This window comes from Strongylocentrotus purpuratus, unplaced genomic scaffold, assembly GCF_000002235.5.
Source record: "Strongylocentrotus purpuratus isolate Spur 01 unplaced genomic scaffold, Spur_5.0 spur5_scaffold_15, whole genome shotgun sequence".
Lineage (NCBI taxonomy): Eukaryota > Metazoa > Echinodermata > Echinoidea > Camarodonta > Strongylocentrotidae > Strongylocentrotus > Strongylocentrotus purpuratus.
Window position 1 is genome coordinate 24,061,798 of NW_022145600.1, and position 103,548 is coordinate 24,165,345.

The 103,548-nt window shown below is 38.3% G+C and overlaps 9 protein-coding genes across 9 annotated transcripts in view; 5 read left to right on the top strand and 4 right to left on the bottom strand.

Moving 5' to 3' along the window:
• Positions 1-6,028: 6,028 nt before the first annotated feature.
• LOC105438336 (monocarboxylate transporter 12-like) lies at positions 6,029-11,395 on the top strand. Its single transcript, XM_011666044.2, has 3 exons — positions 6,029-6,411; positions 8,846-9,829; positions 10,895-11,395. Exons 1-3 carry the CDS (start codon positions 6,321-6,323, stop codon positions 11,038-11,040), a joined length of 1,221 nt encoding a protein of 406 aa, XP_011664346.2. The 5' UTR covers positions 6,029-6,320; the 3' UTR covers positions 11,041-11,395.
• A 3,096-nt stretch (positions 11,396-14,491) lies between these two features.
• On the bottom strand, positions 14,492-19,369 carry LOC755588 (aqualysin-1). The gene is made up of 9 exons (XM_001190704.4): positions 19,232-19,369; positions 18,650-18,760; positions 18,030-18,170; positions 17,510-17,639; positions 17,049-17,158; positions 16,437-16,578; positions 15,766-15,950; positions 15,262-15,433; positions 14,492-14,767 (listed from the first exon to the last, which is right to left on the bottom strand). The coding sequence occupies exons 1-9, from the start codon at positions 19,361-19,363 to the stop codon at positions 14,628-14,630; spliced, it is 1,263 nt and encodes a 420-aa protein (XP_001190704.3). The 5' UTR covers positions 19,364-19,369; the 3' UTR covers positions 14,492-14,627.
• A 3,477-nt stretch (positions 19,370-22,846) lies between these two features.
• Positions 22,847-27,985, bottom strand: LOC115924103 (aqualysin-1-like). Its single transcript, XM_030985868.1, has 9 exons — positions 27,838-27,985; positions 27,254-27,364; positions 26,626-26,766; positions 25,902-26,031; positions 25,410-25,519; positions 24,802-24,943; positions 24,130-24,314; positions 23,626-23,797; positions 22,847-23,130 (listed from the first exon to the last, which is right to left on the bottom strand). Exons 1-9 carry the CDS (start codon positions 27,967-27,969, stop codon positions 22,991-22,993), a joined length of 1,263 nt encoding a protein of 420 aa, XP_030841728.1. The 5' UTR covers positions 27,970-27,985; the 3' UTR covers positions 22,847-22,990.
• A 1,828-nt stretch (positions 27,986-29,813) lies between these two features.
• Tlr1.1 (toll-like receptor Tlr1.1) lies at positions 29,814-33,677 on the top strand. The gene is given in 4 exon segments (NM_214505.1): positions 29,814-29,903; positions 30,576-32,764; positions 32,767-32,773; positions 32,775-33,677. Coding segments are annotated over 3 exon segments (2,673 nt in total). The 5' UTR covers positions 29,814-29,903; positions 30,576-30,590; the 3' UTR covers positions 33,267-33,677.
• Positions 33,678-39,999: 6,322 nt separating this feature from the next.
• LOC115924104 (aqualysin-1-like) lies at positions 40,000-44,713 on the bottom strand. Its single transcript, XM_030985869.1, has 9 exons — positions 44,660-44,713; positions 44,126-44,236; positions 43,577-43,717; positions 42,999-43,128; positions 42,494-42,603; positions 41,906-42,047; positions 41,236-41,420; positions 40,669-40,840; positions 40,000-40,189 (listed from the first exon to the last, which is right to left on the bottom strand). Exons 2-9 carry the CDS (start codon positions 44,231-44,233, stop codon positions 40,050-40,052), a joined length of 1,128 nt encoding a protein of 375 aa, XP_030841729.1. The 5' UTR covers positions 44,234-44,236; positions 44,660-44,713; the 3' UTR covers positions 40,000-40,049.
• Positions 44,714-50,883: 6,170 nt separating this feature from the next.
• LOC581986 (aqualysin-1) lies at positions 50,884-55,780 on the top strand. Its single transcript, XM_781963.4, has 9 exons — positions 50,884-50,989; positions 51,433-51,543; positions 51,954-52,094; positions 52,566-52,695; positions 53,090-53,199; positions 53,667-53,808; positions 54,308-54,492; positions 54,875-55,046; positions 55,524-55,780. Exons 2-9 carry the CDS (start codon positions 51,436-51,438, stop codon positions 55,661-55,663), a joined length of 1,128 nt encoding a protein of 375 aa, XP_787056.3. The 5' UTR covers positions 50,884-50,989; positions 51,433-51,435; the 3' UTR covers positions 55,664-55,780.
• A 6,256-nt stretch (positions 55,781-62,036) lies between these two features.
• On the top strand, positions 62,037-67,104 carry LOC755612 (aqualysin-1). Its single transcript, XM_001190869.4, has 9 exons — positions 62,037-62,144; positions 62,652-62,762; positions 63,307-63,447; positions 63,797-63,926; positions 64,338-64,447; positions 64,898-65,039; positions 65,522-65,706; positions 66,355-66,526; positions 66,962-67,104. Exons 2-9 carry the CDS (start codon positions 62,655-62,657, stop codon positions 67,099-67,101), a joined length of 1,128 nt encoding a protein of 375 aa, XP_001190869.1. The 5' UTR covers positions 62,037-62,144; positions 62,652-62,654; the 3' UTR covers positions 67,102-67,104.
• A 5,767-nt stretch (positions 67,105-72,871) lies between these two features.
• LOC755621 (rhodopsin, GQ-coupled-like) lies at positions 72,872-73,912 on the bottom strand. The gene has a single exon (XM_030986001.1). It carries the CDS (start codon positions 73,910-73,912, stop codon positions 72,872-72,874), a length of 1,041 nt encoding a protein of 346 aa, XP_030841861.1.
• A 23,039-nt stretch (positions 73,913-96,951) lies between these two features.
• LOC115924105 (histone-lysine N-methyltransferase PR-Set7-like) overlaps positions 96,952-103,548 on the top strand; it is a 17,155-nt gene continuing 10,558 nt past the window's right edge. Inside the window, exons 1-3 of the mRNA XM_030985870.1 lie at positions 96,952-97,078; positions 101,198-101,306; positions 101,847-101,988. Coding sequence (XP_030841730.1) covers positions 97,070-97,078; positions 101,198-101,306; positions 101,847-101,988 — 260 coding nt within the window. The 5' untranslated portion in view covers positions 96,952-97,069. The remainder of the gene's footprint in view (positions 97,079-101,197; positions 101,307-101,846; positions 101,989-103,548) is intronic.

Below are 103,548 nucleotides of genomic sequence, written 5' to 3' on the forward strand. Positions count from 1 at the left end.
TGTCTTATTTACTTCGTATATATGTATGTATTATGAAAATGAGATAGCAAAATGTGTATATTGATGGTCATCTTGCGAGTAATAACCATTAACTACTCCCATCGGGCTCTCATCCTTAATTTTTCTCTTCATTTTTTTTTGGTTTTTTGATGGTGAATTATTGGGGGGGGGGGATATATCCCCCCATCCCCCCCGGGATCGACACCCATGATGATTATACTTCTACGTATGATGATGATGATCATCATCATTATCTTCATAATTCAAATATTATTATTAATATTAATAACAAAAATAATAAAAATATTGATGATGATATTAAGGAAAATAAAATGATAACAACTATGACAATACTAACAGCGACTTCAGCAAGTTAAATATTAATCGTGATAATAACAATCATCCCGATCAGGGGCGTACGCAGGGGGGGGTTGGGGGTTCAAACCCCCCCTTTGGTATTTTTATGTGTGTAAACCCCCCTAAAAAAACCTAAACCCCCCCCCCCTTTGGATTTTTTTTTTTTTTTTTTTCAAATTTCGAGACCAAAAAAAAAAAAAAAAAATTCCCCCCCCCCCCCACTGAGCGACTTTTCGGCCGGCGCGATTTTAAATTTTTCGGGAGCAAAATATTTTGGGCCCGATTTTAAACCCCCCCCCCCCTTGAAAAAATCCTGCGTACGCCCCTGATCCCGATAATCATCATCGTCATCATTGGTGAAAAGTATTATTAGTTATTATTGCTCTTCTTGTTGAACATTAGTGGTAGGCCTGTAATAATGAATTAAAATGGTTATTGGAAGTAAGACAAAGCATGACGAATTGCATTTGTTCGAATTCCCTAACAGGGTACCCACTAACTTTACCTGGGTAGAACGTGGCAAATGTAAATTGATATCTTGCCAAAGGACATTACCGGGGGAAATGCAAGGGGTAGGATCTACGCCCACCCCACCCCATCCCCATTATTCTTGCTCTTCGTCCTAGTCGTCATCAGGGCTCAAATTAATTTTTTGTCCACGGGGGCTCTTCCCCCCCCCCCCGAAAAAGAGCCCTTATTTTAATACAAATTTCCATTTAATTGGTACCCATAAAACTCCTAAATTTCTTTGGTATTTATCATTATCATTTATTTAAGTCGGCATTTTCCCTCTTAGAAATTTACTTGTTACATAGCTGTATACGTTTATCGCCGTGATCAGTGGCGGGTCCAGGGGGAAAAAAAAAAGGAAAAAAAAGAAGGAAAAAAAAGGGGAAAGATTTTTTTTTTTTGGCTGTTGAAAAAAAAGTGTTCCAATCCCACTTGTATCACAGAGAAACAACAGTTTAAGCTAAGTCTAGCTTTAACGTTGTTATTAAAATGTAGAGTACAGCCCTTGGCCTTAGGCCTAATTTAGGTCGTAACTGTTACTGTTTGAAAATCTAAAGTACACTGTTGCTCATAACGGTGGAATATTTTTTTTTATCCCAATTTATGGAATTATTTTAAAAATAATTTAAAAATACTAGATCTAGATAAAAGTATACAGTCTCAGATTTTATTGAATAATAATTTGCCAATAATTTGCCAACATAAATTTAAAAAAAAACAGAAAATGCAATAAATTTTCAATAATTTATTGCATTCTACCCCGGTCCCCAACATAAACAAATCTTCTGTGTGCCCATGCCTTGAGCCATAATGCATGGCCGTCCAGAGAATTTTTTTATGTTGGGGACCGGGGTAGAATGCAATAAATTATTGAATATTTATTGCATTTTTTTTTTTTTTTTAATTTATGGAAACTGCCCCCTACCCTAGCCCCCGCTGCGTACAGTCATGGTTCAGTGACAAAGCAATGGCCTCGTAACTGTGAGGCCCCAGGATCAACACCGTGTCGATGTGCTATATTAGTGCCCTTTTGTGAGGCATTAATCCTCATTACTGTCATTTATGACTTAAGGGCATAGGTCCCCTAGTTGATTAACATAGTAGCATAATATACATGCTTTAGCAGTCACGCAAAACACATATTGGCAAATTATTATTCAATAAAATCTGAGACTGTATACTATTATCTAGATCTAGTATTTTAAAATTATTTTTAAAATAATTCCATAAATTGGGATAAAAAAAAATATTCCACCGTTATGAGCAACAGTGTAAAATTAGACGGTTTTCATGGTTATAGACCTAGTAATTGAGAAACAAAAAGTTTACCCGTCACTAAGACCAGGTCAATAAATCTTCTAGATCCATTATTAGGGTCTAACGTTAGTAGATATAATGTAGATGCAGGCGCGGATCCAGCGGGGGTGAGCGGGCCTTCCCCCCCCCCCCCTTCCGCAAAAGAGAGAGAGAGAGAGAGAGAGAAAGAGAGAGAGAGAAGGAAAAGAAGGGAAAGGGAAAGAGCAGAGAAAGGGAAAGAAAGAAGAGGAAGAAGAAAAGAAAAGGGGGAAGAAGGAGATCGGGGAGTGCGAAAGGGCCTTGCCTCCCAGGCTGTTGCCTCCCCCCCCCCCCCCCCCGCCCCCGCTAAAAAAGAGAGAGAAGGAAGGAAAAGGAAAAAAGGAGAGCTAAAAGGGACCAAAAAAGAGGAAGAAGAAAAAAAAGGGTGAAAAGAATTTCGATGCGGTGTTCGAGTAGAATTCTGTGAGATGATGATATACTTTCTCGTAGCTTGATGTGACGAGATGTCTCTATCCAGATATCTCTTCATAGTATTATAGAATATAGAAGCCTGAAATGACCTTCTGCTCGTAACCGACAAGTCACCGCATTAAAATTAAATTGCAAATAGTGTTCAACAACACGATGGTGGATGAAACTTTCTAATATTCGAAGATATATGACCTTCAGACCATATTGTTTCATTATTTTTTATTCAATCAATCAACGTCAAATAATTGATTTATCATCGCTCTTCAATTTATTATTTCACCTTTTAATGTACTTTCATTCTTATGAATCACGAAAGAACACTGAATTGGATTCTTCAATGTTTGTTTTGATTAATTTCCTCCCCTTTCCTTCTCCCTGTTTAATACTGATAAAATTTCAATTTTTCTTAATCAAGGCAAAATATTATTTTCATATTTTCTTTATGCAAGACAGGAAGAGAGAGAGAGAGAGAGAGAATATGTTAAGTGAGAATTATCGAGTACAACTATGAATTGCATCCTTTTCAATATTATTCAATTCGCTGAAAATATTCAGAATATGAATATAATAAATCCTCATAAAACACCAACGCTGTTCAACGCATCCAACGCTCCAACCATAGCCCATACGCCAATGCACCATATTTCTCAATATGAAAAGATTTTTTAATGAAATTTAACGAAAAATAAAATTTAAAATGCACTGACAGGCATCAGTTGAAATCATGAATTCTCTGTGACTGGCTTAACACTAGTTTCTGAGGGACCAGTCACTAAAGAGGAAATAAAGGGAAGGAAAATTGAGAAAGAAGTAAATAAAAGAAGGGGGATATCAGTTGCAATTTTCCCGCCAACAAGTTGCGGATCGGGATGGGGGTGGGGCAAAAGGCCTTTGCCTCCCCCGCCCCCGCTAAAAAAAAGAGAGAGGGAAGGAAGAGAAAGGAAAGGGAAAGAGGAGAGAAAGGGAAAGTAAAAAAAAAGAAAGAAAAAACGTAGGGGAGATCAGTTGCCAACAAAGTGAAAATCAGGGGGGGGGGGGGCACTGGCGTATTGATTGGGGAGGGGGCTCGGGGGAAATAAAATTCAAATGTGGTTTATTTCTAATTCCATAACGGTGGTTTACACATAATGCTGAAATGACATAATTTTCCGAGATTTTTTAGTAAATTATACTTTTTTATGCGTTTGTTGTAAAATGACACATTCCTAAATCTACAGCCAGGCAAGAAATATGCTTCATGAGTTGCCTAGGGGCCTACACGTCAGGGCCCGCGGAACGGCGGGGATCGGGAGCCTTGATGTCCCTCCCCCCTCCCTCTCCACTTGTTTTGAAATAGTATATAAAGAGAAATGGAAAGAAAGAGAGCAAGTAAGAAAAAATAGTTAACTGCCAGTGTCACAACAAAATAAGGTATTAACCGTAATTAAACGCCTAAAATCCCTGAGCTTCCGGGGCTCTGGCCCTGGACCCAACCGAGGGCCCTAAGTCGGGCCCCTTGATACTCAGCTGACCGTAATTTAGTGCCTAAAACCCTTGAGCCGAGTCGAGAACGGTACAGCGAGTCGTCTTCTTTCTTTAATAATTTTAATGAAACGTCAAAGCTTTCGCGCTTCGCGCGAGAGGGGGGGGGGGGTGGAAAAAATTAAGAATCGAGAATGGTACAACGAATCGTCTTCTTTCTCTAATACTTTACTGAAACGCCAAAGCTTCCGCGCTTCGTGCAAGAGGGGGTGGGGCTGGCTTCAGACAAGGATTAAGAGTCGAGAACGGTACAACGAATCGTCTTCTTTCTCTAATGATTTAATGAAACGTAAAAGCTTCCGCGCTTCGCGCGGCAGGGGGGGGGGGGAAACTGAATTCAGACGAAGTTTATGAGTCTAGAACGGGCAACGAATCGCCTTCTTTCTCTTATGATTTAATGAAACGTAAAAGCTTCCACGCTTCGCGCGGCAGGGGGGGGGGGGAAACTGAATTCAGACGAGTATTATTTTCGAGAACGGTACAACGAAACGTCTTATTTCTCTAATAATTCAACGAAACGTCAAAGCTTCCGCAAATCGCGCTCGAGGGGGAAACTGAATTCAGACGAAGTTTATGAATCTAGAACGGGCAACGAATCGCCTTCTTTCTCTAATGATTTAATGAAACGTAAAAGCTTCCGCGCTTCGTACGGCAGGGGGGGGGGGGAACTGAATTCAGACGAGGATTATTTTCGAGAACGGTACAACGAATCGTCTTCTTTCTCTAATACTGTAATGAAACGTCAAAGCTTCCGCGCTTCGTGCAAGGGGGGGGTAAACTGAATTCAGACGAGGATTATTTTCGAGAACGGGCAACGAATCGCCTTCTTTCACTAATGATTTAATGAAACGTCAAAGCTTCGGCGCTTTGCGGAGGAGGGAGTGGGAAAATCGCCCCTCCCTGCACCCCCCCCCCCCCATTTCGTCAATGCTGGTCACCATTACGTACCAATATTTGGCTCGCATAATTTCAAATTTGCCCCCCCCCCCCCCCCCACCTGAGTAATCCTGGATCCGCGCCTGCCCGTGATGACATTCTCTCCATTTCTTCCCGTTCTGCACATAATGTCCTCCTCATTATTCGGAGCAACCTTATTTACATTCTTTCTTTCCTTTTAGTTTTTACCATATCCTTCCAAAACACAGGGGCGGATCTAGCTTTTTGCTAAGGGTGGGGGGGGGGGTAACCAAATACGATGTGGAGCGTCGTCCACGAGCCGCGAAGCACCGTTAGTGATGTTTTCCTGGCATCTACTGAAATCTACTACTACTGTGTAGGTCTGGACACATGATAGCATTTTTCTATGCACATCACATTTCCACTTGGCAGCCCAAGGGGGATCGGGGGATTAAACCCCCTTAAATGCCTAGATCCACCTCTGCAACATCTTTGCTGATCTTCTTCTCAATATTGATTTATTGATCGAGTTACATTATTTGCTGGTCTTTTAGAACAACCAGATTTCAGAGGATTCACACTTTTCACAACGAAAAACTTCTCCATGTTTCAGTCCTTGCGCGATCGTCTCCAGCTCGGGCAGATATTGGGCGTCAGCGTGCAGCACCGGTACGTACTACCGGCGCAGTATGACGGCCGCATTAGCTGTGCACTGCGAGCTTCCGTTGTTTGTATCGGTAATACTCATAGAGATGGGAGGGAAAGCGTCATCTAAGTTCCATTTCATTGGTTTAAGGTTTGAAAATTGATACTCAATATTGTGTTAAAGTTATATAAGAAAAGATAATCTTTTTTTAATATAATTCCACGGGGGCGATTTTTTATTTTGCAATCGCCCCAGTGGGTAACCTGTCGGGGGCGATTATGGAGCTCACGGGGGCGAATCGCCCATCGCCCCCGTGTATTTTGAGCGCTGGTCGTCATCCTTCTCCTCCACCTGACTGGAATTCCTTATTTATTTTGGTAATCGTCACCGCATATTCGGGCAGCAATATGGTATAATCATTTTTTCATGGAAGTATTACTCTGACATTTGGATGATGGGGAATTCGTAAACGTTTCTAAAAACTGTGTTTACTGTTGCACGTAATTACCTCATGTGTTTTCATATTTGTAACTTTAATTAAGTATCTTTCTCCTTATTTGTCAACATATTAGCTCCTTTTGTAACACTCGTCCTGCAGAAGATCAACCATCGTCTTGTCGCTATGTTAGGCGGAGTGTTGTGTGGATCATGTATTATTGCCAGCGCTTTCTTCAAAAACTCAGTTACTGTAGGAGTCTGTCTCGCTTTATCAGGTAAGCTAAACATATGTTAGTTTAGCTAGTATGTAATCGAACATTTCATTATGTAGCTCATTTTGCACTCTACACGGTAGATAGAGAACCATACATACGCAAGCTTATGAAGGCGAAATTGGTATAACGCTTATACCATTTAGTGCTCTCTAGATTTGTATAACGCTTATAAAATTTAGTGCTCTGTAGTATACAAATATACACTGTCTTGAGAGGTTCTGGTTAAAACTATGTGCAAGAGGTGACTCCAATAGTTCTATTTGCTGAGGGGGCGCATCAACAATTTTTTTTTTTTTTTTTTTTTTTTTAATCCTATTTTGGGGGATTTTTTTTTTTTTAGAATTAAAAAAAAAATGTCAATTTTTATCAAAAACAGTTTAAAACATAAGAATTGATTTTTTTTTTTTAAATCACAAGTTTTTTCAACTCCCAATTAGTACTCCCAAATAATACTTTTTTAAAGCAACCTAAAAATAGATGAAATATTCCTGGTCATGTGACGAGCTCTCAACCAATCAAAAGCCAATCAATTTGTGATGCTTGATATAAATGGTATAACGCTTATACTTTTTAGTGCTGTGTAGATTGGTATAACGCTTACTGGTATACTTGTTAGTGCTCTGTAGATTGGTATAACGCTTATACCATTTAGTGCTCTGTAGATTGGTATAACGCTTATACTTTTTAGTGCTCTGTAGATTGGTATAACGCTTATACTTTTTAGTGCTCTGTAGATTGGTATAACGCTTATACCATTTAGTGCTCTGTAGATTGGTATAACGCTTATACTTTTTAGTGCTCTGTAGATTGGTATAACGCTTATACCATTTAGTGCTCTGTAGATTGGTATAACGATTATACTTTTTAGTGCTCTGTAGATTGGTATAACGCTTACTGGTATACTTTTTAGTGCACTATAGATTGGTATAACGCTTATACCATTTAGTGCTCTGTAGATTGGTATAACGCTTATACTTTTTAGTGCTCTGTAGATTGGTATAACGCTTATACTTTTTAGTGCTCTGTAGATTGGTATAACGCTTATACTTTTTAGTGCTCTGTAGATTGGTATAACGCTTATACTTTTTAGTGCTCTGTAGATTGGTATAACGCTTATACCATTTAGTGCTCTGTAGATTGGTATAACGCTTATACTTTTTAGTGCTCTGTAGATTGGTATAACGCTTATACCATTTAGTGCTCTGTAGATTGGTATAACGATTATACTTTTTAGTGCTCTGTAGATTGGTATAACGCTTACTGGTATACTTTTTAGTGCACTGTAGATTGGTATAACGCTTATACCATTTAGTGCTCTGTAGATTGGTATAACGCTTATACTTTTTAGTGCTCTGTAGATTGGTATAACGCTTATACTTTTTAGTGCTCTGTAGATTGGTATAACGCTTATACTTTTTAGTGCTCTGTAGATTGGTATAACGCTTATACCATTTAGTGCTCTGTAGATTGGTATAACGATTATACTTTTTAGTGCTCTGTAGATTGATATAACGCTTACTGGTATACTTTTTAGTGCACTGTAGATTGGTATAACGCTTATACCATTTAGTGCTCTGTAGATTGGTATAACGCTTATACCATTTGGTTCTCATGTGTATACTTTGTATGGTTTAGGTATTTTATCTACCTTTTTTTATTTCTTATTATTTTGATAACTATTGAATACTGTCCAAAGGATTAAATATAACATTTTTGATTATGTTAACTGTCAATTGGTGTTTTAAACAATAACATAAAAATCAAATGTACCACATGGTGCATAATAAATACAGTTTTCTGGTCTGTTAATCGCTTCATGTTTTAAGACGAGGTACATGGAAAGAGAGTGAATGCATGGTCATTAAGAGAAATATCATTTTGTTCTTACACAAGATAGGAAATAAAAAGAAACAAATACCATAGTTCCTAACAATTTATGACAGAGATTTCTGACTTTATGGTTTAGAAAGGGCTTAATAAAAAAAAAGCATTAAAAAGCATTTTCTGTATTTTGTTACAGTCCATAAACGAAGAAATACTCCAGAATGGAAAAAATTCTGTTAGTGGTAGGTGTAGCAGTTTAATTACTACAAGACAAGACTCTTGAATGTCAGCTGGGGGGGGGGGACCATATTATTAAAATATGTATAGAGACACAACGCCAGAGGATTGACAGAACGCCGCCTTCATTTCGGTGGTCATAGTGGAGAAGCAAGAGTGAAATGATTTTACAAATGCTCTTCTGGCAGCCTTTAAGAAACAAACGGGCCAGAGGTTAAACAGCAGTTAGAACAAAAAAAGAACTTGTCTTCCAAGGGCAGGCCACTCCTAGAGATCATGGAGACTAGAACTAAATGGGAATGGAGCATGGTGCGAGTCCGTTTATTTTTTTAGTAATAGTCATTATTTTCATCCTTTCTTTTTTTTTCCGCAGGTGTTGGCTTGTCAATGACCTACATGCCCATGGTGATTGCACTGAATGATTTCTTCAGAGAAAAATTCGTTTTGATGAACACAATCACGCTGTACGGCTACACCGCTGGATCCATGCTGCTCCCTATTGTAATGGAAAGGTCATTCGAAGCATATGGCTATGTAGGGGCTTTTATTATCCTTGGCGGTATTGCTTTTAACCTTGTCGTGTGCGGTGCAATGATACAAAAGGCACCAAGAAACGCAGCTACAAATGAAGGCAAAAGTTATAATAAAGTGAATGAGAAACAGAAGTGTCTCTCTGAAGGAGAATCCTCGAAGCAAGCAGAAAGCATCCGTTATCATGAGGAGGAGGAGGAAGAGGAAAAGGAGGAGCATGAGGAGGAGGAAGAGGATAGTGAAGAGTGTGTCTTGGAGGAAAGGCGTTTGATTCAAAACGAGAGACGTAACATCAATAAACAGGAAACATCTCCGAATGCGCGCTCATCTTTTACAAGCTCCGTCTTTCAAACCGGCAAACGGTCCTGTGGACTTTTAAACGAACCACTGTTTCTCTTCACCATTCCGATTCATTTCTTGTTCATGTTCTCCATTTATGCGTGGATGCTGTTTCTGGTACCTCACGCTGAACACCTGGGAATCCCTCCTTTCAAAGCAATCTTCCTCTCTACAATTGGTGGCATAGGTGGCATCATCGGTCGGACCATCTTCATCATCTTCGTCGGCAAAGGCATCAATGTTTATGTCGTCTACATCGCCATCGGCCTCATCTGCATGGCATCATTTCTGCTGGACTTTATCAGTTCTGCTTACGCGGTGCGTGCTACATTGGCTTTTGTCCAAGGTTTCACCTTCTTCATCGAGGATGCTATTGCGGCCAGTTTATTTAAAGATACAGTCTTTGACGATCGGAATTTTAACATGGCCGTGGCTGTCAGTTTATTCGCGGAAGGACTAGGGGCGACATGTGCAGGAACAATTACAGGTGAGTAATTCATAGCCAGCTTCTTCAAACATGATGAACCTTTGAGAAATCAACTTAAGTTCAATACCCCATGTATTGCCAGTATAAATTATTTTTCGGATTATGGATTGACAACATCAATGCTTGGACCAGGCTCCTTTTCGAGCAGCTAAATAGAAAAATTGAACACAGAAAGTTATGGAGAAACCAGTGTCTCAAGTTCAATTTCCTTGTCGCTCCACGGCTTTTAAGTTAAGAGACACATCTAATCAGGCCTATACTCACATATTTCAAAAGATGACGAACGAGTGTAGTTTAAATTGCTTTAACTTGATTTCCTCGAAGGTCTTGGTAATCATGTGATCGGATTGATAAGTCTTAAATCCATGTTTAGTAGTATTCTTTAGTCACTATCATTCAACAGGCAGGGCGCGTTCATGCTTGATTTTGACGGCCAGAATCAGGCATCTGTTACGCGTTTAGTTTAAAACACGATTGCGTTTATGCTCACTTTTGTAGAATCACCGAAAAACGGCGATCACGATCGCCGATCGTAAACTCACAAAAAGATGCGTTTACAATTTGTAAACGCGTTTAAATGGGGTCAACCCACTGACCTATAGTGGGTCTACGTAGCATGCGCACACAGGTTTGCGAATCCAGCTCAAGGCCACCCAAGGAGAATTGCCTGGAGAAGTGAGCATGAACAGTGCACCGTGGAACTGCGATTACGATGAGCGTTTACGATGAGCGTTACAAATCGCGCGTTCAAGCATGAACGCGCGTGAGTTTAGGTGACGAGAGATAGCTATCGACGGCGCTTCTGTATACGAGTCATAGCTAGTTGACAGAGAAAGATGCGTCTATGGAAGTTGCTCCTGCTTAGTCAGGCAAATCATGTAGCCTCAAACAGTTCGAACTCTTTAACAAATATCTTTTAAGAGTTTCATTATTTAAGCCATGATCGCGCCCCATATACGCATGTCTACATAGGTTATGGCCAAAACTGTGTCTTAATACGGTTTGCAATTTGAACATTACAAATCCTGGTCAAATACCTCTAATTCTGGTATGATCATTTCCTAGGTTATCTGTTTGATGTCACCCAGTCGTTCACGAAGGTGTTCATCATCGTTGGCTTCATCCACGCCGTCATGGTCGTTCATCTCTTCGTTGTATCGATCCTCATCAAGAGACGACGACAACATGTCAGCTGTAATTTTGACCACTGAGGATTAAGAGGTTGAAGCAGAAACGTCCCCATAATATCCTCCTACCTTTTGAAATCTTTCGTTGATACCGAACAACCTATTACTATCATGACATTGGTTAGTAATGGCTAACCCTTACAAAAAAGTACCATGGTAACGATGGTTTTTTTTGTCCAAATTACAAATTCAATTTCAAATTCGCCGAGATCCCATGTAATACACGCGTTTCCATCGGATAATAGTGATCTTGTACGACGGTTTTGTGAAACGTTGACCTGTATTTTTACTATTGTTATAGCATGGTTAAAAATACAATAAATGTAACGTTATCAGGCGCGTACGCAGGATTTTTTCAAGGGGGGGGGGGGGTAACATTTATAAATCGGACCAAAAATTTCGCAAAATTTCGTCTATACACCGTCCACAGTCAGTTTAAATCAAGTTCAGATCGGGTAAATTTGCCATTTCCAAGACATGGACGTATTGGGGACTGTTTATGAACGAGCTAGGGTCGTATTATAGACATTATTTACAAATTCTACTCCGACCACAACCCGTTTTACGATTTTCTGGGACGGTTCCAAAACGTAGTGAGAACTAGTTTGGTGTGATGGGGGCTTAACTAAAACATGGAAAACAAAATTCAACATAAGGGCAATACAGCAACGACAACAAAACGAGAATAAAAGAAGGCGAAATAGCAGCAGGCGTAATAAAAGATGGCGAAAATGAAGAGGTTTTATGGAGGTCACCAAACCTGCTATTTGACTGATGATATTTGAAGATGAATCATTGATATGATAACACGGGAATATGCATATCTAGAAAGTTTAATTTTGTAAACATATCAAAATCACAGTTTTTTGCACCTGAGAATTGAAGACTCATGATTATCTTAGAAATTCAGTGCTAAAGAATATACCTTAAGTAGGTCATCACTGTAATTCAGTCATTGGAAGGTAACTTATTTGAATATTAATTTATATGTTTTAATTTTTTTGTAAATATTTTTCATTCTTCTGTACATTATAATTTTCCACTAGGCATATTTTGTGTTTTTCTTTAGTATAGTATTGTTTGTATTGATTGTTATCCATGCAACTGTAGATACAACCCTGTTTAAATCATATGGACCATCTCCTTTAAAGTCCAAGGAAGATTCCGCCAAAATGCGTGGATACGCCACAGATTTTCCAAACGAAGAATCCAAAGTTTAACCGTAAAGTACATATACTGTACGTATATTCGAGTTTTAATTGTAATTCGATATGTTGACAAAGCCTTGTATTCGTAAAAGCGATAGGTGAGCACTCATTTTTTTTTTGACCTCGGAAAGTTGAGAATCGCGCCCGCCGATATTTCGCTCAACATCCCCCCCCCTTCAGCCCCCAAAAAGTAAATTTCTGGTCACAATTTTTTAGGGGGGCCTTTTTTGGGGGGGGGGCAGGGGGCAGGCCCGCTTGGCCCCCTGAATCCGCGTCTGGTTGACACAGCCTTGTATTCGTAAACGCGGTAGGTTTAACTTGAGTTATTCTTATCAGTAATCGACGTTGTATATAAAGTGTCTATCATTTTCCTAATCCTGTATAATCCACCACAATTCTGTATACAAATGAGTGAACTCCTAACAAGAAATAAACGAATATATAAGTAAATGAATATTTGGACGTGTTTTTGCAAACGGTGCATACTGTCACGGTCACGACAGATTGAACATACTCCTAGGATTATTTAGACTCCTGCGCTGGCATTCTAATCAGCAAGCAGAAATTTGTTTTTCTTCTTCCACTTTTATGATACCACATTTGTAATGATAGAGCTTGTGATCATCGAACTGTAACTAGATATATCAATGTTGATAATAATAACAATGCAAAAGTCGATCTGCTTATGAGATTGGGAATTATTTATCAATGCAATGAATGACCGTTCGTTGAACCTCTCTTTAAAGCGCTTAGACACATCGTTGTATCGACGTATTTGGCGTTATTTAAAAGCGGAATATTATTATTATTATTATTTACCATATTGTCCTGTCCATTGAAATGATCAAATTGTAAATATCATTGAGTCTATGGATTTTTGAAAGATGGATAAATGTAAAACATGAAACATCAGTTATTCCTTTTGATTAACTTAATATTTCATTTATTTTATTGCATAATACTTAGACCTAATGACATTATTCATTCTGTACGTGAACTACCATTGCCATTGCCAGGAAACTGTAAATAGATCTGTGCTTTCATGCATAGCCCTTTTTAGTATCATGTGAGAGAGGATCAATTCATCTTTGACAGAACAACAACAATTCATCAGAACATAATACTTCTTTGTTTGTAGTCATCGATTTGAAAGTCGGGTTTCGTTTCTTATAGAACACTTTAGTACCTGGGAGATTTCATGTCGGAGGTCAATTACTTTTCGCGTCTGTTACAGCCGTATTTTGAAAGAGTAGAACTCACGCACGAAAATTGTTTGTTTATAGATATTATTTGTATGGGTTGTTAGAACGTCTTTAAGAGAAAGGAGCTTTGAACAATAGACGATCGACACCTCCGACCTTTAGAAAAGTTGTTAGCAGGCCAGCGTGAACAGTATGTCAGAGTTCTTGAATGTCGGTCTCACCGGCCCTCAGACAACTTGTCAGAATGCCCGTCAGTGCGACATTGTCGGTGTGGTGGATGATTGTGGGTCTCGTAGAGCCGTCCGTCTCGTGGGTTGTCGTCTCGAACGGCTAGCCGTCTCGTGGATCGTATAGCCGTTGGCAAGGTGATATGCTTTGAGCTGGTCGATCAAACACATACTAAATCCAAGACTGAAAATTGTTAACAATAGTTGAAAGACCGAGATTTATGAGTTTGGCCTACTGGCGAAGAGAAGTTTTTGAATTCAAAATAAGCATGTGGAAGCTAAATTAATTTCTAATTAAAGTCACAATGTAGTTCAAAATAATTCGTGTGACACAGGGACAATCCGATTTTGATGTACTTTAAAGGCCCTTCCAATTTGCGATCACTGTAAATACTCGAAATGTCATATTATGTATGTGTTGACATACAAACAGCTGTTCTTGTTGCTGTAAAATCAAGTTGAAGACATCGTAAAGATGATAGTTCAAGTTAAATGTTATTTTAATGTATTCGTGTTATTGTTGATTATTGTATTGCCTGTAATTATTTTCAGTGTGAGTAGTTTCAATTTAAATAAAAGAGTAATCTTATACTCGTGCGACACGTCTTTATCATTCAAGAGCTTTGCCTCCATCTTTCTATCTCTCCTTCCGTCCTCCTCCTATTAAAGTATGTCCGTCTCCACCTGTCTGAATTTTGCTCTCTCAATCTCTTCTTTCTGTCTCTGTCTGTCTCCCCCTCTCTCTCTTACACACACACGCACACTTACACGATTGGCACATTCATTTTTCACTGACTCACTGAATTTCATGAGCAGATTTGACACAAGAAAGTCATTATTACACATTTCTTCTTGATGATTTATCGATTTATTCATCTTTAATACATAATAATTACATGAAATATTCTCAAATTTCTAAAAATCAACGTTCGTCCCATTTAATTTTGATATCCTTTCAGCCACGTTGTTTTGATTTAGTTGGTGAAGAGGAGGAGGTTGGGTGAGCGCCGGCCACTGTCGGTCACCTTACCGCTGGTGGCGGAGCTCAGGATAGAGCTGTAGACGGAAGATGGAGACATGCTTGGGCTGGCGGCAAGGATAAGAGCAGCAACTCCTGAAAAATAAAGCGAAACGAAAGTATGTGAGAGATAAACTTCAGTACCTGTCGTGCGATAAGTGTGAAATATTGTGGAAAGTTAGTGATAAAGGTATACATTGCGTAGTGCACTATTATGTATTTTGAGATCTAGAAATGCAAGGGAGTATTCCAACAATAAGGCCATCAGGTCGTAGATACCATCTGCACACGGGCGGACAATGGTCATTGATGACTTCTTTTTCTCTCACTTGATTTGTATAACACTAAGATACTGGATAGGTGCCCATAAATGTAATATAATTATTCACTTTGTACCAATGATGCATTCCATGATACACAAGCGAAATTATTTTTTTCGATAGGGTGAACCAAATTATTAATGAAGCATTCCCAACTGTATAATTAAATTGTTATTTTGGGGTAATTATCTTCACCTCCAAGTTGTAAAAGTAACAGTATTTAACAGTATTAAAGATATCATCCAGGAATCATCATCCAAGACGACATACCTGAGACGTGTGGGCAGGCCATGGAGGTACCGCTGATGGTACTGGTAGCACTGTCAGATCCCTTCCAGGCAGAGGTGATGTCAACTCCAGGTCCGAAGATGTCGAGGCAGGAGCCATAGTTGGAGAAGTAGGCACGGGCATCGGTGTCATCGGTGGCACCAACGGTCAGGGCCTGGATTTTGGGGACACCATGAATGAGACTTCGTACAAATAATGAACTAAAAATGGATAATAATTAGGTCTCCTTTACTCAGGGTAGCCACTAGACTATTAAGACTGCTCTTCCTGTGGACCATGCACTTATTATTAGCCTAGCATTTACTTCAGGTTGAAAGTGGCAAAGTGGAGTAATATCTTGCCAAATGACGTTGGTGAGATTCGAATCCTCGGCCCTTGGGTTGAGAGTCAATTCTCAATTCTCACTATACGAACACTAACGCTGGATGTGGATATAGGGAGTATTGGGAGACATTCCATGAAGAGTTGAAAGATTAGGAAACTTACATATCCAGACCTGGCTGGAGAGGTTCCGCAAGCATCTTCATCACTGTTACCAGCGGCGACAGAGACGGTGAAGCCAGCATCGTACATGCGCTTGACGGCAGCATCGGTAGTGCTGGAGGCACCACCTCCGAGAGACATGGAGACAACTGCTGGACGACGACCGTTAGATACAACCCAGTCCATTCCTGCAAAGACCGTAAACACATTTTGAAATGATAATACAAATACTAATGATTGAATTCATAAAGCGCATTCCAGAGGATACAAGGCACTGTCGCTAATTATGCTATGCATAACTTGAGAAGAACGGTAAATTTTTAATTGTTTTTTAAAAAGTAAAGTAAAGAACCTTTTCTTAGAAATAAGGTTTGTTCCATAGGCGTGGGGCAACGGAAACCAAACAGGTTATTCAAAAAGAAATTCAGGTGTTTTCCTTTGTTCCTTTCTAATTAAAAGAAAGGTATCCCTTGGATTTGGTATACATTGGTTATTTGTACTGACAAATCAGTATATATTTCTTTTAATGGGATTCAGCCCCTGACGAAATTTGTTGCCGTACACCCGCAATCATGAAGCAATTTGAATACAGTCTTTCCGATGTCAAGTTAAGAACTCTTGATACCACACTCTAAACTTCGATATGACGTCATATTACGTAGGAATATAATTACCGTCGATGATTCCAGAGTTGGATCCGGATCCGAGACATCCAAGAACACGGATTCCGTAGATGTTGGCGTTCTTGGCGACTCCGTAGTTGGTTCCAGCGACGGTTCCAGCGCAATGGGTACCGTGACCGTTGCAGTCAACTCCCTGTAAGACGGGAAAAGTACAAATGTATACTGGTAGTGCCCTTTTCGCTAGATACATTGGGGATGTGTGGAACGTCTTTAAATGTGATTTGGGATGCCACATCCTATTTCAGATTTTTGTTGTAACTCAAACTGTTGTTTCCAAATGTGTAATTTCAAACCTTAATGTAAGCCTCATTGGCTCGGCCGCTTTTGGTCAACGTACGATCTTGATGTCTTTATTCGCATATTGTACAATCTTAATGCTTTCGTTAGAGATTTAAATACATGAGAACAAGTTTCGAGAGGGGCTTTTAAAAATTACGAATTTAGCCGAAGCAACCCACTTCCTTTCTCTGAGATGTTATTTACTCTACAGTATAGCATTAGATTCTGACCTATCAAAGGCACTCATGAATAGCAGCGGATACATTTGGTTCCTTATGTTCATTCAAAGGCCTTTTTTTAATTGATAGGCCTTTATGAACTTACGTTGTTGTTTCCGACGGCATCGTATGCGGCGACTGCACGACCTCCGAAGTCGTTGTGGGTGGGCCACACACCGGTGTCGACCACGTACACGTTCACATTAGCACCAGAGTCTGCAAGTTAACGAAGATGATTTTGTGAGAATACTTGATTCAATATTTTCTGAATTTCTGACATTTTTTAGACGATTACCCATTTTCAGAAAAACGAACTTCAAGAAAAAACGAAACTTCGAATAATAAACCTTCGGAAAAACGACATGTAACCGATTACAAGAGGTGCTTTTTCTCAATCAACAATTTTGTTCTCATTTGATTTAATGAAACATATTCATTCAAGATAATAACATGATTGGAGATTAGGCATGCCTTCTATTTTGTTAAGTGAGCAAATATGCATAGAATACCAAAGAATAAACTGCTTTTAATCAGAGAAGTTGAAATCATCCAATTTCAAAATCTTACTCATTGGGTTGTAGGAGTTATCAAGAGGAAGGTTCCTCTGGTCAATACGGTCAAGACCCCATGAGGCGACGGCCTGAGTGCGGACAACACCATCCTCCTCAACGTGTACGACTCCATCGAACCTGCGAAGCTATATAACAAGATTCAAGATATTCTGTAAACATCTTTTTTATCAAACTTTTTAATCAATTAATTGTGCATATATGATTTTTGAAATTTATATTGTATAACCAATCTCTCTTAGAAAAATTTCTCTAAAAGGATTCTTGAAATTTGCACGGTGATTCTTTAAAAAAATACTTCTATGACTTTTTTTAGGTTCTGCAGCTAAGGAATTCACAAATGTCGCGAAAGAATCCTTAGTAGTATTTTGGTTATTTACAGAACCCTGAAAGATTCTAGTGCAATATATTTTAAGAGCGATTTTTTAAAATAACAATGATGCACGTTGATCATTTACGAGTGACAGCTCGTATTCTGGTCTAAACATTAATTTGGGACTAGACGGCTATAAACTTACAAACTCAACGGCATCTTGGCTAAGCTCGAGTGAGAGGGTCTGCATGTTCTTGAAGGTCTTGAGGACCTTGGCGAGCCTGAAGCGACGGGCAGAGAAAGCTGAAGAAAGACGGGCACCGAACTCAGTCACGTCAACGCTATCCTGTAATTGAATATATACGCATATTTTAACAGGCCTTTTTTAATGAAGTAGTGATTCTACATAATTATATTTAAAACTAAACAACAAATGAAGCACTGAAGATGCCAAAGCTAACTTAAAATAACCGCATTTCTTTTCTTTTTAATTAGCGGAGCATGTATTTAGGGGCCGATCCAGAATTTTGTATAGGAGGTCACTGTACCTAAAACGTAATAATTTAATAACAGAATATTTTTGTGTCTTTGGTTAATCTGCTATTTCGTATTTGGCTCATCGTGATCGCTGTGCCTATATCAAAAAGGAGTTGCATAAATTATTTCACTGAAAAATGATATTAGAGACAATTGAAAAAAAAATTCGTCTAACAAAATATCAATGCTCGATATTACCTGTCATTTAAAACGGTAAATTTATTTTAGAAATCATGTGAGAAAACTCGAATGAACACTAAATTAAAGAAAAAGAAAATGATAACTTACGTCGATCATAACAAGGTACTTTCCCTTGATGGTTTCCTTGGCACGCTGGAGAGGAGCGATGCCATAGGCAACAGCCAACAGGGCGGTAAACACGATCAATCCACGCATTTTCTGATGTAAGAAATTATGTGAAATGTATGACAAAGATTATTAAAATGTTCAATGTATTGTCATTTGTATAAATCGACAAAAAGATACAACTTTTATGTAGGCATCAATTATGACTCCTCTTTTTGATTAGTTTAATGTAAGAATCATATCCTTCAGTTTGATGACTATGAATAGGCCTTATGTAATGCCCTGCGTTTTCCACCAAACGCCCCATATGAAAAAAGTCATTATCTTACATTTTCCTCACCCGAAGGCTCTCCGAGAAACTAGGGGGTAGTTCTTGATGGGTCCACGGCTTTGCTGTGTACAGACATGTACACACATACACCCATGAAGAACCAAGTAATGGTATTTAAAAAAAGTCTGGTGTCAGCGAATGACCCACTGCATGTGGGAACTGACCACCACCTCCGTTTAACTTTAAGAAGCCCGAATGACTTAAACCAAGAAGACAAATGGTTATCAACTCACCGTAGGTGTCTGGAGGTACTGTGTCTCTTGGTGTGAACAACTGGAACCAATGAAGAACCAAGTCCAGTCATCTGCTTTTATAGAGGTCCTGTACCAATTCGGCCTTATCAGGAAGGCTGGCATGGACGTCATAAAAGGATTATGAGGAGGACACGTAGATATTAATAATAGGATTAAATTATTAAGTGTCGTGTGCTGTTCCAGGTGAGCTAATATCTTATACCATCACATGCACAATGATTTTAATATAATATTATGAAATCTAGAACGAATGGTGGAAACTCATTTACAAGTTGCCTACTTAATGCCCCCTCCCCTTTCCCCCTTACTCTCTCTATCTCTCCCTCAATTGATATCTCTCTTGCTCTATTTCTCATAGTCTGGTAGTCTGTCTGTCTGTCTCTCTCTCTCTCTCTCTCTCTATGTCTCTTTCACTTGATCTAATTTTCGTGATCTTTCTCTAATAAATTAAATTTTAATCTATCCTATTTAGTATATTTTAATTTTGTAGTATTTGTGTCTTCCCTCTGTATAATGTTCAACTTTTACATGTATTTACAATTAAGAATTACATACATAAATCATTTAATTCACGCTCCGTCTATAATTCATTTTCATTATGACTGTGTATCTGTTTCCTGACTTCCCAGTGACCCACTCCCCCCCCCCCCCCCCCTCTCTCTCTCTCTCTCCGACTTTCATTTGCCCTCATTTTGCTGATCTTTCAACATTTAGTCATAGTTTAATTTATCATGTTTTATTAGATAGCTTAGATAGATACCGTGATATCGATTGCGAGGATCGTAATTGTTATATTTTCCTGGCCGGTCACTTTCCATGGTTATATTGACCAGCAGGTGAAATATATATATGTTTAATCAATGCATTTCGCCCTTTTGAGGACTGTATGCATTTTTTTCTCGATTTTTCTTTTTTGCTTGAATTTTTTTTCCTCCATATTTTTTTCTTCCCTCGGAATGCTTTTTTCGTAATTTTTTCCCCCAATTTGTTTCTTTGAAGAACTAAAAATTTGAGACCCCAATATGGACCCCAATAAATGTTCAAAGCAGGGCTATCTAATATAAATAACATTCTTCGGACCTGAAGGAGTGATATTTTCCCTCGTGACAATAAAATATAACCTCTTGGGAAAATATAACTCCCTTCAGCGGTCCAAAGAATGTTATATTACACCCCCTGCCAATCAATATCTGTAAAATACTGTACTTTTATTTAATTTGTGTCTCCCCTTTGCGTAATTTTTGAATGTGTATTACACATGTCTTTACAATTTACAACTACAAATCATTTTGAATCACGCCTCGTCCAAAATTCCTTTTTATTGTGACTTTAAACATGTACCTGTTTCCTTGCTTCCCGGTTCCCCCTCCCTTAGATTTAATTTATCATGTAAGAAGGAGGCGCGATAACTCAGTTGGTAGAGCAGTGGTCTCGTAATCTGGTGACCCGGGTTCGAAACCGAATCGATGCGCTAGTTCCCTTTGGTAAGGCATTAATCCTCATTACCAGGTCCCTCGGAGAGGACCTAAAGCCGTCGGCCGTCTGGTTGCTTACCTACAAGCATTAATGCTTTCTTAGCAGTCAGATAAAATAACTAACCATAACCAAGTACAGTTTACTTTTATATATTTTGGTCTATCTTTTGTATAACTTAGATTCCTACAAGGATGTACAATTTGCAATCAATGAAAATCATCCCCTGTCTATACTTGCCCAACCTTTTTACTTTATTTACTTTTCAATATGTCTCAGTCTATACCCAACTATTTTGCTTTTCGTGACTACCCTCTCTCTCTCTCACACACACACACACACACTTTCTCCCTGTGATTGTTTAAGTTTCTCTGTCTCTTTCCCTTTAGTTACACAAATAATACCAGCCATTTTGGGTCAATTAATTTATGCTTCCTTCTACATTTTTAACGTGAAAATTCGGATATGAGATATGGGTATGTTATGAAGATTTTTGATCATTACAAGCGATATAATTAATATCATTTTACAAAAGCCTATACCAATGTTCGCTCTTTCACTGCATTATATATTTTTGTCCGACCTCATTCCATCTCGAAGCTGATCAAGATTAAAATGTTCTGTCCTAAATTTTCACAATTTTTCGTTCCTTAACCTTCTTACTTTTTTTCAAATTACAATCTTATCATTATAACTAATACCTCTATAGCACAATTCTCTCTTTCTCTCTTTTTCATTTTCTTTTCATTATTACTGCAATTAATGAATAATGTCATAATACATATCACATTTTAGAATCTCGTCAGTTTATGTTTAATGATATTAATGCGTTTGGATGCGGAGTTACTCGTGGATATAGGCTATTGTGCTGGAAGTTACAAGGCGGTGCAATTGTTCAATGGTAGAGCGAATATTTTGGAGGTCCATTAATTTTCAAGTCTGTTACCGTTATTTGTATTAAGTAAAAACTCACGCACACCAAGGTAATGTCCACATTGTTTGTATGGGATAGGAAAGGACGTTTTTAAGAGAGAAGAGCTTTGAACAATGGAACATCCCCGACGATCGACGCCTCCGAAGTTCAGAAAAGCTGTCAGCAGGCCAACGTGAACAATAATGTCGATGTTCTTGACTGTTGGTCTCACCGAACCGCAGACAACTTTTCAGACCGCCCGTCAGTGCGACATTGTCGGTGTGGTGGATTGTGGGTCTCGTAGAGCGGTCCGTCTCGTGGGCTGCCGTCTCGAACGGCTGACCGTATCGAGGACCGTATAACCGTTGGCAACGTGAGACGATAATTGTCTATAATTATGCAAAGAAAGGGATGTTTTTCGTGCTGGTCGATTGAACACATACTGAATCCAAGAATTAACATTGCTAATAATTGTTTGGAAGACCGAGATTTATGAATTTGGCCTGCTGGCGAAGGAAGTTTTTGAATTCAAAATAAGAATGTGGAAGCTAAATTAGTTTCTCATTAAAGTCTCACATAGTTCAAAATTATTCGTGTGATACAGCGACAATCCTATTTAGATGAACATTAAAGACCCTACCAGTTTGCAATCACTGTAAATACTCGGAATTTCATATTACGTGTATGTAATATGTGTTGTAATACGAACAGTTAATATTGTTGCTATATAATCAAGTTGAAGACATCGTCCTATTAAAAAAAGATCATAGTTTAAGTTAAATGTTATGTTAATGTATTTGTGTTATTGTTGATTATAATATTGCCTGTATTTATTTTTAGTGTGAATAGATTCAAATCAACTAAAAGAGTAATCTTATGCTCGTGCGACACGTCTTTATCATTCAAGAGCTTTGTCTCCCTCTTCCTACCTCTCCCTCCGCCCTCCTATGTATGTCTGTCTCCGCCTGCCTGACTCTCTCTCTCTCTCTCTCTCTCCCCCTCTCTCTCTCTCCCTCTCTCTATCTGTGTCTCTATTTAAATCCGTCTCTGTCTCTGTATCTGTTAATGATTCTGTCTCTGTCTCTCTCCCTCCCCTCTCTCTCTCTCTCTCTCTATTACACACACACACACACGCATACTTGCACGATTGGTACATTCATTTTATTACTGGCTCATTGACTTTGATGAACAGATGTGACACAAGAAAGTCATGTTTTACACAATTCTTTTTGAAGATTTATCGATTCATTTATCTTTAATTACATTATCATTACATGAGATATTTTCACATTTCTAAAAACAACGTTCATTCTATTTAATTTGAATATCCTTTGAGCCATTGTTGTTTTGATTTAGTTGGTGAAGAGGAGGAGGTTGGGTGAGCGCCGGCCACTGTCGGTCACCTTACCGCTGGTGGCGGAGCTGAGGATAGAGCTGTAGACGGAAGATGGAGACATGCTTGGGCTGGCGGCAAGGATAAGAGCAGCAACTCCTGAAAAATAAAGCGAAACGAAAGTATGTGAGAGATAAACTTCAGTACCTGTCGTGCGATAAGTGTGAAATATTGTGTAAAGTTGTGAGAAAGGTATAAATTGCGTAGTGCACTATTATGTATTTTGAGATCTAGAAAATGCAACGGAGTATTCCAACAATAAGGCCATCAGGTCTTAGATACCATCTGCACACGGGCGGACAATGGTCATTGATGACTTCTTTTTCTCTCACTTGATTTGTATAACACTAAGATACTGGATAGGTGCCCATAAATGTAATATAATTATTCACTTTGTACCAATGATGCATTCCATGATACACAAGCGAAATTATTTTTTCGATAGGGTGAACAAAATTATTAATGAAGCATTCCCAACTGTATAATTAAATTTGTTATTTTTAGGGTAATTATCTTCACCTCCAAGTTGTAAAAGTAACAGTCTTTAACAGTATTAAAGATATCATCCAGGAATCATCATCCAAGACGACATACCTGAGACGTGTGGGCAGGCCATGGATGTACCGCTGATGGTACTGGTAGCACTGTCAGATCCCTTCCAGGCAGAGGTGATGTCAACTCCAGGTCCGAAGATGTCGAGGCAGGAGCCATAGTTGGAGAAGTAGGCACGGGCATCGGTGTCATCGGTGGCACCAACGGTCAGGGCCTAGATATTGGGGACACCATGAATGAGACTTCGTATAAATAATGAACTAAAAATGGATAATAATTAGGTCTCCTTTACTCAGGGAAGCCACTAGACTATTAAGACTGCTCTTCCTGTGGACCATGCACTTATTATTAGCCTAGCATTTACCTCAGGTTGAAAGTGGTAAAGTGGAATAATATCTTGCCAAATGACGTTGGTGAGATTCGAATCCTCTGCCCTTGGGTTGGGAGTCAATTCTCAATTCTCACTATACGAACACTAACGCTGGATGTGGATATAGGGAGTATGGGGAGACATTCCACGAAGAGTTGAAAGATTAGGAAACTTACATATCCAGACCTGGCTGGAGAGGTTCCGCAAGCATCTTCATCACTGTTACCAGCGGCGACAGAGACGGTGAACCCAGCATCGTACATGCGCTTGACGGCAGCATCGGTAGTGCTGGAGGCACCACCTCCGAGAGACATAGAGACAACTGCTGGACGACGACCGTTAGATACAACCCAGTCCATTCCTGCAAAGACCGTAAACACATTTTGAAATGATAATACAAATACTAATGATTGAATTCATAAAGCGCATTCCAGAGGATACAAGGCACTGTCGCTAATTATGCTATGCATAACTTGAGAAGAACGGTTGATTTTCAGTTGTTTTTTGAAAAAGTAAAGCAAAGAACCTGGTCTTAGAAATAAGGTTTGTTCCATAGGCGTGGGGCAACGGAAACCAAACAGGTTATTCAAAGAGAAATTCAGGTGTTTTCCTTTGTTCCTTTCTAATTAAAAGAAAGGTATCCCTTGGATTTGGTACATTGGTTATTCGTACTGACAAATCAGTTCATATTTCTTTTAATGGGATTCAGCCCCTTGACGAAATTTGTTGCCGTACACCCGTAATCATGAAGCAATTTGAATATAGTCTCTCCGATGTCAAGTTAAGAACTTCTTGATACCACACTCTAAACTTCGATATGACGTCATATTACGTAGAAATATAATTACCGTCGATGATTCCAGAGTTGGATCCGGATCCGAGACATCCAAGAACACGGATTCCGTAGATGTTGGCGTTCTTGGCGACTCCGTAGTTGGTTCCAGCGACGGTTCCAGCGCAATGGGTACCGTGACCGTTGCAGTCAACTCCCTGTAAGACGGGAAAAGTACAAATGTATACTGGTAGTGCCCTTTTCAACAACAAGATACATTGGGGATGTGTGGAACGTCTTTAAATGTGATTTGGGACGCTACATTCTATTTCAGATTTTTATTGTCATAACTCAAAATGTGGTTTCCAACTTTGTAATTTTACAACCTTAATGTAGACCTTGGCTCGGTCGCTTTTGGTCTACGTACGATCTTGATTATGTCATTAAATCATCTTTATTCGCATATTGTACAATTTTAATGCTTTCGTTAGAGAATCTGAATACATGAGAACCATTGTGAGAGGGACTTTTACAAATTACGGATTTAGCCCTAGCACCCCACTGCCCTTCTCTGATATGATTCTAACCTGTCAAAGGTACTCTTGAGTAGCAGCGGATACATTTGGTTCCTTATGTTCATTCAAAGGCTTTTTGTTCTTAATTGATAGGCCTTTATGAACTTACGTTGTTGTTTCCGACGGCATCGTATGCGGCGACTGCACGACCTCCGAAGTCGTTGTGGGTGGGCCACACACCGGTGTCGACCACGTACACGTTCACATTAGCACCAGAGTCTGCAAGTAAGCGAAGATGATTTTGTGAGAATACTTGATTCAATATTTTCTGAATTTCTGACATTTTATGAGACGATTACCCTTTCATTTTCAGAAATACGGACTTCTACAAAAAATGAAACTCCGGAATTATAATGAACCTTCAGAAAAACGACACTTAACCGATTTCAAGAGCTGATTTTTCTCAAACAATAATTTTGTTATAATTAGATATGATGAAAAATATTCATTACAGATAAAAAAAAAAAAAAGAAGAAAAAAAAGAAGGGGATTTAAGATTATGCATGCCCTCTAAATTTTAAAGTGAGCAAATATGCAAGAACATCGGAGAATTAACTGCTTTTAATCAGAGAAGTTGAAATCATCCAATGTTAAATCTTACTCATTGGGTTGTAGGAGTTATCAAGAGGAAGGTTCCTCTGGTCAATACGGTCAAGACCCCATGAGGCGACGGCCTGAGTGCGGACAATACCATCTTCCTCAACGTGTACGACTCCATCGAACCTGCGGAGCTATATAACAAGATTCAAGATATTCTGTAAAGATCTGTTTAAAAACTATCAAACTGTTTAATCAAGTAATTGCGCATATACGATACTAATGAAATTTTGTACTTATATAACCAATCTCTCTTCGAAAAATTTGCTTTAAAGGCCCACTGCACTACTTGTAGTTACTTGCGCCCTCTATATAACAAACAATGCCTAATCGGTGACCATTGGTCCCCCATATCCTCTTTTTCATATGTTAACTGAGAGCTGAGTTGATGAGATAACCACCTGTCCAGTGACCTTGCAGGGTGCTCTAATCCCTCCTGTAAACTATGGCAGATAAGCTTTAAAAGGATCCTTGATATTGCACGCTGATTCTTATAAAAAAACGATACTTCTATGACTTTTGTAGGTTCTGTAGAGTAAGGAATACACCAATGTCGCCAAAGAGTCCTTAGTGGTATTTTAGTTATTTCAAGAACCCTGAAAGACTATAGTGTGCAATATCTTAAAAGAGCGATTAAAAAAAAAAACATTGATGCACGTTGATTATTTACGAGTGACATTTCGTATTCTGGTCAAAACATTAATTTGGGACTAGACAGCTATACTTACGAACTCAACGGCATCTTCGCTGAGCTCGAGTGAGAGGGTCTGCATGTTCTTGAAGGTCTTGAGGACCTTGGCGAGCCTGAAGCGACGGGCAGAGAAAGCTGAAGAAAGACGGGCACCGAACTCAGTCACGTCAACGCTATCCTGTAATTGAATATATACGCATATTTTAACAGGCCTTTTTTAATGAAGTAGTGATTCTATTAGTATTTGATATAAAACTGAACAACAAATGAAGCACTGAAGAGGCAAAAGCTAACTTAAAGTAACCACATTTCTTTTCTTTCTTAATTTGCGGAGCATGTATTTAGAGGCCGATCCAGAATTTTGTATAGGAGGTCACAGTACCTACGTAATAATTTAATAACAGAACATTTTTGTGTCGTTGGTTAATCTGCTATTTCCTATTTGGCTCATCGTGATCGCTGTGCCTATCAAAAAGGAGTTGCATAAAATATGTCATTGAAAAATATACTCCACGATATTAGAGACAATTGAAAAAAGAAATCGTCTATCAAAATATCAATGCTCGGTATTAACTGTCATTCGAAACGGTGAAATTATTTTTAAAAAATCATGTGGGAAAACTCGAATGAACACTAAATTAAAGAATAAAAAAATGATAACTTACGTCGATCATAACAAGGTACTTTCCCTTGATGGTTTCCTTGGCACGCTGGAGAGGAGCGATGCCATAGGCAACAGCCAACAGGGCGGTAAACACGATCAATCCACGCATTTTCTGATGTAAGAAATTATGTGAAATGTATGACAAAGATTATTAAAATGTTCAATGCATTGTCATTTGTATAAATCGACAAAAAGATACAACTTCTATGTAGGCATCAATTATGACTCCTCTTTTTGATCAGTTTAATGTAAGAATCATATCCTTCAGTTTGATGACTATAAATAGGCCTTTGTAATGCACTGCATTTTCCACCAAATGCCCCATATGAAAAAGTCATTATCTTACATTTCCCTCACCCGAAGGCTCTCCGAGAAACTAGGGGGTATTTCTTGATGGGCCCACGGCTTTGCTGTGTACAGACATGTACCCATGTACACCCACGAAGAACCAAGTAATGTTATTTTAAAAAAAGTCTGGTGTCAGCAAATTATGGCCCACTGCACGTGTAAACTGACCACCATCTTCCTTAAACTTTAAGAAGCCCGAATGGCTTAAACCAAGAAGGCAAATGGTAATCAACTCACCGTAGGTGTCTGGAGGTACTGTGTCTTTTGGTGTGAAAAACTGGAACCAATGAAGAACCAAGTCCAGTCATCTGCTTTTATAGAGGTCCTGTACCAAGTCGGACTTATCAGGAAGGCTGACATGGACGTCATAAAAGGATTATGAGGAGGACACGTAGATATTAATAATAGGATTAAATTATTAAGTGTCGTGTGCTGTTCCAGGTGAGCTAATATCTTATACCATCACGTGCACAATAACTATATAATATTATGAAATCTAGAACGAATGTTGGAAACTCATTGACAAGTTAAAGCCCCCTTTCTCCCTCGCTCTATCTATCTGTCTCTACAGTCTCTCTATTTTTTTTTATCTCTCTTGCTCTATCTCTCATAGTCTGGTAGTCTCTCTCTCTCTCTCTTTGTCTCTTTACACTTGATCTAATTATCGTGATCTTCCTCTACTGTAAATTAAAGTTCAATTTATCCTGTTTAGTACATTTGAATTTTGTATTATTTGTTTCTTCCCTCTGTATAATTGTCAACTTTACATATATTTACAATTTACAATTACATGTATAAATCATTTTTAATTCACAATGACATGTATAAATTATTTTTAATTCACACTCCGTCTATAATTCATCGTCATAATTACTTTATATATGTTTCGTTACTTCCCAGTTAACCATTACCTGCCTCCTCTTTCTCTCTCTCTCTCTCTCTCTCTCTTTTATTTGGTCTCATTTTGCTGATCTTCTCAACCATTAATCAGGTTTAATTTATCATGTTATATTTTATTTTTAGATAATTTGTGCCTCCACTTTGTGTAATTTGTTAATATGAATTTTACAATGTTTATAATTTACAACTACAAAACATTTTAAATCACGCCTGGTCTATAATTCCTTTTCACTATGACTTTAAACATATACCTGTTTCCTTGCTTCCCGGTTAACCACCTAAACAGGACATTTTTTTTGGGGGGGGGTTAGGTCATCCTTTTTAGGTCATCCATTATGATTTTTTTAAATTATTTTTTGTATTTAAAAAAAAAAAATTAAAACAAATCCAAACTCAAAAAGGGGGGGGGGGGGGGGTTTCCCAAAAAAAACATACACATAAAAAAATGAAGGGGATGGGGGTAACACCATGCGCTGTGTGTGTGAAGCTAGAGCTTCGCATCACCGTTTCGAATTAGCATGCGTAAAGCTTGTTATTGACAAGATGAGCTTTGATTGGCTGTATGCAAATGGGTTCATACTGGGGTCCGGAGCTTAAGTGGGGAAAGAATTACGCCTCCCGCCCCTCCCCCCTTCTGCAACACAAACCAAGATTATCAAAAAGTAAACTATACAGAGTTATGTATCATGCTAATAACATAGACTAGGGGTTCTAATCATCTTTTCATAATGTTGAACACACATGAAAGAAAAATTAATATTCTCCACTCAACAGAACTAATTCTAGTACTAATCAAAAGTAAAATGCTAAGCTTTAGATTTGTAATTGAGACTAGAGTAAATGGTTATCAGGTCAGAGGATATACCTACGCATAAATGTGGGTGTGCCTCTGTGGGGGAAGTGCTTGTAGTGGGAGTGCGGTTTGTGTTTGTGTAAGACAGAGAGAGGGGGGATGGGGCATGGAGAGGGGAGAAGGGATGCTTTCGACATTCCTTCTAATCCACGGCGAAGCCAGACAATAATAATAATAATAATAATAATAATAATGATACTAATAAATTCTGCGGGAAACACGTGTTCCTCGTTGCCACCCCCCCCCCCTACCCCCGCCCCACTTCCACAATCGCATTCATTTAATTCATTCATTTCACAAGAAATGAATTTAACCAGGGAGGTGGGCCCACCTCCCTGATTTAACCATGTACACACTGACCAGGAAGGAAACAGTAAACATCCTGGAAGAAATGTCTCATCAAATTTCATATTCCGTGAACTGGCATGAGTGTGCAAATATCAAATTATGCAAGACATTGATTTGAGTCGGGTCGGCTTTCATTTTACACTTTTAACAAATCCACGTATCTGAAGTGGTGTGTAAGTTCCTCGGTATCCAGAAAGTAGAGGTACGTTACAATTTCAAGATATTTTTCACTTCTTCTTTTATAACTTTAAACATCTGGAGTAAGAAGAGAAGGAAAAAAGGAGGGGAAAAAAGCGCAATCTTGTTCCTGCAGTTAATGGCATGCAGGCGCCGATCTAGGATCTTGTAATTTTCTGACGAGCAAATAATTTTTAAAAACCAAAGGGGGGGGGGATGGGGGCACATTCTTAGTCTTTCGTATTAAAGATATACCACTAAGGTTTCAAAAGATGGTACGGGCCGGTTGTGCCCCCATTCCCCTTAAATCCGAATGTGATGGCATGTGTCCTCGATTCGTGCTCATGGACTTCTATTAGTGTAATCCTCTTTCTGATTATCCATTCCGAAGGTTACGAAAGATCACTTCTTGTGCAAACTGGTAAATAAACTTCAAGTTTTAAGTATAAGCTTCCAACAAACATTTTATAATTATCTGCTTACAAACCTTTTCGGGCTTTATGCATACGAGTATTTCATAATGGATTTCAGTTTAACTAATTATCTTCAAAATAAATATTGCACTCGTACTGAATGTCATATAGCTTTATATAAATCATTGTGTCTCTAATGAATACATCATAATATTATCACTTATGTTCTACTGATATTGGTCCGCTAAATCAATTGGAGGATATTTCTTTCTGTCACTTTACAGACGAACAAGGACACCATGTCTTTCAAACACCCTTCATCTCTTTTCCCATCATTGGTCATGGCTTTTCTCTTGCCCTTGACGCTTCAAGCCTTCCAAGGCGACTCGATGGAGATTGTATCCTCGGGATTACATACAGGAAGCGTTCGTCGGGGATGTTACCAAAACGTAGAGCAAAGAAAAGCTTACTGCAGTAGCAGAGGTCTTGATTCGGTTCCTCAAAATCTTGCAGAAGACACTAAGGAACTTGATTTGTCTGAAAACAACATCACTGTCCTCCCGAAGTTCTCGTTTAAGAGATACCCCCTGATCACCGACTTGGATCTTTCAGCTAACGACATCAGAGTGATAGAACCCACCGCTTTCCACCCTCTCAAGAAGTTGGTGAACTTGTCTATAATCGTCAATCGCAATCTTGTGCTCCCAGTTTCAGGCTTATTCAGATGGGCCAGTAAGCTGACCTTGCTGAACCTGTCAGGATCAAACTTGAAATCCCTTCCCAACGACACCCTAAAATGGAATCAACACATAGACTACCTGGATTTAGGTTTCAACCACCTCACTTTCATTAATATCAGCACTTGTGGCTCGGTAAGATATGCTGGCTTTGCTTATAATCACATTGAACAGCTCACGAAGGAAACTTTCACCTTCGGGTGTCAAACTGATCATCTGGAGCTTGGGAATAACCCCATAAAGTTGATTGATCCAATTGCAATTGCTGCACTACATACCCACTCATTGATTCTAATATATGCCGGAGGCCACTCTTGGACACCCGAGATGCTGAGAAACCTAACAATCGGAATCTCTCGTTCACATATCAAGAGCCTTAAAGTCGATGTTAATTTAGGTCATTTCCCTCAAGATGTTTTTACTCCTTTGCGAGATTATTCCTTCACTCTTCTTGATCTCTCCTACAACAAAGTGAATGCACTCTTTCCATTTGTCTTCTCGAATCTGACGCTGCTCGATCAACTTGATCTCAGTAATAACAAAATAGCTACAATCGAACCGAACTTTTTTGATAGCATGCAGGCGCTGAAAGTGCTGAACATAAATTTCAATCAGGTAAGGAGTATTAATACTGGTAATCATACTTGGACAATCAACCTCATTAAATTGTATTTATCCACGAATTCATTAACAGAAATTTCAAAATTCGCATTCCTTGGTTTGCAAAATTTAACCCTTTTAGACTTAAGCTTTAACAGACGACTTGCTAGTATTTATTTGACATCCTTTACAGGACTAGATAACATTCACACCATTGATTTGTCAGGATGCAGTATCAGGTATTTGCAGTTGTACACTCCGGTATTAAGGTCGCTTTATATGAAAAGAAACTACCTCTTTGGGGCACCTATAAATCCTTTAGAACCTGGGAAATCCTTCAAAAACTCAATGAATCTTGTTTATTTGGATATACAAGAGTCACAAGTTTTTCCTTATAATCTGTGGGATCCAGCCACAAATGTTTCTCTTTTCGAAGGACTGTTCAACCTTACAACATTGGATATGAGTAAGAATCCGAACATTGGCAAATTCGGCCTGGATCTTGGGATCTTCCATCACCTCTCTGCACTACAGGAGCTCAGTTTAGATGCCTGCGCTATTTCCAACCTTCACCCTCTTGTGTTTACAGGTTTGGATTCACTTCAGAAGCTGAACCTATCAGGCAATAACCTTGAGCAGATTCGTATTGGTTTACTTACAGGGTTAGGGCAAATACGAAGCATTAAACTCGATGGAAACATTCTAGCACTCCTTGATGAAGGAACGTTCCTGAACAAATCAAGACTTACAAGCCTTTCATTGGCAAACAACAAGCTAACGGTTCTAAACGAGAGCATATTTAGACCAATCTATTCTTCTCTTTCACTGGTAGATTTTTCCCAGAACCCACTTATTTGTACATGTGATTTTGAGTGGCTTCTACATTGGCTGAATCAGAATGGAACAGTACGCCTTGCCAATGAGAATCAGACTCTCTGTGCACCATCATCATTGGCTTCTCTCCGTGAGATACTTCATTTTAATCCCACTGAACTCTGTCGGTTCAACTATGCCATCTTCAGTTTAATTCCGATTGTCATCGTCTCCTTGGCTGTCTTACTCGTACTCGTCTATCACCAGCGATGGAGGCTGAGGTACAAACTCTTCCTCCTAAAACTGGCGGTCATTGGGTATAGGGAGAGGCTAGACGCGCGCGACCATAACGACTATGAGTTCGACGTAAATATCATCTTCTATCACGACGACGAAGAATGGATTCGCGATAATCTGAGGCCAACTCTGGAGGTCAAGCTACCGCAGTTTCAAAGGAACACCTTTGGTGACGCAGACCTCATACCGGGTATGTACTACTTGGATGCCGTTGACTACGTGGTGAGCCGGAGTTACAAGACCATCATTCTACTCAGCAGAGCCGCTGTGCGTGATCGCTGGTTCATGCTCAAGTTTCGTACGGCCATGAACCATGTGAGTGATACCCAGACTGAATTTGTAGTCGTTGTCTTCCTCGAAGACATCCCAGATGATGAGATACCTTTCTTGGCGAGGTTGTTCCTCAGTGACGGCAGACCTTACCTCCACTGGACAGAGGATGTGAGAGGTCAAGAATATTTCTGGAATGAATTGGCAAAGAATCTGACCATCAACCTAAGGACCAATGATCTGATCCCAAATGAATAGAACCAGTATGGCAATTCAATTTCCGTTTAAAAAAAGACTAATAGCAACGAAAATAGGCCTGTATTTAGGGTATTTAAGGGTTGGTTCGGGAATAAGTTCACAATATCAAGATACAAATAGTTCGGAAACTGCTCTCTTTGATCAAAATTTCATTAGTACTTTGTTCCTTTATTTTAATTTTCATACAAAAGATCCTCAATAATCTTCCTTTCTAGAAGCCATCATAACAACAGAGGTGCCTACCATAAACTGTGCAATCATTTAAGACAGAATTAAAAGTATTTTTCGAAACTCTTTGTGCCCTGGTTGATACCAGAGCTGAGGTTGTGCTCATAATCTTAGGCTTAAAAGGCATCATACAAAAGTGAATAGTAGTACATGTATTATCATTAGGAGTAGCAGCAGCAGCAGTTAGAAGTATCATCATTATTATCATGTTCACAGATAACAGATGTAAAAATATAGACATCAACTATTGTCTTTAGATTATCATATTTTATCTTTTACATGGTAATGCAGAATATTGAATCACATGTCACATTAGTTTATAAAAACAAATTGTAATAACACAAAATGTTATTTGTCAATTGATTCCTATGTGTTATACTATTTGTCAATGATGATTACATTTTCTGTAAGAACTCGATCAATGTCGATAACAATTTTTATCTATCTATTTCTATCGAAGCAAATTGCCATTTTTGTATGCACTCTATCATTGTAAAATCATCGCAGAATTGGGCTATGTCGCAATGTTTTGTTGTTGTTAATCTATTAATAAACCATTTATCTTCACCATACCACTACTTTTATTTTTATCATTACTGTTATCAATATCATTATTATATCAAATGAGTGTTAAGCACAAACCATAATCTCCTAGAGCCAGAAGTGCATACATAGTTAATACCCTTCTGGCTCTTAACAGATGATAAGTTATTTATGGAATGACTCCATTTTCTTTTGGAGAAATCAAGTCTTTAGTGTTGATACAGTATTTAAAGATTTTAATATCAGTCAACAGGAAAAAGGCATACCTTACAATTTGGATGATTTACTTCCTCACAATGTGAATATTCTATGAACGATATTCTTTGCAGTGTGTGTGGTGTGAAATTCAAAGAAAAGTTCATATTTATGTTGATAAATCACAAAGCAATGATATATAGGGAATTCCAAATAAGGAGTCGGGCATCGATCATGGCTAAATGCCGAGTACTGGTAGTGCCGGTGTACATGTATGTGTGCATGTCTGCATTTTTAGGCCATTTGATGTATATTACCATCTGGGGTTGTTTACACAAATCTGTTACAGTTAAATTAAAACGGACTTTACTTTCTACATAATTCATTAATTTAGAATGCATTAAGCAAAAGTATGTTGTGGTATAAAGGAAAGGCAAGAAATATCTACACACTTTAATTCTACCAAGCGTCTTTATCGTTGTACCGAGTTTTCTTTTATTCTCTAGTTTTCAAAAAGCTACTGGCTCAAACATTGACAAATTACGAATACATGTATACACAAAATTAAATTTTCTGTACAATCTCGCATTTATAAATGTAGATAAATGACTATGATACACTAATGACTATACTAATGTATTCTTATATTTATTCAGGTACCATAGGGGTAATAATATGATACGAGTGAGATACGGGTAAGAGGACACTTTTTTTGGGGGGGGGGGGAGTCCAAAAAAATCGCACCGACTAAGCCAGCTGAAAAGTCGCCCAGTGGGGGGGGGGGGTAAGAGGACACTTTTTTTTTTTGGTCTCGAAATTTGAACAATTTGAAGAAAAAAAACTCAAGGGGGGGCTTAACCCCCCCCCCCCCCCCCCCCCTGCGTACGCGCCTGATCTCGCCCTTGACGGCGCTCTTCGAGCTTGTCCAGAGGGATCTTAGCATCCATTTCCTTGATGATCTGCTCAAGGTCGCTCCCCGTGAACGTTGTCGCGTGGGACCAAAGTTACCGAGAACATGCTTAAATGCTCTTGGTGTATCGTTCCATGTAACTCTGCATGCCTGGACACAAAACAAATATAAAACAACCCTTACTGCATTGTACAACCTACTAAAGAACCAGACACTTTTGTAAATTATAAAAAAACAGATTGTCAATGAGATGGATGCAATATAAGGCTTGTGTTATAACCAGGCACGTAGTCAGAGTTTGATGTTGGGGGGGGGGCACATACATGTAATCGATCGAGGTCAAAAAAGGGGTCTAAAAAGTTCAACCGATCTTGGAAAAAAATTTGGGGGGCACGTGCCTCCCCCCCCCCCCCCCACCCATGGCTACGTGCCTGGTTATAACAACGATGGAATATGGATCAGAAACTTGGAATGTAAAGACGGTAGAAGACGACAGAAGATGTGAAGTTGTGAGGTGCTTAATTCAAGTGAGCTCAGGGAAACGTTGGCTCTGTGGAAAAAAACTGTGGTGGAAGCGGAATAAGTGGACTGAGATGGATGTGTCATGTTTTGAGAAGAGAAGATCAGGCGCGAATTCAGGCGGGGGCACCCCCTTTGGCGGCAGATCACCCAATGAAAAATGTTAAACGACTGATTAAGATATAACAAGCTATTATTGAATTTTAAGAAATAAAGTATTTATCGTTCCATTCTGAAAGGAAAAAACCCATCAAACACTGACCCGATATGAATTAAAAATACTGTTATTGAGAGAACTGACTCATTAAGTCTTGTAGTCATTCTTATTCATGAGTCACTTGAATGGAAGTATCACATTGCTAATATATCTTCTAAGCTTTCAACAATTATACTTGTTTCATTCAAACTCAGATATTTTATACCCACCAATCTATCTTGATAAACTACATATTTTACAAAAACGTGCAATACGACTGATAAAAAAGGGGCTTTTGTACTCCCAAATTACTACTGTTTCTTGAATTAAAAATTCTCCTACAGTTTGATCTATTAAAAATTTAATGTATCAGTTTTCATGTTAAATCATCGTGAACTAAGGGATTCTCCCAGTATTTTTTGATATGTTTAGAACTAATTCTTCATTCCATACGTAACCCCGCTCGTACACAGGATAACCTTCGTGTTCCCATTACCCGTTTTATCCATTTTACATGGAACACATATGAAACTCAATTTGTAATAACCTTAAATCCAGCTCCACACTTTCTCGTTTTAGAACTCTAATTAAACATATAATTTTTGAAACAATGTCATCCTTGACTAAGTACAGCTCATTATCTTTCTCATTCCGACCTCATCCCTTTCTTCTCTTTCTCGTTCCCGTCTCTTTTTTTTTTTTAATTCTTTCTCTTTCTTCTCTTTCTCTTTCTGAACTCTACCTTTTTGGTATCGCTCTTGTGTGTTTGTGTGTGATTGTTGTTATGTGCTTATACATAGGTGGTACCTGTTAATAGTTAATGGTTGGTCCTTTTTTTCTACTTCTAAAAGTTGTGTATACATACTTAGTAAGTTTTATTTATTTAGCCATTTAATTTAATATTGTGTTTACTTGATATGGGCTCGTGTACAAGCACAAGTTGCTTCTTATAGGTCCTGGAATATTATTTATTCTGTATTTATGATTTGTAATTGTTTTTATGATGCCAAATAAACTGAATTATCATAACATATAATTTAGAGGAATACGACCAATATTAATTTGTTCCGACTGTGTCAGAGGCAATATTTCCTTACTCTTTCTTTCTCTCTCTCTCTCTCTCTCTCTCTCTGGGCCTCTCTCTCTCTATCTCTCTGACCCTCTCTATATCTCCCCCTTCTCTTCCTCTCTCAATCTCTCTTTCTCTCTCCTCTTCCCCTCTCTCAATCTCTCTCTCTCTCTCTCTCTTGTCGTTATATATACTTTTTCAATTGTTCTTTGGGACTTTTGTAGACTCTGTTGATCCGTAGATCATCTGAGGTGACCTCTGCTCCCGGATGAGGAAAGAAAGATCATGAGAGTTCAAAATAACAGGAAATAACGCCAACCTCGTATTCAGCCTAGGCCTATACTGTAATGAAACATGATCTGGCATACAAAGTATACTATCTTTGCTAGTACTACGTGTACTAGGCAGATGTCCTGATAGTTTTTAGACATAAAGCCTTAGCAGTCGCTGTGCGTAACATTGTCTGCACAATGAGACTATATAATTAAGGCATAGTGCAAAGGCTCTACTTGGGTGATTTGATGCAACCAGAACTGGCAGAGCTAGACTCTGCTCAATGCTTTAGGAATTGTGGTTAAATGTCAAATCAGAGTCAGTGCTCTCGGCTCGTGGACGATGCTCCGCATCATCATTGGGTCACCCCCCTTAGCAAAAAGCTAGATCCGCCCCTGATAACCCCTGAGCTTTCGGGGGCTTCAACACCAGGGGGTCTAAGGCGGGCCCCTTAATGCTTATCTGACCATTATAAAATGCCTCAAATCCCTGAGTTTCAGGGGACTCAGCTCCCTAGACCCCACATCAATTAGCGACCTGCCAGTGTCATGAATAAGGTATCCAAATATGCTCTTCTGACCGTAATTAAATGTCCATACCCCATGAGCTTCCGGGGTCTCCGCCCCTTGACCCCCCGCCGGGCCTTTACCCCTAGGCCCCACGCCAATTTACGCTACGCTCTACCTGATCATACATACTTTAGCCTCCCCCACCCACTTTGAAAAACGTTCAGCAAAGCCTGCATGTAAGAATGGGGTTGATGCGGATTTTTGTTGTTGTCTGCTTCCCCCCCCCCCCCAAACGTGTTTGCTCATTACGCCAATGCTAGTCACCATTACGTTCCTAGCATTTGGCTCGCATAATTTCAAATTTGCCCGCCCCCCTTAAGAAATCTTGGACCCGCGCCTGATACTGGTTGCGACGTTTGAGGTTCTCCGTGAACTGGGACGGCATGATGCATGATCACTTCAAGTTTCTCAAATACACATTCCTGAAATTTCAATTAAATATCTATTAACCCAGTAAAGAATAGAGAATGTGAAAACCATGCAAAATACCCTCATTGACATGTTACACGAATATATATATTGTTTTAGTATACTTACTTTACTGTTGTACCCCTACTGTTATACCATATCAAAAAATAATTATTAACACAAAATACCTACTTCAGATTAGAGTGTTGGCTCAGTCAGTAGAGCGTCCGCCTCACAACCGGGAGGTCGTGGGTTCGAACCCCGGCCGCGTCATACCAAAAGACGTTAAAAGATGGGAGTTGTTGCTACCTTGTTTGGCGTTCAACAATAAGGGATAGAGCAACGTCGATCTGGCGCTGCTCAGTGGCTGCCGGGCTCACGATCAATTGGGCGAAAAGAATTTCCGTTTCGGTTTAATAAAATTTGGAGTGGACTATTATTATTATTATTATTATTATTATTATTATTATATAAGAAAAAAAATGGAGGGTATGTAAGAAGAAAGAGAGAAGAAGAAGAAGAAGAAGAAGAAGAAGAAGAAAGAGTATTTAAATGTATATGTTTGTATATTCATCATGACCATGTATATTATATCAAATGTATACTAAAACAGGGCCCCATGAATGTCAATTAGACCCCGTTCTCATTCACTTCGTTGGAGCGGTCTAACTAAGACCCGTTCCTCAGGAGCAGTTCTTAGGTGAGTGAGAACGGTCAAAGTGGTCCAGGAAGTGGACATCTGGACCGCTCCAGAAGACCACCTCGGGAGGTGGTCTTGAGGAACGGGTCTTATTAAGAGCGGTTTGGACCGCTCTAACGTGCAATGTGAACGGAAGCGTACTTTGACCGGAAGTGAGCTAGTGACGTTCCGTGCGAAACATGTAGTACGGTACATACGGTTTGTATTCCGCGCGCGAAAAAATTGACCTGCTGACCTGAGCTGCCATAGCAACAAGACCACTTTGATTCGTGGAGCGGTTTGAGCCATAAAAAACTGCTCGGAGTGTGAACGCTCTCAAACCGTTCCTCAAGACCCGTTCCTCTGGAGCGGTCTAGCTAAGACCACTTTCAAAGTAAGTGAGAACGGGGTCTAATATGTTGTTCCTATGTTCATATGTTGAAGCAAGATTGTCCATGTGCATATAAACAATTATCCTATATGGACACAATAAAGAAATGAAATGAAATGAAATGAAATGAAATGAATTGAAATTCAATTCAATTTCAGTTTCATTTTCAATTCATTTATTTCAATCATAAAACCCTAAAATAATATATATATTAAAGTAACATGAAACAATCATTATCTTACAATTCTGGAATGAATTAGAAATTGGAGACTAAAAAGGAAGTTTGAAAAACTTGTAAGTAATAGTCCCCTGACATAAATAATAAATAACAAGATTACATGGTTGTACACCCATTATAGATACACACCGAAGAACACACACACACCATACTTTTGTTCTTCTTTGTTCATGGTGTATTTAAAGCCTTTAATGTAAACATGACAGATATAAACACACACACACACACACACGTGAACTCTCTCCTTATCTCTCTCTCTCTCTCTCTTTCTCCTTCTCTCTTTCTCTATCTCCCGCTCTCTTTGTCTACATCTCTCTCTCTCTCTCTCTCTCTCTCTATCTCCAGCTCTCTTTCTTTGAATCTCTCGAAACTGACATGTATCTAATTTTATACGAGAATTCAAACTAATAAGTAACCGGGATCTCAATACTTTCCAGACTTTCATTTTTGCGGCATTTATTAATCTATTTATATTCAATTCAAAATTTCACTTTCCGAATTCAGTGGTCAAAATATAATTTTCACACTAAATATTTCATTTCGTCATCTTATCATAATAATTTATTTAGTTGGTGAAGAGGAGGAGGTTGGGTGAGAGCCATCCCCTGCTGGTCACCTTACCGCTGGTGGCGGAGCTGAGGATAGAGCTGTAGACGGAAGATGGGGACATGCTTGGGCTGGCGGCAAGGATAAGAGCAGCGACTCCTGGAACAAAAAAGGAAAACAAAGTATGTTATAGACAAACTTGAGTACCGGTCATGTAATAAGTGTGAAATAATGTCTGAGGTTTTTGAAACATGTATAAATTGCCTAGTGCATAGTGAGCTTTTGAAAATGCAACTGAATATTCCAACGATAGACTAGGTCGTAGATACAATCTGCACATGGGCAGACAAAGACCGTTGTTTCATTCATACTAGTTTTTAAAACACCCAGGTATTGGGTAGTTGCTCATACAAGTTATGTATTTATTAGTACGAAAATTAATTTTTGTACCAATGGTACATTCCACGATACACAGGCGGAATCTTTTCATTCATTCAAAATGGCAAACAAAAATTATTAATGAAGCAACTCTATCTCTTTGGGAGTCATTTTTTCTAAAAGTGCTAAATGGCACCCCTCCTGGTCCAAAAAGATCTGTGGATATTTGGATGTCATTATACGTTGTATCATATGCTAACCTGAGACGTGTGGGCAGGCCATGGAGGTACCGCTGATGGTGCTTGTAGCACTGTCAGATCCCTTCCAGGCAGAGGTGATGTCAACTCCAGGTCCGAAGATGTTGAGGCAGGAGCCATAGTTGGAGAAGGAGGCACGAGCATCGTTGTCATCGGTGGCACCAACGGTCAGGGCCTGGATGGTGGGGGACACCATGAATAATATTTCATACGTCGATAATGAATTAAAAAATGGATAATAATTGGGTTTTCTTTACTCAGGGTATACACACCAGTATAATCAATGCTCTTCCTGTGGACCCTGCATTTATTATTATCCTAACATTTACAGCAGGCGGAAAGTAGAAAACGTGGAGTAAAATCTTTAAAAATAACGTTAGTGATATTCGAAAACTCGAACCTTGGATGGAGAGTCAATTATATGGACCACTATATGAAAAATACGGATATATGTGAATATGGTGAATATATCTAAAGCTTGATCAAACGAGGCCTGTGAGCAACATCTTACAATATTTCAACTATGTGTTTAAGAGTTGTCATGAAGAGTTCGAAGAGTGAGAAACTTACATATCCAGACCTGGCTGGAGATGTACCGCAAGCATCCTCATTACTGTTACCAGCGGCGACAGAGACGGTGAAACCAGCATCGTACATGCGCCTGACGGCAGCATCGGTAGTGCTGGAAGCACCACCTCCGAGAGACATGGAGACAACTGCTGGACGACGACCGTTAGAGACAACCCAGTCCATTCCTGCAAAGAACGTAAACGCATTTTGAAAATGATGATAAAGATAATTTGATTGAATTTACATAGCGCATTTTCCTGATGACTCGAGGCACTGTCCCTAATTATTTCATAAATAAATTAGGAAAAACGGTAGAAGTCAAGTAAAGTACATTTTCTTAGAAGTGCAATGAATTTGTTCCATAGGTGTGGAGGCAACCAAAACTAAACAGATTATTCAAAGACAGGTTAAGCATTTTAACAATGTTAATTCTTAATTCATAAGAGGCAACCCTTGCATTTGATAAATTTGTGTAACTTTGGTGACGACCGCTCGAGACAAATCAGTTTAAATTCGCTGATGAAACGCTGATGAAATTTGTTACCTTACGCCTGTGATCGTAAAACAATTTTAATCAATGTGAAGATGTGTTTCCGACGTCAAGGTAGGAACTTGTTGACACCACACTCCAAAATCGATATGACGTCATATTAAGTAGGAATATACTTACCGTCGATGATTCCAGAGTTGGATCCGGATCCAAGACATCCAAGAACTCGGATTCCGTAGATGTTGGCGTTCTTTGCGACTCCGTAGTTGGTTCCAGCAACGGTTCCAGCGCAATGGGTACCATGACCGTTGCAGTCAACTCCCTGAAAGAAGGGAAAGGTACACAATTAATGTAGACTGGTAGTGATCTGGTAGTGATTTTTTGAATGTCGTATAGATGTGGCTTAGGATGCAACACCCTTTTTCAGATTTGTTCATTCATAACTCAAACTGTTGGTCCATAATTTGTAATATATATTTATGTAGGCCTCGTCTCGGCCACTTACGGACGATAATAAGGATGTTATTGAATCGTAGGTTTTATTGTGAGTTGTCAACTTCTGTAGCTGTTATTAGACAATTTGAATACATGAGAAACCAGTTTGAGAGGGGGCATGTAAAATTTGCACCCCACGCTCTTCTTCAAAATATTCTTATAGTATCTGCTTCTGACTGGTAAATTGTATTGATGGGTAGTGCTGCATGGACAAAATTTGGTTCCTCATGTTCATTCAAAGGATATTTGTTTTAAATTGATATATGAACTTACGTTGTTGTTTCCAACGGCATCGTATGCGGCGACAGCACGATTTCCGAAGTCGTTGTGGGTGGGCCACACACCGGTGTCGACCACGTAAACGTTTACACCAGCACCAGAGTCTACAAGTAAGGAAAGAGGATTTTGTTAGAATACTTTGTATCAACGTTGTCTGAATTTCTGACATTTTATGAGACGATTTGCCCTTTCATTTTCGGAAAAACGAACTTCCGGAAAAACGAAGCTTCGGAATCATGAACCTTCGGAAAAACGACCGTAACCAATTATAAGAGCTGGTTTCTTCTCATTGTGTTCTTATGTGATATAATGTTACATTTAAATTCATTTAAGATTTTAAAATTTAAAAATAACTGTAGTAATCATCATTGTGTGTAGTTCCAAACGTGAGTGAGTGTAATGAACGGATTGGACACGCCCTCTTTTTTTTAAGTGATCAACTAGGCATAAATCTAGTTTTAATCAGAGAAGTTGATATCATCCAATTTTTAAATCTTACTCATTGGGTTGTAGGAGTTATCAAGAGGAAGGTTCCTCTGGTCAATACGGTCAAGACCCCATGAGGCGACGGCCTGAGTGCGGACAACACCATCCTCCTCAACGTGTACGACTCCATCGAACCTGCGGAGCTATAACAAGATTCAAGATATTCTGTAAAGATCTCACAAGTTATCAAACTGTTAAAACAATACGTGGGGCCTATATAATGCTATTGCAATTTTAATACTAATATGACATTTTAGTCATAGAAAAATTGCTCTAAGAGGATCCATAAAATTGCACGGTGATTATAAAAGAACCCCGATACTTTTATAATGGAATTGATGGACGTAATGCAAATGACTGAAGGCCAAACTAGTTCAGTGGAGTTACTTGCCCTTCATAAATATTCGTCTCTCATTGTTCAAACTGTCTATGACAGGACTGGTAAGCCACGCATTGATTTGATGGAAGTTGGAGGTAAATTCTTCACGAACCTACGACAATGGTTCAAATGTGAATCCTGTTGGGGGTTCTAATTAGGGTACAAGGTTAAGACTCCGAAATGCTAATATGGGACTAGACAGCTATACTTACGAACTCGACGGCATCTTCGCTGAGCTCGAGTGAAAGGGTCTGCATGTTCTTGAAGGTCTTGAGGACCTTGGCGAGCCTGAAGCGACGGGCAGAGAAAGCTGTAGAAAGACGGGCTCCGAACTCAGTCACATCAACGCTTTCCTAAAATAGAAGTAAACTCGAAGTAAATACATATATGCACATATTTCAATAGGTTTGCTTGAACGAAGTAGTGGTTTTACATGCTTTTTATATAAAATTGAACATAATTGAAGCACTGCTGAGGCCACTGCTCGTTTAAAGTAATATCATTTCATTTGAGAAAGATTATGCGGGACTTATATTTGGGAGCCTATTCGGATCTTGCTCGCTGCGCCTCTCAAAATGGAGATGCCAGAATTATGTCATTGGAAGCTACACTCCAAGATATAAGAGATAACTGAAATTGAAGTTTCGTCTATCAAAATACCAACGCTTGATATGACCTGTCATTTAAATCTGTGAAGAAAAGTAATCATTTATGAAAAATCGAATGAATTCTAAATAAAGAAAAAGAAAATGATAACTTACGTCGACCATAACAAGGTACTTGCCCTTGATGGTTTCCTTGGCACGCTGGAGAGGAGCGATGCCATAGGCAACAGCCAACAGGGCGGTAAATACGATCAATCCACGCATTTTCTGATAAAAGAAATTTGTGAGATGCATGGAGAAGAAAATATATAAATATTTTTAAAGCAATGTCATTTGTACAAGTCGTTTGTACATGAACAACTTTCATGTAGGCATAAATTATGTATTTTCATAGTGATCGGTTTAATGTACCAGCCACAGCCTTCAGTTTTTTTTACCAACAGGGCTTTTGTAATGCTCTGCATTTTCCAACAAACGCCCCGTAAGTAAAAGTAATTTTCGCACATTTTCCTCATCCGACGGCTCTCCAAAAGACTAGGGTGTAATTTTGTTGTACACCCATGAACAGTATATCAACCAAGTCCGATGTCAGCGAATTGTGACAAACTGCACATGAAAACTGACTACCATCTCCCTACTTTAATCAGCCTAGACAACTTAAACCAAGAAGATCATTGGTAATCAACTCACCGTATGTGTCTGGAGGTACTTTGTCTCTTGGTGTGAAAAACTGGAACCAATGAAGAACCGTGTCTAGTCATCTGCTTTTATAGAGGTCCTGGACCAATATAGGCTTATCAACTAGGAGACTGGCATAGACGTCATAAAAGGATTATGATAAGGACATTTAGATATTAATAATAGGATTAAGTCATGAAGTGTATTTGTGTTGTTCCATTAGTACTTAATATCATCACACGCACACTAATTATGGAGAATATTTACATCTAAAGAGAATAATGCAAACTCATTTTCAAGTTGCCTACTTCCTCTCTCTCTCTCTGTCTCTCTCTGTCTCTCTCTACCCATTCCCTTTTTTTTATTTATTTTATCCCTCTCTTGCTCTATCTCTCAGGTTCTGGAAGTTTTTTTGTTTTTTTTTACTTACTCTTATGGATATTCCTGATCTTCTTCAACCGTTAATCATAATTTAATTTTACCCTGTTTAGTAAATTTTACTCGTATATAATTTGTGTCTTCTCTCTGTATAATACGTTGATTTTTAATTTTACATAGATTGATAGTTCCAGTTATAAATCATTAAAAAAAACGTCTCGTCAATAATTCTTTTTCATTGCAACTTTAATCATGTACCGGTTTCCTTACTTCCCGGTGGTGACCCCCTTCCATCTCTCTTTCTCTCTCTCTCTCTCTCTCTCTATTTCACTTCCTCCTATTTTGTGATCTTTCTCACCGTTAATTATAGTTATATTTGTCCTGTTACGATAAATTTTTACTTTTTATATATTATTTTCTTCCTTTTGTAAAAACTTTAACTTAGATTTTTACATGGATTTTCAATTAAAAATTATAAATCATCTTAAATCATCCCTTGCGTATATATTACTACCCGTTTTGCCCAACCTTTGTAATTGAACATCTTTTCAACATGTCTCAGTCTATACTCAGCTTCTTTGCTCTTATTGACTACCTCCCCCCCCCCCCCCCCCCGCCCTTTCTTCTGTATCTCTGTCATTGTTTGCACGTCTGTCTCTCTGTATTTACCCAGCTAATACCTTCCATTCCGGTTGATTAATTATATACTTTCGCCACATGTTTCATTTTAAGCTTTTGGTATTTGAGATTATATATTTGCGTATGTTATGAAGATTGTTAAACATTACTAAGAGATTATCTATGTACATAAGCCTTATACCGATGTCAGTTTTTTAATTCCTTTTTACACATAAAATTATTATGCTAGACGTCTTCCCAACTCGACGCTTATACTGATTTTATATGTTCTGTCCTATTTTTTTCTCCAAATATCGCTTTCGTAAACTGTTTACAATGTTTACAATCCTATACTATTTTGTATAACAAATATCTATATTACACTTGTTTCTTTTTTTTCTCTCTCTTTGTCTCTCTCTCTCTCTCTCTCTCTTTCCTCTTTTGTTTTATATATAGGATTTTATTGAAATCAAAACATCAAAAACCAAGAGCAAACAGTCCAAAGACTGACAACTGTCTTGGGTACAAAAATATAATTTAAATCAAATATACATAATAAAATAGTAGTAACGAATAAATACATAAGTTACATAAGTTAAAATATCAAATAACTAAACTATTATCAATAAATATTGCAAAAAGGACATATAAACAATAAGTATACATCATTACAATTACGTCAAAAGAGGGCTCTCGAGCTGTGCAAAATCTAAATCAGGTACAGACCGAGAGTCCAATAAAAGAAAATTAAAATGCATAAGACTGGGTTTAAAAAAGATCAATAGTGAAAAGAGGGGAATATGTCAGCTAAAGAATAATTTTTAAATTTAAAGTATTGAGAAGGTACAAGTAACATACAATAAAGAAATTCCCAAGAGAGCATAGTAAGAGAATAGAGTAAGATAGAGGAAGAGAGAGGGAGAAAATAAGAAAGGAGAGGAGAGAGGGAGAGAGAGAGAGAAAGAGAGAAGGAAGAGGATAGGAAGAAAGTTAGGGAAATATCAATACCATCTGTAGAATTTGTAAAAACAGTCCAGGTATTCAACAGTGTAGACATCATTGCAATTAACCCGAAATACATGAAACATACAATAAAGAAATTCCCAAGAGAGCATAGAGAGAGAAAAGAGTAAGATAGGGGAGAGAGGGAAGAAAAGAAAAGGAGAAAGAGAGAAAGAGAGAGAGAGAGAAAGAGAGAAGGAAGGGGATAGGAAGAGAGTTAGGGAAATATCAATACCAACTGTAGACTCTGTAAAAACAGCCCAAGTATCCAAGCATTATAGACATTGTAATTAATCTGAGATACATGTAACATACAATCTGTAGAATCTGTAAAAACAGTCCAGGTATTCAACATTGTAGACATCATTGCAATTAACCCGAAATACATGAAACATACAATAAAGAAATTCCCAAGAGAGCATAGAAAGAGAAGAGAGTAAAACAGATGGAGAGAAATAGGAAAAGAGAAAGGGGGAGAGAGAGAGAGAGAGGAGAGAGAGAGAGAGAAGGAGATAGGAAGAAAGTTAGGGAAATATCAATAAAATCTGTAGACTCTGTAAAATGAGAAAGTATCTAAACATTGTAGACAATAGACATTATTGCAAGAATTATGAAATACATGTACATAAAGGAAAAAGAAACATGTGTAATCTACCAAAGAAGAATGGAAGAAGAAGGAGGAGGAAAAGAGAAGAATTTGAGAAAGAGAGGGGAAAACACCAGAAAGGAAATTAGAAATTGGTAGATTTACACAAGTTTCATCATGTTGATTACCTTCACTGCCTGTGGTATAAAAGAATTTTGGTATCTGGATGTACGGCATGTTGGTTGGCAAAGAGGGTCACTGTTTCTTAACTGGCGAAAATTTGGTAAGGAATCCCTACGTGGAGGGAGCATGGAAGAATGTCTGGATTGTAAGAGTGATTTAACAAAATTTATGAACAATTGTTGTCGTCTATCTGCAAGGGATGGAATCTGTAAAAGTTGAAGGGCGTGAAGGTAATCAACATAATTATATCCCAAAATGATACGGCAAGATCTTTTTTGGACTCGTTCGATCTTGTTCGACTGATTGGCAGTAATAGATGATGACCACACTGGGGAGGCATATTCAACTAACGGTCTAATATACATAATATAAATAGCAACCAAATCCTCTAGTGGAGCTTTGTGTTTTCTAAGAACACAAAGGATGTAAAAACGTCGTGATGCTTGTTTGACAGCATTCTCGACTTGTCTATCCCATTTCATATCAGACTGTAAGTGCACTCCCAATAACTTAACAAACTCAGTAGGCTGAAGGACAGAGTCACTGATGCTAACTTCGGGCATAACAATCTGGTTCCGAAGGAAAGAGATATGTAATACCTTACACTTCTCAGGCTTAGGGGTCATCTGATTATCAACAGAACACTCGGTGATCAAAGATAAATGATCTTGCAATACGGAGGGTTGAGATTTGTGTCTGATTTCAGCGACACTCAAATCATCAACATATTTCCATCTCAGAGGAGTAGAGGTTGCAACATCATTTATCATGATTAGGAAAAGAATGGGACCGAGCCTCGTACCTTGCGGTACTCCACATGTAACAGGCAGGGGCCCACTAAAGGTAGATCCTAAACGTACACAGTGAGATCTGTTCTCCAAGTAGCTACACAAGAGAAGGATAGTATTTGGATCAGTACCTAAATCAAACAACTTCTCAATCAGCACATTGTGATTGATGTGATCAAATGCCTTAGCATAATCAATAGTACAGACTGAGGCAACATAACCAGGTTTGTCAAGACCTTTCAAGATCGAATCGATCATACTTATTAAATAGTGAGAGGTTGATGATCCTTTCATATTACCGAACTGTTGACTATCAATTTTGCTCATAATGTCTTGATATAACCATTTAGTGAGAAATGCTTCAAAAACCTTTGCAAAGGTAGGGGTGAGTGATATTGGTCTTAGTTGGTCAACAGTATTACATGGTGTATTCTTAGGGATTGGAACAATGTCTGAAACCTTCCAACAATCCGGAAAATTCCCAGTTTCTAAACATTTATTAAAGACCATAGTCAAAGGACCTGCTATCTCAGGAGCGAATTCACAGATAAGTCTAGTGGGTAGGTCATCATGGTGTGTGGATTTAGATGGTTTGAGTTTGCACAGTTCACGATACACTTGATAAGCTTCAATGCTGGGAGGAGGATGTGAAGCAGGCAAGAAAGCCGGTAGAGAAGATCTTTCGAGCGGAGGTAATTGACAACAAATTCCTGCGAAATGGTTATTGATGAAACTTGCTTGCTCAGATAAGCACATTTCACTACCAGGTAGAACAGTAGACTTCTTTTTCATCCCGGTGATCTTGCGTATTTGTTGATGCCAATTACTTGGATGACATTTCCGAAGATCTTTCACCTTGTTGGAATAGAAAGCAGCTTCACGTACCTGGACTTCACGCTTAACTTGATTGCGAAGGCTCTTATAACGTGCCATGTTATTGGAATCAAAGGCTGCTTGCCTTTCTTTGATGAGAGACAGGATTCGCTTGGTGATCCAGGGCTTATCATCTGCCTTGCGAATTATGGAGATGATAGAAAAATGCAGATGATACAATTCAGAGAGAGATTCTTGAAGATCAGCAGCCATCTCGTTGACACCAGGATGCTCTAAGAGATGGCTCCAGTTGGTAGAGGTGATCTCATCTCCAAAAGCGCGAACACTGGACTCACGAAAGGGACGGAATGTGACTGCTCTGGAAGTCTCCTTTGGGATCGAAGCACAGGCTTTGACAATCACTGTCTTGTGATCACTGTTAGAGATAGGATTAATCACAATTGGAGTATTGTAATAGTCAAATAAATCTGTGAAAACCTTGTCAAGAATGTTTTTGTTCTTCTTTCCACGGCTCACATCACTATTAATGGAGTCAATGAATAAAGTCATGAAGTATACATTTTAAGATCTCGTTATTTCGCATTTCATGATGGCTAAGCGTTTACATACGGTCTTACTTGTTGATATAGGGTATGGGGCTGAATATTACAGGTATACTGTGGTGGTTCAATGGTAAAGCAAAGGTCTCGAAAACTGGTGGACTCCAATTCCAAAGTAATACGATGCGCAAGGACCTGAGGTCATAAGCCCTTTGTTGCTTCCCCCAAAGTATAAACTTGCTTTCTTAGCATTCAGGTAAAGTAAGTCTTTAATTAATTTTGTCCAAATGGAACAGTTCACCACAAATCACGATGAGTGAAACTGTCTCGACCTGTTCTTTTTTTATGTCGATTGGAAACGACTATTTCTTGATGCTTTTTCTTTATTAAGGTACATACATTATTCCCAGTGTGGGGATCGACCCGTATGGAAAGACATGCCAGGCCACCCCACCACCTCCTCCATCCCCTGTTTACCCTTCCCTGTTCCCCTATCTTCGTACTGTGCACTTCTATCATGTATCTTTTTTAATATTGTGTTAGTTTGTGGGTGGGTGTGTGTGTATTTATGAAAGAAAAGGAGTCGAAGTCACATATCTTATATATGTTATTACATGTATTAGTGAGATCGACCCAGTAAACGAGTATAAGCCCTTTTTGAAAATATGCATTTTCTATCTCGTGTAGACAAAACATAGACATCCAATATAATCTATGCTTGTGTAATACCTACGACTCGTACCACTTCCCACCTTCCTGGTGAACACTCTTCTACGATATTTTAAAACTTAACAATGTTAAGAGAGGGTGGGTCGTGACGGAGCGAGACGATTTTCAATACTTCTCGTGGGGGGGGGGGACTCGGATCCCCCACTTAAATATTTTCGGGAGGGGGAAATGTCCCCTCCTGCCCGCCCGGAGGGATCGCAGCCCTTGACTCCAAAACTCAGCGACACTGACTATAAACGTAATTCGTATTTTAGGTCGACACGTTACATGCGAAGAGTCCAATCTGCGCATCGTTGTCAGCGCTGACCAAGAAGTGCAGTCCAGTCCAGAAGCCGGGAAAGGTGTACTCTCTGGTATCACTCACATCAGGTGTGTGGAATACGGGACACTCTATAAAAACACGTACGAGATATCCATGAAGAGAAAGAGAGAGAGAGAAAGAGAGAGAGAGAAGGGTGGGAGGAGTCAAATCGTCTTAACTCGCATGTAACAGCACAATACACTTAATAACTTAATCATATTACTAATATTTACATGCCATCATAATCCTTTCATGACGTCTATGCCAGCCTTCAAGGTAAGCCTGAATTGGCCCAGGACCTCTATAAAAGCAGATGACTGGAAATGGTTCTTCATTGGTTCCAGTTTTTCACACCAAGAGACAGAGTACCTCCAGACACCTACGGTGAGTTTTATAGTAAACCAGTTATACTTTTTCGTTGTGGATTGTTGAGGCTGATCAAAGTTAGAGGGAGATGGTGGGCAGTTTCCACGTGCAGTGGGTTATAATTTGCTGACACCTTTAATTGGTGGAAATACTATTGATGTGTGTGTACAGGTCTGCACGCAGCAAGAAATACCCCCTAGTCTCTCAGAGAGGTGCCGGGTGAGGGAAATTTAAGATAATTACTTTTTCCACATGAGACGTTTGGTGGAAAATGCAGAGCGTTACTAAAGACTTGTTCGTCAAAAAACTGAAGGATGTGGCGTGTACATTAAACTGGTCACAATGAAAAGACATAATTTAGGCCTACTCGAAAGTTCTTTCTCTTGTCGACTGATACAAATCACAGTGCATTGAAAATATTCATAATTTTTTCCATACATTGCACAAATTTCTTACTTCAGAAAATGCGTGGATTGATCGTGTTTACCGCCCTGTTGGCTGTTGCCTATGGCATCGCTCCTCTCCAGCGTGCCAAGGAAACCATCAAGGACAAGTATCTCGTTATGGTCGACGTAAGTAATCATTTTCTCTTTCTTCATTTAGTATTCATTCGATTTTTCATGAATGATTTCTTTTCTTCACGGCTTTCAATGACAGGTTATACCAAGCATTGATATTTTGATAGACGAAATTTCAATTTCAGTTATCGTGGAGTGTAGCTATAATAATAATAATATATAATAATAATAAAATAATTCTGGTATGTCCTTTTTGAGAGGCGCAGCGAGCAAGATCCGAATAGGCTCCTAAATATAGGTTCCGCACAATTTGTTCTCAAATGCAACGATGTTAATTTAAGTCAGCAGTGGCCTCAGCAGTGCTTTAATTATGTTCAATTTTTATATAAAAAGCATGTAGAACCACTATTTATTTCAAGCAAACCTATTGAAATATGTGCATGTATGTATTTACATCATTTCAGGACAGCGTTGATGTGACTGAGTTCGGAGCCCGTCTTTCTACAGCTTTCTCTGCCCGTCGCTTCAGGCTCGCCAAGGTCCTCAAGACCTTCAAGAACATGCAGACCCTCTCACTCGAGCTCAGCGAAGATGCCGTTGAGTTCGTAAGTATAGCTTACTAGTCGGGCCCATGTTACAACAGCTCAGAGTCTTATCCTTGTTCCCTATTTAGAACCCCCAAGAGGATTCACATTGGAACCATTGTCGTAGGATCGTAAAGAACTTACCTCCAAGTTCCATCATATCAATGCGTGGCTTACCAGTCCTGTCATAGACAGTTTGAACAATGAGAGACGAATATTTTATGAAGGGCAAGTAACTCCACTGATGCTTCAAAATACAAAACTAGTTTGGCCTTCAGTCATTTGCATTACATCCATCAATTCCATTATAAAAGTATCGGGGTTCTTTTATAATCACCGTGCAATTTTATGGATTCTCTTAGAGCCATTTTTCTATGACTAAAAGTTCATATAAGTATTAAAATTGCAATAGCATTATATAGGCCCCACGTATTGTTTAAATAGTTTGATAACTTGTGAGATCTTTACAGAATATCTTGAATCTTGTTATAGCTCCGCAGGTTTGATGGAGTCGTACACGTTGAGGAGGATGGTGTTGTCCGCACTCAGGCCGTCGCCTCATGGGGTCTTGACCGTATTGACCAGAGGAACCTTCCTCTTGATAACTCCTACAACCCAATGAGTAAGATTTTAAAATTGGATGATATCAACTCTGATTAAAAACACGTTTTTATGCCTAGTTGCTCACTTAAAACAATAGAGGGCGTGTCCAATCCGTTCATTACACTGACACACGGTTGGAACAACACAGTATGATGATTACTACAGTTATCTTTAAATTTTAAAATCTTAAATGAATTTAAATGTAGCATTATATCACATAAGTAAAAAAAATGAGAAAAACCAGCTCTTATAATCGGTTACAGTCATTTTTCCGACGGTTCATCATTCCGAAGCTTCGTTTTTCCGGAAGTTTGTTTTTACGAAAATGAAAGGGCAAACGTCTCATAAATGTCACAAATTCAGACAACATTGATTCAAAGTATTCAAACAAAATATGCTTCGCTTAATTGCAGACTCTGGTGCTGGTGTAAACGTGTACGTGGTCGACACCGGTGTGTGGCCCACCCACAACGACTTCGGAAATCGTGCTGTCGCCGCATACGATGCCGTTGGAAACAACAACGTAAGTTCATATTTCAATTTAAAACAATTATCCTTTGAATGAACATGAGGAACCAAATTTTGTCCATGCAGCACTACCCCCAATGCAATTTTTTAATAGTCACAAGCAGATACTATGAATATATTTCGAAGAAGAGCGTGGGGTGCAAATTTTACAAGCTCCTCTCAAAATGGGTTCTCATGTATTAAAATTGTCTAACAACAGCTAAAGAAGTTGACAACGCACAACAAAAACCTACGATTCAATAACATAATCAATATCGTTCGTTTATCGTAATTGGCCGAGACGAGGCCTACATATAAATATATTACGAATTTGGGACAGACAGTTAGAGTTATGAAAGAAAAAATCTGAAATAGGGTGTTGCATCTCAAGCCACATCTTACAACGTTCCACGAATATCCAATGTATCTAACATAAAGATCACTACCAGTGTACATTAATTGTGTACCTTTCCCATCTTACAGGGAGTTGACTGCAACGGTCATGGTACCCATTGCGCCGGAACAGTCGCTGGAACCAACTACGGAGTCGCAAAGAACGCCAACATCTATGGAATCCGCGTTCTTGGATGTCTCGGATCCGGATCCAACTCTGGAATCATCGACGGTAATTATATTCCTACGTAATATGACGTCGTATCGAATTTTGGGGTGCGGTATCAACAAGTTCTTACCTTAACGTCGGAAAGACTATCTATACATCGATTCAAATTGTTTTACGATCACAGGCGTACGATAACAAATTTCATCAACGTTTCATCAACGAATATCAACTGATTTGTCTCGAGCGGTCGTCACCAAAGCCGTTATAAAAATCAAAAATGCACCAAATCCCAGGGTTGCCATTTATGAATTAAGAAGTAACATTGTTAGACTGCTTAACTTGTCTTTGAATAATCTGTTTGGTTTTGATTGCCTCCATGCCTATGGAACAAACTCCATGCATTTCTAAAGAAAATGTACTTTACTTGACTTCCACCGTTTTTCTTAATTTATTTATAAAATAACTAGGGACAGTGCCTTGAGCCATCTGGAAAAGGCGCTTTGTAAATCAAATCATTAGTATCTGTATGATCCTTTCAAGAATGTGTTTACGGTCTTTGCAGGAATGGACTGGGTTGTCTCTAACGGTCGTCGTCCAGCAGTTGTCTCCATGTCTCTCGGAGGTGGTGCCTCCAGCACTACCGATGCTGCCGTCAGGCGCATGTACGATGCTGGCTTCACCGTCTCTGTCGCCGCTGGTAACAGTAATGAGGATGCTTGTGGTACCTCCCCAGCCAGGTCTGGATATGTAAGTTTCTCATTCTTCGTACTCTTCTTGGCGATTCTTAAACACATGGTTGATTTCTTGAAAGTTGTTGCTCACTTAGGCTTTGTTTGCTCAATCTATGGAAATACTCACCATATTCACATCTAGTGTTATTGTTCGTATAGTATAACATTCAATTGACTCTCAATCCAAAGGCCGACGTTTTGAATTTCACTAACGTCATTTTACAAGATATTACTCCACGTTTGCCACTTTCCACCTGCTGTAAATGCTAGGGTAATTATAAAGGCAGGGTCCGCAGGAAGAGCTGTAATTATACTGGTGTGGATACTTCTCAATTTATATACACTTTTGGTTCATTGTTGATATACGAAATACTGTTCCTGGTATCCCCAACATCCAGGCCCTGACCGTTGGTGCCACCGATGACAACGATGCTCGTGCCTCCTTCTCCAACTATGGCTCCTGCCTCAACATCTTCGGACCTGGAGTCGACATCACCTCCGCCTGGAAGGGATCTGACAGTGCTACCAGCACCATCAGCGGTACCTCCATGGCCTGCCCACACGTCTCAGGTTAGCATATGATACAACGTATAATGACATCCAAATATCCACAGATCTTTTTGGACCAGGAGGGAGTGCCATTTAGCACATTTAGACAAAATGAATCCCAAAGAGATAGAGTTGCTTCATTAATAACTTTTGTTTGCCATTTTGAATGAATGAAAATATTCCGCCTGTGTATCGTGGAATGTAACATTGGTACAGAAAGTAATTTCCATACTAATGAATACATAACTTGTATGAGCACCTACCCAATACCTGGGTGTTTTAAAAACTAGTATAAAAGAAACCACAATCTTTGTCAGCCCATGTGCATATTGTATCTGCGACCTAGTCTATCGTTGGAATATTCAGTCGCATTTTCAAAAGCTCACTATGCACTAGGCAGTTTATGCATGTTTCAATAACCTCAGACATTATCACTTATCACATGACCGGTACTCAAGTTTATCTCTCACATACTTTCGTTTTCCTTTTTCGTTTCAGGAGTTGCTGCTCTTATCCTTGCCGCCAGCCCAAGCATGTCCCCATCTTCCGTCTACAGCTCTATCCTCAGCTCCGCCACCAGCGGTAAGGTGACCAGCAGAGGATGGCTCTCACCCAACCTCCTCCTCTTCACCAACTAAATCAAAACAGCATTGCTGAAAGGATATTGAAATGAAATCGGATGAACTTTGATTTTAGACGTTGGAAAATGATTCGTTGTGTAATCAAAGATGAATAAATCGAGAAATAATCAAAGAGAAATGTGTAATGATGACTTTCTTGTGTCACGTCTGCTCAATCAAGGTCAATAAACCAGTAAGAAAGTACCGTCTAGTATGTATGTGCATGTGTGCGTGCGTGTTTGCGCGTTAAGGGTGTAGACAGAGAGAGGGGAGCGAGAGACAGGCAGAGAGACAGACACAAACAGACACAGAAACGAATTGAGATAGAGACACGAGTATAACATTACCCTTTTAAAGTGATACGATTTCAATCACATTGAAAGTAAATGCAGGCGATATTCCAATTAACAATCAAACGAATAATTTAAAATGACAAAATTCTTGATTAATTTGAGTATATAGCGATAAGAACAACTGTTCATATTCCAAAATAATATATAAAAGACTTAAATCTTCCTTACAAAAAGTAATTTATTGATTCCTAACCGGTTCGGATTTCGAACTGGTTATTCTACCGATTATGCAATTTTGCATAGTAATTGAGGCTTTTGCGAACAGTGAACATATTATTGGAGTATTTATGGACTTTTTAAAAGGCTTATGATACGATTGATCATAAAATATTAATTCATAAATTACAGTACTATGGCGTAAGAGGTCAAGCTCTTTCATGGTTTACTAATTACTTACAAGACAGACAACAATACGTATCTTTCCAAAATCACGAATCAAACAAATGTGGAGTACCGCAATAATCTATATTGGGTCCAGTGTTATTCATTATTTATATAAATGATATTATTGAAACCTCTTCACTCGTAAATTTTATCATTTTTGCTGATGATACGAGTATTTCTCACTCCCATAAAACTTTGATACGCTTAAAACACGGTTAAATTGTGAATTAATAAAAATGTCTAGGTGGTTTAAATCTAATAAGTTATCATTAAATCTAAGTAAAACAAATTTCATTAATTTAAAAAGGCTAATGTACATGATATAAGGAATTGTAATATCGACATTGACGGCTTGCCTCTCATTGAAAAACAATCTGTACAATTTTTAGGAGTCACTATTGACTCTCATCTAAATTTTAATGAGCATATACGTTATATACATACATCAGTATCAAGGAATATTGGGATTCTGTAAAAAGTTTTTAACAAAATCTTTCTGAAAGATCTATGATTATATTATACAATTCTCTAATCTTATCACATGTGTTATATTGTAATATTGTATGGGGTAATTGTAGTTTAACAAGAATTAATTTCTTATTTTTGCTTCAAAAGAGAGCGATTGGCATAATTACTAACTCAAGTTATATATCACACACAGAACATTTATTTCATCGTTTAAAAACATTACAAATACAAGATATTCACATTTTTAAGACAAGCATTTTTACGTATAAATATTCTCATAATCAACTACCATAACTATTTCACAACATTTACAGTTTAAACTCAAACATTCCCACATATCCCACCCTTTGTTCAACAAGTTATCACTTAGAAAATACTAAAATAATTTTAGCCCCAAAGTCAGTAAGACATCATGGACCAGATGTTTGGAACTCCTTACCAAATTCATTAAGGCATTGTTCATCTCTCTCTATCCTTTGAATGTAAACATATATTCCTTTTATATGAAATAAAGGCATGATTTAACAACAAATTAAAGCATCTCTTAAAAAATAGCCTTGTCCGTCACCTTTCGCGTGACGCAGGACTGCGTCAGTGACTTCCTCAGCGTTTGACGCACCCTGTAAGGGTGGTATCATACTGAGAGTGTATGCTAGCTGCCAGTGCACACATTGCTTTGAATCACTGATACACTCATGATCTAATTGCTTCCAAGGTTTTGTTTGGCGCAGGAAATAACAGAGTCGAAATGTGCAATGGGCAATAAGAATACAGAGTTATCCTATGTAACAAATAATTGAGAAAAAAACTAGCGCCCTCGCATTTTCTATACTGTTACCCACTAAAATTGGAATATTTTTTCTTACCCCTTTTTATGAAACGATTGTTACAAAATTGTATATTCTTGATAGTTAGAATTTATATCTTCTCGACTCTCGTGATCAATCTAGTAGAGATATATAAATAAAGTTAGAGAAGATATAGACTTTATCGATCAAACATAAAACGTACTGTTAATATCATTTTATGAAAAGAAGTTTTTTTCAAATCTACTTTATTGGCAACAGTGTAGATCACCTTTTAAAACTACTAGATTGCAAGGTCAAACCTCCACTCACCTCCGAATTCAAATTTTTTGGGGGCCGAAAATCTCTGCTTGAATGATTCATTTAGCCCACCGCTCGAACAAAAACCTGACCGTGACCCGATTTTAGAAGAATATGCAATATCATTTGTCCAGAACACTCAAAGATGTAAATCTTAATGACCGGAAGTTCGGAATAATAATGCAGAAATTTGGGAAGACTGTAAGCTTCTTTCAAGGACAACTTAAATGGCCCAGAGTGGTGATGATGTCATTTCAGTGCAGGAGAAGGCCGAAATGCACTAATTTCTCTATTATTCATGATCTTAATCAGGAAGACGATATTTGTTTAATTTACCATACGTAATGCAATTGTGAATTATTCGAAAATATGAACACGGAAGGCAACACATCCCTGGTTCAACTATACACAAGGTCTGGCGACAAATGCCCTGCGTTGAACTTCCTACACTAGTAGAATCTTTAACTTCCGCCCTGAACCAAACACAATACCTGACATACTAACACTAACCCTAACCTTTACCCTTACCTGAAACCCATTCGTTTACATGATCCTAAACACAACCCGGTTCTCATACATGTATTTTATCTCCATACTATTCACTACACTTACTTCAAGGTACCGGGGATGGCGTTATCAACAAACTCGCTCAGCTTAGCCTCAAAACAATAGCTATTCCACAGTCAGGGACGTCGCTAGTGGGTGGGGTGGGGGTGCGACACCCCACCTGTCAGGATATTATCGGTAAAAATGCGCTGCCGTCGGGAAAATGAGAAAAGGGGGAGGGAAAATGAAAGGGAAAGAAAGGAAAGAGAAGAGGAGAAAAAAGGGGAAAAAAGAAAAAAAAAAAGAGGAAGGAGAGGAAAGAAAGAAAAAAAAAGAAAAAAAAAAAAAAAGGGAAAAATAGAAGAAGAAAGAGGAAAAGGTAAACAAAGAAACGGGGTGGAAGAGAGGAGAGAGAGAGAGGGGGGGGGGTAAGAGCCTGAGCTGAGAGAGGAGGATGGGAGTAAGAGAGAAAGGAGGTTTGTTGGGTGGAGTCATCTCGTCGAGGGAGCAAGAAAGATATGTTGCTGTGTCGGGTCAGCTGTGTCGGTATTCTCGCTCGGTCCTCGTGTACTATATCAACGCAGACGTTTGAAGTCGATGAGATGTCGACCGGCCGTCAATTCTTTTTCCCACTAACTGTGACTTGTTATCCACTGTGACGACTTCGAGAGAGACTAAAATATAATAATTGTATTTTCTCTAAGTTTCAACTTCTATATAGGGCCCGCACTACAGCGCGCCGCCGCGGTTAAAGAAACCATTCAAGGCCCCATCAAAAAAAAAAAAAAAAAAAAAAAAAAAATCTTCTCAATTTTAAACCACAATTACCTAAAAGCACAATTTAACGAACCTAATTCAACAACAAAAAAAGAGCGGAAAATAGCAAATGCAAGAAGTAAAAACACGAAGGCATCGCCAAACATGTTGCCAAAGCTTCCGAATTCGGCAGTTTGTGGATTCATAAAAATCAGTTTTTGTTTTCAATCATTAATTCAATAATTATATCCAAATTTTACGAAACAAAATTAGTCTCATGCACATCGTTATTAGTGTCACATATTTCTTAAGTTTGTGGCAGATTTGTTTTGTAGAGCAATATATATATATATATATATATATATATATATATAGGCAATGGTCGAGCTTAGTTGCGCGCAAAAAATTGGCAAAACCGATAAATACCCCTTTCTATTTCAATAAGAGCCACTTCCCTTTCTCACAATGACGCTTCTGACACCTTTGATAGGTGCCTCTATTAAAGTCTCATAGATGCCCGTTTTCCTTCGACAGGTGCCAATTTTCCTTCGTAATAAGTGCCCCTTTCAATTCCACAAGTGCCCCTATTCATCTCAGGTGAGTGCCCTTCACCTCCTATAATTGCCTCTTTTTCAAATCTGACAGGTGTCCCATATATTATGTTGACAATTGCCTCTTTTCCTTTGTATGCCCTCTTTTCATTCTTATAAGTGCCCTATTTCATCTTTGATAAGTGCCCCTTATCCTTTCTAGTTAGTGCCATTTTCCTTCTAATAATTGCCATTTTTCCTTTGTAAAAATAGCTCACTCTAGTGAGTGCCCCTTATAAAGTGAGATAAGTGCTCCATTTTAACCTGTAGCAATTCCCATTTTTACTTTGACATCTGGTTTTTCTTTCTAATAAGTATCCTTTTCCCTTTGGATATGTGCACTCTTTTCCCTTCCCCATAAAATTTGCTCCTATAATTTAAAGCGATTAAGATCAACATTTTCTTGAATTTTACATTAAGCTGACTCGCTACGCTCGCTCGCATTTAAAGTTGAATAAACTATGTTCCTTATTAAAGGTCTTTTCAGTCTTTCATGATTAGGTTGTGCTTGAAAAAAACATCAAGATTGTCTATTCTCCCTTAAAACATGTATTTTTCTGCACCGCGACCTCATAAATCTAAAAATGTTTGCTCGCTCGCTTCGCTCGTGCGAAAATAAATATTCATACCATCACACCAAACTGCAAAGTACATGTATGATGCTTAAGACGTACCTTAGACCATGTTAAGAGAGAAACAAACATTGAAATCATCCCTGATAGTGTAATAAATATGTAGGGGGATATACCAATGTCTAAAACATGTATTTTTTCGATTTGAGGTTTCCCTTTTATAAGTGCCCCTTTTCCCCCAAAAGTGCCCTTTTTTGTTGATGCCCCCCTTAAAAAGTTTAAAAGTTTAAAATTCGAAATCTCGAGACTCGAACCCGAGAGTATTGAGGAACAGGCGCCGCACTGTTTCCAATCACACCACACCGATTGATTGCTCAATTTGGTTGCACATTTAAAATATATAGCAACGATGCTGACTAGTCTTGACGATATAAACCGCATATGTATGAAGTCGAGGAGAATGACCATGTGGGGATACGCAAGTACTATAGATAGTTCTTAGACAAAATAATTTAGCCCCCGGCCCCGTGTTTATAGGGTTAAATTCGTACACTTTGGGACATTGACGGTTATCGGTGGCCTCTACACCCCCACCCCCACCCCCACTGACAAAGGTCTAGCGACGCCCCTGACCAGAACTCAACTTCATCGTTAAGACAAGTTTTGAAATGGCTGACAGTCTGACATTTTTTGACATGTATAAAGATAGTTTGTTCCAAAGTTCAGCAGAATCTTTGCAAAAAAAAGGATGCCCATGAGAAAGAGTTGAAGTTGAAGAAGACACGTGGTTTAATATTGTGAAGATGACCATTGATTGTGTGAGGGTTTGCATTCCTAGATTAGTTCTTGCGGATAAATTGGTGCCAATCAATGAATACAAGTCATGTATAAGTTAAAACCAATCATTTCTAATAATTTCTACATAATGAATGAATGAATGAATGATCAAAGTACATCATCTTGCAACATTGTTTCTTGCAGAAATATAACTACGGTATATATACGTATATATATATATATATATATATATATATATATATATATATATTTGCCATCCAAAAGTCACAATTTATATTACTAAGACAGCATAACACATACCCAAAGTTAAATTTTACAGGCTTTAAATGTTATACTAAGGAACTGAAGTCGATCATCTTACATAATATATACTTGTATTAGCATGATATGTAGAAAAATCTACCCTTAGTATAAATTTGTAGCAAAAGAGTTTCAAACCATAATTGTTAACATCTTAAACACCATCTTATAACGTCAACTAACTTTCTTTGGATACGGAAACCCGAAAATATACTGCCTGTAGGACCTATTTGTTTTTGCTCTTTCAAGTCGAACAGATGTTACTTTAAAACAGAACTTTACTTCTTATTTAATGAAATTAGTTTATTGGGATTGAACAATGAATATGGAAAAGAAAAAAAGAATTACACTTTTATGTACACTTAATCCATAATCCCTGTAGGAAAATCACCATCTGTGACGGATTAACGCGTCCGAAAATATATCGAATGTACGTTGTGCAAATATGAGCTTCTTAAAACAAAAGATAGCTCATTGAATTAATCCCAGCGGTTATGACGTATGTAACTAGACTGATAAGACACGTGCAGAAGTTCTGTACGTCTGTAGAAACTATAAAAGGGGGTAGATCCGAAGGGTTTCAGCATCTGTTCCAGTTTGTGTGCAGCAAAGAAAACATCAAAACCGGGAGTATACTCGTTTCTTACACTCCAACTTTTGTGTGGCGCTTACTTTGTGCAGTCGAGTTGTAATACCGTTTTAAGACTTTAGAATCATTGTTGGTGAAGGAAGATGTCTAACTTTATCCTATTTTGGTTGGCAACCACTCAAAAATTATGTTTGTTCTCCTCTTTTGCTATACAGTTTTAATATGTTAAAATGGTTCTTTAAGGAAAGAAAATCGACATTCAGTGTATCAACGATTAAACAGCATAGTCGTTATTGATTGTAATATATAGGCCAATATAGGTTTTATATTGTACAGTTTAAACCGTAAAGAAGATACGGTTTCAAAATGTATACTTTGAGCATTGAAGTGTGATCCTATAACATTACCAAAACCAAAAAGAAATGTAGAAAAGGTGCTAAAAAAAGGTTAGGTTGGTTTACCAAGCATCATATTAAGATACCATGTCTTTTTTAGAACAAGTTATTACAAAAATATAACGAAGAAATGTTTCTTTTTATTTCAGAAAATGCGTGGATTGATCGTGTTTACCGCCCTGTTGGCTGTTGCCTATGGCATCGCTCCTCTCCAGCGTGCCAAGGAAACCATCAAGGACAAGTATCTTGTTATGATCGACGTAAGTTTAAACTCTTCTCTCTTTTGTTGTGTATTCCCCTCTCGCCCTTCCATCATCTATCTATCCTGATATTTGTCAGTTGACAAATACTAAAACTTTTTCAGTGAAGCAATTCAAGTTGATCTGTTAATTATTTAATCGTAGACTTCGAGTAAATTTCGTTTCAAGCCATCCACAAGTCAACCGTTGGCACAAGTTTTTTCATCTATATACAGTCCATTAAACATTATAGTTTGTTTCAGGCTCCTTAATATGAATTTAAAAAAATAAAAACATTCTTAATTCTAATATGTAAACCTGTCAAAATTTATCTCACCTCTGACCTACGATCATCAAAATGTTCACTGAAACAGTAAAATTTTAAGAGAAAATAGTCAAAGTTCGTCCTGCATGGTCTCATCTTTGCCTATTCCAGTCTCATCAACTGCGATACACAGATTGCCATCCAACCAGAAATCATGAATATTCAAAACATGGCACATAGATCTATGCATATTCAAAATACTGTGTAATTATCACCCCTCTTTTATTTTACTGACATCAGGATAGTCTCGACGTGAATGACTTCGGTGCTCGTCTTTCTTCAGCTTTCTCTGCCCGTCGCTTCAGGCTCGCCAAGGTCCTCAAGACCTTCAAGAACATGAAGACCCTCTCACTTGAGCTCAGCGAGGATGCCGTCGAGTTCGTAAGTTACAAACAATCAATATTTGCCACTCTCAACCCAGGTGCAGTAAACGTGTACCTTGGAAGAAATACATCCAAAGTAATAGTAAATACTTTGTAGGCGCTTTGAGCATTCCCTAGCGGGAATGAACAAATTTAGATTTATGAGAGAGGGTTTAACTCCTCTCTTGTTATGCATGTCAATGAATTCATTTTGTGATACTTTAAGTTATAAAAACATAACTGTTATTATCATTATCATAGTGGTATGCCAACAGACACTTTGCTGTTGTTGTTTTTTTTAATGATTTTCTTGTTTTCGATGGGATAATTCGTGAAAAAATATCAATCTATTTCTATGACTTTTACAGCTCCGCAGGTTCGATGGAGTCGTACACGTTGAGGAGGATGGTGTTGTCCGCACTCAGGCCGTCGCCTCATGGGGTCTTGACCGTATTGACCAGAGGAACCTTCCTCTTGATAACTCCTACAACCCAATGAGTAAGATTTTGAAAAATTGGATGATTATAATTTCTGTTATTAAAACCAGTTTATGCTTTAGTGTTCTATGCCTAGTTATTCACTTTAAAAGTTAGACGGCGTGTTCAATCCGTTCAGTACACTCACACATGACTGGACCCACACACTATGATGGCCGGCATAGTTTTCCGTGAAAAATAGTATTATCCTAAAAGAATTTAAATGAAGTACAAGGCAAATGAGAAAAAATGAGATTAAAAAGAAATCAGCTCTTGTAATCGGTAACGGTCGTTTTTCCAATGGTTCATCATTCCGAAGCTTTTTTCTTCCGGAGGTTCATATCTCCGAAAATGAAAAGGCAATCTTCCCATAGAATATTCAGACAACATTGATACAAAGTATTCTCACAAAATCGTCTTCACTTACTTGCAGACTCCGGTGCTGGTGTGAACGTATACGTGGTCGACACCGGTGTGTGGCCCACCCACAACGACTTCGGAGGTCGTGCTGTCGCCGCATACGATGCCGTCGGAAACAACAACGTAAGTTAATTTATCAAATTAAAACAAATATCCTTTAAATGAACAGAAGGAACCAAATTGCTTACATGCAGCACTACTCATGAATGCAATTTACCAGTCGCAAGCAGATGCTATGAGAATATTTCGAATGAGAGCATGGGTGTAATTTTTACAAGCCACTCTCAAAAATGGTTCTCATGTATTCAAATTGTCTAACAACAGCTACATAAGTTGACGACGCCCGATTGAATAATATCATCAAGATCGTTTGTTTATCGTTAGTGGCCGAGGCGAGGCCTACATATAGATTGTAAAATTACAAATTTGGGAACAGCAGCTTGAGTTATGAGAACAAAAAGTCTGAATGGGGTAATATATCCCGAATCACATCAAACAACGTTCCACAAATCCCAAATGTGTCTAGCGGAAAGAGTACTATCAATCAATTTTTTTTCTTTTCTTATTTTACAGGGAGTTGATTGCAACGGTCACGGTACCCATTGCGCTGGAACCGTCGCTGGAACCAACTACGGAGTCGCCAAGAACGCCAACATTTACGGAATCCGAGTTCTTGGATGTCTCGGATCCGGATCCAACTCTGGAATCATCGACGGTATCTACTCTACTTTTATTTATAACAAGTTTTAAAGGTTCATTTTAAACGGATCATGTGACAAATTAAAAAACATGAAGATTTTACGGGAATTAAATGCCAAAGTCTGGTCAAATTTAGGCAAGGACCATTGAAGGGAACTTGTACCTTAATCGAAATCTAACACTACCTAAAACCAATGATATAGTAAAATGTAGTGAAACTGTCTTCATAAAGCTCCAGATCTTTCATTTTGATCCAAATATATAACAAGTACATACAAATTGCCGTATCCTAGCAAGCAAAGATATTCGCAAATCGTCCTGATACCTTCACTTCCAAGAACGTTTTGTGTTCCCTGAGATTCTACTTGAATCACAAGTTAAAGGCTCGTCTCCATAAAATACAGGGCCACTGAAAGAACTGTTGAATCATGTATCTTATTCAAAATGAAACACTGGGCCAATATTTCTAGGTTTACTCGATTGCTTTTGTTTGTGCAGGAATGGACTGGGTTGTCTCCAACGGTCGTCGTCCAGCAGTTGTCTCCATGTCTCTCGGAGGTGGTGCTTCCAGCACTACTGATGCTGCCGTCAGGCGCATGTACGATGCTGGCTTCACCGTCTCTGTCGCCGCTGGTAACAGTGATGAGGATGCTTGCGGAACCTCTCCAGCCAGGTCTGGATATGTAAGTATCATCACCGATATTTATTTCTACAGTGGAAGCATGTTCTGTATGTTACGTTCAATTCGGCACTGAATGAAGTGCAGATGCGTTAAGCAACAAACAAGATAAAACCAATATTCTGTTGCATACGATCTCAGAGACCTTTGAAATATCAATATGAGTCCCTTTCAATAGCTTTGTGCGTCACTTATTGAATTTTTCGAACACTGCCATGACTTAATCACATGGAGTAGTGGAGTGGTTCATTCACTTGACTCTCAATCCAAGGGTTGAGGGTTCGAATCCCAGCTAACGGTACTAACGTCCACTGGCAAGGCAAATAATAGATATTCTACCACTCTCGGCACAGGTGCACACAAAATTATTATTATTAGTGATCCGAACATTTATTTCGACGCAATACAACAGGGTATTGAGTTTTCCTTTAATTGATTTTCCAAAGTTCTTGCGATCATGTTGTAAATTTGTTACATTTTAGGTTGTAATGGGGCTTTAAGTCAACTCTAAATCAATAACCTTTATCACAATGATACAGTGCTTGGAAGGAAATTCAGAGAGTATTCCGATAGCGTATCAATGGTTTGGAGTTATGAATTTTGAATGGTATTACTGTATGTGTTTCATTCATATCTTGGTATTATAATCTAGGCCCTGACCGTTGGTGCCACCGATGACACCGATGCCCGTGCCTACTTCTCCAACTATGGCTCCTGCCTCAATATCTTCGGACCCGGAGTTGACATCACCTCTGCCTGGAAGGGATCTGACAGTGCTACCAGCACCATCAGCGGTACCTCCATGGCCTGCCCACACGTCTCAGGTATGTCGTCTTCGATGATGATTTTTTTTGCTGATATCTTTAACACTGTTACAGTCTCTTATTATTAGAACTTGGAGGTGAAGGCGATTACACAAAGTTGACTTAGCGTGTTAACGTACTATTACCAACATACTGGCTCCTTTTCCATTAGTACACCAGTGTTTTCAAATAAATCAATAAGGTTGTAAATCATTATCATTAAATTGTGGTTTTAACAAAATAAAATAAGAAGACAATATATCAGTGATGTAACAATCTACAACTGCACCATTTAGACCGTTATATATAACTGTTCCTGGTTATAAATCCACGAAAAAAAAAAGTACAAGTAATATGTGATATTTCCTTTTATATTTGTCATTACTGATTACTGTGCCAAAAGCTTTGATGAAGTATTTGTAACTGTGATGTCTATATTTTTTCTTTGCATCACAGGAGTTGCTGCTCTTATTCTTGCCGCCAGCCCAAGCATGTCTCCATCTTCCGTCTACAGCTCTATCCTCAGCTCCGCCACCAGCGGTAAGGTGACCAGCAGGGGATGGCTCTCACCCAACCTCCTCCTCTTCACCAACTAAATAGATGATAAAACTGACGAAATTAAATATTTAGTGTGAAAATTGAAAGTTGACGACTGAATACAGAAGATAAAATTTGTAATTAAATATTAATAAACATGAATTGCAAAAAAGTAAAACCCTGGAAAGCATTGAGATGTTACTTTGTAGTTTGAAATTGTGTATGCATCAAATGATTGCAACGGTTTTGATACCTGTCAATATCTAGAGATTCAAAGAAAGAGAGCGGTAGATATAAAGAGAGAGGTAGACAAAGATATATATATATATATATATATATATATATATATATAAAAGAGAGAGAGAGTATATTATGCGTGTGTGTGTGTGTGTGTGTATTTTTTACCTTCTAGTATAATGCCGTAGAATCAAACACTTTTGTAAGTAAATTGTGGAGATGACAAAATAAAGGATTCTTTAAACGATTGTATAATTATTTTATTTTAATAGCTCAGCTTTTAAAAGTCAAATACTTTTAAACGACAGTCTACGTGCACATTCATTGCCCCGTCTGAATATTAAATGATTTTGAGAACATCAGAAATCCGGATTCAATTATCAATAACACTGATCAGCTTTTTGTTAGTAAATGTTACGTTGTGTTGTAATTTGCTCGTTTTTAAAAGTAAATAAAAGTCTTAAAATTGAGATTAAAGGTAATACAAAGTTTTGGTATGGGTTCATGAATTTGGTTCAAATGAACATAGTTATTGGAAGCATATGCGATTTTCACAATATTCAATGATCGTTGTCGCGGTTGAAATCGAGTCTAAAGTGATGAAATTGTAAATGATACATTCTTTATGTTGTATAGCTCCCTCTCAAGACTGATATCAATTTAGCTTTAAAACAATGTTTCTTGACTACAATCGACCGATTTGCTTTTCTCATTTGGAAATAATATATCAGAAATGCATATTCTGAGATTTTCATGGCCGCAGCTGCCATGGAATGGCGTTAGGCGCCATTTAAAATATTTGAAATTTACTGGGAGCACTGGTAAATTTGGATTATCCAATTTTCTCGAAAGCAGAAGTGTTTTAGAGGCTAAATTTTACACTGCTTTAATACATCCACAGGGGCATCCAAATATATCAAAAATGAAAAAAATACTAACGATCACATTTCCAAAATTTCCCAAAACTTTGCATTACGTTAAGGCTAGGACAGTAAATCAATAGGTAATTTTGATGTGTTAGCTACATTGAAAAGAACGGACCCCACCCCCACCAAAAGGTACAGTTGCTGTTATGTAAACTGAAACTTTGTATTACTTAATAATTAAAAGAAATACATTGCAGTAATTTACTTTAATCAATTCATGAATTTATCATGTTTAAGTACTTGACTGAAAATGCAGAGGTCGTGGGTTCGAGCCACGGTAAATTATGTCCTTGATTAAGACATTTTTTTTTAAACTGCATTGCTCCTCTCCACCCAGGTGTTAAACGGGTACCCGCTTGGATGCGAATGTCATTGTGTTTGGATTAACACGTGCGTGCCCGTAAATAAGACACTATAAAGCTGAATACTCACCAGGGAGTGGAGAATGAACACTGCATGATAGCAATTGAATCCAAATCCTGGGGTTAAAAACGATACTGTAGGCGCTTTAGTCAGTCAAAAAAGTGCTGTATAAGAAAGACTTACTATTTTCATCAATATTATTACAAGCTAAATGTTCGTTTCTAAACATTTTGTGTACATTCATGTTTATCCAAAAATCTAAACATACTATATACACCTTATTTACTAGAAATGAATAATATACAACGTTGAATTAAACACAATTTCAATTGTACGACAAGAATAAAGCTAAACTGAAATCAAATAGTTCTTGGCTATTATAACTGTCCCTTAGCAAGTTTAGTGTTTACTTTACGTACTCGACAATTATTAGAACATTTGTACTTAAACCTCGGTCAGAGCCGACATAAGCGCTAAACAAGAATCCTATATCATTATTATCATCATTATTTTTTTTATCACCAGCGCACTTAAAGAAACATTCAACCTAAATAGACAACTACACTAAAGAAAGCACAAATAATCAGAGAAGCAGACTGGTGAAAGTTGCATGAAATCGAACAAAATATTAGAAAGTTGTGCATTTTGTTGTAAAGTTCTAATCACTTTTACGTAAGGGCACCTCAGCACTTCAAATTAGCAAATGCCATTGTGATGAAAGTGCCATTTAATTGTTTCAACACACAAAAGGGTCTTTGGACAAAGTGTCAATTTTTTTCAAGATTCATCACTCAGAGGGTGTTTTCTTTTTTCTTTTTTCTTTGTACACGGCAAACGGAATAGTTGTCATTATATTACGTCATAATCCAATTTGAGATTTGCATAGATTAAGTGATCTCATAATATTTCCAACATTCATAACCCTCTTTATTTCTGCCTTCACACAAATAAAAGGTACTATTACAAACGTGAGATTGCCCCTGTAAATCACATGTAAAGTCCCCCCCCCCCCCCACTCAGTGTTATTTAGGGTACGCATATGCGTGTTCCCTCCTTTTGAAAATACCCCCTTAGTCCGGTGTGTAAAACGGGCTATTGTGTACTACGAGCCGGACTTTGGTGCGTGAAAAGTACCCCTTTACCGGACATTTTGGTAACACGCATGATATCCCTCCGATCACGGAGTGGGGGGGGGGGGGGATAAAGCCTCGTTCAGATGTGACGCTGCAAAACCTCGGGATTTTTGTTAAATGATGGCAAGAGTGTAATCCGCTTTCCCATTTCTGTAGTCTTGTTCAGACGGGGTTTTGCTAGTCGGCGTAAGTTAATCCCTGCAGAAGTAAATACCTCATGTACATTTCACCTACACCAATAGTTGTCCACACGCTCTTACTCGGACCAACTTGCCACGATTAAGTTAACACGACCTTCTACCAACCAGCGTAAATTACGCTGGGGCGGCAGAGCCATCTATACACAGAGTTTGGGCAACCCGGTCCGAGTTGGACACAATATGGCGACTATTGCTTTGTTGGGCAAGCACAAAACAATCGAATTTACGCCGTGTTGTGACCAAGTGAAAGCAAGTTGACCTAACTCTGTGTATAGTGGCTCGTGAAAGGTCACAGTTACTCCCGGGTGTATTAAAGTTGAGAGCATCCATACGGTCAACAAGTGACTAGTCGTGTTAGCGAGTTACTCCTGGGTAGTCTAGGACAGGCGCGCCGGAAGCAGTTTGGGATTGGGGGGGCAAACATTCCAGGGGGCTCACCTTCCGAGGGCAGTGACGTAATGAGAAAAAACGTTCGGAAGGGGGGGGCAGACGAAAAATCTGCATCACCACCAGTCTTACACGTTACATGCAGGTCCCGCGGAACGTTTTTCAAAGTGAAGTATTAACGATCAGGTAGAGCGTAAATTGGCGTGGGGTCCAGCCTCGGCAGGGTGTCAAGGGGCTGAGCCCCCGGAAGCTCAGGGATTTTAGGTATTTAATTACGGTTAGATGAGCATCCAGGGGCCTCTTTAAGGCCATTGACGTGTTCCAGAGGGGGGGGGGCCCCCAGAAGCTCAGAGGTTTTAATATTTAACTACGGTCAGATGAGCAACCAGGGGCCGCCCTAGGGCACTTGGTGGGGTCCAGGGGGCAGGGCCCCCGGAAGCTCAGGGGTTTTAGGTATTGAATAATGGTCAGATGAGCATCCAGGGGCCCGCCTTATAGGGCCCTTGGTGGGGTCCAGGGGGCAGAGCCCCCGGAAGCTCAGGGGTTTTAGGTATTTAATAATGGTCAGATGAGCATCCAGGGGCCCGCCTTATAGGGCCCTTGGTGGGGTCCAGGGGGCAGAGCCCCCGGAAGCTCAGGGGTTTAAGTTATTAAAATACGGTCAGATGAGCAACCAGGGGCCGCCCTAGGGCACTTGGTGGGGTCCAGGGGGCAGGGCCCCCGGAAGCTCAGGGGTTTTAGGTATTGAATAATGGTCAGATGAGCATCCAGGGGCACGCCTTATAGGGCCCTTGGTGGGGTCCAGGGGGCAGAGCCCCCGGAAGCTCAGGGGTTTTAGGTATTTAATAATGGTCAGATGAGCATCCAGGGGCCCGCCTTATAGGGCCCTTGGTGGGGTCCAGGGGGCAGAGCCCCCGGAAGCTCAGGGGTTTTAGGTATTTAATTACGGTCAGATGAGCATCCAGGGGCCCGCCTTAGAGCCCTTGGTGGGGTCCAGGGGGCAGAGCCCCCGGAAGCTCAGGGGTTTTAGGTATTTAATTACGGTCAGATGAGCATCCAGGGGCCCGCCTTAGGGCCCTTGGTGGGGTCCGGGGGCGGAGCACCCGTAAGCTCTGGGGTTTTAGGCATTTAATTACGGTCAGATGAGCATTTTTTATGCCTTATTTGTGACATTGGCAGGTCACTTATTTTTTCTCTCCGTCTTTCTTTCTTTTTCTCTTTAACATACTTTTTCAAAAAGTGAGGGGGGAGGGGCTCGAGCCCAGCCACTTTGCAGACCATGTCATAAAGGCTTCTAAATAAGCGTATTTTTCGCCCGACTGTAATTTGGGAATTTCTTATTTTCCAACAAACGCATAAAAAGGTATGACTTTAAAAAAAATGGAGAAAAAATACCGGAAAATCATGTCATAACAGCAACATGTGTAAATCACTGGTATCGTATAGATATACCCCCCCCCCCATCAGTACGCCAGCGTTCAGGGGCTCATGTCTTCTCACCCCTATAACAAAACCAAAAAAACAGACACGTTTTCCCATTCTCGCACAATATGTCCACGATATGCGCGTATCGCTATTATAAACCGTATAGGTAGCATGCGCAATGTTTATAAAAATTTAATTCCTGTGAACTTTCCTTTTCTTTGAATGGAATGGTATATGTGCTTTAATTCAGGTTTTTATTATTGTTATGTTCTTTTGGGTTAAAAATACAAACCATGTTTATTCCTTTACTGCTTTTTTTTTTTTTTTTTTGGAGGGGGGGGGGGCGTTTTGGGGGGGCAAAAATGCGTTTTGCCCCCCACTTTTTTGACTGGGGGGGCAACTGCCCCCCCTGCCCCCCCCCCCCCCCACTTCCGGCGCCTATGGTCTAGGAGTAAATAGGTTGGGGGTAAAGGTAGGTGTAACTAACACGATCATCGTTTAGACGGTCACTACTCCAAACTTGACACCTACCTCACCATATTTACCCCGACTAGCTCTTAACACGACTCTTACCCCAGGGTAACTTGACTCCGTCTGAACAAGACTCGTATCTTATAACCTATATGTTAAGTGGATAAGCGGAAGGCCTTTGCTGGGCGCTGTTGCCATTTATTAACACGCTAAACAAATTATGACGCGGTAAACCACCGGACATTTGAATGAGCCTTGAGAAATAGCAAATAAATACAATTTAAATCCCACGTCCAGATACAAGCTTAATCGATGAGAAGTTGTTCAATCGCAATTTCTAATGTCCATCATTATTACCAACAATCTTTGCTTAACTCGCTCCATTCAAAATGTGTAATAACACAGCTTTATATTACATTGGAGAAACAAGAAACCCCAACCTATCATGCCTATCTTTTATTTTAAAAAAGAGACGCGTAACATTGTTACTATGTTGTGTAAAAATGGAAACATGCATATTTTTGGGGTAAGATTTCAACCAATAAAATTCATCTAGTCTTGTGTAAAACTTTACAAACATCAATAATGCAATATGTTCTGAAGTAGCCCCTCTTTGTGCAACAAAAACTGTTTGACTACCATTTCCAACTTTAGACACCATCGATCGAGATCGGTCTCGCATGATGCCTATCTTATGGGACGACAGCAAATAATTGTTATGAAGACCTCTTGAAAGTTGGGATGATTGAGCCCGTAGATGATCGGATTGACTATGCTGTTCCCAAACGCTATCATGATACTGTAGAGAGTAAAGACGCTGGTACCAGGGATGATGAAATTCACAATGGTGGCTAGGAAACAGAACATAAAAACACAAACGACCATGAAGAGATTCTTAGTGATCTCGATCTCTTTTCGGTTGATGGCCTTGATCATTGGTGGACGAGAACCTGCAGCAATGGACGAAGAAGCCTTGTTCTGATGTGCCTCTGTTGAGCTTGAACCGGTATCTTCATCAACCGCGTATTTGACTCGAAACTGCTTATTATGTCGCAAGACATGGCATAAGATACGAATGTAAAATACAAGGGTGAGCAGAAGGGCAATGACGATCAGAGCCCCTTGAAGAACGACATAATAGTTACCTAGTTCGTTTGTTTTTGTCAATGAACATAGGCTGTAATATTGGGAATAACCTAGTGTTCCAATGCCAAGAACAGGAGGTACGACCATGAATGAGATTGAGAATATCCAGATGATCACAACCATGATGGCGATTTTCTTTGGGGTATGAAGACCTTGATGACCACGAATAGATCTGGTGATGACGTACCAACGGACAAATGATATAGCGACTAGGGTGTATACACTGCAGCATGCGCTGATGTATTGTACTGCTGCAACGGCTGCGCACACCGTCTCGTGTAGAGGGTACCTTCCTGTTTGACTTAGGAGACCAGCGCTTTGGAACGGGAAGAAGGTACATGCCATGAAATCAGCGAAAGCAAGATTGACCACCAGGATATTGGTGATCGTCCGAAGCCTTCTGCCAACGATGACTGAAATGATGACGAGGGCGTTACCAAGTAGACCGACCAATGCGAATACGAGCAAAATGGCTGCAACAATTGCTCGATGTTTGAAAGCAACGACATTAATTTCTGATGTCACACTTGGAATTATCGTGATCATGTCCAAACTTGTTGAGTCAACCTGTGTAACGACCATTGATACATTAATGTAATAAATATCTGTTGCGTTTTCCATTTCAAAAAAAGCAATAAAGGCTACAGTTCCGTTGTAGAGTATGACTGATTCTTAATGGTGGAAAGAGTCAACAACTAAGACCACACTTTAAAAGCAGTCTAACACGCACACACAATTTCAATTCAACTTTCTTGAAGCTAAATGGCAAATAAAAAAACATTTTGCTCTTATATCTGTATTATCATGCAATGGCAATATTGTAGGCGACACAAGATAGACCGCCACGAAATGAAATTTGCATCAGCCTTTTACTCTGACCAGTACGCAATATCCATTAGGCAACATGAAATTTTCCTTCCTGAAGGTTTTCTTTTCACAAATCCAGAATTGTTAGCCACAGATCATACAAGTGCAACTGCACAATAGCATGTTTTAAGACCTCGTTATATCTTCATTGAATCTGTGACCGATTTATTGCCTTTGTTCAATAATTGCAATATTAATGGAACCATTAGTGTCGCCTTTCTGTCAAGCGCATGCAATTAGATCCACAACCGTTGCTGCTTTTCAAGCAATTTTGTTAAAGTTCAGCTGTCATTAGGACAAGTCATCACGAACCAATACATGGCTTGTCGGATTTAAAGCTCTATCAATCAGCGAAAGTGCAGGTAAAAATAAATCATGCAATTTGGAATGGAAAATGTTGAAAAGGCCTTTTAAAAATAAGCATACGATAAACAAAACAACTTCAGGAAACGTAGCTCAAGGTGTCGAGAAACGGTGCTTGGGGCAAAATAGAGCAACAATCTTTGTATTGTTATCATTGCCAGATTTTATTTATTGATTCTTCCAGTCATCGTTCCGGATTCAAACTGCATTGAATAAATCTGAAAAGAGCATGACTTTGTGTTTCAAGGGTACAAGTGCTTGATTTTCAAAGATTTTATATTCCATAATATAGATAATTAGATTTATAGATATTTTAGCCGTCTCTGAACCGATTTTGATCAAACAAAGGTAATTTTGTCATTTAGATTGTATGTTCTTTCAAATTTAACACTCAGTGTTTCATTATCTCACAGAAAAATATTTTGTGTAGCGCCCTCTGCATCAAAAATAATAAATCCCTTTAAATGATTAATTACACTTAAGGAGTAAGGATAAATGCAGTCTTCACTTCCTAATGAGAAATAGGGTGTGAAAGTCAGGGTAATATTCAAGGGATTGGAAATAGGGATAATAAGAGCAAGAGGAGATTGGTTGAGAAAAGGAGAAAGGGTGGATGTGTACGTACTATGTATGCGTGTGGGGTGGAAAAGATGTGCAATTTTCATTCACTTACAATTTATTGTAAAGCTGAAGGAAATATTTTAGTCTGTTTAGAGAGAGATGTTGTTGGTAACGTTTTGTTTTGTGATCGTTGGAGGGTTTTTCAGACTTAGGGGTGGCGGAGATGGGATTCGTGTACGTGTGTGCGCGTGTGTGAGAGTGCGAGTGTGTGTGCGTGTGCGTGTGTATGTGTGTGTGTGCGTGCGTGTGTGTGCGTGTGTTTGCGCGTGCGTGTATGTGTGTATGAGTGAGAGAGAGAGAGAGAGAGAGAGAAAGCGAGCTAGGGTGAGAGATAGAACCAATAGGGAGAGAACGAGTATGAGGGGTTATAACGACATTGACAGAGAGAGAGAGAGGGGGGGGGAAGAGGGTGAGAGGTCATTACCATAAACATGAATTAGATAAAACGTCATTTTAATAAACACAACAATATCACATGGTTGTTTTAATGTTGGTTTATTAGCTTCGTATCAACAGTCAAGCCAAACGGGAAAAGAGAATAAAATCATATCATTCTCCGTCTAACAACTACTGGACGGTTGTACGACTGTTAAGCTGCTAAAGTGGAATCGCCGCCATAGTTTAACCCGACGCCTAAGTTTCTGAAAAAGAAGTTCACTTCAGCGAATGGGCATCGCGGCCGTAATGTACGTGTGATATCGGCGCGCACGGAGGCGCCATAAGGAACTGACCAGTGTCCAGCAATCTATGCATCCCACAGTAACTCATCACAGTTATAGCCTTAGTATATTTAATGAAAAGGGGATTAATCTAACTATCAGAAAACCTCCCCTTGTGTAGGTCTAATCAAGGACAAACAGAGGTTCACTGTTGGTCATAATGATTGAATAATTTTTTTTAACCCCGATTTATGGAAAGATTTTAACAAAGATTTATTCCTACTAGATCTAGATAATAATATACATTTTCAGATTTTATTGAATTATAATTTGTGAGTGTTTGTTTTTGCGTGACTGCTAAATCATGTGTATGCTAATATGCTAACCAACTAGGGGACCTACGTCCTTGAGTCATAACTGACAGTAATGAGGAGTAATGCCTCATAAAAGGGCACTAATAATAAGTATATCGACGCGGTTTTAATCCTGGGGTCTCACAGTAACGAAATAAAGAGAGAGAACGAAAGAAATTTAAAGAAAGAGAGAAAGAGAGAAAGAGAGAAAGAGAGAAAGAGAGAAAGAGAGAGAGAGAGTGAGAGATAGAAAGAGAGAGGGGGAGGGAGTGAAAGATGAGGGAGATACAGAGAGGTTATAGAAGTGAAAGGTATTAGGAAAGAGAGGGAGAGAGAGAGCACGAAAGCAGAGATATAGGAGAAAGAAAATAACTAAAGTAATTTAAAAAAAATCGATACAAAATATTCGACAAGGTGCACATACCGTCGCGTATAGTTCACGATGAAATTCGCGACAAAAATGAATATGCGATTTGTCGCATACTTCATCACGAATTTCACAACAAAGTTTGTGATTCGAGGCATGGTTTGCGCTACATCAGTGTATCAGTGGGCACATTTACGTATCCGCTGAAGTAAACTTTTTTTTGTCAGTTACTTAGGCGTTAGGTTACGGTATAGCGAAAAGTTACACTTTAGCAGCTTAATATCAGTTCTGGTCAGGCGATTGCATTGTGAAAGAAACATTGTGGAATCGGTCAGAAAAAGTTGATCATATACACTGTAAAAAAGAATTTGTTCATTGGTAATTTTTACTTTTTTTTTCCATGTAGAATTTACTTGAAAACATTAGTTTTGCCACTTACGCACAAAATTTAAGTCTTGCTAACTCAAACTTTCAATTTAGTAGAACATACGTGGAATATTTAAGTAAAATCAAATACATAAGAACTTTAAGTAATTTCAGCTTGTATTAATTTAGTAATTTTAACTCAAAATCAGAAATTATACGTATTACTCAAACAATTTATGTTGATTATTCTTATCTTTTTAAAGTAAGGACCGATGCAGTGCGTAATAGAAATATTTACATAATTTATGAATATTCATTAAGACCAAATTAAACTCTTTTTTAAATAAAACAATTCTTTTTTGTGGTTGAATGAAAATTTAAGGACTTTAAAACATTTACTAATTCATTTAACATGGCTAAGCAAAGACAAGACAATTTTTAATTGTTACCCAGTTCAAAACAAATCAAAACTTGATATTTCAGGAAATTGTCAACCAATTTTCCTTTTAAGATGCTACGATCAAGTATATATAAAATTTGTAGCCTTTCTTTATGTGTCAAATTGAAGCGTATGTAATAGTTTGTGATGGTGGTAGATATATATATATATATACGGTTAAATCTTAAATAGAAGTAGTGTTAGTGATTAGTGATTAATCTTAAATAGAAGTAGTGAATGATTAGTGGATGTTACTTGTTAGATTAGATGGATACCAAATCGTGCAATATGTAATCCTATCATAGCTTTTTTTTAATTATCTAAAATGATTACAATACTTAAATTATTTACGTTAATGTAACTCGATTTAACTGAGTAAAAATGTATTCAGCAAAATAAGTAAATTCTACTTAAGATGCCGTAGGTAATATTTACTTAATAAAAATAAGGCAATTCTTTTCCTCAATTTTATTGAGTTATTTCGACTATTATTTGTTTACAGTGTAGGCGGTTTCCGGCAAAATTTGTATCATCGCGTATTAGTCAAAACATATTCTTTCACATGATTGGTAATAAGAGCTTCCATTTCATTTTTTGAGAGGATGTGCTCCGGCGAAAGTATCCCTGCATTCAATGATTTCCCACCCAAATCGAATTCATAACGCAAAGTATGGAATGCTATTCTCCAATTATTGTAACTTTATAGTTTACTAAATCCATCGACTACTGAATTCCTTCATTCCCATAGGCTTAATACATGAGCCACTCGGTGTCAGTAGCCAATGGATTAATGGAGCAATGATGTCGGATCACCAATACAATGTTTACAAAAAAATATGCAAGACTATTTTAATTGGCATAAGAAAACCATTATTTATGCCACTTTTTTCGATTTTTTCCATTGAATGCATAATTAAGTAAGTATACATTAATACATACATGGAGAAATATCAACTTAGTTTAAACAGAACTGGTTCAGTTCTGGATACATAATTAAGTTAGTATACATTAATACATACATGGAGAAATATCAACTTAGTTTAAACAGAACTGGTTCAGTTCTGAATACATAATTAAGTTAGTATACATTAAAACATACATGGAGAAATATAAACTTAGTTTAAACAGAACTGGTTCAGTTCTGAATACATAATAAAATCAGTAGGCTATACATTAAAAACATGCATGGAGAAATATAAATAGACGAGCTCTTGACCAATCGCGCCTTTGTATCTCATCACAATAATGTGCTATATCATAAAAACTATATAAAAGCATGTACCAAACTACCTCTCCTCCACTTACTAATGAAATGGAAATGATCCTATTACATTAAACTCTCAAGGTATATGGTAACCTGCTACAGATGGAATAATGATAATCAATGGAAACTTAATATATTACAAGTAGGTCTGTAACAGTAGAAAGTAGTGGTGAAGCCATACAAGGGTCCGAATAAACTGCCATAAATTCATCAAAAATCTATTTGTGTGTATTTCTTCAATCAAATTGTTCAATTCAAAATCTATCAGAGGGGTGTTTCACAAAGATCCTAAGCTGAACTTTTATGGAAAGCCGTTAGCCTATTTGAAAGTATGTTTTTAAAGTTTTTTTGAAACGCATGTTGACTTGAATCATTCATAATTATTTTCTATTATCAAGGAGATTTCATCTTCTTGATGGGAAATTTATGAAAAATCTCAAATACTTGATTTTTTTTTAAATATATATATATTTTTTTAAGGTTAAAAATGACTCTCTATAAGTCCAACTTAGAGTTAAGTTCGACTTAAGATCTTTCTGAAACACCCCCTGTTCTACATGGTATCTTTACCACTCTGCACAGCAGAGTCTCTCCGGTAGAGCTAGGCTCAATGCCGCTGGAATCCGAATCGGACACGAGCCATGCGTCAGGTCTTGCCGAGCTGGTTTGTCCAAAACATATGGACACGTTTGCCTGGATTTGTCTCATATAAAAAGAAGTTGACAACAAACTAACTCCCACACCAGTGTTGAGTGTAGGGGTTACGGGCCACTTGCTTCATCGTGTAGGTAATTCCATCATGTAAATTCCGAAAACGGTATACAACAAATCGAAACAAGTTTGATACCAGAAGATTAGTATATTCATTAGCCACTCATCCCAAAGCCGCCTGACCACAGTGGAATGAGTAAGGGCTTGCGAGAGCGGCAGAAGTGCAATTGAAACTCGCTATTTTGCTCTTCTCCAACGCAAAAAGAGACGACATTGTGCTGGTCAGGATTACTATGTTTTTTTCCGACAAAATTACAGAGCAAATACATACTATTTTGTGTATATATTATACTTTTTGAAAGGTTAACCAAGTGACTCCAGCGCATCCCCAATGCTGGAAAGGAATGCACTTTTTTAGAAGATATCACTTTTTCATGCAAAAATGCTTATATTTTTTATGCACTCAAGTTAGAATCAGCGGAATATACAACGTTTCCATATGAGGAACTGGCCGCAGAGGGCGTCGTGAAAGATTTAGGTAAGCAGCTTATGCTCTGGGAACGCCATATTTCGCGCACCTGAGGCTGTCTGACGCAATACAGCATGAAGATAAGGAACCCCTGAAGAGAGTTCAGTACGGTGAAGATTCCTTGGACAAGAGCACTGGCTTGTTGTATGATGCTCAGGTAACCAAAAGACCACGTGAGACCCATTAGAATCCAGATGCAAACTGCGTTCTGGAAACGTCGAATCCGCTGGCGCTTCTCTGTCTTGTCAAGGTGTCTTCCTTTAACAGTTTTGTTCAGTCGCATGAGGACCCGAACATAGATAACAACGTTGAAGATCATGACGACACCAATAGGTATCAGGAGACCGCAGATCAGAGGCCAGAGTGCAGGGAAGCAACTATAACACAATGTAAGAATCAAATGAAAAAATCATCTGAAGGACTTCTATCTCATAGTATATGATATATATTATGTTTATAAAGTTCTTTTGATTCTTTTTACATTTGTAAAAAGTTAGCAAAAACAAATTTCCAATATTGGAAAATAAATTGAAATTGATTGAAATTGAAATCAAAGTTTTTTATGATCGTGTTAAGTTATGGTACCAATGACAGGGGCGGATCCAGGAATTTCTTCCCGGGCGGCACACGGGGGGACATATATATATATATATATATATATTATAAGAGGACATATATATATATATATTTGTTTGGTCGCAAAAAAATCGCAATGACTCAGCCAACCAGGGGGGGGGGGTGGGGTAAGAGCTTCTTTTTTTTGTTTTGCTCCCGAAAATTTGAAAATCGCGCCGGCCGCAAATTCGCTCAGTGGGGGGGGGGGGGGGGGGGGGATGGGGTAGTGCGCACTAATTTGTTGTTGTTTTGGTTTTTTGGCCGGGGGGACACGTGCCCCCTGTGCCCCCTTGATCCGTCCCTGAATGAAACTGGATGTGATATGTCTTACAGAATGTCAAAGAACACGAAATTCAGTCTGTCACAGCAAAGTTGACAATAGGTTATAAAATCATACCATAAAATGATAACAATTAACACAACAGCTACAACTGTATAATTAAAAACAGATATAATAAAATACCTGTACAGACGGCCATCGATTTTTGATTAATTTTTTTTTTTTTTTTCACCGTTCAGTATAAGGTTCGTAACAAATTGCATATGATATATAACACCATTGCTTTCATAATGCGAAGTAATTACCCCTGCACTACCTTCGACGGTAGGGGATTGAAAAACCCGGATGCGTTAAAAAAAAAAATATTCTGCATAACGAAACTCACAAATCTGTCTGTGCGTAGTACTGCCTTGAAGCACCTGCAGTAATCCCGACTATTAACAAAGGGCAACCTACAAAAAGAACAAACAATTTGAGTGTAATTAAGTTCGTATTAGTAATTGTCTTCCACTTCCTGTTTATTTCGTTTCTTTCTTCTTTCTTCTTTCTTTTTCTTTCTTCCTTCTTTTTCTTTCTTTCTTTCTTTCTTTCTGTTTTTCTTTCTTTTTTTCTATATACATTTCTTTCCTTTTCGTCTTTCAGCAGGCGACATAAATATATTTTTTATATATCATTTGCTAATACTTTCCAGCTTTTATTTTTATGTTTTTAATCTTGTACAATTTCATTGAATTAGTTTATAATGTGTAATAATATTTGATTTGTTTATCCTACTTGATTGTATTTTTTATCTTCCGTAACTGGATATAATTGTAATGGATTTTCAGGGCCCAATGAAAAACCAACTTTTGTTGAATGGGATACCCTGATGAAATATGAATAAAATAAATTAATTAAAATTAAAAAATGAAATGAAATGAAATGAAATGAAATGATGTAAAATAAAATGAAATAAAATGAAATAGAATAGAATAAAATGAAACAAAAATTAATATTAGCAAACCCTTTTACTACATAATATGTTATATTATAAGAAAACTCAAACAATATATTTTTATCCTTGCCAATAATCATGATCAGTGTGAAATATAAAGTTCCTTCATTAATTTTTCGGGGCGAGGAGTGGTTCGGGGTGGAAGTCATTTTACCCCTAATTGCTTTATCGGTGCCAAAACGGTCGGACATTAGTTATCTTAAGGAAAGGCCAATTACTTAGTACTCGAAAAACAGCGAATAACGCACAGTGAATGTTTTGCCCTCTCACTCATTGCGTGGCAACTGCTGTTGATACATCTATTTTAAAAATAATGCTGTGGATACATTTATTTCATATCTTTGCCCACGGAATAAGTAGGTGATAGGGAGAACCCATGTCCCGTGTCCCCCTTCTAGTGACCCCCTTGTATTTATCCATGGAGCAGATGAAAGCTTACCCCATGCGATCAACGAAGCTTTCTTCATAAACCGTGGCAAATAGGCATTGAGGACCAGTACGAAGAGATTATGCATGTTGTAGCCCTCAACGGCCATCCAGAAAATAGCTGCCAGGGTGAAATATTGGAGGAATGCAGACAGGATTGCGCAAGGGAGAGGGGAGAGTTCAGTCACATCTCGCTCAGTGTCCACTGATATCATGACTAAAAAGGCTACATAGAGTCCAAGTAAAGCACAGGAGAGGGATAGGAGAATCTGGTTGGGTTTCCGGTCTCGAAGCTTCCTGAGAGGCGTGAAGAAAACCAAAAGAAAGTTATGTACTCTGTGAATACTGCATTATCGTAATACCGCATATTGAGCCACTGTCGAAATGTTTTCGTTTGTTTGTTTGTTTGTTTCTTTGTTCGTTTATCCTGACTGCTAAGAAAGCTTTTTTAGACTTGTAAATAAGCAACCAGGGAACCGACGGCTTTATGTCCTCTGCGAAGGCCTTGGTAATGAGCATTAGAACCTTACCAAATGGCACTAAAAATATAATTTAATTTTTTTTTTTTTTTACCAAAGGGGAGGGGGGTTCCTCCAAAATACACACATACAAAATACCAAAGGGGGTTCAACCCCCCCCCCCCCCCCTGCGTACGCGCCTGGGCTAACGCATCGACTTGGTTTCGAACCCAGGACCTCCCGGTTACGAGACCACTGCACTACCATTAAGCCATCACGCCTCCTAAAAAAAACTATTTTTTCCTCATAAGCTCTATAAAAAGGACTTTTAATCCAACGTGTGGAAATCTCGAGATGACTTGGATTAATTATGTTTGCAGGAGAGAAATTCTTAATTTCTTTCATTAAGGCTTTGGGTTTGAGTTAGGATAAGGAGAATATTCTGAAACGGTCTACATTGGTGCCTATCTTTAATCTTATATTCGTAATAATTAATTTAAATATATTTGTAGATATCTATAAATCAAACAAATTAAAGTAAGAATTTAAGCGAGATCAGAATCTTCACTACGTGCTAAACAAGAATGGTATATTTTCATATGTAAAGTCAGTGTCGCAGAATAATTTTGCAATTAATAATGATACTCACTTGTTTGTGGCATATGTTAGGATTGTCAGAACAAGGCCCAATATTGAAATAAGGCAACCAACATAGCTAATGATCTCAAGGATGAAATCTGCATCATCTGGTAAATGTTCTCCTCCATAGATATCCTATAACGGATAGAAGAAAAAAAATGAACGCTCGAAAATAACGGAGGAAGAAGTTATCTATTCTGGAATGGTTCTCTGAACGAAGAATAATTTGCCCCTATTTTGCGATTTGAATATCAAATCTGACGTTGACCTAATAGACCTAATAATACTGATATAAAAATAGTTGGGTCTTATTTACTCAAGGCAGCCACATCAGTAACAATATTGCACGCTGACTTTAGATCGAAGGAGTGTCGTAATATAAAGAGGAAAAGCAATATGCTAACAATATTGAACTCGATCGCATACATAATGTTATTATCTGGGAAAAGAGGCTCATATGTAATACTCATTAATACAACCATGTTTTTGTTCAGGTACCCATTTAATACCCCCTGGGCCGACAGGGAAAATGTGAGCATAACAAATCGTCTGAGGATGTAAGCACAGGCAAGGATCGAATCTCGGATACGACCTCTCGTATGTGAGTCAATAATCCAGAACCTGGCCCATTAATTTTCATAATCTCCAATACCGCTATCTTCCCCCACTTACTGCAAGTCGAAGATAACGTGATTCCCAAATTTCTACGCCTTGCAAAAAAATCTTCAGCCGGGCGTATAAATTCGTTGATAAGGTCATCTTCGGTGGCTTGCAGCAAGAGAAGGCAATAAAAATGATTCTGGACTAGTAAATCAAGGACCTTTTCCAATACACCACATTGCTTTTAGACTAATGGAAGACTGGGATAAATGCTCATAAACATGAAACGAATATTGACGAATAATTACACACTCGTACTCTTTCGATAAGGACACAAAACGTCGAGTCAAGAAATTTTTATTTTGAAATCGGTAGACACTAATACATTAAAACTTCTGCAAAGGTTCTTTACCATGAAATCAATTCAATTCATGGCTAAAAATGCAATTACAATATACGACAATCAGGTCTTGACCAAAAGATTTAGCATGCGAAATTCAGTCTTATTATAAAATGGTTCAGCTTATCTCAGCTTATCATAGATAATTCAGACGAAGAGTTTTAACACGTACCATAAGAACTCCGAAGTTAGTCAGATGATTACACTCGCATTCTATCATGTCACTGCTATCACTACTCTTCGTGTTACAACCACGTTGAGACCAGGCTTTGTCGTCAAAGTCCCAGGATACACACCGAGCATTGGTCCCATTCTGGAAAACAGAAAACAGAAATTATACGGATTACTTGATTTTTTTTCTTCTTAGATGAAATATAATATAGTTAATTGTTATTGTTATTTCGTCTTGTTTTGTTGATGAAACTGTGAAGTTCTTGGCTGCATTAACAGATTATCATTATTTTTTGCCAACCATCCTATGACATCACATATTCTCTAAATTTGTCTGACGCATCCTTATCCCATCACCCTCCTCTTTCTCTCTTTCTTTCTTTCTTTCTTTCTTTCTTCGTTTCTTTGTTTCACTCTTTAGTATACCTGGCCCTCTCTCCCTCGTCGTCCCCCTTATCCTTCTCTCCCATTTTCTTCCTTTCTTTCTCTCGTTCTGTCCCCGTCTCCCTTTCTCTCCCTCCGCTTCGCTCCCCCTCTATCTATCTCTATCTCTCTCTATCCCCAACTCTCTCTCTCTCTCTCTTTCTCTCTCTAACGTATTTCTTCAATATTTATGTATCCTCGTTAACTTTCTTTTCCCATCAACTCCTCAATCCGTGTTTGTCTGCATATCAATTCGTGTCATTTTACGACGTACATTTATCCATTGAGTTACGCGACGCGATTCTATATTCGCTATAAGTTCACTAAATGAAATTTACTATCTTGACTACTTACTGGATTCACAGGAGTAAACGATATCCTGACTGGTTCGCTCAAATCCTCCGCCTTTTTGTTATTGATAGACGCCGATATGATCCTTGAATTCAAGGTTCGATTGAATTCTCTCACATCTTGGTTGAACTGCGCAATCCCCGTATCCTGGAACAGAGATGGCACGCGATACGTCGTGATGACGAGACGCCCTCTGCGTCCAGAAAACTTGTCCGCTAAACCCGAGGGGATGAAGAGTGTAGCCTGTGCCTGGGTGGCTTCTGGCTCTTGCGTTAGGTCACCTCCTTCCACCTTGAAGTCTTCGTCAGAGATGCTTTCACCGTCATCAGTCACAGCCATGAAGACAGTATAACCCTGGCTGATGCCCTTGGTGGTCACATCAAGTACCTGAAACATAAAGACCGAATGAGGATGTTTTTTAATATATATTGTGGAATCGCGAACAATAGCCAGTTCAGGTATGAACAGATAATTATTGACAGCTGGTCACAGAAACAGCCCCTGCAAGGGGAGCCCCAAATAGACCAATGAAATTGGTTCGCTCCTGCTTAGATGAAGTTATGTATAACTAATCTAATCTTCCATACCCCGAACTTGCCGAAGTTTGCTGTCAATAGATAATTCCAATTCGTAAAGATTTGCTAGTCTCGTAGATTGATCTCTCGCATCATTACCTCTTTGTTAAATTTATGATTCTAGCTTTTGATGTTACGTAATATAACAATAAGCGAATTGATGACGGAACGTTGTATGAACTAGTAATACTATACAGAGCACGTATGCTAGGCTGAAGCAAGTTAAAGTACGCTAACATAAAAACATGCATATGGGACTGTTGATTCTACTGCGTCACCACGGAAGCGAATATAAATAGATCGAGGTTCAAAAATCCTTTAAAATGCTCACTGTCAATAAATGTTTTCGGTGGAAGGTGAAGAGTTCAAACGTCTTTTAATTTATACTCGAAGACCGTGGAAAGACATTTAAGGAAATAAGAGCGTAAGTACGTATTCCTCCATGATCCTGCTCAATATGACACTTTTCTTTAGTACCCGTTCGTACTACGGTCAAGGATCAATTCACACGTATGGTTGGCTGTGTGATGTCACTGATGTGTATAATTTATTCTTGTTTGTCAGGTACTGAAAGCGATTACAATTGAGGCTGATAATTGGATAAATTCGTTGAAATTCACAAGACTCCTATCAGATATGGCGTAGAAGAAGGTTCATTGAGCTGGTAATCATTTTGTACTCTGTTATGAATTAATTCTTTAAAATGCTAGAGCGCCATAATGGCAGCCATGCTAAAACCGGGAGAATAATTATTGTTGAGCTCCAGGCATATTGCTCCGCTTGTCTCATTTTCGCTCGCTGGACGTATATAGCAGACGACAATCGGTGGATTAGACGACACTTGGTAATGAATTTGTATGTGTGAATGCTTTGCTAAATATAAAATACAAGAAAATTTTCCATATCTTTAAACTATCATTGATATCTGATAATTAAACAGTTATTAAAATAAACCTACCATACTACATAATACAATGAAATACTTGACTTAAAGTAGGGGAGTTTGATGTGGTGCACAATTGCACCCCTCTGTAAATAATCGAATAGTCCATGGTGATCATGAATATTCATGTTTTACTTACCTCGGCAAAATGTTTGCTTTTACTAAATGGAAAAATTACGGTGGGGGTTGGATGAAATGGACATAATGAACCAAGCAGGAGTGGTCTATGATAATTCATGCTTCTTATCCTTCGTGTGCTTGACCTATAATCTTACAATCGCTTGGCAAACTGAGTCCAAATTTCGATTTGATTCACATGTGTTATATAGGCAATGGCGAGCTTGCAACCTATTTTGATCAAATTACGGAGGGTAAAGTTTCAAAAGTCAATGGGACATGAGGGTTCCAATGAAAGATCTAGTGATATCGTACGTCGGGGTGGATGTGCTTTTCGTTAAAACAAAAAGTGAATTTTTAACGATTTTGGGGGGTAAAATTCCATAGGCTAACATGTTAGGCTGCTGACTCTGACGATAGGGGGCGTTGTCAAATGAGACTAAACGGAGCTATATGAGTGTAAAGTTTGACCGACATGAGCGCTATACCAGAACCCACTATCATTATCATTATTACAAATAGCTAATCGCTCAATCGCTCATTTGATTTATATGACAGCGAAAGTAGAACGTAAAATCTTTTATGGGACAGTTTTCAAACTTCCTTGGCATGTCTCTTCCTCTAAAACTATCGAAAAGTACAGAGTCTAACTGTCTTCCCTACCTCAGCAGCAACATTGGCTTCTACAAATCGACTACTGTCATTTTCCACTTCTACGACAGCTAGCTGTGCTTCGAGAGCCAAGACTACACGGCTTGGCGAGCTATTCTCTTCCTCCGCCATACCAAGCTGTTCGTCGGGTAAGACTGCGATGTTATCTGCAATTTCTACCATAGATTCAGCCACCTATGGTTCAAGAAAATGAAATATTACTTGAGAACAAGGCAATATTTATGATGGCATCGTGCCCGAATAATGCTGAAGACCTTTGTGTGTAAGTAACTTTCGCAAGTATCACCTTAACAACTTTAGTAACTACTGGAAAGCAATCGATTCGATACTGTTAGCATATAAGGAATATACTAAATATTTAGAAGAAATGGAAAAGGTGACCGTAAACATGTGTTTAAGCAGTTTTAGATATTAAATACCGGCTAACCGTACTGTAGTTCAAGAAAAATCTTAAAGTTAGCTTAACGAGCCTCCTCACAGCATTCAGCTGATAGCATCAGCTTTTTATTTAAACCATGATCACTTAAATAAATCAACCCAAATCAACTCAAAACCGATACCCACCTTTGTTTCTGTAGAATTTATTCCATTGATATCTTGAAGAAGGTCTGCAACTACATTAAGACCCTCTAGGGAGATGTCCTGGCCCTCGCCTGTAATGTCTGCCACCTCTTCAGCTACATTTGCTACGTTATCTGATGTGATTTCCGCTTGCGAAATCTAATGAAGAATTTCATCAAACAGGGTGTGAAAAAAGCGAATGGCAAGTAAATCAAATCAAAAGCGAATGACAAGGGAAAAAATGATCACCCTTCGAGGGTTTTGCTATCTACGTATAAATTGAACTGGTGATTACGCAAGAAAAACTGATTATTATGACCCCCCTCCCCCCTCCCCCCAACATGGAAAAACATATGAGAATGAAATATTATAGGAGTAGACGAGTAACATTGTCAATGTAATCACCGCTACACTGTGAGGTTGCTTCCACATGTTCAAAGTGCTATTACAGTGAGAGATAGTGTGAGAGAGGGAGACAGAGACAGAAAAAGAGACATAGACAGCAAAAGACAGATAGAGAGGCAGAGAAAGACAGAGAAAGACAGAGAGAGACACACAAAGATATCAAGAGAGAGAGAGAAGGCTAGCCAAATACGAGAATGAAAATGGGAAGGATTTGTTTTGCTATAGACCATGGGTTTCCTCAAGAACTAAATTTAAAGTTTACATTCCAATTTTATTTCAGATTCATTTATATTTAAATTCATTTTCATTCCAATTCCATAACTCTTTCAAATTCATTACATTTCCAAATTCAGTTCAGACTGAATTGTACATTTTGTTAAGACGACTGGCAAAATCTATAGCATTGGTCTCAATGCCATTGCCATGATATTTACTCCCCTCCACATAGTTGAGTTTATATGCCACAAACGTAGTTTCAAAATGAAGATCCTGGAATTCACGAATATACTTACGTTTCTTAGGATCTCAAGAATCTCTTCAGCAGTCGGGTTCCTCTCTGGTATTTAAAACAAAAGGAATAACATAAGAGCAGGTTATAGAAGGAAAGCAAAGAATAACATAGGGAATGGTAGGAAATAAATGATACAATGATTAAAAACAAAGAATCCCATAAGAAAAGGTGATAGAAGGGAGAAACAGAGAATAACACGAGGAAAGGAAAGATAAAAAGCAAAATGATACTATGAAGGAAAACAAGGAATAACATAAGAAGTGAAAGAAGGAAAAACAGAGACTAACATAAGACTAACATAGATTATTGTGAATGATAACAATAAATCTAACTCATGTTAACTGCATGTTCATTTTTTACTTTTTTAATTATTGAATCTTTAATTGTAAGTGTAATCACATTGAATGTATCCTCCATATATTTTTTAATGCATAATCCGTCAATTGTGAGCAATTCAGCCATCGGTTTGAATTCAAAGGTTATAAATAAACCAATGATAAATGGATGAATGTAATACAGTATAAATCAATCAATCAAATAATCAATTAATAAACAAATAAATGCTTTTAAAGTGCTTTGAAAATCAATTCTGGGTAGAACTACGCTTTATAAAGGCATAATGTATTTTTGTTTATTGTCATAGGAAACATTCTTCAAGGTAGATTCACAGGCTAAGAACATTGAACAGAATGTGGGGTCAAGATTGCCCAACAGGATGCTAGTTTTGGGTCCCACCAACTTTGAGGAAATTTCGTTCTCAGCTTGGATGATGTTTTGGCTTATCACATCCACATTCTCCTTCAAATTAATTTAACACCGCCCCAAATCGGCCTGAAATTGAAAGAAAGATGGCTGGACACGTGATTTCACTCGCGCAGGGCAACTCTTTAAAGCGTTGGTCACATCCCACCGTGCGTGTTTTTAGTCCGTACGGATTTTGGGGAGGCCACGGCCGCCACGTTTTTCTGAAAACGTAGGGAGGGAGTGGCAAAGGCAGGGAGGGAGTACCGGCAACGCGCGTCACACGCACTGTGTAAGTACGTGGACCGCACGCCACGCCTTGCCGTGAACGGTTGCGTGCATCGTACGTTGCGCACGTGGTAAGTGCGTTGTACGTGCTTACAACGTACTTACAACGTACGGTCTCCGTGTGGTTGCCACGTTATCGTACGGAGGCCGTACTTACAAGTGCTGCTCACGTACGGTGTCCTTACTCACGCGCATGTTGTAAGTGCGTGCACGTGCGATGAACTCGTGTTTATATAGGACGACATTCCGATGTTCTCCAGAAGTCCTAGCTGTTGCTGCCTCAAGATGCCGCCCATTCCACCGAAGAGACTATCTACTGCATAAATCAGTGCGAACAACGTGCGTTGTAAGTGCTTACTCGGTACGGTCCACGTGAGTTCTGCGTGCTCATTGGATAGCTAAACTGGGGAAGTGGCGAGTAAGCACGGACCACGCACTTATCACGTGCGCCTTTAAAAGACGCACGGAGTCAGTGCGTTGTGCGCTCGTTGGCAGTACCGGGCACGCACGTCACACGTACTGGGGTGAATCGGTAGCCCGAACGCAGCCCGAACGCAGCGAAAGTTCCTCATGCACTAAAAGTGCTACGGTGTGTCTGCGTGCTCCCAAATCCGTACGGAGGCGGTACTCATCACGTACGGATACCCAAATTTTGCTCACGTTTTTGCACGTAGACAGCACGCACTTGCAAGTACGGCGGGATGTGACCACCGCATAACTCGGCGTTTGTTGCCCCTTCTTTTTCTTTGAATGAAACGATAAATGCACTCTCCTGATAAATAAGTGAATGAATAAATAATAATGATGATAAGCTCACTTGTGAAGGCATTCTCTGCGAAGATGCAGAGCGAATCAATGGGGTTCGGTCCTTGGAATCCCGTGACCTGGTAAAGCACTTCATCGTTAAACATCCTTGCGTAAATACTGCCAATGAAGTCATAGACTATGCCATTGGCCAGCATTGAACACCTGGCGGCGTTTCTCGGGATTTGTAAAAGGCTGAGAATTAAATCCGTTGAGAATGACCGTCTCGCTTCACCAGTGTCACCTGTATTGAGACGAAAAAATAAAACAAAAATAAATATACAAACGAACAAGAACCCAAAATAAAACAACAACAGATAAACAAACTAAATAATAACTTGGGTGTGGTTAAATATGGCCTTTACGTTGCAAAGGACATTTAAAACTCATCAGGGAATAAGATCAATACTGTTGGAGTGATTTTAACAGCACTAAAGACATGTTATACTAGCTTCTCTTGCATATTGCATAATTGTGATTAAACCAATAAAGCGAAGGTTGGAAACGCTATGCCATTTTTTTTAATTTTTTTTTTCAAAAAAAAGTTTCAGCAACCTTTTTACAATATAATGACCGGTAGTCAACTTTATTTAAATGAAACTCTTACCTTGGACCGAGAGTGTTTGAGTGATAGCCTGACAGAATTCCTCTCTGCTGTCGTACTCCACGGCTTGGGATACCATACGAGCAAAAGCCTCGAAAATAGGATAGTGTGGAGAGGTAGAGTTTATCCCTAAGCCCTGGAGGAAACCATCCCAGTCTTGGCACAGTGGAGCTGCCCGGGGTAGTAACGCACTCAGCAACTCAGCCCCAAAGCCAGAGATGAGATCTTGAAGAGATGGCCTCAAGAAATTATCCTTGACGTTGGTGCAGATGGTGTTGATTGTAGATGGGTCATTGATGATCATGTTGATGTCGATTCCATAGAGGTCTCTGGTGATGTTGGTCAAGATTTCAAGGATATCCAGGGGATCGTCCATGGATCCAGGATCTTCCATGGATGATCCTGATCCTGTCAGGTTAGTGGTCATATTAATTATGTCATCACACCACCCTGTTGCGTCAAAGGCTTCAAGATCATCGGAAGCTTCGATGACCTCATCGCAGATCGGACCCCAATAGAGACTTGACTGGCCTACCTCTGATACTACCGAACCTATATAAGGTAGGACATCTCTGCAAGCATAGGCCAAGGAATCAATGACACGGTCCTGCTGCCAGATTCCGACTGCAGCGTTGATCAGATATGGGATTGTGAGGCCAGGATATATCTCTCCTGGGTTCACGAATGGCTTAACTGACGTTGCAGGTAGCGTAGAATACTGACCCGATACCATGGAAACCAGCAAAGTGGTCGCAAGAACGGCAGGAAACGTCTTCATGGTAGACAAGCTCGTGGATCGACCGTTTTGATGTTCTCTGACTGAAATGGACTCCTACCGAGTAGGAGCCCTGTGCTTTTGCAATGTATATACAATGTGTATAGTAGCGTTAATAGTATGCACTTGCTTCACTTAGTTCCAAACACAGCACAACAAAAAGCACATGATCAGCTGGACCAATTCAGTTGTCAATGTTCCAGATTCTTTGTGTCCTAAGAATGAACGAATGAGCGAACTTTTTCAGATACTCCCCACTACAAGACTGTATAGAACATGGCTACACTCACTGTCTCCAAGCAATGTTACTTGCACAAGCTCACCTTGAAAATTGTTGAAACTAGGCAAAAAAAGTCACCAAAAGTCACCAAATTATTTGTAAATAATTTATCATGGAACGTTGAAAACAGAAAGATCTCTGGTGTCGCTTTTATTGACATTCGTATGGCATTTGACATCGTTGATCACAATCTTTTATAACAAAATTAACTGCTATTGGATGTTTTCATAATGTGTAAATAGTTTAGATCTTATTTAACCGTTCGTAAACAGACTGTTCACTTTAAAAGTGCTATATCTAATCAATTAACAGCATTGATAGGCGTACCACAGGGATCTATAGTGGGTCCTTTATTATTTTCCATCTAAGTGAATACTTTACCAAATATTATATCTGGTGGTAATGTGGATATGTATAAAGACGATACCACTTTAACTGTAAGTGGAAGAAGCGTAGCTGAGGTTGAACAAAAACTTTCTTTCGCATTGCAAGAATTAATGGTATGGATTAATCAAAACCGCCTTGTACTAAACACAGACAAAACTTGCGTCATAGTAATAGCTTTGCGTGCAAATTTGAATAAAATAACAACATTCAACTTTTCCATAAATGGAGATGCATTGAAAAGAATTTCTCGATATATTAATGATGAAGAATTGAATTGGTCCAAGCACGTTGACAATGTAACAAAAGTAACGCAAAGAAATATAAATAAAACGAGCTAAGGACTATTTACCGTAGACGAAAGACTTTATGCATGGCTGATTGTCAACGAAACGGAGTTAAGTCTTTTGTCAATTCTGCTTGTTGCTACGGCAGGCAGCCAGTGAAAACGAATTCGTTTGATAAAATTATGGAAATGCAAGCACTACTTTAAACAAACGGAACTTTGTCATTCCTTGCTCATTCTTCTTGATTGAGGTGTCATATGAAAGGGCAGGAACTCAACTTTCTGGAAATGTGATTTTCTCTTTGAAATTCACATACCGTCCGCCAAATGACATGTTGGTTTCCTCTCATCAAATTCATTTTAATCACTCATGCGTAAAATATGCATCATATGAGTTGCAAATGAAACAAGAGGATCTCAGCTTTCCAAATATGTGTCATTTATTAATTATACGTGTGACTAAGTTATGATAAAACATTGATAGCTTTCGGTTTCGTTTTTCCTGGGTCGCACTGTGTATAGATTTGTATAATCATATATATACATAAATGTAACTGAAGGAAATAACGTATACCGCAGTTTTGGCAACTCTCATAAAATGTATACATATGCGAAAGTAAAAGGGACAATCGTCTTAGAATTACCCACACACGCACGCACATGCACCTCCACACCCAGAGATACATATATATATATATATATATTAGGCTACACCACGTTACACTAAAAAAATACTTCCAACAATAACAAATGAACAAGTTTAACCACTTGAAAATAAATGGTTCCGTGAAACGTCTGAATATTTGAATTTTCGCAAATTTGTATATATATATATATATATATATATATGTTTATAAATTTAAAAACTGAATTACTCATAGCCATTGAAAATTTAATGTTTAGTTGAGTGCGTTTTTCTTAATGAGCAAGTCGCAGAAAGATCAAACAAACCTATCAATAACAGTTTGAGCAAAATCGAATAACTAATAAGAATGTTATGAATTCTTGATGACATGAGACACTTTGAAAATCACAAGACAAAATTGGCAACTTACTCATGAGTCTATGACATCATTGCCTCACTATCCACTAATAGTTTTCCTTATATTTATAATATAAATTTCCAATTTTACACTTGAAAATCTTATTTCCTCACACCAGCATCGAAATTATTTTGATAGTAACATGTTTTTGTGTGGATGCACAAATATACAGAGTAACTACATTTTCAAATCATGATCAATGTGAATTTTAATAAAATATTTATATCAAAATCGATGATTATGAATATATAATATTTAGTAAATAGTATAAATTCTCCAAAGTTCATAAAAGATTTTGTGAAATATCATGTACGCAATATGATACAAATTATATAACCTGGGCAAAGGCATGGGGAAATGAAGTCCTAGGGACTCTTTGTATAAAAAAGGGAAATCAATGGGTTAAAAATATATAAAGCAATTGATAAATAGTGAGGCAATGATGTTATAGCCTTATAACCAAATCGGCAATTTGTGTAGTGAATTCCAAAGATCCAAAGTGTTTCATATTCTTAAAAAATTCATAACTTCCTTATCAATTATCCGATTTTACTCCATTTTGGGGGCTCTTTTGTCTTGTTCAATTTTCTGCATCTATTAAAAGCAAATAAGCCTTGAACTCAAGAATGAAGAGTGGATTGATTAACCTAGGGCTTTATATATTTACATGTAAATTATCAAGAAACATAAACGGGGACAAATAAATTTGGTACATACATGTACTAAAAGAAAATTATTAAAGAACACTTGATTAAGGTATGAATAATTTAGTCGTTAACTGTATATATTATATGACTTTATTAAAAAAAGATGTTGCTTACCTAAGCTTTTTACTGGATGGCACTAAACCTCGGAAATTAACTTTTTTTTTTTTTTTTAAGAATGATGCTGCTTCCCCTGGTGCACATGCAGTCTGCTCAATCCAGTACCTCAATGTGACTATTTCCTAGAGTTTAGAAACATCGCATTATTATAAGGATGCGTTTTTGTCTTTGTATGGACATGCTATTGCATTGCAGAGGAAAATTTTATTAGGCCCCGCCCATCGTGAAGGAATGACACATCAATATCCAATCAGAGAGTTCATGATTATTTTTGTAATTAAAATCAAAAGAGAAAGAAAGATAGAGAAAGGGAGAGAGAGAGAGAGAGCGAGAGAACCAGGAAACGATTGTTTTCCAATGAAAATTGTATGACCTTTCGTTCAGTTGTTTCGAGGACGGACTCAAATAAATAATTAGATTTCGATAATATAATTTGATCCTAAAAATAGAAACACGTTACTTGTTACATGCATCAGGAAGCATCAAGTATAAGTGCCAGGACTGCTGTTCAGAAAGAAGTACGAATTTTTAAAGAGAAATCCTACCCTAATGCCTCGGTCACACCTTTGTGTATTTGGCTTGCATATTGCTGCGTATTTATGGCAAGCCGTTTTAAAACTTATTCCTATTTCTGGAAATCAAGAAATGATTTTCCGTTCCCGTTGTAAAGCAATGGTAATTCTTGACATCATGCCTCAGCCACACCTTTGCGTATTTGGCTTGCGTATTGCTGCGTATTTATGGCAAGCCGTTTAAACATTTATTCCTATTTCTTGAAATTAAAAAATTGATTTTCCGTTATAAAGCTATGGTAATTCGTGATATTAAGAAATAGGAATAAATGTTAGAAAGGCTCGCCATAAATACGCAGCAATACCAGCATAACAGCAAACTATTCTAGACTAAAAGAAGAGAAAAAAAAAAAGAAAGAAGTAGACTGTTGAAAGTTTTAAAGGAAATTGTATAAAAAGTTAGAAAGTTATGATTTTTTTTTAAATTTAATCACTAAAGGGTATGGGCACTATATGAAAATGCACCGGACACTACAACTTTCCCACATCTTTCAACACACCTTATGGCAACAAAAAAATTTTTTTAAAGATTAAAGACTCGAGAGTGTTTTTTCTATTTAGAGGACATTCGTAACTTATGCTATCCACAGTATGTTTAAAGTAATGTCCCAAGCGCGAAAGCGCCGAAGAGAAAAACAGAAATTTGTGGCATTTTTGTACTCGCAAAAATGGGAGACTTAGCCCTAACCCCAGAGCCAGATTGTCGCCTGACCAAATTTTTAAAGTCGGGATACTTTTGTTTTCTTTAAATTGTTGTTTATTGTTTGTGTTTTTTTGTTGCTTTGTTTGTTTGTTTGCATTGGGCTTTTTTGTTTGTTATGTTGTTGTATGTGTGTGTGTGTGTGTGTGTGCGCGTGTATATTAGAGAAAGAGAGAGAGAGAATGATAGTGATGGGTTATAAAAACATTGAAAGAGAGAGAGGGAATGATAGTGAAGGGTTATAAAAACATTGAAAGAGAGAGAGAATGATAGTGAAGGGTTATAAAAACATTGAAAGAGAGAGAGAGAGCGTGTGCATTATCGATCGTCCGAGACCAACTGCAAGAAAACACACCTTTTGTCCGAGGACGAAATTTACTTCCGAGGACGTAACATGCTGTCCTCGGGAGTAATAGACGTGCAAAAGGATATTCTACGTCCGAGGACGCATCTGACCTTAAATAAGGCCTGTCCTCGGATGTTCGAAAAGAAAAGAATCGACACACTTAACACTCCCGTTGGTATATCGTCGTGTGTGTCTTGAAATGTTAAGAGCGCCCCCTGCGGACACACAGATCCTCGATCGATCGTTGTGAGCTAGCGCGCGCGAGCTTGCAAAAATGCAGCGCAGCTAGCTGGCGCGTTGTATTAGAAGCGCGAGACTCGACCGTGTCGTCGATGACTGATCGTGCGCGCGGCCGGGACTAGACTAGAACGGTGGCTTATTTCACGATTTGGCCCTAATATTGGAACGAACGATGGCAAAGGTAAGAAATTTAGTATTGTTTCAATGTGCTACTAGCCTACCGTATGCCTATGTGATATCCATTCTGTTTGTTTGCACGCACATGGCATAGGTCTAGGCCTAGCTAACTTAAATGTATTTTCGTGCCATAAACGTGAAGGACTGAGGCTTGACTAATTATCTGTGAAGGAGGGAATAAAACAAACGTGCTGCTGGTGCTCGTCTATTAATGTGAATGGATGCTGACCAAAGACTTAACCCACATGCAGTTCTCAAAGGAGACTCCACTGCTTCGAAAATTATTTTTAAAAAAGTTGGGGGTATCACTTTATGGACCAAAAGGGGTGATAATTACGGCCAGTTTATTTAATTATAATTTTATTTTAATCTTTAGTTTTCACTTCAATCATTTAATCAGAACTAGAAGATGGGGACAGGTCTTTTTTATATTTGTTGATCGTCTGGTTGATTTGGAGAAATTAAACCAGCTCATTGAATTCAGTGTTTGGGAAGGCTCGAGGCCAGATGTTATTTGGGGCCAAGGTGAGTAAAGTTAGACCTATTTCTGATTCACACATCTTTTTCTGGGGACTCTGGTGTGGAGATGTACTAGTGCACTGAACTTATAGTTTGCAATGTGTATGGATGTAGGCCTATGCATTAACAAAGTGTGGAGCCTTGAGGTGTACTGACCATGCATGGGAAATGTTGAGCCGTGCAAAAATTCAAAGATTTTTATGAATATTTGCATGAGGAATGTATTAAACAGTGGCGGCGGAACATTTGGGGGAGGGCTGGGGTGCGTTGCCCCCCCCCCCCATTGAAATCAAATCAAATTATATTGATAATGAAAACTAGAGTCTTTGTTATGTATAGATGGGGTGCGGTGTCCGGAGACTTAACACAAATAAAATCACCTCCTTCTGCCTTTGAATTTCACAAAAACTATGGATCAAATAACAAAAATAATTATGAGCATTTGTGATATATAATATTGTCTTACATTACATTCAAACAAATTATGAAATCTTGCTTCCAAATTTCTTGAAATTGCCGTTTTGTCCGGATACCCAACCCGTCCGGATACCTAACCCGTCCGGACACCCAACCCGTCCGGACACCCAATGACACCCAGTGACATAATATACAAAATAAAGACAACAAAACAACAAAAACAAGAACAAAAAAAAAGAACAAATACTTCTCTATAGAAGTATTTCAGCCATTCCGGGTAAAGAAATTGTACACCTAAAAGTATGAATTAAAGAACAATTATTTAGATCTAGACCTAGGCATTAATTTTGCTGCATGATATCATCTGCTATTGCTAATTAAGTTCTACACACGTATTGTTAATATATTTTTCATCAGATTTTGTTTACATAGAGAGGGTTCATTTTGAACCCCTCCAAAAAGTTCCGTAACTCGACTTTGAGGGGATATCTTTTTTGTTACGGAAACTGTTTAGTGGTATATATGGAAAGATTCATTTCCTTTTGATAATGATATGCCATCTGTTCTGATTGTGGAATCACGGATTATGCAGAACCCCTAGATATATAATATAGGGAATGTAAAAATTAAAATGCTAAATATTGTTTTCTGACAAAAGTTTCAATTTTTTTCTTGGTTTGAGGGACTTTGTTGGCAATTGCATAGGATGGACTGAGTTTGAATGATGTTGATGCTGATGCAGGAAAGTCCACACATTGTGTATATTTATTTGCAAAATGGACTGAATGTGTGCGGAAAAATGATGAATTCCGTCATTAAAACAGTCTTATGTTTTGGACAAGTTTGAGATATTGGTATAGTTTTAAATTTACTTTTAAAAAACTTTCCACTTCAAACCCTAAATAATGCAGTAATATGTCATTCTTTATGTTTCAGATAACTCATACATGTATGCACATAATGGGAACATGTCCCGTCAACATCACAAATCATTCATTTAAAACATTAATGAAGTAATCATGGCATGAATACAAGGAAACAACAACGATAACCAAAAGGAGAAAAGACCAGACTTTTTTGTTAGAAAACAATGGATTTTGCTAGATACATGTATATATTAAGGTCTACTGTGCAGTCCATAATTCTGTTAAACTCTTACCGGTAAAAACTGAAATTGGATGATCAAGTTATGTTCATTCTAGTTCTGTTATGTGGAACAGTTTACCCAATTTTGTTAAGAATTCACAAACCATCTCACAATTTGTTAAACATTTTTGGTATTCTGTTAAAGTTAATTCCCAAAATGCTGATCATTAGTTTAATTTAATTTTGCAGCCTAATGTTACTATTTTATGTATGTATACTTTACCTTTGTATTTTTCATGTATGTGTATTTTTTGTTGTAGGGCCCCAGTGAAAAACAGTGCCTTGATCACTGATTAGGCAACCCTACTAAAATAAAACAAATAAATAAATAAACTATACTTGGGGTTTAAATGATACATGCAATTTATGGAAGATTGGTAACAAGCTGTTAATATCCTCACTGGATTTTCACCGCTTTGAGTATTTTGAGACATCATCTGGTTTATTTGAAAAACCCAGTCTATCTTGTTCTATGGATGTTTTTTGTTAAATTACAAACAAATTTAAGCTTTGTATTAGTCCATCAAAGGGGGAAACCCTTTTCAAGAATTAGGTATTTTTGTTAGCTCAATTATTTGGAAAATCAATGCATGTGTATCAAGTGTTTTTACTTTAATGCAAATATTTAGACCAAATCTATATTTTGTGACAGCTTTTTACACATGGATGGGCATAGTTTTAAGAATTTAATTTGCAGTGAACAGGGGAAAAATAGCCCCAGTACATAAAATTTAACCACCCCCCCCCCCTCCCCGGCAGCTGGAATAAATCAGACATTTGAAAGAACTCTTTAAAAATGAACTCCAGACCAAAAAATAACTGAATTTTATAAAAAGGTTCCAGAAAAATCTTCCAGGGTAAAAAAGTAATGAAAATGAGAAATAAGAAATTAAGAAATAAGGTACTTATGATTTTTTTTTTAGTTTCCCATATTTTTAGAAAACAATAAGTCACAATTCTTCTTCTATATACCTAACCTGCAAGGGCTGAATTCAATAGATATGGTTTAGTGATCCTACTGTGATTCTGTTGTGATAAAGCCTTTTGCAGGTTTAACCCATAGAGGTACATGCAGTGTCACCTTTTTGGCAGTATCTCCACATTCCAGAAAGCTGAGCGTTTAGCAACATAATTAGAGAAAAATACACTGAGTATTTTGAGCCTCTTTCCAGTGCAATGTGATTTTGCGTTCCTGAGTAAGGGCAGTTTGAATGTAGCAAATCACTGCGATCCTTAAATTGGTAATTTGCAAAGAAAATTTATAAATCACTACTTCTGCGTTAGCATTGGCCGTTTTCGTTCCAATTTTTTTTCACAAAAAAATCTCTTTTTGGTGCTATTATATCTAAATTCATTTATTTTTTATCATTTAATAGAGGGGAAAAAAATACATGTTGCCAATTTAAATATTGATTGAATATTATTTTTTTATTTCCTAAAGGCTCTGTCCCTCCATGGATTAACAGGTAGAAGAAAAATTGTGACTGGCACTGTATGAATATTCATTTTAGTGAAGAGATGATGTTATACCATCACAATTTCCTACACGATTCGATTACAGAAAATGAGAAAAATCTCACTCAAATGAGAAAAATCTCATTTTCATGCAAAATAAAGTAAATCTGTTTTCTCTCTATAGATCTCCCAAAATGGGAAATTATGTCTACTATGACATATTTCAGGGTTATATTTTCAACTACATTTGCCAAATTTTTTATTTTTCTTGATTTCATCTTTATGATTTGTGTGACCTGATGACATCATCACTTCACTCAAATGAATATTCATATTGACTGGTCAAGAAGTGTTTTCCGAATCATAACTTCCATCTTTTCATGATTTTTGTACCATTTTGTAGGGAATATTTTTTTTTCCTTTTTATGAATCCAGTTATTTGGGCCTGGAGTTCTTTATTAATTCTAAGTTAAAGAGGAAAAAAAAAAGGGGGGGGGGGAGTGACATATGATATGTTACTTTACAGTTGACATACACTGTATAACTAGATGTTCATGTAGAGCATTTCATGATCCTCTTTTGACAGAGTCAGAGACGTAACCGCCGCATCTCACCCTACCATATAGCGGAGAGGTGGTGCGGCCTTGGAGAAGATCAGGAGGGATTTGAAAAAAAATTTATCAACGATGACATAGGTACTGTACACATAGATTATGCAGTTTAGTAGTGGCTGTATTGAACTAGTCCTTTGATGTGCGAGTCATGAGATCAAGGCTAGTTAAACCTTTAGGAAGATTTGCTTTTGGTTCAATACCTTTTGATTCAAGGCTCTGAAAAATATGGTTAACAGATAGCAGCATTGTACAAGCAGAAAGAGAGAAGAAAAAAAATCTACACAAAGTCTGATCATTGTGAGCATTTATCGATCATTAAACACAGAATTTTCAAAATGAATATAATCACTAAGATTGTCAAAAATCCTTAAATTAGCAGCATGTTTCTGCATTTGTTAATGTGATATTGAAAGATTTGGTCCACACTTGTGGTCGATTGTGCGGACATTCAGTAATAAAAAGAAACGTCAATTTTAAGCATTTTCTGGAGGTAACCCCCCCCCCCCCCCCACACACACCTTTGCTTTGTATGACCATGATTACATGGTACTCTGCCATAAGGTTTTTTTTTTTTAACTTTTTTTTTAACTTTAACAAAATATTTTCCTTCTCCACTTTTAGGACATGGACTTGTGACAAATAAACCCTTTTTAAAGGGAGATTTCCTCCTGGAATATCGTGGAATATTGTCCATTGCTGATGATCAGGATGATGAGAATGCGGATTACGTTTTCCACTTCTCGCATAAAAGTACCGAGTATCGGTGAGTGATTTTAATGAGTAAAATCCTGTTTCTTCAGTTTATGCTGACTAACATTTGCATGCTTTATACATGTAGTCGAAGACTACATAAAGCATGTTATGAAATATTATTATATTGTGTTTTAAAAATATCAGCAAAATCGTGAAAGTGTCTGTTAATGCAGTTTTTGTCTCGCCTGAACGATGTTCTGGCAGAGACCTAGTAATAGGAGTGGGCTATAAATGGATGATTCTTGATTTTCTTTTTGCAACAGCATGAAATGACAAAATATTTTGGCTTAGGGTCTGACAAAAATGTACGCCGGGCCAAACTCCATACCTGCCAACCAAAAAGCGGAATTTTTGTCTTTTGCATTTAATTAGGGGGTATCAAATATTTAGATGTTGATTACTATCTGAACACAACAATACCATTATCCATCCACCCGTCTTCTCATAACTCTTTATTATTAGCAAGCAAGACGCAAGAATTTCTCAAGATTGAGCGGTGTGCCTTTGTGAATTACAGCCAAAAATTTAGAGCACCTTGCATATTCAATTTCAATTTCAATTTTTTCAATTTCAATTTATTCAGCCAATCATTAAAAACAATTTACAATGACACTGATATCCGAGTCACAAGCACGAAATGCCAGTGAATATTGAAATATTTAAATACATTCTATTTAGAATCATTCACTGGCATCTTTTCAATTTGGTACCGCGCCCCATCAAACGTAAAAGGACCAAAAAAGTGAAGATTCCGCTTTTAGGTTTGTAGCTCTGAAAATAGAAAATGGCTACCGATTTACCCCCAAACTAGATTTTCGGGCATAACTAGTACAATCTTCCTCTAGTAACATGAATGTCATCAGTCCAATGTTGTTGCTGCCATATTTCATATCCAGTACCAGCCCACATTAGGTGGTCCACTTGTAGAGCTTCATCCCCATGGTCATTCATGTAGAATAATGTTGCAAGGACTATATGGAGGAAAAAGTGGTAGGAGGAAAGACTGGAGATATTGTAGGATGCCAGAGAAGCTGAAACTAGAATATTTATAATTTTTATAATAATAACAATGTCCCATGTGGTCGCTGCCATATTTCTTATCCAGTACGAGCACGCATAGGTGGTCTACTTGGAAAGTTTCATCCCCATTGTCATTCAAGAAGAACACAATTATATCATCTTTTAGTTCCCTCTCTCATCCATAATAAAATCAAGTGGTTGTTGAATTTGGAAGATACAGGTTCAGGAGAGTGAAATATTCTATTCTCAGCTTCTCTGGCATCCTGCAAGATTTCCAGTCTTTCCTTCTACCACTGTTTCCTCCATATAGTCCTTGCAACAGTGTTCTACATGAATGACCATGGGGATGACATGACCTACATGTATCAGTGTTGTGGTGCCTTGATGCTTGGCCTTAAGGCCTGTTTTTTTCAATGCCTTTGCCTTGAACTTGGTCTTGGGGTTTCAGGCCTTGGCCTTGGCCTTGCCTTGAGGGGGTCATGCCTTGGCCTTGAGAGTTTGGGCCTTGACTACAACACTGACATGTATACGCGTGCTCGTACTGGATATG

Coding starts and splice junctions, on each gene's coding strand:
- LOC755612 (XM_001190869.4), top strand. CDS start 62,655: ATGCGTGGATTGATCGTGTTTACCGCCCTGTTGGCTGTTGCCTATGGC. Junction 63,448..63,796: donor GCGAGGATGCCGTCGAGTTC/GTAAGTTACAAA, acceptor TGACTTTTACAG/CTCCGCAGGTTCGATGGAGT. Junction 66,527..66,961: donor GGCCTGCCCACACGTCTCAG/GTATGTCGTCTT, acceptor TTTGCATCACAG/GAGTTGCTGCTCTTATTCTT.
- LOC115924103 (XM_030985868.1), bottom strand. CDS start 27,969: ATGACGTCCATGTCAGCCTTCCTGATAAGTCCGACTTGGTACAGGACC. Junction 26,032..26,625: donor GCGAAGATGCCGTTGAGTTC/GTAAGTATAGCT, acceptor CTTGTTATATAG/CTCCGCAGGTTCGATGGAGT. Junction 24,315..24,801: donor CAACTCTGGAATCATCGACG/GTAATTATATTT, acceptor CGGTCTTTGCAG/GAATGGACTGGGTTGTATCT.
- LOC755588 (XM_001190704.4), bottom strand. CDS start 19,363: ATGACGTCCATGCCAGCCTTCCTGATAAGGCCGAATTGGTACAGGACC. Junction 18,171..18,649: donor AGTACCTTGTTATGATCGAC/GTAAGTTATCAT, acceptor ATTCAATTACAG/GATAGCGTTGACGTGACTGA. Junction 15,434..15,765: donor CTCCAGCCAGGTCTGGATAT/GTAAGTTTCCTA, acceptor CCCAAAATCCAG/GCCCTGACCGTTGGTGCCAC.
- LOC581986 (XM_781963.4), top strand. CDS start 51,436: ATGCGTGGATTGATCGTGTTTACCGCCCTGTTGGCTGTTGCCTATGGC. Junction 52,696..53,089: donor TAACTCCTACAACCCAATGA/GTAAGATTTTAA, acceptor GCTTAATTGCAG/ACTCTGGTGCTGGTGTAAAC. Junction 55,047..55,523: donor GGCCTGCCCACACGTCTCAG/GTTAGCATATGA, acceptor TTTTCGTTTCAG/GAGTTGCTGCTCTTATCCTT.
- LOC755621 (XM_030986001.1), bottom strand. CDS start 73,912: ATGGTCGTTACACAGGTTGACTCAACAAGTTTGGACATGATCACGATA.
- LOC105438336 (XM_011666044.2), top strand. CDS start 6,321: ATGTTAGGCGGAGTGTTGTGTGGATCATGTATTATTGCCAGCGCTTTC. Junction 6,412..8,845: donor AGTCTGTCTCGCTTTATCAG/GTAAGCTAAACA, acceptor TTTTTTCCGCAG/GTGTTGGCTTGTCAATGACC. Junction 9,830..10,894: donor ATGTGCAGGAACAATTACAG/GTGAGTAATTCA, acceptor ATCATTTCCTAG/GTTATCTGTTTGATGTCACC.
- LOC115924104 (XM_030985869.1), bottom strand. CDS start 44,233: ATGCGTGGATTGATCGTATTTACCGCCCTGTTGGCTGTTGCCTATGGC. Junction 42,604..42,998: donor TAACTCCTACAACCCAATGA/GTAAGATTTAAA, acceptor CCTTACTTGTAG/ACTCTGGTGCTGGTGTAAAC. Junction 40,841..41,235: donor CTCCAGCCAGGTCTGGATAT/GTAAGTTTCTCA, acceptor CCCACCATCCAG/GCCCTGACCGTTGGTGCCAC.